The following is a 121,896-nucleotide window of genomic DNA, read 5'->3' as shown; positions in this document are numbered from 1 at the left end:
GGAAGCCTGGCCTGGAAGAAGCAGTAACGCGCGGCAGCAGCCGGGCCAGTGGGATTGCGGAGCGTCTCCCGCTGGATTTACGAAATGACGAGGAAATAACAGCGCCGTTTGACAGCAGGCCGCTCATCCCAGACACACTGCGCTGAGCGCAGCCATGGCTGCCCAAGGAGAGAACGCTCAGCCCCGAGCACTCCCCGCAGCGCGCCGGCCACCAGCAGGCACAGCAGCACCACAGGGAAGGGAAGGGTGCCTCCGGGGAAACCCCGCGGCAGCGCGGCCCCTCCTGCCCGGCCGAACGGGGAGCGCTCGGGCCCGGGGCAGGCGGGGCCCGCCGGCACCGCGGGCCGGGCGGCGGCAGCGCGCGTGCGCCGCCAGGCTGCGGGCGGGCCGGGCCCGCGGCGGCGCTGACGGACGTGGTGAGCCCGCCCCTCCCCGGCCCGGCCCCCTCCCGCCATCCCCGGGGAATGGACGGATGGGTGCGAGATTAGGTAGGTGGGTGGGTCGGTGGGTGTCCTGCTTCAGCGGGGAGGGGAGCGCCCCCGCCCGGGCCGAGCTGGCGGCGGGGCCGTGCTGGCGGCGGGCCGGGCCGGGCCGGGCGGGACGGGACGGGCTGGTGTCCCCGCTGCACGCACCCCGCTGGCTGCTCGGCCGTCGCTTTTGGGCCTCCAGCCCCAGGGGTACCTCGGGGGGAGGTGCGGAGCCCCCTCGGTCCCCGTTCTGCAGGACCCAGGCTGTGTCACACGGGGGGCAGTGGCGCCTCCCGCATTGACGCCTTGCTATAGCCCCTGTCATTCTCCATCGCCCTTGGGAGATTCGGCTTGCCTGGCTTTAGGCACGCATTTTTTGGAAGAGGTCATCAGAATGATGCGAGGCTCTTCTCGGTTGTGCCAAGCAATAGGACAAGAGGCCTCGGGCAGAACATGATGCCTTGGAAGTTTCACCTGAACAGAGAAAGAGCTTCTTTACTGTGCAGTGACAGCACTGGAACAGATTGTCCGGGGAGACTGTGGAGTCTCCCTCAGTGGAGATACTCAGGAACTGCCTGGACACAATCCTGTGCAGTGTGTTCTAGGATGACCCTGCTTGAGCAAGGACATTGGACCACATCACCCTAACAATAAGGTTGTGGGTTTGATCCCCATTATGGGCCATTCACTTAAGTGTTGCACTTATTGTCCTTGTGGTTCCCTTCCAACTCAGAAGATTCTGTGATTCTGTGACCCACTGTGCTTCTTTCCAACTTCACCCATGCTGTGATTCTGTGGTGTCCATTATGAGCCACTATCAAAAGTGGCTGTTTTGCACAGCTCTTTTTATTCATGAATGTTATTATTGCATAGTAATAATTCAAATAAAAAACATTTCCATCAACCCGGGAAAACATTTTTTCACATTCTGGCTGGAACTTTTGTGGGTCCCACACTCCAAGACCCTGTTAATGCAGATAACTGTGTTGTCTAAAATAATTCAGGATTATGCTTCAGGAGCCAAACTGTTTCTGGCACTCCAGAATCTCTGAAACATGAAAATCCTTCACTAGCAGATAAATTGTAGTAGATTATTATATTTTAACAGTCATGCATATCTTGCACATTTCTCTTTAGAATGCTTTTAATGGAAAGACAATTAGTCCTATGTTGTGGGGTTTTTATTTCATGAGTAGCAATGGCATTGCACATGAGAGTGTCTCATACTTTGTAAGCAAACAGTTGTGCTGTAAGTCTATCCAAAGGGTCCTAGTATGATTGTTTTTACAGGTGCTTGGTAGGGGTTTTTTGAGCAGTTTAAGCTTAAAGTTTAAGCATTCTTTCTGTGGACTGTTGCAGTGAGCAGTACCCACACTCATCTGTCACCTTTTGTTCCTCTCCATACTGCCACAGCTGTTTTTGTCTGGTACACTGAACTTGATAGGGGATTGATCTGTCTGAAAAAGTCCTCTCTAAACAGAAGGGTGTCTTTCCATCTGCATGAGCTGTCTGGTGAAGTTCATGTTAAAATATCTGCAGTAAGCAGTCAGGAGGGGACAGAGCAGGAACTTTGGAAGGGGGAAGAAACAGCTGGCTGGTCTCTTGTGGTGGCATAAGCTACTCTCCTGTCAAATGTGAAACTCAGCCTTAGTTCTAGTGGTTGTGTATGACACACACATACACCCCCCCCCTTTGTTTTTTCTCATTTCCCTGAAACTGATTTCCTAACTAAGGAATGAATACTTGCAGATGTGGCTAATTACCTTTCTGCTCAGTTCTGTCCTTGCTTTACTTGAGCTGGAAGAATATATATGTGTGTGTATGTATATTATGGGAAACATGACATTTGGATCGAAACAATGAGAAACAATGACATTTTACCTAAAGTATTTCTATACAGTAGAAGTGTAGACTTATGGCTTTTTTTGTTGAGACAGGAAGTGTGTTCCAAGGTGTAATCGAGGTGCTGGTTGCAGCAACTGTGCCCTGCTGCACCACTCACTGGCCTGTTTATTCACTGGCCTTGTGTAACCTGAGCAGCTGCAGTAATTGCTGCTGTGCTTGCACACTCTGGTATAACAGCAGTCAGCTGTGGCTTGAGAGAAGGCATGTTGAAATGGCTGTTCATTTTTGTTGCTTCTTTTTTTCTCCTTAGGTAATTCTAGAAGCTATGGATATACTCTTCAGAATCAGAGGAGGCTTGGATCTTGCATTTCAGCTTGCAACAACTGATGGTGTGTCTATAAGACTAATAGATTTCTTAATACTTATATTAACCTTTTTTAAGAAACTATTATACTTTTTTTGGCATTTTACCAGGTGTTAAGTGCTTCTTCACAAACCTGTAAATATTATTCTTTATCTCTATAAATTTTCTGACACTCATTTTCCATCCTGTTTTTTGTTTTAATTTGAAATAAATTTTACGTTGACGTTTTTCATAATTTCATTTGCATATACTTTTTACTTGTGCATATGTTATTAGGATCACTTTTCAGCTTGAAGCTGAAGTTGACTCTGAAATTCTAAGCAAACAGAATAACTTTAAGGCAATGAATTTTGTTATAATTGGACTGTATTAGTAATACAATTTTGGGACTGTGGTCTAATCTTTCCAGAGAAATAGAGAAGGGGAGCAAGCTAACGAGTCACTCTAGTGAATTTAGGCAGGATTGGCTACTGCAGTTCCATCTGATAGCAAGGGACTGGTCCATAAAGCATGAAGGGGCTCCTGTAGTCCCCCATTGTTACAGTCGAGTGCCATTCTCCTCAGGAGGCCTGCTCAGGGCTCTCAGGGGCCACTGAACTGTCACAAGGCAGGATGGGGAAGGAGGCTGTTCTTAGCTCAGCTCTCAGTCATTCTGCTTTTTAAAAGGACGTGTCTCTAGCAAAAACACTGAATTCCATCTAGTGAACCTTGTTAAGGAACTTGGGCTTATTTGAGTTTGTGATGTGGAGCAGAAGTGTTGAATAGATTGACCTAATCCAAAACAGCATTTTGTGAGTCGCATCCTCAGAGAAGAGTTATTTATTTGACGTTGTCTATGGTGTAGTGAATTGTAACTACAGTGAAGCAGAGTGGTGGTTGAATGGTCCAAGTGCATGGTATTCACACCTGTTAGTGGGTAAATATGGTACCTTGTTCCTTTTGAAGGGCACTGAGCTTTTTCTTTTGGAGCAATTTTTCTTTGACTTTTCTAATAATGTAGTTTTTACGGATTTCTAGTACAAAAGTTATCTAATTGTTACCAAAGTTAATTCATCAGAGAGATACAGCAGTCTTTGATGGCTTGTTAGTACTGTATTCAAAGTAATGTTTTTTAACCCTCACAGTAAGGAAAAATTGTGGCTAATGTGCCAAAGTTACTTTATCACATCCAACAGTGTCATATCCGTTGTAGGTTCAGGCTGTAAGGTGTGAGTAGAACACCCTACAAGCTCTGAAAGACAACTGTACATACCAGTAATAAAGTTTCAAGCAAACCAGACTGTGGCGTACAGGTTTATGTTGGCCGAAATTTGGTCCTCAGCTGGGATGGAGGCCCTGCTTTTCCAAAGATTAGTCTGGGTTTGGATAGTATTTCTGAGCAATGATATGAGGTCAGAAACATGGGAGTGACTCAGATTGAATATTTTCAGGATTTTTTTCAAAACCCTAAATATACACAGAAGTATGTACATGGAAGTTTGTTTGCAGCCATAGGCTTGGTTAAGACTTACTAGATGTGGTAAGTGACAGCAGAGTAGATTACTCTTCTGTAAGTTTGACAGTATCTGAGAGAAACAGTACACTTTTATTCAGGGAGGTGACTGTGAATGTTTGAGACAGACCTGCTAAGTGAAATCTTACCTCAGTTTTGTTTACCCAGTCAATTTTCTGATCATAACAGCACTTGCATTTTTATTCCAAGTCAAAAAAAAATTTATTAAATGTGTGTCCAGCAGCTATTAAAAAACTGAAGGAATTTTCCAGGCTAATTATATCCTTACTGTGTTTCAGAGGCATCAACAAAAAAGGCATTAGGATATGTTTTCAGCGATCTTGAAAACAAACTGTCCTCCGAGGTTCTTGTATTCAGAATTTGCCACAGTTCAGTCTATGTGTGGCCTAACAATGGTATGACCACAGTTCCAGAGCTGACTGATGAGTCTGCATGTAAGGAGATAAGAAGATTTATACAGTAAGTATATTTAAAAACTGGGGGGGAAGGTTAACAGATTCATTTCATCTTACAGAAATTTCTCTTTCTGTTGATAATTCAGACTTGATCAAGATGATGAGACCAAACGAAAGCTTGGCAAAAAAAAGGATAAAAAGTTACAGGATACGGTATGTTTCTAACAAATAAAAAATTATCATTTAAACATTTTTAGACTTGCCCTCCCTAGGCTTTTCTGTACACAAATAGGCATTGACATGACTTTAAAGAATGCTTTTAAAATCATTGAGATTCAACATGAATGCGGAAATCCACCTAAGGTAGATCAGCGCATCAAGTATGTCTTCAACATTACCAGCTTTTTCCTAACCCAAGTATTTCACTACTGAGTTTGATACCAAATACCTGCAGTCTTACTTTTACCTTATTGTTTCATGTGTAGTTGGAGATGTAATATTGGTGTCTTTATTCTCTGCAGCAGCAGATAATCAATGTAGATCTCATGCTGGAAATGACATCTTCATTAGCTGCTTTGGCTCCAGTTGTTGAAAGGGAAAAGAAGGAACACCACTACATAAATATGACATTACCAGTTGATGTTGTTGTATCTGTTTCTCCAGAAGAGCCATGGGGAAAGTAAGTGTTATCCTGAACTTGCAATTTTTCAGCTTTATTTCTGCTTTTTCTTGAAATAATGAAGTAAAACTATATCATTCACTAGTTTAATGAAAAGTATATAGTATTTTTGTGATGTAATTTTAACTGTGTAAATAATAAAAGCTTATGTTGACAGCTGTTAACTTCTGTAATCTTGAGACATGATCCTTTTGCTGTCTATAAAAAATTCAATTTATCAATGTCTGACAGATTTGATAACTCATAAGCATTGCTTAGCAAAGAATTGAGAAAGTCAGGAAAATATTCTAGAAATTTTTGTATGTGAGGTGTATAAAAGTGAGAGTTGGGGTGTATTTGATGAGTCTTTGTAATCTCAGCCCTACATTTGGGGGTGCAGCTGTGCAGCTGGGTAGGTTCAGATGGAAAACATTTGAGTCTGCCTATGTATTTTTTCCTTGATTTTTTCCATAGGATTTGACTCTGATCGACACTAAACGGAGTGGATAAAATGCAAAACAAGAAAACATTTAGTCATATATTTAATTTTTATTTTGGCAAATGCTCATACTGATTGTGTTTCTGCTATGAGAGCAGGGTAGCTGCATTTGGGAGGACTGAATCACTAGGGACTCATTTCTGTGTGCAGACAAGCTTTGACTAAGGCACAGTTGGGCTCTGCCTTTTCCTGTGGGAGCAGAAGCACTGAAGTAGTGCAGTCATCTGACCAGGTCAGACGTGCATTTAGGTATTGTATAACTCACAGCTGTGAGAAAAAATCATTCACAATCACTGCTCTACTTTTGAAATATTCTCCCTTGTACTTTGCAGGGTACAAAATCTCCTAGTGAAAGCAATTCATGGGCAATTAAATGACATGGAAAGATGTATCATGAAATATGTGAAAGGAACATCAATTGTGGTACCAGAACAATTTCATTTCATGTTACCAGGAAAAAATCACCTCGTAACAGTCTCATATCCTACGGGTATTTCAGATGATCAGCTGGAAAGTTACAGAAAGGTAAAGCCAACAAATAGTAACAGAAGTGGATCTTTTAATTACTGTTATCAAAGCAGTGGTAGGGCTTTCCATTTAGTCAATGTAGAATAAATACTAGCAGATAGTGCTGTATTTTAGATTCACTTTTATTATAACCAAAGCAGTATACTGAATGTGGAAACTTGATTCATTAGAAGTTATTTTATAGAATGTGCCAGATCTCATTTTTGTGAGGGAACAATAGAAACTTCAAAAGTACATAAAATTTGGTTGATAAATATTTTCTCTAAATTATACTTCCAGTAAAGTATTATTTGAATTTCTCCCCTTTTTTTTTTGTTCTTCTATGGTAGAACATTATTTTACTTTTGGTGTGTTACTACATTCAGCTTTTTACATATGTCCTGAAAGGCTTATTGGGGGTTTTGTTTGTTTTGGTTTCTTTCTTGGGGTTTTGTGGTGTTGGGGGGTATTTGTCTGTTTGGAGGGGCTGCTTTTTGTAGCTCACAGTTGAACAGACTTAGCTCGTTTTTGGGTTGTTTTTGCCTTTGGGTTGGCACCTAGAAAAAAGAATATGGATGAGGTGGAAGAATGTTGAGATGTGTCAGTCGTTTCAGATTGAGACTGATAGCAGTCTATGTCCACACAATTGCATGTACTGAGAGCAGGGAAAGAATATTATACAGCTTTAGAGGTGTAGAAACTGGGGACTATTTCTGCATGAAGCATTACTGGGTATATAAAACCCAATCTAGCCTTGTGTTTGTAGAGGCCTCAGGCACTGGTGGCACTGCCTGTGTTTCCTGCTCTCTCTGTCTGCTGTTCACGCTAACCCACTGATGGAAAGTGTTACTGCAGCTCCTCTAGCTGGGTTCAGAGCTGTGTCATCTGCCTAAAATGTATTACCTGGGTTACACACATTATCCTAGATGATCTCATCATGCCTTTCACTCTTAAGCTCTGTGAAATAAGACAATATATCTCTTTAAATGTGGCTGCTGTGTGGCAAACAGAGCTTAAGAGATTTTAAAATAGACTGAATCTGCTTGAACCATAAGCCCAATATCTTTACTTTGTGTCAGTACGTGTTATTTGTGTGCTCCAATATCAGTTAAGATTATAATTGGGTGTGTGTATCTACATTACTGTGTAGATAAAACTGTAATCCTTTTCTATGATGGTGTATTTTATCAGGCTTTCATAACAAACCTGTTACTCGTGGTATTTTCAGTGGGGCCCCAGCAGCAGGTGTTATGTAACAGGACTGCAGAAAGTAGTGGGTCCTTTAGAAGGGAGATAAGCCTGCATGAGCTTCCCTGCAGAGGAGGTCTTGTAGTAAATATACCTGCCGAGTGTTTAATGAAGCCTATTTTAATAATTTGCTAAACTATGTTATTAAAATTATGTCTTTATTGCTTTTCTTTTAATCCAAAACTTGAATTGTGTTTCTTATTTTTATTTGAACTTGCATGTAGGAATTGCATGGGTTATACAATCTGCCTTGTGACAGACCATATTTCAAGAGAGCAAATGCTTATCATTTTCCAGATGAACCATATAAAGATGGATATCTCAGAAATCCACATTTACATCTTAGTTCACCTGGCATGGAATCTGGTATGGTAAGTTTAAATTGAAACATTTTGCAGAAAGTACCTTTTTATTTTAATTGAGTTTTATTTTCTTGAAAGAAGTAATTTAGATAGTAAATGATGTGCAGATGAGAAATAATTGGCTTGACGTTTTAAGCAAAGGGCTCCTCTGCACAAAATGGCATTGCTTTAATTTGGATTTTCCTGAGAAATAATAATAAATTGGATTTTCCTGGGAAAATAATGTCTGTCCATGATTTTAGCATGTATTCTAAAAAGTTTCTCAGAACGAGGACAAGAAACTAAAACTATGAACAAAGAAGTTTAAGAGACAAAAACAGGTGGAGTAATCATGCGTGAATTAATGACCCTTTGAATCTCCCAAATAATTGCAGCCCCCGACTGCAAGCTTTACAGGGCAATTGCCAGGCAATATGACTTCTCTGCAAACTGGTGCAAGTGTGATGGGAAGCCTGTGTGTTCTCCCTCCTGTGCAGGTTTCTTTAGTGCAAGGTGTGCTGAGATGCCTGTGTGTTCTCCCTCCTGTGCAGGTTTCTTTAGTGCAAGGTGTGTTGAGATGCCTGTGTGTTCTCCCTCCTGTGCAGGTTTCTTTAGTGCAAGGTGTGCTGAGATGCCTGTGTGTTCTCCCTCCTGTGCAGGTTCATTTAGTGCAAGGTGTGCTGAGATGCCTGTGTGTTCTCCCTCCTGTGCAGGTTTCTTTAGTGCAAGGTGTGCTGAGATGCCTGTGTGTTCTCCCTCCTGTGCAGGTTTCTTTAGTGCAAGGTGTGTTGAGATGCCTGTGTGTTCTCCCTCCTGTGCAGGTTCATTTAGTGCAAGGTGTGTACAGTTACCACCACTACATGCAGGACCGCATCGATGACAGTGGCTGGGGCTGTGCCTATCGCTCTCTGCAGACAATCTGCTCTTGGTTCAAGCACCAAGGCTACATGGACAGACCTATACCAACACACAAGGAAATTCAACAGGTACAGAACACTTAAGGAGATTATTTTATGCTTATTAGTCTATAAAGGTTTGTGTAGATTATGTTTTAAATATCAGATTTGTACATTTTAGAAGATATTTTTTGTCCCTTAAATTGGACTGGTGGTTCTGAATTGTTTGTTTTGGGTGACATTATCTGTACAATAAGATACATTAAATAAATGTTTCCTTGGAATAATGTTATATTAGAAGCTGTGATATGACATTTTCAGTGTTTTTGTCAAATGAAAAGAACAAAGAACCCAATGTGTCATGCTAAAATCAGTTTTAAAACTGGCTGTCATATTCAGTGACAGCTGGATTAGTTCCCAGATGCTACACAGGAATTTACTGACAATTTTTGCAACTTTGCCTTTGATAGTAGTGCACTTTTCCTGATTTTTGAACTCTCCTTCACTTCTTTTTCTGTTTTGAATTTAAATGCATACCTGAATTGTTCGTTTTTGTTAACAGCACTGAATTAAAACTGTAGGCTTGTAGCTAATACCCATACTTGGGTATGCCTGTCAAGGAATACTGCAATTACCTTCTGTCTTCTAAATATAATTCTTCATGTTACAGTTATTTACTGAACATTTTTAGTAAAGTTTAATTCATTCCATAAAAATACATTCATTATGTGTAGCAGGGATGTGAACACTAAAGTAAAACCACATTTCCTGAACATTTCTCAATCCACACCTGAATGCTGTTGAAATCTGTGCACTCCTGTAGCATATTTAGGTATCTAAAAGAGGGCAGTAGCCCTCAGAAGACCTTTGGGCTTTGTGTCCTGAGCAGAAAAGGTCCCTCTCAAGTGCTGAATGTAACATAAAAGGCTCAGAATGAAGAAGAGGTTAAAATAACCATAACCTTTGACATGGATCAGTAGCCTCTTCCTGAGAGCACTATTTTATGGATGCTTTCCTGAGTGCTTTGAATAGAAATCCAAGCCTTTCAGTCTGTGAAGTGGCTTCTGCAGTGTGCAAATGATGCACTCCATTATTAAAGAGCTCAATGGCCCCCCTCCCAGCCTGAAGTCTGCCTGTGGACCTGGGATTGTAGTCTCTGCTCATGGACACAGTTCTGCATTACTGCTCAAAGGGACATTTCCAAAACAGAACCACAATGAATGATTTCAACATCCATTGGTCTGCTTTTAAACAGCTAGGTTCAAAACACATGCCCATATATATAAAGCAACTTTGTTCACACAAAGTGGTGGAATTCCCTACTATATGTTGTTGATATTTGGGTTTCTTCCTCATTATAATGTTGCAAAGGCCCTGGTTGATGCTGGAGACAAGCCTGCAGCGTTTGTTGGCTCACGGCAATGGATTGGTTCGATTGAGGTACAGCTTGTTTTGAATCAGCTTTTTGGAATAACATCCAAAATACTATTTGTCAGGTAAGAATCACTGCCTGTTCAGTAGCTTGGTAATTGCTAGAAAGACTGAATGCCTTAAAATGCAAATCATGATCACAGTACATGGGAGAGGAGGTATAATTAAAGAAAAGGTATAATTAACCCTCCATTCCTACCTTTAGTTGTACTAAGTGCTTATAGATGACGGTAGAGTTAAATTTCTTGAGAGCTTTGGGTTCCACTTTCCATTTTCTATAAATTGCTTAATAATATGCAAATAGCCTGGTTTTATAAAGCTATGGTCAAATGCTTCCACAAGAAATGTGGCTCCCATTGGTTTTGCTTAATCTATAAATTGCTTCATGATATGCAAACTGATAGGGAATTCAGCCTTTGCACCACAATTTTTGATGCAGGCACACAGTCTGATGTCCAGAGAGAACTGAATGTACACTAACAAATAGATTATTACTGCAGCCACAGACCTAACTTGTGAGTTTAGGATTGAGGCAAATTGTTGAGAAGTCTGGAAAATAATGTTCCCCTTTTTGCATTTGTGTGACAAATAAAGCAAGGAATTCGTTTCCATTCTGACAATCTGATGCTCTCATACATAATGAAGGACCCTACAAAGATATTTGGAACAAAAAGAATAGTCTTTAGCATTTATCAGAAGAAAAGCTGTCATACTTTTTATAATTTAGGAAGCACTAAGCTGACTAATAAAACCCTGAACATTTAATAAATACCATCATGAAATTAGGAACATACACTAACAGTATGTATGAAAATACAAACAAAAATGCTTTTCATATGTTGTGTTTATTTAGAGTAAATTCACATTGTAGGTATTCTAAAAGACCATAGTGATGGGGATGCTTAATGGTAGGAAAATAGTTCAGGTCTTCAATATTTTAATCTTTTTTTTGCTCCAGAGCTTGTACTTGCAGAGGATTCACCTATTATTTGTAGCAGCTGTGAAGATTTTTATTTCTGCATATGAGAATATAGAGTACACTCCTTTCTGAACTGGGTGGAATTGCTCATAGTGCTGCTACAAGGGAGCACCAGTTTTTCTCAGTGTTACAAAAAACCAACATCAATACCATGCCGGGAAGAAGAAACAATCATGCAGCTTTTTCAGCTGGTCGCTGGCAGTGGATAGCATTTTTGTCTTGGGCTTATTTTCAGCAAGCATCTCTAATTCTTTATGGAAATAAGACTTCACAGCTGCACCAGCAACACTGCTACTAGATCCATTACAATAAATGCATCATTTCCCAGTTTTGTATTCTGTCTGCATTTAACCCATTCCTAGTTGGGGAGTAGGCACACAGACTTTCACTGGGTTTTAAAAAGATTGGCCACTATATGAAGAAATAAAAAGACAAGATATTAAAAATGTCTGTATTAATATCCATGCCTAGCAAATAGATCTTTTGTTAGAAAATATTTTTCAGATTTTCTCAGGAAGTTTACAAAGGAATAATCCAAGTGACTTTCTAATCAGTTGTCTATGCAGTGAACGAGTATAATGGACAATTAGTGAAGTAAGTCTAGTGAGAATGACAAGTCTCTTACTGTTTTTCTTACCTAGCCAGGGTTCTGAACTAGCATTGCAGGGAAGAGAGCTTGCTAATCATTTCAAGACTGAGGGAACTCCAATTATGATTGGTAAGTACCTGAGTATTGAAGAATGCTAATGAAAGTGCATGGCCTCCCTCTGCTGAATTTCATTTCAATTAGAACCCATTTAATTTACTGTACAAAAGTTAATCAAAACTGTAGATTAATTAAAAATTACGGTTTTCCCAAGGTAGCCTCGAAAATGATAGAGTTTAGTCTGGTTGGTATATTTTTATTTGGTATTTCTTTCAAGCTCAGTTTTAAACATGGAAAAAAAGTCAGTCTAAATGGTGTTTTTATAAATTTCTATTAAGTCAGAACTTGAGCTGACTTCCATTCTCTATAGGAGCAGAAGTTCATAGAGTCCCCAAAACTTCCCCTCAGAGAAGAGTACTGTTCATCTGGCTTGGAAGAGAAGGGTATTATCCAAATTTGTTTTAAGACCAGTTTTAATAATCTGAAGTATTGATATGATAAGTGTCATTTGTAAAAATACTGCAACATTAATTGACCTGTTTTTTCCATGTTGTTTTTTAGGAAATTAGCAATATTGATGTTATTATTTTCAACTTTAATAGCATTATGTAAGAAATTTTTTCAGTCTGTATTTGTCATTCCATAATACATTGTAACTTTCTCAAAACAGAGGTGCCAGAAGTCCAGACTTTGGTAGGGTGGTGGTTTAGATTAGAGATTAGAAGAAATGTTTCCCTGTTAGACACCAGAACAGCTGCCCAGAGTTCTTTGTGGATGCCCCAAGACCAGGGGGAGAGCCCAAGGCTCAAGGCCAGGATCAATGGAGCTTTAAGCACCTGCTCTAGTGAGAGGTGACCTCCCCATGGCAGGGGGGTTGGAACCAGGTGATACTTAAGAGTCCTTTACAACCCAAACCATGCTATGATTCTATTAAATGTTCTTGGCCTTTTGGCAGCCTTTTTGTCTGAATTTCAAGGATGTAGAATCCTGTATTGAAAAATCTTTTAATACCCTTTGTACTGCGCTCATGTAGGTTGGTTTAATTTTGAGGGTAGGGTTTGGAGATTGGTTTTGCTTGTATTCTTCCAGGGATTTTGCAATCCCTATGTGCTGTGTGGAATTATTAGTACAATATTGTGGGGAAGTAAAATATTGCATGTTATCTGAAAGAAACATGCAAGAGTTGACCTGTGCCCATCTCATCAAAATATCCCCTTTTCCTGTTTGCAGGCTGAGGAAAGGGAAATCAGAATTTACTATTCTGCCCCTAATAGTCATTGATGTAATATAGTAGAAAATGACAGATAAACCTCATCCAGGAATTCTGATTTCTCTTCTAATTTTAGTCCTTTTACAACCATGAAATTTTGCAGAATTCTTTCCTACAGTTAGGTTTCTTTAAAAAAAGTGCAAAAGAAACGTTTGAAATATTCTTGACTTCATCTGGTGGAAGTGCTGAGGATTTAACCTGCCTTGCTGACTTGGAAGAAATTTGGAAAATACATTCTCTGCTTATTTTAGTTACTACAACTAACCTTTCTTAGATGTAGTAAAGATACATTGTTTAATAATGTCAAGAATCTTATGAAAGAAACACTTTCAGAATCATCTTGATACAAGCTAATCTGTTAATGGAAGGTGTTGATGTACTTTTATTTAGACCTTGCAGATTAAATCAATCCCAATGAAAAAAAAAAAATCAGCATTCTCTGTTTCTCTTATTTTAGGTGGAGGTGTTTTGGCCCACACGATATTAGGAGTGGCTTGGAATGAGACTACAGGGCACATTAAATACTTGATTCTAGACCCACATTATACTGGAGGAGAAGATCTGCATGTTATATTGGAAAAGGTGAGGCTTAATGCACATATACACTCACACATTTATGTATATACATGTTTTTTGGCATTAAACATATAATGTCCAGACAAATACAACGTGGCCATTCTATGGCTTCTCCATTCCTTATGGAAAAAGCACTGACCCCACTTAACCTGCATACTACAATATGCTAAGTATTGTCAGTTTCTGAAACTTAGTGTCTTTGGAGATATATCAGATCAGAAACTACAGCAACTTATACTATAAAGAAATGTTCTTTATTTTATATGAATTCACCCATCTTCCCTTTTACCCAGGAGTATATACCATAAATGTGTTTTATATTTTGAATAAAACAGAAAATTCTGTTCAGGCTGTAAGATGCTCTAAATGAAAGAGAAGATAACTTTTAAAATTTAAAAGAAATTATTTTAAAAATCCAGCAATAACCATTCTCAGATTAGGCCTTTAGCAATGATCAGAGGGTAGGTACTGAATTGTTTTGAAAATGTGGAAAAACTACAAAGTGCTCAGGGGCATGTAATGTCATTTCCACATTTAAAGCCACTAAAAGAGATGACGCAGCACGTTACAAACCAGTAAATATAGTGTCAGAAATGTAAACTCTTAAAGTAGCTGAATCATCCTGTAAGTGCTAGGTAATCAATGTCTTTTCTGTTTTTCATATTAAGTTGGAAATAGTAACTTTTATTTCTAATATTTGATACCCTTGTGTTGGCCCAACAAAAAAACCCAAACAAACAAAAAACTAACAAATAAAGCCAAACAAAAGCCCACAAAAAACCCCAACAAACAAAAAAAAGGAGCTCTTTAAGAAACATTTTACTGGCCTATAATGATCAAAGCTTGAAGTGAACACAGGAAGAAACAATTTCCAAAGGATGTGTAGGACCAAAGGCTGTTAGAGCTACTAGCTATTAGAATGGTTTCAGTGGTCCAGGAGGATAAAATAAATGCAGAACACACTTTCCTTATCAAAAGTGTCTAGGGAGGAACTAAGGGAGACTGTGAGAATGATGATGTTTCAGAATAACATTAGCCTCTCAGGAGCAGCAGAAGGTAGTGGGGAGGTGTGGGGATGGGGAGGAGATGATACTTTCTAAGAATTAAGCTGGGGAGGGAGGAAGGGGGAGAGAGTCTTTCTGTAATGTGTTTTCCATTAATGTGTTTCCAGGCACGTAGAGAACTTTCTGAAAATTGTCATTGCATTCTATAGACATTTGAAAATAATTCATACAGCTTAGATTAGTATAATTAGTAAAATAAGAATAGACTCAATAGTAAAAAGCAGGAAAAACAGAATTTGCATTTCTGTCAGGAAAACCAGAATTTGAAGTAGATTTAAAAGCTCTCTTGCTTTTCCTTGGACAGGGCTGGTGTGGCTGGAAGGGCCCGGAGTTTTGGAACAAGGACGCCTATTATAACCTGTGCCTACCTCAACGACCAAAGGCTATTTAAAATCACTCTCATGCTGAATGTGCTGAGACAGAACAGTAGCTGATCTAGATAAAACTCTCCTGTTATTTATCAAAATAATGCTTTAAGTCAATCAAAACCCAGTTGAAATAGAAATGTTGGTTGAATGACTTAAATTAAGAAACTATTTTTTTTAATGAAACCTCTAGAAATAAGAGTTACCTGCTTTGAACTGTATTCCTTACAAATGCATTTATTAGGCAACAAATACTCTGTACTTTTCCATAGCACAACTTTAGGTTTATATAGTATTTCCTCTTCTGCTAGAATCTTTGTAGATTAAATGCCAAATCCGACTGTTTTAGGGAATTCTTTCATGACAAAAAGATAAAGTGTCCTCTGTCTTTCAAGTTCCACTTAGCCAGCTGTCTTGTCCATTATGAATCTGTTCAAAGGCCTTGTTTGTTGCTGGGATTCTTGATGATGCATTTTAGGAGTGGGAAAAAAATGGCCATATTTACTGAATTTTATTAATATTGCTGTCATACTTACGCAGAAAAAGAAAGAGAATTCATTTCCTATGCTCATTTATTTATAACTGAATGAATACAAGTATTCCAGGGGAAAAAAAAACCTCACAAGATTCTTCTGTAAGAAGTAACAATAAACAAGCTTTCCTCCTTCTCAGAAGGAGACAATGTCCCAGCACACACATCTGACTGCTCGGTGTATCATCCAGTCACGGATCTTCAGACTTCAGATTCCACTTATTTCATGTTGGGATTACAAGCAGTGTCTTCTGGCAGCTAGGAGACAAGATCTGTCATAGAGACAAAATAAGTCTGTAGCTACTTCATCAGTACATCAGTAAGACTACCCATGATTTTTATTTTTTCTGTGTTGAAGTAGCCTCTTAAGTGGCATTCCACATATACCATCCATTTCCAAGAAGACCCTACCCTTAAGTACCTATGCAAGTTCATCCTTACTAGGAGGCTCCTAAATCTAACTGCTCTGTGTCTTAACACATATTCGTTTTACTTAGATGCTAAAAACATTTTAAAAAACATTCTGAATTGTATTAAACCAACACTGTTACACACCATCTGATCTTCTCCTCTTCCTGTTTATGGATCTGCTGGTTTCACTTTCTTGTTTCTGTGCAGTTGGATCCTCTCTTTGCAAGCCATGTCTGTCACTTAGCGAGTATCCAGACGGTCCTCTCAGTTTCATTGTCTGAGTGTGCTGAATTGTCCTGAGGAACTTGGCACATTCCAGAAAGCCATAATCCAGTGCAAGGTCTGCTGCTGTCTGTCCTCTGTTGTTGCACAAGCTGAAATACAGAATTAACAATAACCAATTAAACTGGAATAATGAGCAAGTGCTGATTAAGTGGTGATTTAGGCAGGTGTATAAAAATGAGGACTGAGAATCAATAGCAAGGAGGTTTGTCAAGGATAGCATATGGCTCACACAGGGGGTTGGTATTAATTACAAATAGGAATAATTATTTTTAAATAAATTTGTCATCAGACTGTTACGGGCTTTAGCCTATCAGAAAGGCAAGGAGAGGGTGAGATTATGATCAGGATTTTTCTCTCCTCAGTTATCACAGAGGCATATAGCTAAACAACAGCATGTGAGCATGTGGTCGGTGCTCCTTTGATGTTTATGTCAGTTTTTCATACTCCTGTGGCTGTAGTCATGCTATATTTGCAGCCTCAGCATGTGTTCTGAGCAAGTTAAATGTACTCTGTAAAATGCACATCCTTTGATGCTCTTACTGAAGTTACTAAATGTCATTCAACTTACTCAATTTTAGCATCACCAGCAACAAGGAGAGCAAGACATTCCAAACTCCCAGCTTTTGCTGCTTTATGTATCGGGGCTTCTCCAAGGCAATCCTAAAAACACAATTTATATATAACAGTCATTTTTAAGAAGAGGAGTAGGATAAAGCTGTCTTGTTCTCTAAAATGACTGTTTATGTACACCAGTCTGTTGTGAGCTGAGAGAGATTAAAATAATATAGCTAGGATAGTAATGGTAACTAAATGTCTAATGTATTCATCATCACAAAGCAGAAGTGCTGTCTCTTGCAGTACTCATTGTTTAACCTTTGCCTTCTAAAAGATAACTTACACAGAATCCTCTCTGCACAGATTAACAGCATCTCTTGGCACCATTCAGGGATTGCTGTGACCAACAGCTTGCTACCAGCTCAGAGGTATAAGAGATTCAACTCAGCAACTCGAGTAATAATCCTTTCATTTACTTTTTTGGAGTAAATGAAGGGATTCTTACTTTTGGAGGAAAAATAAATACTCAAGTTGTGTAAAAGAATTAAGTTATTTGGACATCTGCATGCAGCACTCTAAGTGTGAAAATTAAATTATACATTGCAAGCGAAGTTGCTAATGCAATATGGAAAGGATTTCTGGTTCATGCTGGAAGTTACTCTAGAATAAGCAACCCTAGATATCTCATGCAATACAACTGAGTATAAAAAAACCCTCTCTTAGATAAAAAGCATGTCAATAATATTAAGTGGATTTACTGACATGCCAGATTAGAAATAGAAGGAATAAAACGTATGTGGTTTTTACCTGTTGGTTCAAATTTGCTCCTGTCTGCAGTTGCCAAAGTAGGAAAAAAGCTTCACCACCACAAGCAGCCAAGTGAGCTGGAGACTGACCAGAGGCATCTGCAGGTGCATTCACACCAGTTCCTGTCTCAAACAGGTTGCTGAAACTACCAGACTGAAACAGGATAGCAAAAGAAAAAAGGAAATGTTACTGCCCGTGTAAGCCACGGTAGGTCTCAGAATACTGCATCACAGCAAAAACCATTCCCCTTGCAAATCATTGGACCTTCATGTTCCTTGCAAGCGCAATTTAAATATTTACTTTTTTAAAGAGCAGTGCAAGAAAGAGGTTTTTGGCTTTTAATCTCTTAACCACAAATACCGATCGACAGCGTTAGTGCCCCAGCATTAATAGCAGCAGCTCCAGGCAAACAACCCCTCATTCACTTCCGCAGCCGGGCTCCCGGCAAGACAGAACCACAGACAGAGCGTCCCAAAGCTCACCTCGGAACTGCAGTCCAGCATCAGCATCGCTTCCCCTTGCTGGGCTCGGGGCTGTCAGGGCTCGGGGCTGTCGGGGCTCGGGTCTGTCGGGGCCGGGGAGCGCGGCGCGGGTCCGTGCCCGCCTCCCGGGCGCGCTGCGAGCGCCGGGCCCGCGGCCCCGCCCGCCCCGCCGGCCGCACGTAGGCAGCGGCAGCCGCCGCCCAATGGCCGCCCCGAGGCTCCGCGGGGCCGCGGCCGGGCCGGGGCTGGCGGCGGGGGCGGCCATGTGGCGCGGGGCCGGCCGGCACGTCCCGCACACACTCGCCAGCCGCGGCAGCGCCCTCCGGAGCCCCGGGCAGCCCGGCACCCGCTGCTGCACCGGCCGGGAGCGGGCCTGCTGGAAGCGCTGCTGCCCCGGGAGCCACGGAGCCCTGAGCGCGGCCTTGTGTGCGCTGCCGCCACAGCGCTTCTGCCAGCGGACATTAACGCTGGTTTGGGAAGGCTAGACCAAGGCAGACCTGCATCTAGGAAAGACAACAATAGAGAATTAATTTCGATTTCCCCCTCCCAAAAAAAAAGCTTAAATCAGTGAAAAGAAATCTGTACCATGGTCGTGCCCAAGCTCTGCCACTCGGCCAGGGAGACTGGGCAGACGTGTCACGCTGTGAGACCCAGCTCTGCCCTTCAGCACAGACATTGCAGCAAGTTCATCATCACCAGTGGGAGCGGGACTAGAATCGGCAGTGGTGGATCTGGGCACAGCCACCTGCTACATCTCTGCTCAAAATATACTTGCAAAAACAGAACCTTGATTGTCACTTACATGAGCTTGAGGCATCCTAGAGAGGGTGAGTGTCCAAAGTGCACAATTCTGTTCCCCTAGCATTATGGTATTTCCTTCTGTCTCAAATACCTCCATGTTTGTTATGGAAGTTCCTCATAATTACTGCCATCATTTAAAAAAAATAATTGAAAGTCACGTATTTAAAAAACAAATAATAATGGCACAGTTTTAATAAACAGAGACAGGGAAAAGAAGTCTAACAGTATTCCTTTAGGGCATACATAGTTCTGAAATTAATTCACAAACATGATGAAATTACCTTCTGCTTCTTCTCTGGGACAGCTAATATAAATTATTTTAGTATAATATGAGCATATGCAGTACAATTTTTAAAGGTGCAGAAATCCAGGTAGATAGGCTGTGATCACTTTAGCAGAATTGTTTCAGTAAGTGACAGTTTTCACTTCTCTTTTATATGGAAAGAAGTACACTTGTGTAATTACAAAATGTTGTATTGGGTTTGTCCCTGAACAGCTAGCCAAGCTAATTAGTTAACAAACAAAATTCCTACACTTCTAACTATGCTTTGTTAGGGATACCTTTGTGCAATTTTAAAGATTTTTTGAAAACACACATATCCAGAATTAGCTAAAGCTAAATAGTTTTGCATTGCCCAAGAGGTTGTGTTTTGGTGCTTTTGGTTTTATTTTTCTTTTAAAGATCTTCCCTCCCCACATTACCTCAGCAATTCAGAGGTTTCAAGCTGCACCTGAGGAATCTCATCTTTCCAGCCTAGCCACCTACACAGCATCTGCATCCGGCCAGGCAAACTCTCTTCAAATTCCTGCTATTAATTAGTTCTTGAGCTTCAGGTCACATTTTTCACACCTCATTAGTGCCTGCAAAACTCTTCTGCTTTTGAATTTTTGGTACTTGTACTTGTATAAACACAGGAGCAACAATTCTCATCTTTTTTGTATGGGGCAGCCCCAAGTGCCAGGTAAGGACAAGGCTTCCTGGCTACAGCTGTTCTGGAAAATAACTTAGCAAAAATTCTTCTGTGCTTTGTAACCCAGATCACACATCTTGCATATGTATCAACAAAATTAAATTGGAAAAATGGTTCTAATAAATGTGTAAGCAGTCAGATAAACCAAGGTGTGCTGGTGAATCTCACACACTTCTGCATCAAAAGCAGCCATGCAACCCATTATTAGTTGTCTTTGCTGAAAGGTAGTGCTGCTTTCACAGACTGTTCTTCACTCTGCCTGTTCAATCAAGTAATTAATTGATGCTTTAAAAAAAAGTTTCCTTTCCTGTAGATTTCTTTGGTTATACAATCTACACAAAATGAATCAGGATTAATTTTAGCAGTTTTTTGGTACTTAAAGTCACTTGGGACTGCTGGAAAACATTACATTGAGCCCATGGTTTTAACCACACAAATCTGCAGGCATCACTCTCCCGTTTTGATTGTTGCCTCTGTCCCTGTCGCTATAGAAACAGATCACACTGCCAAAAATGGAAGGATGATAATCATCTGGAAAAAAAGAAAAAGCTGGGAGCACAGCTAAAGATTATTTTGAAAGCACTCTCATGCATTTTGATATTAGTCCCTTTTTGTAAGAGAGACAGCCAGAAGCAATCAACAGAAGTGGAAGCAATGCTTTACATTTTAGGAGAAACCTCGAACAGCATCTTCCCTCAATTATCCTTTTTAAGTTTTTTAATTTTTATATGGGCAAAACAAACGACATTACAACAGTTTCTGATCACTGGAAGCGGCGTGAAGTCCCGCCTGCTGGACTGAAGTGTTATGGCTTGGTGCCTTTTTCTCTGAATTGCATTCAGAGTTTCTGCTCCTTTTGCCTGTAGTGTTGTGCAGAGCATTTTGGGCTTCTGCTCTTAATTTCCGACAGAACGGTCGGCAGCAGGGAACATCCGGCGTGTGCCCATACCGCCGCCCGCCCTGTCGCTTGTTGACAGCTCGCTCCGGACAACGGCCGTCGGCGGGGCCGAGCCCGAACGGAAACGCCATCGTTACATCCCCATCCACCATCCATCCATCTCCTGCCCTGCCGGAGGCCGTGCCGCCCCAGGCCCGGCTATGGAGCGGCGCCGGGAGCCGGCACGGGCCCGGCACAGCACCAAGGGCCGATCCACGGCCGGCAGCGCCAGGAGCTCGGCACCAGCGAGGGCCGCGGCCGCGCTCCCTTCTGGCCGTCCCCGCTCGGGCCGGTCCCGGGACTGCCCATCCGGGCAGGCCCAGCCCGAGCCGCCGTCGGGCGCGGGGCTGCCGGGGGAGCTGGGCCGGCGCTGCTGGCTGGCGCTGCGCTGCGAGCGGCTGCCGCAGGAGCCCCGCCCGCCCGGTACCGCCCGGCCCGGCCCGTCAGGTACCGCCCGGCCCGGCCGGCGGCTGGGGGCAGGCGCGGGTTTGAGCTCTTCACGGCGGAATTCACGTACACGAGGGTCAGGCTGCACTCACTGAACGTTTCCCTCGGGCTGTCTTCGCTCAGCTTTCTGGTTTTATAACAGAGGCTTCTCTTTCATCTTAGTCTCTTGAAGACCATGTTAGAAAGGGGACCCGGCCAGCTTCAGACTTCTACTGTATTAAGGCAGGTTTCACCTCTTAGAGGACAAACCCAAACGTGTGTCTGTTTTTAATCAGAGAACCACTCCCGGGATGCACTCTTGGCAAAATCGAAGGAGTCGCCAGTGAGGAGTGAGGCACGTGGAGATCCTCCATCACCTTTTCTGAATGGACAACAATACTATCAACAGGTGCTTTCCCTCTTTTGAATAAATACTATAAAGCAGACAGTTTTCAACACCTTTTCGGTGAAAAAAGAGACACCTTAAAAAACCTAAAAGAGGTCCCCTATGCCTGTTTTCTTCCTATTAAAATCACCTGGTGTTCCCCCTAAATAAGCTACACTTTGCCCAAACATCTAGTGAGATCTTCCAGTTCCCTCAGAGGTCTCCTAAGGACCAGATAAGTAAGTAGCAGCCTATCCTTATAGCTAACTTCCAAGCCAGGTTGGGTTTTTGGGCAGCTGACTGCCCAAATACAACACACTTTGTTTTCAGTTATAGTGAGAGTGAGCCCTGACCAAGACACAGCTTTCGATCTTCGTTCCCCACCTGGGAACTAGAACTTGTTGAAATGTATTATCTTCAAGATCTCTGTCCCTGCCCAGTTTGGCTAAAATTGGTCATCCAAGTCTTGGAAAGTAAATCCTCAGGGAACAGGGTAAGACTGGCTGGCAGGTGAATGTAAACCTCAGCTTCCTGTGAAAATTAGAACTTAGTTCAAGAAGATAGAAAAGAATGTAGTACAAACGATGAGTCAGATATTTTCTGATGTGACATGCACAGATTCAGTACTGTTTACAGTGCAGCAGTGGCACAGTGTAAATCAGTCTCACGGTTTGCAGCAGGAACAGAATTAACTCACTCAGGCTTTCTGCATCTGGGGCCTGTCCTTAATGATTTCGTTAATGAATGAATGTTTTCGTTAATGAATTACCTGAGACAATTCCATGGAGCTGAATGAACAGACTCCTCTCTGTTTCTTCACACGCTGGCTTGGATGTCCATGATAGATACTGCTGTACATCCCTCGATTTATTCTTTGAGCAGGTTTTAATTTTCAGATTTTTTAATGTATGTCTGTAGTGCCTAAAAATGCACATGCTCTTAGCACTGTACTTTTAGATACTGGGAAAAAAAACCACTTCCTAATCACAGCCCTTTGTCTCCTTCACATAGCACAAAATTCTCAGGAAAGGTGAGATTAAATGTGCCTCTTGTACTTCTTTTTCTGATATTCATGACAGCTAGTTGCAAAAAGAAACTGGCTTTTTTTTTTCCAGAGTTCTTAGAAAATACAAAGCCCCACAATCAAAATGGATAAGTTCCCAAGACAATTAAGATAATAGCTTGGTCAGTATTAATAGGGGTTGATTGGTCATTGTGAGGACATTTGACTGACTGATGAACTGTTGCTCAGTTCTAAGCTTTTGCAGTCTTCTTTTTTTTTTTTATCGAAACACACAGAAAATTTGAAGTAAAAATATAGATAAGAATATTTTAATTTCTCTATTGTTTTTACTTAGTGTTTATGTGTAAAGTGTTTCAGTTAACTGAGGACACCAGGCTCAGTTAACTGTTGTATTACAGTTGTTTAAGTGTATTTATAAGTGTGGTTTCTTCTCAGACTTAATGCAGAAGCAAATACTCTCAGAGATTCATTCTTAGGAATGAAAGTACCTCTGTTGTTGCAGGTGATACCTCCATAAGGAATGTGTGGCAGACATCTGGTTGATTAGCCTTTGTGAAACCAGCCCTTAGCAGAGATGTAAAAGCAGACTGTTAAACCCCCGAGGTGTAAGAACAGCTGATCTAAGTTAAAGGATGTCAGATCGAGGGGGCAGGGACTCTGAACTAGACTTTATCTGCTCAAATTAAAAAGATTTGTGGCAGTTTGTGGGAGGGGAGAAAGTTTGTCAGAATGGCTTTTGGTTACCCAACTTTCTTGGTTCTTAATTTACTCTGTTTTCTGCCAGTTCTGTGGTTGCAATTTCTTGTTCTTCGTTCATGAGAGAAATACACCAGGTTGAAAAATAGTAAGGGTGTATATATCAGAGAGTTATTGTTTGTTTTCTCTTTCCCAGGGGTTGTACAAAGAAGCATTAAAGCGATTTGAAAAAATCAAGGATACAGATTTTCAAGCAATGTATCAGCTTGGTGTAATGTATTATGATGGACTTGGCACTAAAAAAGACCCTGTGAGTTATTTAGCTGCACACTTTTTATTTTTCCTCTAATATCAGCTGCTAATTACTAGGAGCTTCTTTGTAAGCATGATTACTTAGTTTAAAATTAACAGCCTTTTCATTTAGTTAGTTTCATAAAGTGCAGATGTTTACAGAGCATCATTAAAGAATGAAGCCTCTGGGTTGAGGAGGTTCTCAAAAATGTTTATAATAAAATAGGAATAAAAGAATACAGTAATTTCTATTTTAAAATTAACTTTCAAGGGCTTGGTTGGACTTCATGTGGAAGCTACATTTAAAATTGCTTTAATTTTTTTACTTTTTAATAAGCATATTATGTACATGAAAATAAAGTGAGTCAAAATGGAAATCAAACAATTATATTTCAAAGTATAAGATCTCTGGCACAAAGATTTTTTAAGGTATTTTTTATTCTTTTAGCACAGATGCCAGAGATGATTGTGCTTCTGCCAATGGTTGACAGTATTATTCTTAAGTTAGACCATGAAAAATTACATTTCCAAGCATTTGAAGAATTCAAACTGAAGAATTCTATTGCAAAAAAGGAAGACAAAGGAATGCTTTGCTACAATAAGGAGAGTTAATTTGTTGGTGAAGATGATCTTAAAAAGTGGCATAAGGAAAGAACACAAGCATTAGGAATAAAAGGGTCAATTATAAGACAGAAGGCCAAAAAAAATGAACCAGAGTATATTAAAAACTGGGACTCCTGTCTGGTGCTTACAGCATTGTCAGCAGAACTGAAAACATTCTGATTGGGGTTTGGAGGTGGTTTATTTTTTCTGTAGGTCTGCATAATTACCACATTTGTTTACTTGCAAATAAACATTTTAACAAAGTTTCTTTCTTTCTTGTGTATTACAATATGGAAGCTAAATAAAAGCAAAACTTTTTATGAAGGACTGCTTCTAGTGTATTTATACAGGATGTCCATGCTAAATCCTAACAGTGTAAATCTTATTTCTAAAGTAATTCTGAGGCCCAGTTGCTCATATGCAATGTTACCCATCTGCTTATTTAACATGATCAGATTTTGTCCTCTGTGAGTCTAAAGTATTTTAATTGCAGGGACTTCAAATTGTACTATGTATCACTTTGCCTTCTTGTTAAGATTGTTTTATGATTTCAAATACAATATGCAATATTAAAAAGTTCTCAGAATTCTGAAATTGAAAATGTTACAAGTATAGGATGTGACATTTATTTACGGAAGCACAATAATATTTTTGGGAAAAATTTTATCAGTGAAGAAGACTAATATATTATCAAATGAACATTTATGAGGAAATGTTTCACACTAAAAATATGCTGGGGTCAAAAATTTAGGGGCTGTCTAGTAACCAAAGGTCAGTTCTGCTTTGGTATGACACTGTTCTCCAAGCTGTCCTCCCAGTATGCCTCAGCCTTTCTTCAAAGGGGAAAAAATTACCTGTCTGGCAGAAGTTAGTGCATTCTCAGGTTATATATTTCATCCTCTTCACAGTCTGAACATAATAACTTATACAGAACTTATATAACTTATATTTCCTACAATTTTAGGAAAGGGGAGTGGAATACATGAATAAAATACTCAACTCTGATTCCCCAGAAGCAAGTCACTTGAAGTTTGCAGCTGCATACAATCTTGGCAGGGCATATTATGAAGGATGTGGTGTTAAACATTCAGTTGAAGAGGCTGAAAGGTAAGGGCAGTCTGTGATTTTCCTGAAAGATTATAAGATTGTGTGTTTCTTAAACTTTGTTGTCCCCATTTTTTTAGGTTGTGGCTTACTGCTGCAGACAATGGAAATCCAAAAGCAAGTGTAAAGGCCCAGAGTACTTTAGGAATGCTTTATTCTATGCCAATTCTAAAAGATATGAAGAAGGTAAAGCCCTACCTTTTGAAATAAAAATAGTCATGACTAATTTTTAATTTCAGGTAAATAATACAGTGGTATATTTGACTCTGAAAGTTGTATTTCGAGTAGTTAGACATTATCATCCATTTAAACCAATGTGAACAGATAGTCAGAATTCCTCATTTTGACTCAGTTGACACTGCTAGCTTTTTTTTTTTTTTTTTTGTGAGAGTATCAGAAAGAATGATAGAATGGATTAAAATTTTGTCAGCTTTAGTAACCTTCATAATTCAAGCAGGTAACACTGACAGCTCTGACTGTAAATGAAGCAGGTTTAAAAGCCTTACAAGGATTCTTCTTTCTTTTATGTATAAGCACTTCTTATAGGATGGTTGGTGTAAAAGCTTTTATGGAAACAGTATACAAGAAAATCAGCTAAGTAAATACATACCCTAACTTTGTGCCTCTTGTTCAGGCCTTTTTCTGGCATTCAAAAGCATGTCACAATGGAAATCTGGAATCAAAGGGAGCCCTTGGCATTATGTATCTCTACGGACAAGGTACATGTCAAGACAGCCAAGCTGCTTTGGAGTGGTTGAGGAAAGCAACAGAACTTGGAAATATCTATGCTCAAGGCCATCTTGTGGAATATTACTACACTGGAAAATTTTACTCAAAAGCTGCTGCACTAGCCAAAAGGTAATTTTTGTTCTATGTTTCATTAAGGTTCTTCATGCAAGACCACATAAAACAGATCTAAATTATTATTAGATAATGGTCCTGTGTCTTTCAAACTCAAGAAATGTTAGAGATAATGAATTGCAAAACATCTTTAACAACAGAATAGCCAATTAAAAAATTAATACTATAAGGTTCTCAATTCCTCAGTATGATTGAACTTTTCCTTGTGATCCAATGAAGCAAAACAGCCTTGAACAAGAAACCAAAGCAGATGCCCAGATGCAATCCTGCCTTCCTTGTGCACTATCTCCTCTAGGTTCCTGCCTTCAGCATTCCCTTTAACCCCTACAGTCATAGTGCCAAAGACCCCCCAGGTTGGAAGGCATCTCAGTGATCATCTGGTCCAACCTTTCTTGGCAAAAGCACAGTCTAGACACAATGGCCCAGCACCCTGTCCTGCTGAATCTTAAAAGTGTACAAGGTCAGTGAATCCACCACTTCCTTTAACCTGCTTTTCCATCTTTGGTGTGCATCTCCTTTGGTTTTGAGCAGGCTCAGAAATTGACTTGGAATTAAGTCAAGGGGGTCTCTTGCTACCTACTTTCATGACCTTCAAAGGGAATGAACAAACAGTTCATTGTGCTTCCAGAAGAGCATTCTTGAAAAATTCCCAGCACTCACTAGCTCCTTTATTCTCCATGGAAGCTTCCTATGGAGACCCTCCCAACTGTGCTGTGAGCTGAAGTTTACTATTCTGAAATCTGAAACCTTTGTGTTAGTACTAACCCTCAGAGTGCTCAACAGGATCCCAGATCCTCAATACTGTGATCACTGCACCCAAGGCTATCACTGAGGTCCTACAAAGTAGATTTTCTTGATTTGGGAGTAGCAAGTCAAGCAGTGCCTCATTCCTGATTGGCACATCTGACATTTGGTTGAGGCAGCAGTACTCCACTGCTCCATTCCAGGATCTTCATGAATGTCCTGGGAGTTGCTGTATTCTTATTGCATCTAATGCCTGGGTAGTTCAAGTCACCCATAAGATTCAGATTTTGTTACCCAAAGCTTACTTAAGTGACCCAAGTATTATCTCATTGTCTTACTATCTTGATTCAGAGGTCAATAACAGATGCTTAGTGTAAGATCCCTCTTGAGATGATCCCTCTGTTGCTGACCTAGAGGCATTCAGTAAGGCCGCCATAGTTTGTTTCTCCACATTCAAGGTTCTCCTTAATTCAGTGCATGACTCCTCCTCTTTTTCTGTCTTTACAAAACAGCCTATGGCCGTCCCTTACAATCCTCCTGTCATGTGAGTTATTCCACCTTGCTTCAGTTATTCCTATGGTTGTGTGACTTTGAGTGGGTGCAGAGCTCCAGTTCCTCCTGTTTGGTCCCCAGGCTGTGTGCACTGTACACCAACACTTGGGGTGGTTGTTTTCTGGTCCTCACCTGGGAAGCAGCTTAGGAACATTTGTTGCTGCTCTGGTTGGCCTGGCTTATCCCCCAGTTGGTTGGAACATGGCACAAGTGCAACCACTTCAGGTTCAAGAGCAGTGTTGGCACAATGTTCTATGGCTGATAAACAGCACATTTCTGTGACAAACCTCCATTTACCAGTGTATTGATAAAAGTTCAATCTGTCAATCAGATTATTGACTTGCTGGAAATAAGATGCAGATAGATTGACTACTTGCACAAGTGGCACATGATCACGTGTGTGCTGTTTGGGGTATGTCTACATAGCTGCTGCTGCACAGCAGCAAACATGTCACACCTTACCATCTTACAGAAGCTGCACTGTATGCCACTGAGTAGCAGGAGCTTGGTTACTTCAGTAGTTCAGCTATGGATGCTGTTTGTTCTACTCCATACTGAGAAGGACTGTTTCTCTCTGAATTGCTGCTTTTCTTTCTTTTGCACTGTCAAACTGGAGTGCTGACTGTTCAGTCTGGTCTAGCCTGTCTCACTGGGAATGAATCCTCTCCAGTCAATGCTGCATGGTAGATTATCCAGACAAATACAGTGCACCTCATCAGCTGCAATTGCAATTGCAGAAAATAGCAATGAAATCCCACAGTACTGTCAGAGGTGACCATTTCTGAAATAAAACACTGAAACTATACTTGAAACAGTTACACTTAATTAGAATTGAAGATAGCCTTGAGGCAAAAATCTTATCAGTTCAGCCAGTAATATCAAGCACTGATACCTTTTATGCTAAAATTTGTCCTTCTGTGTTCATAGAAACTACATTTGTTACATTAGATACAAGCATAAAACATTATGTGACTACGTATGGTATAACCTTGCTTAATATTTTGAGTCTACATTACCTACTGATACTTCACTTCATATTCAGTTATCCCACACAGTTGTACTTACCAATTGCTGTGGTATATTCTTGAAGTCAGCTGTGCTGAAATAGAATTTTTGCCTGAATTGACTGGATATCATTATTTGCCATCAGCATTCTGTAGATTATCTTTCAGAAAGGAAGGGGGAAATGTTACGTATCAGGAATAACTAGAGGTAATATATTACTGTTGTTTTATTTTAATGTTCTTGCTAAATAAGAACAGTTGTGTTACTGTATTTGTTAATGGGACCAAATTAGGTGGAAGAATATCATTCCCAACACTTCCAGGTGATCTAGCAGGCACTGACACGCAGAAGATTATTTGAGAACAATCTTTCATAAACACTGATTTATAGGAAGTACCTATAAACTGAAATTACTTGCACTTTTCCTTCTTCTGTCAAGTCTGTGACTGTGACATAGCTAAAATGATGTGTAAAGAAGCATATTATTACTGTTTGGTACCTGGAAAGGGTATGGAGCTTGGGGGTATCTGTTTTAAGACAACAGAAAAAAAAAATCCCACTTAGGTATAGCATTTTCTAATATTACAGTGATTGTACTAGATAATTATAGCTTGATAAACAACATTCACTTTGTCCCTCTGATTCTTAAAATGGTTTTTAGTAAAAACATGCTGAAACTAAGATGACAGCAAGCATGCAGAAGAAAGGAAATAATTGAGCCGAGATAGTGATAAGTGGTTTTCCTAACAGAGTTTTATAACCAGAGGCTCTCAATATGTCCAAGATTTTCAGATTACTATGATTTGTCAACATCCTTGTAAGAACTGGAAATTTTAGAATCACAGAATCACTGAATGGTTTGGGTTGGCTCTTTAAAGATCTTCTAGTTTCAGCCCCTGTGCTGTGGGCAGGGACATTTTCCAGTACATGAGGTTGCTCATGTAGTGAAATAAGAGGAAATAAGAGCTTTGCCTTTCTTCCACATACAATTTGCATAAAATAATTTAAAGGGAACAATTAGCATAAAATATGTTGCCTTTTATAACTAATATAACTATAGTGAAAGTGACTTCAAAAGTTGTATACTTGTTTGCTGTTCAATACCACAATGTTCAAATAAGACTAACTTAAAATCCAATATAAAATAGAAGAATCCTCATAAGATGCCGAATACACGTAAATTTCAGCTTATTTTGGATAACAATGTAAACAGAAAGGAGGCATTGTCAAAGTCATATATGGTCAACTTTAATTATTCCTTGAACTATCATTATCTTACATAATGCTCTAAATTCCACGACAGGGCTACAGCAAATGATGACCTCAACATGCTAGCCAAGATAACTGATTGTCATCCAACATATTTAGCCAAGGGGGCTGCTATGGCTGCTTTCTACTTGGCTAGATGCCTCCAGCTTGGCCGAGGCACCGAGAAAAACAAGAAGGCTGCTGAGAAGTACTATTCTAAAGTAAGTGGGGAAAGTCTTAGACTGGTTTTTATCTTGTGAAATAGAGTGATACCTTGGATTGAGTCTAGTCTCAACTTGTTATTTCATTAAGGACTCCAACACTATGTTAAAAAAATATTTGCAGGAACATGTAGACTGATAGAAATGTACTGAAAACTTCTGAAAATAGCCTTGAAAGGATGCTATCTGCCCACTTGCTTAAGCAAGCAATATAACCAACAACAACAACAAAAAAATCTATGCAGTCACCACAGCAAAGAGCTTGGTAACTTCCAAGATAAATTAGCTAAACAATTTGAATAATTTTACCCCAAATTAATTTGCTTTCTGTCATTCTCTCACAACTGAAAAATTGTTTTCCTTATACTTTAGAGGCTGTAACAATTACAACCTTTATTAAATTGGCCATAACGGGTTCTCATGCTTATTTTTATATTTACATTTTCCATGATAGCTGAGGATCTACTGCTTTTTCTGTTCAATATATACAGGGGGGAAAAAATCAGTTACATTTTTTCCAAAGTTCTAAATTTGGAGTAAGACTAATGAAAAATAAGCTTGAGGAAAAATACTAATAATGGCCTCTGGAAGATTAATCTGTTGAGTAATATCAGTAATGCCTAAAGGCATCAAGGCAAGGTAGCTTTACCAACTGAAGAGAATGTAGCAAGTTGGCATCTGTGCTTCAGAGACTCTGGTTTCTGAGCATGTAGTGGCCATTTGTTTCTGCAGGTAGAATACTGTGGTGTCCATCTCGGTGCAATCTAAATGAATTGAGAGTTATGGAAATGATAAATTAGCAAGCAAATTTCGTAGCTCTTTACTCAGGGAAGTCACTGATAGAGAAGGCTTAGCAGAGCAGACATTAACTATTTTGTTCTCTCACTGTAAAAATGTAATAGAAGATAGGATGAGCAGGCAATCAGGAAAGGAACATAAGCTGAGGTATTATGACCATTCCTAGTTAAGGCATTGAAGAGGTCCATCAGGATTAAATTGCTGCATGGCATTGCAGGAGTGTAGCCCTTCCCACTGTCTTCTAAAGTGTAGTAAAACTGCCACAGCTGAAAGAAGACCATGGCTTTCACTCATTATTCACCTGCTGTACACCTGAGACTGGTCTAGGAATGTCACTGATGTCTCAGTATAAAGAGGTGGTTCCTATGACTGGTGTCATGTGTCTCTAAATCAATAGCACAAGAGAAGAAACATAAAATAAACAAGAAAACTCCCTGAAACAGTAACTTCGAAAGTTATGGGGGTGTCCAGTTTTTTTTGTACCTGCAAAATTCTCATGTTAACTGTACAATTACACTTACCTGAAGTCATATTTGTTTTTATTGACTGCTCAGCTCTGTTTTGGCCTACCATTCTTAGACCAAGTCAGTTTTTTAAGAGATGAGAAAGAGAATATGGGCATCCCTAAGGGTCCTGCAATAGATGATGGATGTGAGTGAAACTCATCCAGTCTGTAAGCAGATTTATTTTTCTGACTGTGGTGCTGCATCTGCCATGCCAACATACAGAATTTTTTAAAAATAAAGCCAAGACTAACACTATAGTCCTGTATGCTAATTTTAAATACTAATTTTTTTATTGTGGCATCAGAAAAAGGATTCAAATCCATATATGTTAACTCTTCAATACTTTAGCAAGTTGACTGTCTCCCTTTTTTTGATACTTACATACAGACTTTGTCATATTGATAACATACAATTTTATTGTAGCTATAAACTAGAACTCTGATATTCTTTGTTTTTAAAGGCATGCCATCTGGATCCTGTTGTTGCTTCTCACCTTGAAATGGCAGCTAATCTTGGGAGAATTTAGTGTTTCTTTTAACTGTGACTGGTATATAAATATATTTTCTACAATAAACCATCATTAATCTCCAGCAATTATAGACTGTTCATCACTTACTGCTTGCTTTTTAATTTTTTTCATCTTGCTTTTCATTCAAATTATTATTTAAAGCAATTTGCTGATTCATTTTATCTAGAAGAGAAAGTAAAAAGCTCATGCTCTCTAACTCAGATAAGCCGAGACAGATTTTTAAAAAATAATATTGAAGACTTTAAGGTTTATTTAGGACATTTCATTGGGACAGATGTATTTTCTTCATGTCATATTGCTACATAGCACATGAATCAAAACAAAGCAAAAGAAAGATGCTTGTTTCCTTTCTGCATATATAGTATTTAAATTTTAATATTCTGAAAAGCTTGAACCCAAACTTGTCACATTTTCACACACAGGCCACTTACAGGCCATGGCCATTTTTAATGTTATTGGTGCTTATACTTATGCTTTTAATGTAGTGGTGCTTATACTTTCTTCCACATACTTTCTAAAGCATCTAGTTTTACTTAAAAGTCTTTATACGTATTTCTTTTGGATTGCAAAGACTCAAAGTTGGAAACTGTCCAGTAGAACCCTAAGCTTTACAATTCAAACCATACCAGTTTCTAAAACTAATAAATACTACTTACAGAACTGCGGGAAAAAAGCCCCAAACATTAGTATGGAAATATTGAATATACATCCCCAAGACAAGGCCTGTTTTTCTCAATTCTCCATATTGCATTCACACTGCCTCTGTATTAGAAATAGTTGGAAATCTTTTGGCTAGGAGTATTTATGTCTGAGCAATGTCAAGCTGGATCTTTTATTAAAAGACACTTTGATTAGCCACTAGGAAAACTTACTGATTGCTGTGGTCAGCTTGCACATTTCTAAATGACTGTTTACTTATGAAGCTTTGTAAGTGTAGAATTTGCCTTGCTTCTTAGTACTGTGCCACAACTTGCAAACTCTTCTGAAACTGTTAGAACAGAAGGTTAGATGTTACTAAAAATGTTAATTTATATAGATCATGCAGATTGTATGTACCTTACAATACAGACAGTCATAACTGCAAGTAGTTTTTCTAAGAGCACAACTGTACTGAATTGAGAAGACAGTAATGAGTGTCAGCTAGGGATTTTTGATGATGTTTAATTATTTAGATGTGCATTAACATCATATTTACATATTTTTACATAAATTTAAAAAAAAACCCAACCACTGAAGACAGTTTTCTTTCCTCGTATAAAATAAGAGAAAGATTTGAAGGTTATTTGAAATTGGGGCATTTGAATAAAACAGCCCTGAGTAATATCAGGGAAGTTATCAGAATGGTTTAATTAAATGTCTACTTGATCATTCATAGAAGCAATTCATAAGCACTAATCTTTGAACTAACATTAAACACAGGCATTCTGTTAGGACATACCAGTTTACAATACATAATTTTGACACAGACTTCAAAGCAATGTAGATACTTCTTATGAAACTAGTGCTGTCAAACCCATTGATCCGTTGTCAGTACAGCCTCATATCAAGTGCTGCAATCCAGTTGTGATATTTATTGCTTACAAATGCTTCAAACTACAGGAAATCTTTGGTAAAACCAAAATTGATAAAATTTTCACAATAGCTTTACATGTAGTATTGCACGACAAGGCTTTTTCAATACACAAGAAAAAAAAAGGAATGCTCAGATCCTCAGTGAGGAGATTAGAACTGTACAACATTCATTAGTTTACCACTATAAGCAAAATTTCTTTCCATAAATGTTTAAAATATCTTCTGGTTTCTTTCAGCATATATGAACATTTATTTTTCAATCTATATTTGAAACAGAGGAGTAGTCAAATAGAACAATTTAAATAAAAATTGGCAGCTATACAGCATTTTTTTGTCTACCCTACAACAGCATCAGATCTTTTCAAGTCTGTACTTCACAAAAAACTCTAGAGGAAAGAAAAATGCTAAAAATCATCATAGTCCTCAGCCCTCTATGGAAAAGAGGAAAATAAGTTTCATGTCTATTCTTGAACATAGACATTTCTCTAGTGGTCCAATTGTGCAGATTCAAACCTAAGTGGCATTAAGCTGCTCTAAATGAGCTCTCAGCTCAGGACACAGTTCAGTTAGCAGCAGTTCCAGCAAAACCTGAAAAACAGAAATGAGTTAAAATGATGCAGGTGTCAACAAAATTTCTCTTCCTTTCTGTCATTTTTAGGTAACCATAAATAACAGAAGCACATAGGTTTGATTACATTCATACTTTTCTTTCATCCAGATGTTAGCACATGCCCTACAGATAACATGGGAAATGTCTTAAGGCTGAAGGGAGGCAAGTGTTGAGGGCAGCTCCATTCAGATGGGGATTTCCCACCCAGTATAAGCTGGTGCTGTTGTGTCAAAGACTCCACAGCACCCTAGGCAAGCAGCAGGGCATGCACCTTCTCTCTGGTACTGGGGCAGCACTGAGTGACAGGCTGCAGTCTGGAATGTGCCAGAAGAGACTGACTGACTGTGAAGGTGTCATACTTAGATCCAGCTGCATGTTCCAACTACTCCCAACAGTTGAGGAGTGGAACTTCTGGAAGGCTGTCATGTCCTAACTGTGAACCAGTTCTGGAGTTCTTCTCAAGGATTCTCCAAGGAATCTTTATTTTTCTAAGCTGTATGAGGAAATTAGTTTGTACCTTAGGAAGTCAGGCCCATTGTATGTGGTGGAAGATCTCTTTTAGACAAAAACAACGCTGCTGTTAAACAATCTTTTGTTATTCAAACTTAGTCAAGTGATCAAACATAGAGCAACTGACTTATTTTAATAATAAATAAATCTCTGCAAAACCACACCCCCTAGGCTTCAATACTGAGTGAGTGGAGCTCAGTAACTTACAGGATTATGAAGTTAAAAAGGTACTTTTCTGGTTACTCACATAAAGTAGATGCTTATTAGCCTTTCTCTCTTGCAATGCATTGAACACTTTCACTACACCATGACGGGCATTTTGTTGTCCAACGAGATTCTGCAGAGTATCTGCAACAAACATTACTTCAGTTTATGTTGTTTCACTCATGCTAGGCAAAACCTCCAGCCAGAATCATCATTCTACTACCATAATCACAATCATAAAGGTTGGAAGAGACCTTCAAGATCATCTAGTTCAACCATAAAGACCCAGAAAGGAGAGGAAAAAAAGCCACTGCACTTCATTGGCCCTTGACTACAAGATACACAGAGTCCCTACTCACCAACCTTTTAAAAACACAGCTTGCAAAGATACCCTTATTCTCCAGTTACCCAATAGATAATAGTGTGTGCATCTCAGAACATTTTAAGGGTTCTAACATGATGCATCACATGCCTTTTCAGTAGTTCACCTCACTGAGTCAAGTCACATCTCACACATCATTAAACCTCTCACTTAAATACACCTTAAGCCAAAGGCACAACTTCTACAGCATTTAAAATAATTTAGCACTTTAATTGCTACTCAATTGTCACAGAGAATACTTCCCACAAGAAGGCTGTTAAGAGAATTCTAAGTCAATTATTTACACTTTGGATTAAATTAGAGAATAAATAGTGATTCAGTGCTCCATCATTAATCTAAGGTGCATTCAGCTATGTCTTGACATATGGCTCCAAGCTCAGAAACAAACAGGAAATCAAACAATACCATAAACCAACTATGGAAGGCTATTTAGGTAAGTAGATGAGTATATAACACAGGCAGTAAATGGAAGGGTAGTTTACACATCAAAAGACAAATATTTTCCATGCATACTTACTCCTTTTGTGCTGCAAAAGTTGATTAAACTCCCTAATGCATGGGGGTATACGAGATATCTAAGTGAAGCCATAAAATAGCTCATTCTCTTCACACAGAGCAGAGAAAAAGCATTCAAGCTATGCTGAAGTGCATTTCCGAGTGCTAACGGTAATGATTTTGATTCTTTTCAGTTAGGTGCCTTTGGGTTTACATGATCTCTGAGGAGTCAGAAATATGTAACTGCATTTCCTGTCCTGTGAGTGGGACAGCATCTCAGAATAGTGCCCCAAAAACATTCTGGCTGAAAAAGCAGCTGCCCAGGCTTGGGAGATAAGGGCAGGTGAAAGAAAGTACTGATAAAACCACTCCATCTAGGAGCTTCTTCTGCCTGGGCTGCAGGTCACTCTAATGTTCAGTGCCCTGAGACCTCTTATCAGAAACAGACAACACAGAACAGTGATGGCATGCATAGATCCCTTGCTCTCCAACTTCAAAATATAAGAGCAATTGGGGTGGTGCCACTGTCCCTATTTGGCAAGTGATTCCAAATAGCAGAGCCACATAATTGCTCACAGAGAACCAGCAGAGAATTGACTGAGATTCCTTGACAAACATTATGCACAAAATTACAGCAATTCTGATTTTGCATCCACCAGTAATATCGGAATCTATGCCTTTTACCAGACAGGCAGGAGAGGCAAAGACTAAGACCAAATAATCCTTGTTTATGCAAATAATCATAACTTAAAAGTCTACATGAAAATAATTTGATTAACCAGTTTCCTTATTAGTTATTAGATCTGTGATTAAGCAGAATCAAAGTGAACTCACCTGGAATGTTTTCAAGTAGTTTTTGCTGTGCTCTCTGTTTTGTCTCCTGCTTTTGTTCATCGCTCTTGGCTCTTGGTGCTGGAGCTAACTTTCCATTTGGCCAGAAAGCATCTCGAAACACCCCAATGTAGTAAACAAGCATTGGCTCACTGAACATCCAGTGTACAGTGTCACGGATTTGCCTGCAAAGAAGTGGAGAAGGGAGCCCATCAGAGCTAGTCTCATGTTTTATTCATATTTACTCTTTTTACTCCTCAAAGTAGTGGAAGAGATGTTCTTTCTTATGTAATTTTGCCAGTATGCCTGAGTTGATTTCATTGGCATAACAGCAGGTCATATTCAGGTCTGGGTGCTCTAGGATCTAGGTCACTCCTGATACATCACTTAGATCTGGAGAAGGCAGCTTTTCAAGGTAATCCACAAACATCCATTTCAAATTACAAGTACTACATTGAAATATACATCAAAGCTACATTTCAAGGACAGGCACTACAAATGCTCCACCAGGAAAAGTCAGGAAAATCAGGTCACTAATAGTAGCAAACTCCAAACTAGTTGCCTGTGGAGATGTGCCTGCTAGGATAAAAATAGACAGTTTTGATAGAAGCACAGTAAGTTCCTTCACAGATAGCAAAGCACATTACTGAAGAGATTACAGACAGAGATAGCAGCCTCTTCCTGTGGCTGCACCACTCACTGTAGCCTTCAGCACCAGGAGTCTAAGGTAGAGCAGGCTCCAGTCAGTGCTGCTGCCATAAAGCCAAATCCCTTAAAATCAATAAAGTCAACCTACATGTAAAAGCTACACAGGAACTTTGCATGCAAGCTATGCTCAGAAATTCTCTGCCCCTCTGTCCTCCTTCAGGCATTTTCCAGTTATCAGCAGGGTATGAACAAATGAACTAATCAATTTAAAACTCAGTGAGTGGATACTGTCTGAGACCAGTCCAATTTACTGCTACATAATACACATTAGAGGCTTTAAAAGCCATGCTGGCAAGTGCAAAATTTAGTCACTGACTGGACAAAGAACAGCCTGCTGTGCTGATAGAATACTTCTAAAATTTGTTTCTGACCAGGGATACAGCTTTCCATATGAAGGTGTTTACAGACAGGTATGCTCATAGCCTCAGGCAGGCCTCACCTGGCAGCATGAAGATAATTCACATATCTGTGTTTTCTCTAATAAATATAACATAGCTGTAAATTGAGCTGTGGAAAACAAATGCAGATTACCATATCCAACAGGATGTCCAGATTATTTTTAACAGTTCTTCTGACAGCCTTTTTTTAACAGAATGATGATGAAAGTTCAGTTAAAGCAACAGCTACTTACTTGTTGATGGTTCTTCCAAAAGTGACTTGTACTAGTGCAATTAATGTTTTTCTGACCCACTTGAACACTAGAACAACAAAATATTATAAAAAATAATGACCAAGATGTTAATAACATTACAGAACCCATGACCATGTGCAAAAACTTCTCCCTACCTCCCACCAAACCAAACCCAAACAATCCACCCCCACAGTAAACACATTGTTATAACCCTTTCTAAGATTCCATTAATTGCACAGCGGTTTCATCTTTCTTGATCACATTCCTTGTACTGTTTGCTGTATGGTTTTTAAGTCCTGCAGATTATATAGCCATGCATATAAAATGCATTCTAGGTTATACCGTAAATTTTTATATGTTTCAAGAATATTTCAAGCTTATTGAGCAATACAACTACTCAAAACCCTTTTTCTACTACAAAAAAAACCCAAATATTTTCAAACTTCCCACCTTTTTCATAACTATTAGTATAAAGTACTACAGCAGCACCATTAAAATTCTGAAAACATTTTCACTCAAACCAAGCAGTCAGCTTTCCATTACAAATAAATGAAACAAAAGTGAGTGCTTCCTAGTAATTACTAGCAAACCTTCCTTTCCTACTGTTCAACACCACAATAAAGTCTATATTTGGGAGATACATCTACCATTTTTGGAAGGTGACACATTTTGCAATAGTTACCCCGTAAATAATTTTATAGAGCATCATGTGTGGCTGCACATTGAAACAGAAACAAAAATAACTTTATTATCATCATTCAGTTACATAAGGGGGGGGGGGAAATCCAGTATTTAAATATACCACAATTCTAGTATAATTTTCATCATAGAAGTTGCAGAACTAAAATGCATCTAGAATTTACTTTAAATTGATATTAAAATTATATTTCTTTGTCAGAGACATGTTCTATAATAAAGCCATCTTTCCTTACTCAAGAATTCCTACAATCGAATGAAGAGCCTATTTACAAAAAGAATACTACTGTCCCTTTTTTCTAATCTTTTCATGAAAAATTTAATATTATTAAGTGTAAATGCTCTCCCCTACCAGTTACATTTTTATTGCCATTTTATATTGTAATTTCACTTTTGAATGAAAGCTTGAAAGCTCCAAAGTTATGAACCTACTGAAGAATAGCTTGGTCCCAAACTGGCTGTATAGATTGAAGAATAAAGATTAGGTGCAATATAGAGTGCACTTATTGAAACAGCAAAAAAATTGAATTCTGAAATGTCCTACAGAGCCAAGAGATTCCATTAGCAACTGAGCAGGTTTACATCTTACTTCCTCGCAGTTCAAAAATCTCTCCAATCAGCATGAAACACGGCTCAGCAAGTGAGTCCTTCTTCCCATCCACCTCCTCTCCGTAGTCTGACAGGTCACTGTCCTCTTCTGTTTCTTCCTAGGAAGAGAGGGACAACATGGGTGTGTACTGCAGTTCCCCAGCCTTCTTCCAGAATGGATTTAGTTACTGCCATGCTCTGCAGAAGGAGCACAGTCCTCTCAAAAAACAAAGGCAAAAACTGCTGCTGGCAGTATCTAACAAACAGGAATCTCACTAGGGATCTTGAAAACTTCCCATTGGACTAAAGTGATGAGGACACTGCACTGCTGGGATTATCATCACTGCTGTATCTTCTGCTTGCAGCCTTGCCCCAGTAAGCACCTCAATGCTGCCCAGATTTTCAGAATCAACTGCCTCTATTGCCCCATCAACACCAGCTGGATGAAAGAAAGATGTGGGAGTTGTGTACTGCTAGGAAACAGGTGACAGCTGTAAGCAGGAGATGGCACTCAGCAGTGTTTGTGATTGCAAAGCTCCCTCTGACACAGCACCCATAAAAAATATTCAGGATGGGGAGCTAGACAGCTGGAGCTCTTTGCCACACAAACAGCTGGGAAGAAAGGGGGAAAATCTGGTTATTGCACCAGGAAAAGCAGGTAGCTGGTTCCCCAGGGAACAGACTGTGCCTTCACAGCTGAAGCCTCTCAGTGGGATTAGGCCCTAACCAGTTTTCCTTGAAGTAAGCTGGGAGCCAAACCCAGCAGTGGAAAGGGAACTAGCCAGAAACACAAATTGTTTTCCTAAGTGACCTGAGCCTGAGGATACCCCAGCTCAGGGCACCAAAGGGAGAAGAGCTATTCAGATAGACTCCCAGAAGATAACTGGGCTGAACCACCTCCATTCTGGCAGTACCATCTATTTCAGAGTGAAGGGCAGACAGCAGGTTGTTTCTCACTATCATGAAGATTGTTTCAGGATCAGGACATGAAGATTGTTTCAGGATCAGGACTACAACTCCTGTCACTACTCATGGCAGCCAACACATCCCTTTGCTTTCCTGGATCTTGCCCTGCCTGCCTTTGCTTCTAGCAAAGCTAAAGACAGGCAGACCTGACCTCCACTGAGTCTGGTGCAATGTCCCAGTCTCTGGATCAGGAATGGTCACAATGATGTGCAAATTTTCTTCTCCAGCCCAGTTTTCAAAGATATCAATCATCTCTTCCTTTCATCCTCATCATTCGATCATCTAAAATTGGTTTATTTTTCTGCTATTCAGTGAATCTCCTGTCATTTAGAAAATGCAACAAGAACTGTAAGTTCTTACACTACAGTGCATTTTCTGTTCAGTAGATTTATAAATCTAAAAGCCCTTCTTTATAGATGATATCAACTGCATTTTTGCTCTGATATGGTTTTGGTCTAGAGAGCTAAAAAATACATTCTTAAGCTAACCCTGTCCAAGGAGTTCTTTATATATAAAGAAATTGCTGCAGTATCTAATCCTGAACACAACACTCAAGAGGTAATATTATTGCTCTGACATATATTTGAAAAATGTGAGATGAGATTAAGGGCAAAGAGAGCTGAATGAGAGCATTCTATACTACAAAGTTCAAAACACAAACTAAACCAGGAAGTCTCAGTTACAAAAAGAACACGATTATACCAGCTTTACGTGGTTTAAACACAACCAACTTCATTTATGACCTTGTACCAAATGATTTAAGCCCAGTTTAACTGCTTTAGGAAAGTATCCAAGATGCTATCAGTGGGGCAAGACTTAGCTGATCCAAAGCTCTTTCTGAAAGACATGGGAGTCCAGGAAACAGCAGAGCTAGTCCCAGACTGCCTCCCAATCTGTCTTCCTCCATTTCATTTTATTACTTTCACTTTAGGGCAATTGTTTGACATACTCATTCATAGGATCTAAGAGTTCCCACCATCTGTATTCTGTTATGTGTAAGCTTAAGGAAAGAAGGGAGAAGAGAGAGAAGAGAAATGTGAAGTAGTAACAGTTGCATAATTTCTGCTTTGTTTATTTGTTCTTTCTCCTCTCACACACTGGTATCAAAAATTCTCTTTCCTTCTCCTGTATTTCCCAACTATTTCCTCCTACACACTCCCATAATACAATATCTATCTCCCATAATACAATGTCTTGAGGGTGCTTTTCAATTAAATAGCAAAATATAAATAGCTTCACACTTCAATATGCTACTTCTACCTATCATTAGTCATTTTAGTGAAAGCACTTGGGATTTTATAACTCCAGTACTTCTATCAAAGTAAAACTAGTTTCTCAAATTTCCTTTATATTTATTACTCTGAAATGAGGCACATGCATTCAGCATCTAGATGCAAACACAGCATTCTTTTGGAAGGTACATATATAGGATTTCCTTATTTCTGAGATACAAGACCACCTTTCTCCCTATAAAAGCCTAGAAGTATACATGCTCCCCAATTTCAAATTATTCTGCATTAGACCCATCCACTCCAGACAACTAGAGCACGTCAGAAATTAACTGTTTCAAATGAATTTTGTATAACATGTAACTAAAAGGGGGAATAGAAACATCTCCTTGAATGTTGCATTATCTGAATATGAACAACACAGAACAGAGTGCCATGGAATTATGGTCAATTTAGTCAATGAGCTATTTTGGTCACTAATCTATTATTCATTGCATTTTGATAAACAATGGGGTTTTATGGCTTAATAACAAATTCTCCATCTGGTTTGCCTACATAGACTCCTGCCTGCACTTGCAAATGCCCTCAGTAAGCCTGTACTATTTGGCAGCAGTTTTTTGTCAAAACTAGCTCTGCTTATGAAGTTGTCCTGAAATTAGGGATACACAGCTGTTCTTTCTTGTCAAGAGAATATTCCCAAGTGAGAGTATTTTTACCTGCCAAAACCTCTCTGAAATATGCATGTCCAGAACTCAAAAAGTGGAAAACTCTGCTGTAAAAAAATAAACAATCCCACATGAGCTGCAATTTGTTTACTTGTGATAGCTTACACGTTTGCCTATATGCATGTACCAAAAGGCAGGAAACCTGTTTTATTAATAAACATCTTTTAAATTCATAGGTGGGTCTTTGTTTTCTTTGTTCACTTACAGTAAATTACAAATGACCTTTGGAAATATTGCCTGCCAGTCAAATACTAATGACTCTCCCTGCTTACTTAGGATAAGTAATTAAATTTGGGAAAATTGCTTTTCTACCACTTACCTCCTGATGAGAAAACAAATCACCAGGAAGTCGTTCTAGAAATGAGGAGAGTGAAAACGATGACTTCTTGCCTTGCACATCAATAACTTTGAGGTGCTCTGGGGAGGGGCTCAAGAAGGCATAAAGTGCTTCACTCTGGCAGAGTCTTTCATCAGAGAGTAATTTCTATGAAACAAAAATAATGACACATCACAACACAGCAACACATCAATTAAATATTTCTTGTTAAGGAATAAGATGTATTGAGGCATCCAATAAAACTGATTAAATTGCAGCTCAGAGGTAGTGTGAGAAAAAAATCCCTATCTCACAAAGATACTTTAAGAAACTGTTTCTGAAGTACTGGAGCTAGTAAGAATAAAGCTTTTAGTCTTACAGTTTTCTTGTTTTATAACAATTTCTCATGTGTAAGGAATTTGTTGTGAATGAAGGAGTTTTAGCTGAAAGTGGCAATTAAAGGATTCATTATTTATGATTCTTTAATTAATTGATGTTTAAATTAACTTACTACTAGAGGAATGGTTACTATCAGTCAAACTCATCTCAACTTCAGGCATTTTGGACAACTTTGACATTTATAGTGTCAAATTTTACATTTGACCTATTTGTTCTAGGCTCTTTCTTTAGGCAATAGAGAGGCAGCAGCCTCTCAATTCTCCTGTTTAGATATCTGTCGGTTTTGTCTTTATTTTCTTACCTGCAGAAAGTTATTAAGCTGGTTCTTGGATTTCTCCATGAATTTCTGGTCTATGGATTTGAAGGGCAGCTTGCTGAGAGAAGGCAACTGAACTTTCTTTAATGATGGAAAACACTGTGTAGGAGAAAGGAGAGCTCAGCTAAGATGTATGCAGAGAAAAAGACAGGTGGTTCAGGATGGAAATGAAGAGACTCCTTTTTGGTCTCATCTCACTTCCTCACCCCTCTCAAGAAAACACCTTCCCCTTACCATTATGGGCTGACACATCTAAACTCTTGCCCTTTACAGCACCATTATCTATTCCTTATCAGACAGAAAGGTTAAAGCACTGGGAAAGAAAAATCCCAACCTTCTCTCTCTGCAAAAGCTGTCATTTTTAATACTTCCCTAGGAGCCAGACATAAAACCTCATTCTTATAGCAGGCTCTTGTATGACAGTGCAGAGCATATATCATTTTGAAATGGGGTTAGTCCAATAAAACATTATTAAGGGGAAAAAAATTATAAACAAGTTTTATAATCATCTGTCAGAGACCAGAAATATGCAGAAGACAATCCAGCTCTAAAGGACTAAAAGCCAAAAGGCTGGCATTAAAACTGGAAGCATTAAATTGTTATTATTCTGGCAAATTTTGGCAGTTTGTATCTTTTCCCTCCCATAACCAGGATTCGTACCTCGCTGAGTTTGCGGTGTAGGTTCTGAAACTCATTGAGCTTCCTGGGAACAGTCCAGTTCTTAGTTTCAGCTCCACCAACTTCTTGTAAACTCACCATGACAGAGTAACAGGGCACTTGTTCTCCATTCTCTTCTAAAACCTTGTGGGGGAAATAAAAACAGATAAGGTAATATCTGTTGAAAGTAAACAGTGGAACATTTAACTGTGAACACAGGAACATCTGAACAGTGAACAGGTGACTGGCTTGCAAACTCAGTCATCAGTCCCACACTTCTCTTTAGATTTGAAGGCTACATATGGAGCAATTCCCTTAATGAAGTAACCATCACCCAAAGTGCTGTACCAGTCCTGAACCAGTCCTACAGCTAACCACTGTTACACCTTACCTACAGTTTGCAATGCTGTCCACCAGCAACCACATCTCCCTGACATGTCCTCTTCAAACAGCTGAGTGTATTATTTTGGTTTTTAAGGTACCTACCATGTAGCTTTGTGATTGCTGATCAATGCTCCATCTCTCCTATCTGCATTTACCTGACTGTTCTTCCTTCATTTCCACCCTCCCTTCCCAGTGCTTCTGCTGAGGCTCACCCACACACCAGGCACAGCAGCTCTGCAGCTGGGTCTAGCAACAGCTGCTGCTGTTATGGAGTGATTTCTCTGCTCACTTGAGCTGTTCTCCTTGCACAGTTTGTGGTATCCATGCACTATTTCTGAGGAACTCACAATTTTACAAAAATATTGATAAATCCAACTACAATCCTCAGCCAGAGGAAACAGAAGCAATTAACCACACTGTGCAAATGGGAAAACTACAGCAAAGTTAAACTATTTTTCTTGAGATGACAGCAGCAGTGTGACCACTGCTTAATTGATATAAGAATTGGCATAAGAATTTCATCCTTATGTCCTATTGGCAGCAAATTTTTTACTTATTTTGAGGAGACACCCAGATTGATTATGAAAAACAAATAACGGAAATGCATAAAATATTTCACTCTACAATGCTTGTGTCTTTATATACATGCAAATAATGATAAGGTAGTTATAAAATACCACTCCCAGTCTTTTTGAGCAAAGTTATAACCTTAAAGCTTTAAAAAAAAAAAAGAATATTTAACGAATCTAACGAGGATAACAATAAATGTTAAAATTCATATAATTATCACACCTTTTCTGAGAAGCCTGTAGAGACAACACAATGCTGTGGATGAATAATTTGACAAGCACCTACATCACCCTTGTAAAAGCCATGTGGCTGAAATGTACCTGCATATTTTTAAGCTATTCAGAGCTGTACATGGGTAATATTCCCTGTGATGCATTCCTCATAAAGCTGCACAAGGACCACTGGGAAGCCAAGTCTGAGGCCCAGATTTCACAAATCTCTGTCAAAAAGCTGCAGCAGCACTCAGACAGAATACAAAGCACCAGCCTGAATGCCTGCAAATGTGCCTGGTTCTCAGTGCAGCTATTTGGAGAAGTGCCTATCTCCTGCCAGACTACTGCAGAAATAGATGCTTGAACAGCCTCCAAGGTGCAGGTCAGAGAGACATGGTGCAGAACAACTGGGATTGTCTGGGACAGTCCCTGCCCTGTCTACCCTGAGCTACATTGGATCTGTATTTGTAGGTGACCCACAAACACCTCCTGGCTGTCACTTTTCAACACTGGGAGATGAGTGCTGAAATTGCTGATTTGAGTCATGCCTATGATTTTCCATGCTAAATTTGTTCCCAGGGCAGGGGTTTGCATGTGTAAGGTCAGCTGAACTGTAATTGTCAGGAGAGAGCACAGATCCTCTGAAAGCACATTTTCAAAATGGGAGGACTTAGTACTCCTGCTTCAAGCTGTGTGCAGAATCCTCTAAATTCCAATTACCAGATGTAGACACATTACAGCTTTTTTTTTTCCCCAAGTACCCTCAAATAGATACTGAAAACTTTCAGTATCTTCTTAGGAATGCAAATTTTTTTATCAACTTAGGTGCTTGTGAATTTGTTTTTCCAAATTAATGAATAAACTGGAAAAGAGAAAAATTGAATGTTAGGAGGTCTTCTAAACCAGGAGATCTAGTCCTCTGCTGTTAGCAGGCACCACCTCCTACAATTGCTATCATGCATTAGTTCAAACTATAGAGCCATATTCCTCTGGTTCTCCCTTTTGCTAAGTTAAGCAAATGAAATTTGAAAGTGCTTTCAGAACCACTTCTCATGGGAGAAGTACCTCATTCAAATCCCCCCTTCTCAAGGGACACGGCCCAGCACCTGCAATGGACTGTAACACTTCTCATCCTGAGTGGAAACTCCCTCCTAATGTGTTCAAGGGTTGCATTTACCCTTGGCAGACCTGCAGCCTGCTCAAGATGAGCTGCACATCTGCCAAGCCACCAGCATTTCTACTGTTTCCAGCCAAGAGGTGCTCCAGGGGTCAGAGCTAAAGCCCAGACATCCTGCTGAACAGAAACCTCACATGCCACATTGTGAGACTGAGCTTCTAATGCTCCTGCCCAAAAAAACATCCAGCTTTTTCCCAACCTTCCTAACCCTTCTCTAGCCCTGTTTTCAGGTGCTGCCAAGTAGTGGGGGAAAATCACTTCCCTGCTCCTGCTGGCCACACTATTTCTGATACAGGCCAGGATGCATTTGGTCTCCTTGACCACCTGGGCACGCTCCTGGCTCATGTTCAGACAGCTGTCAACCAGCCCCAAGTTCCTGTCCACTGAGCAGCTTTTCAGCCACCTCTTGTCCAGGTGTGTAACCACAAGAAACCACAAGAAACATGCAATTTTTTCACCTTATTCAGATCTACAAATTCAATTCCTTCTGAAAGCAATAGACTTTTTAAAAGACGTTATGCTCTGAAACAGTCATTCTTTGTACAAGGAAGACAGAATGTCTGTTAAAACATCAAATGATAAAAGGCCAAAACAATTAAAGCAAGTACATCAAGTTAGATTATTTAGCTCTAAATTACATACCTGTTATGGGGAAGAGACACTCAGAATTACACAAGTTGTTATCATAGGCCCCCTCATTCTGCATGTTCCTACTGTGGTTTTCAACTTCTATCAGTCAGCCAAAACACTGAGTCTCCAAAGTAAGTTTTATTAAAAATACGAGCTACCAAAAGACACCTAGAAATTATATGATTTACACTGATTTTTATATATATATTTATATATAGATATATATATAGTTCACACACATAGACTTAGTATATTTAAATTACTCAAAAGTATAAAGACTGAAATATTCAAGCTAAGAGATTACAAAAAAGAGTTTGGACATGTTTTTTCCCCAAGACTTAAGTAATTTTTTTCTTTTGTGCATTCTCTGTTTACTGATTTAGCAGATCAGTTTAAAAGCTCAATGACTGGCTATTACACTTTCAGCTCAAGATCTATAGCAAAAATTACTTTTACTAAACTTTTCTGCTAAACAACAGGGCCAAGATTTTCTCTCTCTAAAATCACAGAGCTATATTCTGGGATTGGCAACAATGTATTTTGCAGATAGAAAGACTAGGTCATCTACTCATGCCCCCTGAAATCATCAACTGCAGCTAGAATATTCTCTAGCAATTAATTATCATAGATAACTACAACACCCATGTTTTCTCCAGCCTACCCTTTGAAGCATGGAGCTGCAAACAGCACAATTTATAGTGTAAGCCTATATTTAATTTCCTAATCCAGTACTACTTATAAGTCATAGCTAAGGCAGCAAGCAATTAAAAGCCTCTTCCAATCTCTCTCTAATTTAGCCAAAGCACCTTCTCCTCTGGTAGAGAGACACTGGACAGGTGGATACGGTTACATAAATATAAATATGTGATAAAAATATGTATATAAATATGATCTATAAATATGCGCATATTATGTTATATAAATATGTATGTTTGTGCAGAAAGCTGCCATTCTGCACCCAGAGTTTACCAGATTTTAAGATCAGGTTTCAAAAGCTACAAATAACTCTTAAGAAGACAACTTAAGAACTTTTCAGTTCTCAATAGTGCCACCTGCAAACAGCATTAAAACAAAAATAAATCCAGATGTTTCCACATGGAGAATTTGGTTTTAAAACTGGCACCTTACATTTTTTGACCTGCTGGATTTCTTTCTTTTACAGTGACTTTAACTGTTGAAAGACCGGGCTTGCAAGAGCTTAAGACACAACCAAATAAACTCCACAGCACAGCATATACTTTTTTGCTTCAACAAAGAGTTACCTCAAGAAAACTATTTGTATTCTTTTCAGGAACATTTTCTTAGTGGCACACAAAGGCAAGGCAGTAGAGACCCAATTAATCTTTAGATCTTCACAGTGATACTGTCAAGAAGACTACTTATGTATGTCAGCCTACACTTACTAAATAGCAAGCATTCACTGAGTTCCTTTCATGGTAGTGTTACTAGTGTTTCTCTAGTGTTACTAGAGAGCCAGAAGATGATAATACTTTCTGTTTTCATCACATTTTTCTGCATGCATTCTACAACTTCTGCCTATGCTCAAATGGAACAGCAAAACAAGACCAAAAAAAAGTAACAACTTCTACAACTTAGAGATATAAAGCACTTTCTTTCCAGGCATTCAAGCCCCTTGAAAGGGTACAGCCATTAAATACAAAACCCAAAAAGTATAAGCACTGCATCTTTGAGACACAGCAGAGACACAACTGCACCCAAGTGCAATAGCATGGTAATACAGGAAGACAAAGTTCTCATGAAAAACAGTGCCCCTAAGATAGCAAATTACCTTACCCACTGCCAAAATTTGTTTATGTACATGCAGGTAATTTTTATAACTCCATTACATCAGTGTTTAAGGAACAGAAACTCTGTGTATGCATCATAGAAGCCAGTGGAGAGACAGAAGAGGAGCTCAGAGGAAGTTAGGGTTCTTTCCCCCACAAGTAAATTTTAAGTATAAACAGGTATAAGGAAAGTATCTACATATTTTTCTTCTGCTTTTCATGCAAGTTTGAATAGACCCAGCAGGTCAAAAGGCAGAAAAAAATCCCCTACCTCTCCTGAGACAATGAAGGCTTTCCACATGCCAAGATTCTCACACCACCAGTCTGTTCTTGCAATGTGCAGCTGAAGGTCACTGTGCTCTCTCTCCATCAGAGTAATTTCATCCTTCAGCTTAGAAACAATCTGCAGAGAAAAGTTTATTCATTACAATTGGTGGGGAAAAGCTTGTGCAGCACACAAGATTTATGTCTTTAGGGACACTGTTCTGAAAGAAGAAAAGGTACAAAAGCAGAGGGAGAACAATTTCTGTGGATTAAAAAAAATAAATTACAAGTGAGAAAATCAATGATGTCTCAAACTTGTAGAGCACACAGCAATCTTAAAGGTCAACCCTTACATTAAAAAAAAAAACAAAACAATTTAGAAGTACAACTACTATCACACTACCAGCATATAAGACACTTGAGATAGGATTATATATTACACACAGTATTTTTTATAAAATTTGAAATTAATGAAATATACCTTACTGAAGGCATCTCTATAATTTTCAGGTACACATCATGTGACTGAAGAACCTGGGAATAGATTTCATTTCTAGGTACTTAGCTATGTTAGAAATCACTCAAAGTTATCACTTATTTCATTCTAGTTTTGGAAAGGCAAGGATTTCTTATTGTGAAAAGCACAAAAAGTAGCCAAACATCCTGCCAGGAGACAGTATGACAAGAGAAGGTGGAAATATACATAAGATGTGACATTAGAAACACAGCAAAAGCAGATGACACTTTTCCATTTTTAAGCATGATATACCACTTAGCCAAATTTATCAGTTGTATCACTTACACCACAAGTGGTGCATTCTACAGAGCTACAGGAATTCTATTTTGTTCAGAATTTTTGTCTCATGTCAGATGTAAAATATATATGTGACAGCTATATAACAATTTTCTAGCAAATACCTCGCCTTCAGAATAATTTTGTATTTTATGTGCTATCAATGCTGAGCCTTCTCTACAATCACCTTACATTCACTCCAGCAGCATCCAGAACATTCAATAAATACAGAACAACTGGTAAGATTTTATCATAAGTAAACAGGTGTTACATTTACAAACTGAATACTGCGACTTTACAATAATACTGGATCCATTTTACTATTCTGTTTATTCTGTTTCAGAGATGTAGCTATTTTCCAAGACCATTTTAGAAACAAAACATAAAGGGAAAAACCCACATCTTCAGTAGGGGTACAATCCCTGCTCCTCAAGAGCCTAAGTACAGAAAGAATAGAGCTGTTATGGTTTCAAGAAAGCAAAAGGAACATAGAACATTCATGTGAATGGAACAAAATATAAAGGTTTAGTTATAGAGAATCATAGAAGGGTTTGGGTTGGAAGGGGGACGCTCCAGAACAGCTGCAAACATTTTCAGTTTTCTGCAGTACCCTCTGGCAGAAGGAAGATGTGGAAGGGACAGAGGGAATGAAGCCAGCCAGGGTGGCACAAACTCTAGTGCCCACACCTTTCTCCTGGAGGTGGCTATGCCCAGAGCTGGGGTGTCAACTCCTATTCTGACAAGCGTCTTACACTCACCCTGAGTGAAGGAAAAATGTATAAAGAAGCCAGCCAGGTTCTGAGCAATGACTAATACCCAGGTTCATTTTTGTCATCGCTAGCAGCAGGATTTTAGGAAAACACCTTGGCTCCTTGTTCATCTTACCCACCATCTACCATCTGCAACCAAATCCCATTACAGCTGACAAGACAGGCCCAACTGCATCTGAACAACAGGCCTGTTGTAAAATCAACACAAGTAAGTTGGCCCAAGCCATGTGCAAGCCCCTTGCTTCTCCTGAGTATATTCTCAGATTAGTTACCTGTTTCACTTTGCAAAGACAAAAGGATGTTTTTTGTTTGCCCTAGTCCAGAGGTTAAAGTTTCATGTCACTCCGAATTCTCCCTTTGAGGACAGCATGCTTTCTCCTAGCTCCTAATAAAGGAATCAGTCACCCCTAAAGGTCTGGGGTTTTTTATCCCTTAGTTGGAGGAAGCCCAGACCTTTAGGAGTGACTGATTCCTTTATTAGGAGCTAGGAGAAAGCATGCTGTCCTCAAAGGGAGAATTCAGAGTGATATGAAGAGCTGGCGCTGCAGCCGAGGGCGCTGTGCTGTGCCCTGGAGCAGCAGCAGAGGGCACAGGAGCTGAGCAGCGCAGCACCCGGGCAGCACAGGGCATAGGAGCTGAGCAGTGCATCCCTGGGCAGCACAGGGCATAGGAGCTGATCAGTGCATCCCTGGCAGCAGAGAGCACAGGAGCTGAGCAGTGCATCCCTGGGCACCACAGGGCACAGGAGCTGAGCAGTGCATCCCTGGGCAGCACAGGGCACAGGAGCTGAGCAGCGCATCCCTGGCAGCACAGGAGCTGAGCAGTGCATCCCTGGGCAGCACAGGGCACAGGAGCTGATCAGTGCATCCCTGGCAGCACAGGGCACAGGAGCTGAGCAGTGCATCCCTGGGCAGCACAGGGCACAGGAGCTGAGCAGTGCATCCCTGGGCAGCACAGGGCACAGGAGCTGATCAGTGCATCCCTGGCAGCACAGGGCACAGGAGTTGAGCAGTGCATCCCTGGGCAGCAGAGGGCACAGGAGCTGAGCAGTGCATCCCTGGCAGCACAGGAGCTGAGCAGTGCATCCCTGGCAGCAGAGGGCACAGGAGCTGAGCAGTGCATCCCTGGGCAGCACAGGGCACAGGAGCTGAGCAGTGCATCCCTGGCAGCACAGGGCACAGGAGCTGAGCAGTGCATCCCTGGCAGCACAGGAGCTGAGCAGCGCATCCCTGGCAGCACAGGAGCTGAGCAGTGCATCCCTGGGCAGCACAGGGCACAGGAGCTGATCAGTGCATCCCTGGGCAGCAGAGGGCACAGGAGCTGAGCAGTGCATCCCTGGGCAGCAGAGGGCACAGGAGCTGAGCAGTGCATCCCTGGGCAGCACAGGGCACAGGAGCTGAGCAGTGCATCCCTGGCAGCACAGGAGCTGAGCAGCGCATCCCTGGCAGCACAGGAGCTGAGCAGTGCATCCCTGGCAGCAGAGGGCACAGGAGCTGAGCAGTGCATCCCTGGGCAGCACAGGGCACAGGAGCTGAGCAGTGCATCCCTGGCAGCACAGGGCACAGGAGCTGAGCAGTGCATCCCTGGCAGCACAGGAGCTGAGCAGCGCATCCCGGGCAGCACAGGAGCTGAGCAGTGCATCCCTGGCAGCACAGGGCACAGGAGCTGAGCAGTGCATCCCTGGCAGCACAGGGCACAGGAGCTGAGCAGTGCAGCACCCGGGCAGCAGCAGCGGCGGTGCCGGATGCCCGAGGCACAGCAGGGCAGGGAAGGGAGGCAAGGGAGAAACAGCCCTTGCCACCGACAAGGCAGCACAGGAGAGTGATCCTTATTCCATGGCCAACAGAGCAATATATATCACATTCACAAGTTTATTCGCCATATCTAAAAGCTATTGTAACTAAACAATTAAAACTAAGTTCTGATTTCACCTTCTGTTTAAGAAATTGAGTGAAATAACCATCTGACCCATCCAAAATGTGACAACTGGATATGACACAAACATACACTTACCCAAAAATAAAAAAATAAAATCAAATGAAAGAACTGAAGATACTAAAGTTTTGTACCTTTTTGTCGGGTTTTGGTGAATTACAAATGGAATTTAGAGCCTGTTTCTTATACTCAAGCTTGTCATTTAGCTGGCGAAGTTTATTTACAGCATAACTGGCCTGTTCATTAATTCTTGTGCTGCATTCTTCAGTAGCTTCTTCACAACAGCCTTGGCTCTAGGAATAGAGGGTGGGGGTAATTGCTACATTAATATGAGAAAAGAGACAGTTATTCACAGAATGACAGAATGGTTTCAGCTGGAAGGGACCTTAAAGATCACACAGTTCTGATCTCACTGACATTGGCATAGACACTTCCCACTAGACCAGACTGGTCAGAGCCCCATCCAGCCTGGCCTTGAACACTGACAGGGATGGGGCAGGAGGTGAGTTATGTTTGCTTCTTGATAAAGATGAAAATGTAGGTAATAACAGATATTCCAGCCTTCAGATCCAACATGAAATGTCAGTCTGTTGTAAAAAGCCAAACCAAAACCAAAAACCCCAACAGACAAAGCCTCATTACCACTTCTAGTACGGTTCCTTGTCAACTCACAGCAACAGGGTAAAAATGACCTTCCAGCTAAGGCTTTAGTGTTAATGAGAGGTAGAGTTAAAGTTTGTTTTAAAAGCAAAAACAGCTTAGTAGTCATGATGAATATTCAGAGCCAGATAGAAAAGTAAATACTTAGCACTGAGCTGAAAGATAATGAGGATGGGGCAGGAGGGAATAAAACCAAAAAAATTCCATATTTCTAACAAACAGACCTGCCTCCCACAAACCTTCACAAAACAGATTTGTCATCCTGCAGAACAATCTAAACCAAGTCCTTTAGCTTTCTACACAGATTTTACTGCTGTTTTTAGAAGTGTTAATAAAAATGTGTTAAAAGCACATATGCCTTACCCTAAATTCATAAATCATTTTCATATATTCATTCAGACAAACCAATAGCTTTTTCCATCTTGTGTACTACAGGCTGCAAAAAAATAGAAAACTTCACACCTTTCAGTGACATTTTCCTTAATATCTTCTGACATATAGCTCAACATCCCCCTTCTTACTGTACTTCCCTAAATAGACATGAAGACCTTGAGATCTAGCAAACAGCACTCAGCTTTTACTGCTGCTATGTTCAAAGATCTTTGAGGTCTGTTTGTGACTGAGTATATCTAAATTTATCTGTGGGAAGCTGAGTCTATTCTCATGAAGAGGGGTTCTAGGTTATTTAATCATATTCTAACTAAGTAAACTGTATCCTTGTATCATAAAGAAAAAGTTAACAGAAGGAACTCTCATTCTCTTGTAAATTCTGTGAGTTTTAGAGGAAACAATCCTGTTGTAAATTCCATCTTATATCTTATTTAAGAAAGTCTGAGAAGAGATAACAGTAGCAACAATAACTAATCTCCTTAGCATGATCCTCAAACATAATGCAGAAGTCAGGAGTTCTAGGTTGAGAAATCCATGCCCTTTTCTAGCTCTGCATTTGCCTGCTCTGTGGCTGAGTAAAAACCCATGAGCTCCTTGCCCTGTCCTTTCTTCTCTCTATTTTTCATGGACTATGAACTCCTAGGGTCAGAAACTTGCCTCCAAGCATGAGTATAGACCTCAGCTCAGAATGTTGTCTTCTGGCACTACAATAACACAAATAATAATAATTAACAATATTGGGTGTTATTTAAAATGCTAATGTAAAGAACCATTAAAAACCCCCAAACCTTACACTTGTGGGGAAGCACAGAGGTAAAGAATGAATCAAAAATGCTATTTTCAACACAGAACAATTAGATGACTTTTCATAGGAAGTCCAATGCTAGCAGTCAAAGAATTGCAATTAATTACAAATCAGTCAGGCTGTGCTCCCAGAAGCAGGCTGCATGATTTCTCTGTCATTAACTTTTCAGATACTTAAAGCAAACAACACTGCTGAATCACTAGGTTTATCACAAAAAAAAAAAAAAAAGCCAGAATTACAAGATCAAATAACCTATATTCAAAATATCAAATTTAACAACCAACCAGTTCACTCAAAGCTGAGATCATAATGGATTGCACTGTCTTCCCTTCATTGGTAAGATGACAATGGCTTCCATTTCTGTGAGTGACGTAGAACACAGACGTCAGCCTTATTTTAGTGATCTGACACATGCAGCACCAATGCCATCACCAGATCCTCTTCTCAAACTGCTGGATGCCAGCACTGCCTGCTTCTATGTTTCTACCTGTGATATTTGTCCAAGTAGAAATACTTGGAGGTTTGTCCCAGAAAGTGGTACCAGGCTGGGAAGAAGAAAGACTTGTTCCACCTGGAGCAGAACCAGCACTCTGGCCCTTCCCAGATTCCTATCTTGTGACTTGATGTTCTCACATTTAATCAGGGCTCATCCTTTTGTCCTCATCTCCTTGAGTGCATGAGATGGCTTTTATCTATTCAGCTACAGCAGTGCATGAGACGCATGAAATGGCTTTTATCTATTCAGCTATAGCAGTGAAATTTATAGAAAATGAACACAGATGATGCTCACAGTGCCCCAGGAAGTGAGGACATAGACCCAAAATAAACAAAAAACAATCTGTACTTCCTAACAATATGTATCCCTTCAGAGACATCCAATTTCTCAGCTGTCATTTCCAATATATGGGGAGAAAAAAACCCACAAACTTATTAGCCAGTACTGCATTTTCACCAAAATTTGAAAGAACATGGGAAGTTTCAGAAAGACTCTTATAATTTGTTTTCACCTCAAAAACCCTGAAGCATGGCACAGCACCATAAGAACTGCTCTATTCAAGAGATACTCAAGCAGTATATACAACTTCATACTTAATTAGTTGTTAGACTTTTTTTTAAACTGTTTTGAATGTTATAGGCAGACTTGGCAATATATTAGTCTTTAAGGCTTCACAGCTTACATAGACTTTATATCTGGTCCACACATATCCAAGGACTCAAAGGAAGGACAGATGATGCTGATGTGAAAAATCTGACTTTTTGGCAGCTAAAGTAGATGTTATCAGTACAGCTAGCCCTAAAGTATTGTGTCAGTTTCCTTAGAGAAATCATTATCTGTGTTAGACTTTGAATAAATCATATGAAGAAATTAGAAAGCACAGCATTTAATGCTTCAAGAAGTTCTGGACAAACCTGTTTAGAGCCATTGTGCAAAGCCTCAGTGACTGCAAGCACAAGAACACAAAGCCTTTGAAGTCCCTACCACTCTCAACACAGAGCTGAGTTAGCAGTGAGAAAACTAGAAAACACATCTTGAATATTTTATCCAGGAAAAGAATACAGGGGAAAACAAGCATTGAAAAGATTCATCAAGCTATAAAAGCACATATTGCAAGTAATTTACTTACAACTATTCATCTCCGCAGATTTGCTGATACACAAACTACAAAGACTAGAGCACCTCACCTACAGAAATTAAAGTCATTTAAGGAGTAAATATAAAAGCCTTAGGTTCTGGAAAAATTGTTTCTAAATTGCAGAATGTACATCAGCACTTCTGGATTCTGCTTATTTGTTTATTTAGATCTGGTTTTAGACAAACTGTTACATTTCATTGAGTTCTGAGCAAGTTCACTGTAAATTGAAGACATCCATGCTGATCTGAAGCAGCAGCCTGACTGAAAGAGGCACTCAACAGTCTGAGACATGCTCTTGTCAAAATGTTCTTGTATAAACACAACACACAAGTTGCCCTGACAAGACTGATTGAGACAGCCCAAGGAAAAAACCTGCCCCAAAAAGAGTTGCCATTGGCTTATTGCTTATGACATTTTGAATGCTCTGTTTTAGTACTTAGAGTTCTTGTGCCAGATTTATCTTCCAACATGGTCTAATAATTTATTCCATTAATCAATAAAAACCACTAAGGTTATATTTTACATTACTTTTTCTTCTCTTTTGTGCAATTTTAATACCTATTTAGTACCTAGGAAATGCATGGGAGACAGGGACAGTGTCTGGGCAGAAACCAACTGATGTTTCAGTGAGAATTTTTCCACTCAAAAGCAGAGCAGCTGAGCCTATACAAAGTATGTTTTGCATTCTCTGTTTCTAAGGAGCATAATGAAAGATGTGAAATAGAGAAGGCTTAGGAATCTGAACTATCTACTCCAACTAAATTAAAATTTAAGTAGTCTGTCATTTTGTACCATTTTATTTGAAAGAGCATGTAAACAAAAAGTTTTACCAGATGAAACTATACGAGTGATGATATTTATAAATAAATGAGTAAAATAAAGAAGGGTAGTCCAAAGCTGAAGGACAGAAGATGCTACTACATTCTTTTCTCAGGACAGTCTCTCAGATCACTTTAAATAACAGTGAAAGAAATTGTCTGTGTGACTCACCACTTCATCTTTGTCCTCAGGAGTTAGCTGAGCAGAACTTCTTTCTTCCTCCTGCTTGACTGATCTCTCATATAAATCACTGACAATGAATGAGGGGTAGTATCTGTCCTTTAGAGTTTCATAAACATCTGCCTGAATTCTGTAGAATACTTCAATGCCTTTATTTCCCACAAGACTTTGCTGTATTTCCTTATAAAGGGATTTTTCCACAGGTATTTCTCTGCTTTCCACAAAAAAATTCTGGTAAATTTCACTCACCAGTTGAGGTATTTCAGCCTAGGAAGCAAGGGAGAGGGAGGGAGAAAAGAATAATGAAAAGATACTGAATATATCAAGATGACTCAGGACCCAGGTGCACAATTTGAAGGATAATCAAGCTAATTTCCTATCCAAATGTATGAGAAGACATCTGTAAACCTCTTACTGAGACCAAGCATGCTGCCTGCCTGTGCACCTCTGCTAAGCAATCATTTTACAAGTTAAGTATGGATATTTGGTAAGTGAAGGAACAGCTGGGCCCTACAATTGCCAGAGCTCCCACACCCACTCTTTTAAATCCATGTTCCAAAAGCTGGCATTAAAAGGAAGAAAAGTGCTAGAGCAACAGTATGGTCACCATTTTAAATTCAGATGGGGAAGCTCAGCTGGATCAGCTCTCCTGTCTTCTGCTGAATAGAATCAATTCACTTTACACATCATTATAATTCATTTGCAGAGGAAAAGGGAAAAAAATGCAAGAGGAAAAAAAGCACAATTGAAGAGACAATTACCAGTACAGGAGGCTGGGTATTTTTACTGAGCACAGTAAAGTGCACAGGATTGAACTTTGCATTAATGAACAGGAAAGAGTGAAAGTAATGCAGCAGAGCCCATTATCAGTTCCCTGAATTACCATCTCCCTAAACTGGAGAGAATTAAAAAGGGTTTCTCCACTCCCTCAGAATGGCACAATGTCCTTACCTGCCTCATCTGACAATACCACAGCCACATGCATGGCTGCAGGACACTACCCTTGTGTAAGCTGCCCTGTAGTGGCAGATATATCCATGTCCATATGTACATGCATATTGTTTTGAACAGGAGGACAAAAAATCACAACTGAGCAGTCATAAAATGATTTATAGTACCTTTTCCAATCATGAGCAGTTTGCAAGTCAACACTGATTTACAGAACTCTCTTCACAGTGCCTGACAAACCATTTTTATCAACACTCTCTAGCTTGAGCTGGTTGGTAGTCATTTTTTCAGTCTGTATTAATGGCTCACTACTCATACTCTACAATTTGTCTCTCTCTTTACAGGATGCTTTATGTTTTCCAATTGATTGGAATAAGAGCAATAAAATTACAGTGAACAAAAAGTTAATTGATAATCAATAATAAAATCTGTATTTCATACTAGAGTGAATCCTGAAGGTTTAATTGCTTCCCCCAGAAATCCACCACACTGGTCACAAATAGCAAATTTTTATTCTACAAATTCTTCCTCTGCACCATTGCTTGTTGCAACTGTAAGTGATATTCCCTATCTTTGTTTCAGGGTTCTAACTCCTACTTTATTTTAGCCAAAATTACAATATAGCATTGTTTCTTCTCTCTATCAGTAGTGTGGCATTCCTGGAAAAACTTAGCTGCTACAGATTAGGGGGAGGTCTTTTAAAGCAACACCTCTCTTCCAAAAAGATTTTAAGAATGTATATACACACAATTTCATTATTTTGGATGGAAAGGGCTATTTGTAATTGGCAAGATGAGACAGTTATGTGCAGATTATCCAAGTGGAATGTTTTTCTAGATTTCATGTGAATTAATACAAATAAGCCTGCATGCTTTACTGCATGCTTTTTCTCTGGTGGAGGGGGGCACTCCTTTTGCATATCAAGTATTCCTTTTAACAGATGTTGTTACACCAACCAACAATAAATCACCATCACAACCGCCCACAAATTTTAATTGCAATATTAACTTCAAATATTGACATGAAGCAGCTAAAAAAACCCCCAAATTGGTTAGAACCCATCCTATGCTATTGATACTTCAGAAACATGAAGACATTTCCTATCATCAATACCACAACAAACAGTGTCATCAATGTACAAAGGCTTGCAACTTCTTCCACCTTGTTAGCATTCTTCAGATTTTCCACAGACTCCCAGAAGCCAATCAAAGCCATCTTGTCCATCCTCTCCATGTAGATCCGGAAGTGCTCTCGGTATGAAGGGTTGGCCAAAATTTCTTCAAACTGAAGAATCTGAAGAAGGGAAAACTAAGAATAAAAACTGGAAAAGTGCCTAATTCTAACTCCTTTCCTTATAGGGAAAATCTTTTCACCATGCATCCCACAAATGTGTCCTAGATTCAACTACACAGACCTCCTACGGTAATAGTTTTGCTTCATTAAAAAAAAAAGAGTTTTAAGTACTCAGAAGATAAATTCACCTATGCTTCTATCAGATAGTAAATACCTCCACATCTTTCTAATCAGGATACATTTCAAAGGACTAAGATGGCCTTTCAAGTCACTCATGAAATGCTATTGTCAAAAATTTAACTTCCAATGTTCCTGCAAAGCAGAGGAGCCCTAAAGCTAAATAATCTGTTCTTGTTTCAAACACCAACAGTTTCCATACCACAGCCCACAGAGCTTTGAGATGTGTCTCAATTATTCCCAGAGACACAGAGAAAGATGTAATACCTTGTCTGCCAGGGCATTTGGTGCCCAGTTCCCACTGTTATTGGAAAACATCTATCAGAAACACAGTCAGGAACTAGTATGTTCTGTGATCTAATGCTCAGGACTTTTCCTGAGTGAGGAGGGTGTACATCAGGCAGTAAAGGAAATGAAACACAGGCTTCCTGTACCCATGCAGAAGCTGCAGCCATTAAGAAGTAGCATTAAAAAGCCATTATCACTTCCTTATCCTCTACTATTTTTGTGAATCCAGGCCTTTTCTTTGAGACAAACACCTGAAATCAAAACACTTCTCTGACAAAATGATCAAAACTTCCCATACTGAACAAAATTAATAACCTTGTCTTTCTCTGAAAAATAGGACCAAGTTTTTCCTATTTTCCAAAAACAGGACCATTTTTTGATGTTTCCTCATCAAAACCAAGCAACCTTTTCCCTCCAACCCTCCAGTCTTGCAGTTGAACCAGTTTTCATATCACTTATTTAGTGCCATTACTTTTATCACCAGGAACCCAAACACACTGCTTAAAGTAGTCTGAATTTCTTTGTTTCTCACAGGCACCAACCAACTCACACTTTTTCCTTTGAAAAGAAAGAAGGTCCTCAGGCACTGGGGCTAATGAGTCTTCCTATGACTTTGCATTTTATAGCAAAGTTTATTTGGTTTGGAGCAAGACGTGAACTCTGAGATTGAGGCATTAATAATTTCTCTAATATGGGTTTTCTGATACCTAACAATAATAATACAATTCTGGTCAGCATCAGGATACCTCCCTCTCTGGGATGATTGCTCATTTTCCTTAATCTAGCACCTGTGAAACTCTGCAACCAAGTTATTATGTAGGAAAAACAGTTTCATTGTCTCAAGCTACACATGAGGAAACCACCTACATGGGCACATACACAACTATTGGCATAAAATCAGTGCCTTTAAAAGCCAAGCTAAATGTGGTTCTTTAACAACTGCAGTCCTTTATGTTTTGTCTGAAACAACCCCCCCCCAAATTTTGGGCAGTGTTTAAGTAAATTATATTTGTCTTATATGAAATGCTCATTTACATGTTTAAATTTCCCCTGTGACAATCATTGCCATTCTTCCCTTTATCCTTTACCATACCAATATCTTCTGGACATGACTTTGTTCTTAGCTTTAAAACTATTCAGATATATGAATATCTGCCTTTAAAAGCTCACTCTATAAACCTCACTGAAAAGCAGAGAGTACCTTGCTCAAGCTAAGATTAATACAGAAATGGTGATCAGGCTGTCAAAAAGAACAACACAGACACGGCAATTTAAAGGCCAGTCTGTGATTTAGCCTCATTACTGTGCACCATCATATTTTCTATTCAATCATTCTACCAGGGACAATGATTTAAAATACAAGTGTAAGAGGGTCTTCCAGCCCCTCAAACAGATGTTTTCCCAATCTCAGGGACTGTCAGCTCTGTGACTAGCACAGTTAATAAATCACAACAAGGAGCATGTGCTGTCACTTCTTGAGTGAGAGGTCACCCTGGTCTCTATGCTTCCATGACCCAAGCTAGACCCACTCTGGCTGCCACAAGGAGGGTAACCAACAAACAAACAAAGCCCTCTCAGAAGTAACTGGGGCTAAGTGCTGCTGCAGGGAGCAAGGCAAGTGCAAACACCTCTCCCACCTAACAAAGGACCCATTGCACCAGTGCCCCATGGTAACCAAAGCAGCGGTGCCTAGCAACAGGGTTACACAAATCTCCTAATAGATAGCCTTGCAAGCTAAAACAAATAAGTTAATGGCAGAAAAGCTTACTCCCTTGCAGAAATGAGACCTCTCAAATGTCTTCTTGATTTTTCTTTAAGTCTGGAGTATTCTGGAATCATTAAATGTTAGCAGTCCTGTACTAAAAGTGTTATGTTACAGCTGCAACACCAACACTGATAGACACAAGAGGGTTTCAGTTTTGAGGTGAAAAATCATAAATGCATGTGTGTTGGTTTTGGCTGGGGTAAAGTTAACATTCTTAAGAGACTGGCAGGGGCTATGTTTTAGATTTATTCTAAACACAAGGCTGATAACATAGAGATGGCTTTTTTGATGCTAAGCAGAGCTTACACAAAGCCTTTTGTGCTTTTGGTACTGCCACACTGCAGAGCAGACTGGGGGGGGTGTAGGAGACTGGGAGCAGACACAGCCAGGACAGGTGACCCCAGCTGACCAAAGGGATGTGCCAGACCATGTGACAGCATGCTCAGTATGTAAAGGGAGGGACATTTGAGGGATGTTTGGAGTGATGGCTGTGTCCTCCCAAGTCACTGTTACATGTGATGGGGCCCTGCTCTTCTGGGGATGGCTGAACACCTGCCTGCCCATGGGAAGCTGTGAATTCATTCCTTGTATTGCTTTGTGTGTGTGGCTTTTGCTTTCCCTGTTAAACTGTCTTTATCTCAGCCCATGAGTTTTCTGGTTTTTACCCTTCTGATTCTCTCCCCAATCCTGCTGGTGGGGGAGTGAACAAGTGGCTGCATGGGGCTTGTTGCTCCTGGGGGAGAAACCACAACAGTCCTTTTTGGCACCCAACTGTTCTGTGGATCTTACTTCCTTTCATGATTTAAAGAAGTTCTGCAGTAATTTGTAATCCTCAGCAAAAGATCATTTTATGATTCAGTATCACCGTGGATTAGAGCACAAAACTCTAAGCTATGTTGGCACATAGGCAGGCATTAGGGCATTTTTACACCCTCAAATCTAATATCCAGTTAGCAGATATAATCTCAGAATTATCAGCCTCCACAGCAACCCTTCAAATCCTGTTAACTCAAGAGCAGCTTCTGGGTTTGGAAAAACCAGAAGCTTTAGTGTTGCCACATCAATTCCCTGCTTTAACAGGAATCTAACTTATATATCACAGCTGGTCACAGGCTGTGCCTAAGACTAGGAAAGGGTTAGGTTCTTCTATTTTTTTCCTTAAGTGGGATGCTTTAACCAGTATCCCTAGCATGTGCCCACAGAGGAGACTTGTCCCTGGCCTTACAGAGCAGAGACTTGTCTTGTTAAATCCCTAAGGACAGTCACAACCTCTCTCTGGACAGGAACATAGAGCAACTAGGTAATTTAGGACTGCACAGGCACTAGGCACAGATTAGATGCACAGTATTGTATTTCTTTGCAACACACCAGATTCCCATTCACTACAACCACACTGACCTATAATGAATAGCCCAAATAAAGCTGGTAACAGCACTGCACATGGTTGGGATGAACAGCATTTGGGTCACTAAAGGAAATTTAATTTTCTGCTGGGATAACAGCATACAGTCAGACTGCAGAACTGGTTCCTGCTTTGGATTTTTTCCTTTTTTTTTTTTTTTTTGGTAGAAGCCAGGAATAAGTGAAATGTAAAAACCATTACTGATAAATATCTTTTTCCAAGTTGTATTTTAAAAAACCCTTAACTAATGTTTTTTCCATATACTGACCAAAATTAAAGCCTATATTTATCTCGTTATGCTTTGAAAAGAAACAAGTCATCAGAAGTCTCTCTGTCACAGCAATGTGAACTAAATGCAATGATTATATAAGTATCAGAAAGTATATACTAACCACATAAGGTACCTGACTATTTTACTGCACATACACTAATGTAAAAGTCCCTGCCTTGAGACTCACATGTTCACAAACATACTTCTGTCATAAGAAAACCCATTACCAGGCAAACGGGCGACAACAATTGAAGCTTGGTTTCTTAACATTCCCCAAATTCTGTACCATGATGTATCCTGACATAATATGATCTTACAATCTGAAGCTCAGAAATCACTGTGAAAATCTGCTAAGTCACCAGTTAAATCAACATCTATCCAGAGATGCAGTGGAAGTAAGATATTCTGCAATGGAAGTAAGATGTTCTGCAGCACTTTCATCTTAGTTTTCATCAGCTGGATTGTGAACATGAGCTCATTCCATCTCAAAATACACTCAGATGGTTTCCTTGCTATTTCACAGCTAGTTCAGGGTCAGATCCCCAGACCCCCTCCTAGAACCCATGATCCACAAAACAGCTCCACTAAGATGCTGTGACTCCATATGTCAAATCTCACAGACAAGGTGGGGTGGCTGTTGTGCTCAGCACAACAGAGGGGAAAAAAAACCCATTCACTGGATAAACACAGACAAAAAATTCAACTAATTTTTTGTGTGCTATGCAGGCACAGTTCCTAGGAAAAAGGACTAAAACAGCACTGACTACAAAGACATGCTTTATATATTACACTTACACAAACTGCATTTTCTCCAAAAACAAATCTAACACTGTGGGCAGAGTTTAAATCAGGATCAGAGGTAATGACATAACTCAGATTCAGAGAATAGCTGTGGCTTGTTTGTCTGTTTGTTTGTTTGCTTATAAGGATTTGATTAGAATTCACATATTTAGGATTTCCCTAGAAAACCTGGATTCAGGAAAATTAGGTAAGTGAAGCATGTACAAAACCAAATGACTAAAAATCACAAGACTACATAATCAAACAGAACACTGACAGCTCCAAATAATCCATCTCCATATATAAGCCCATAATCAGAACATGGATAAAAGACTTTTTACCAGCAATGCCATTACTCCCCTACTACTGCAGTCAAGAAAAAGCTTTCTATAGGATGCATAAGTGAAATCAAAATACAAGTTTAATTCACTAGTCAACTCTTTGTTCAACTAGTACCAAAAATCCCCCAAAGTTAATAATGTATTCAAGATTCTACACTACACTTATCTAAAATATTAATTCAAAACACCATCAGTAAATATCCATTTCTGACCTATTTCATGCAAGTTGAAGAAAGGAAGGCAAACATGCAGTTTCTTCTGCAAAAGCTAGTTCTGCAATTCAGATGCTACCTTAATAGAAATGTTAGCACAACCATACTCTAAGGGCCACAAGCTGCAACCTGCTAATGCATCTTACCTACTAAATCCCAAACAATGCCTTTCTCTTTTGCTTAGAAAAGAGCCTGAGTGTTCAGTCAATACTGTCCAAATAGGAGGGGCCAACATCCAAAATAACACCAGCTGCCCTGAAATAAGTACCCAGACTGCAGCTACAACAGAGCTAGAGGAGGATATGAAGGAGCAGCAGTGAAGAAAGACTGATTCCTCAGCTAAGCATTTTTCTGTGCTCAAAAGGGGACAGCATGGCCTCCACCTCTCAAACAGCCTCCCACAGCTTCTTTCCTGGCAATGGAGAATCAGGGACAAGAGAAGGGAGAGGCACTTTTCCTATTTTCTCTACTGACATGACATTAGAGGAGTTCTAGGGCTTCATCACAGAAACACCAACAGCTTAGAAGCAAAACTGCCTCAGATCCCACTGTTTACACCATCACCACAACAAATGCTTCTGCAAGAAGTCATTACTGCTATTAATAGTACCATTAACTCAATATTGAGCTGCTCATTGGTATATTTGCAGGATATAACCCCAGGCCAGCAACTCCCACTAAAAAACCCTATTGGTTCATGAAACATGCAACATCAACTTCAGGAATTCCTTTAATTACAATATTATATTTTATTATATTCCTGACCAATCCCTGCCCCTATCAAGTGCATCTTCACTGCTGGACTGCGGTATTGAACAATCTTATGTCCCATGTATCTATCCAGAAAAGCTGATAACATCTCAGCAGGCATCAAAAGTGGCATCATTGGCTCATGCAGTGCTGCCACATGCTCCCAGCTCTCTTTTCTTCTTGGCACCACTTGCTGCATTCAACTTCAGGAAAGAGATCAGGACTGTCTTGGCACAATCTATGACACGCCACCTGAAATCATGCTTTAAGGACAAGTGGGGAGTAAGGAATCATTGTGTTTCAGACCTTACTCAAGAAAAAACAAAATACAAAAAGTAGGAACTATTTCTCCATTATTCTACTTCTTCTAATATGCTACTAAGTTACAATTATTATAAGGCCATAATGAAAATAAAGATCCCTGCAGGAAAAGAAAAGCTATTTCCTACCTACATGAAAAACATAAAATCTTTTCACATTTGAATACAACAGCTACTATGCTTTGCCCAAAGGGAACAGAGCAGATTACAAAAGAAGTCACTAAAATTTTTAAAGATTTGCAAGGCTAAGTAGTTATTTTATTTTTGTAGATGCTGGCCAACACAATAGTTACTTCTAATTCCAGACTACAGTGGTACTGAAAACCACCATTCAGTCACAGCAGCTTTGCCAAAGATTTTCTGCAGCAACTGCTCAGAGTTTTGTCAATTGCCTTCCGTAAGTGTTTACTTTTGAATAATTCAGTATCTTCAAAACCCACACATATTTCCTAAAGTAAGTATAACGAGGGCCAAAGACATATTGCACATATGTTGGCAGTCTTTTATTTGAAGGCAAGTTGCTACTTTCACAAAAGCTGCAAAGCTGCATGTCCTTATTAACTCCCTACAGGTGGTATGTCTGAAAAATCACACGTGCTTACAAGCCACTCAGCCCTCTGTGAAGTTTCACATTGCACACTATTCCAAGCTGAGCAACTAATGTGTCTTTTCAGGTACTTCAGTAACCTTTTCCCAAGGTAAATAAACCATGCAGCAATTAAATTGTACTTGAACTCCTGGGGGAAGGGAGGGATTAACGACAGTGAGGCAACATGATCCAGTGGTAACACACTTAGAAGGACCTTCAGACAATGCCATTTATACCTTCTGACTTGGAGGGCCATCACCTTCATCAGAAATGCCATCTTCCTGCTGATCATAAGCAGGGCCTCCCAGGAGCCTTATTCTCTTCTCACATTGCTTCTTTGCCACTGTCAGCTGATTAATATACCTCTTCACATTGCGAGCCCTTAGGAGGTCAGCTTTCATTGCTGCAGTTTCTTTTCCTTTTGAATCTAAGAATAAAGCAAATCAGAGAGAGTATTTTACAACAGGAAAACATCCTTGTACCATTGCTTCTGTGAAAAGCAAATCAGAGGCAGTATTTTACGACATGAAAATATTGTAGCACTGCTTCTGTGACCTCTCTGATCAAAGCATCTGTCATCCATGAATCAGCTACGCTCATCAGTACAGATACTGGCAAGTTTGCATTTGAAACAGAATGATGATTTTGAAACATTCTGCAATGATAACTCAAGGGTTTACACAAAAAAAGTTGAGGAAAAAAATCCTTATTCAAATGCATAGCAAAGCCCAACCCCCCCAGCTCCTTTTATAGTTTGTTGGAGGACACAGCCCAAGATCTCTATACAGAATGTACATTTATCAGATGGCATTAAGGAAATTACCTACAGCCATGGCAAATGATAACACATGGAGCTGATGGCCAGTATACCTCACTGAACATAGCATTGACTGCCTGGAGTCACGAGGGACTGAGCTCTCTTCCCCCCAGCCCAGCATGACACACATCTTATTCCCACACATCTTATTTGCAAACCCAAACCTCTTGTGCCTGATGTGAACAGCGTATCATACAATATCCTCTCCAGACAACTGACCAAAGTTCACTCAAAATGGTCAGATGACTAAGAAAAAAATCTTATAATGCCACACCAACACTGCACAGTACTGTTAGAAAGCAAAGTAATGTGAAGATGACAGTCAGCTGAATAAGACTTAGTTATAGCCAGTGCAATGGTTGTGCATTCTACATTCCATCCCCTTCAGCTAATTACCAGGGCTTAAAAAAAAGAGCAGCAGATAAAGCAGATATAAAACCTTACTGTGCAGAAACCATGTTTAATATCTGCAGGATGCAACTGATTTACATTTATACACTGGTTTTATTTTCCTCTTGCTCAATGATAACATTCATGCTTTTTTGGGCTGGGGCTATTATTCAGTAGCAAAGTACTTGGCTTTTACTTGGCTCTGGATTATCTGACTGCTCAGGGATAAATAGTAAAGATCTATTCTACTATGTTTTCAAACCATTAAATGCTAGCAAAATCATGTAGATAAAAACAGCATTTGATTTTCACATGAGTTGCTGTTAATAAAAAACTACATAGTTAGGTTTGTGACTGCAAACACAGCAAAAAGGAAGTCTCTCAGAAATTATTTTCAATCCCTATTTTAAGCAAGTTTCTAATACATTAGGGCAACTTCTCCTTTTATAACTGTTTTTATCCTTATATTTCCAACTTAAAGCCACATGTAAGTATTGGATGCAACTCTAAGTTGTCTTTTGCATACTGAAGGACAACTCAAGGTACATGGAGCTCCCTGAAGTTCTACACATAACTGAGTCCAGATATTCTCCCATTATCTTTGCCCATATCTTTAATCTCACTTGATTTTCTTTACGTATTTATGTTGGTAGGGATGGTACCTGATACAAATACTCTTAGTATTTTAATGGATGAGTATCATTTGCATCTGAGCTGCCATATAATAGTGAACTAAAGAAACTAAAGAGATGATACTCACTGAAGCAAATGATAAAATTACCAAAAAAAAAAAGCCATCTGTTTTCCTGGCATGTTATCTCCACAGGGAAGTCAACAGAGCATTTAATTTAGTGTTTCAGTTCCCTAAACAGAAGTACCAGTATTAATGAGAGAAAAGGAAAGGAAAAGACCTTAAGGACAGAACAATGCTCTCCTCCAAATCAAAACATTTACAGCTATTACAAATACAGGAACAGAACTTGAAAGTTTAAGATTAAACTCCAACCTTCTCCTTGCTGCAGTTGACTCTAAGATGATTTTTACAAGCTATCAATTCTTTCAATAGTTTAAATGCTTAGGGCTCATAATGCATACTTGAAAATCCACAAACAGTACAATGCAATGATCATTCAGCCTTCTTAAAACAAAAGTACCCTTCTTGATGGGAGCAAGGCATTTTTGAAGGGTTTTCAAAGTATGCATGTCTACTTCACTTGAAATCTTATCATCCTGCGACTGCAGCAGGCCCCCAGGAGAGATTAATGAGCCCACCATTTCCAGTGATTATTTCCTGTCTTAACAGAGACCCTTCAAAAACATTTACCTCAGCTCTTCATATCCAAAAGGAGCCGCTCCAGGCAAGCATCACTCAGGGCAGTTCCAAAGCTGACGCTGCCAGCCTGTTTCTGCTCCATGGATAAACAGGACTAGGCACTGTGAAAGGGCCAGTGACATCCCTCACACATAAACAAGAGGCTGCTGAAAAGCAGAGCAGCACACAATGGGGCTGATGTGCTACAGGGCAGGAAAGACAGCATGGAACTGGCGAATAACACTTCCCTCTTCCAAATGATGAAAGATAAGCTAGCAAATCAGGAGCCACATTTTCAGCTCAGCTGGAAAAGGTTAGGTGGATCACTGGTTTTCTCCAAACCTTAATGTGTTTTGAGATTTTAGAGATTTTCAGACCTAAACTGCTCTGCTTTTGTCCTATTAAGCGCTATCAAAACAATATTTTAAGTTATAAAGACTTCTCTTTTGAATATATTCTTGTCTGATTCCATAATCACCAAAATACCGAGACAGAATTAAGAGTGATTTTCCCCATTTCTGAGCATCAGGAAAGAGGATGTTCCTTACATTCAGGTATCACTGCATAAACCAAATAAAACCAGAAAGGCACAAAAGGAAAGGCTTGCATGTATTCATACACCCTCCAGCAAGCTCCAATAAATAGAAAAGAAGTAGATTTCTGCTACTAAGAGACTGTTTCACCACAATGCAAGGAGGAAAAAAGCATCCTTTGAGTAATATTTTTTTAAAGAGTAACAACTTTGCACTTTGGGTATTTCTCTAAAAAAAAATTATTAAAAACAAACAAAAATCACTCCTTATCAGCAAGACAAGAAAGATGCTACTTTAGGATTTCCTGCCCACAAGCTGCATACACTTTACCAACAGCAACTGAGCAGAGCCTCCATCTTCAAAGGAGCAAAGTGTTTTACTAACTTCCTCCAAAACAATTCTCCTTATCTGGGGAAATTTTGACAGGACATGCACTGCCATGGAGGAATTTCAAATCCCAGAAGGGTCCTGTGCACCTCTCCCAAAGGCAACCCAAAGCAAAGAATTTCCAACTCTGCTTATCAATCCACAGTTGTAGACAATTCAATTTGCACCAAACAACATTAAAATATCAATAGTTGAAATGAGCTCAAACTTACCAAGCAATCAAAGCTATGCTACCTGTGCAAATTGTCTTATTCTATGCATTTTGGCACATCTGCAGTAATTTCTGACAAAGCTTCCACACTGTCTTCTAAATCACTCCTAACTATCTTGACTTGAGCTAAGCTAGAAGTACATCCCCAGAAGCATATCCTAATCCACCAAAACAATTTCTGCAAAGTGATTTCTCATACCTAATTTTCTTTCCTCTTCTTTTTTTCCCCCTATGGTGGCCTTGGTACTTGAGGAGGTTTATATCTATTAAATAGATCAAACTGAAGTACATATTCACATCATCTATTTTTAAGTCAGAATATGGGGCCTTCCAAATTGTCATGCCACAAAATGTCACACAACCTTTATTATCCTTAAGCACACTGGAGGATAAACAAAAACAATGCAAATTTGCTTAAAGCAGAAACTTAACTGTATTTTAGACATGCATGACCTCTTAGTAGTACCAGCAGAAGGCAGAGATTTCTCATTTTACCTACAAAGTTATATATGGCAAAAGCATGAATAAAACTGAAAACACAAGTTCTTGTTCCTTTATAGTTTCAGTAACTACAGATCCATGACACCTGGCAGCACATGCAACAGCACTGATCAGCCCTACCTGTCACTGAAGGAGCAACACACATAGTCCCCATCACAAGGTTTTTTGCAAGATTTTTTCCAAGAGCCAGGTTAAGCACATACAGGGCCTCCTAAATGCCATGCTTAGTATTTAAGTAGTGAAGATCAATTTAATATTTTTGTGTAAGCAGTAACTGGAACCTTATATATAACTTACAAGTCTTTATAGACCTCCTCCAATCTTAGAAACCTTGAATTACAAGTTTTAAAAGCCTACATGGGCCTGGAAAAGCATTTGTTCAATTCTGTGAGAGTAGGATGACCTTTAAGAATAGCGGATACTGTTCTTCTACTGCCCAAGGTCCAAGGAAAGGACCTTAGGCAGCTCTCCTCTGGTCTGACAAAAGACTGAGAAAAAGAAGTGTTAAATCCCAACCACTTCCACTGACAGGTCTGGGAAAAGGGGCTTACAGGAGACCATGGACAAGTTAGGCTCTGATCATTAGCAGTGTGTCATACAACACAGCCTCCCACTCACAGCCACAGCTGAGAAAAATAAAAACTCCAGCAGCAGTAAGGCAAAGCTGAGCCTGGGAGTCAGGATGTACCATACAGTAAAATAAAATCCACCACAGAGAGCCTCTGTCTGCAGGTCCTTGCAACCCCTTTGGTCACATCTATCTGACCAGTCAGCCTCTGCCCTCCCTCTTTCACTGGACAGCATCCCCAACTGAGAGATGCATTACCATCACTAGCAGACACAAAGGATCTCAGGAACAGAAAGAAAAACTTCCCCTACAAAGCTGATTTGCAAATCACAACTAAAAGCAAATAAATGTACCACAGACTCTGTACTTTTACCCTCATGGACATGGATTCCCTGCACACTTACTGCTTGAGCATGACGTGCAGGCACAATGTCAGCTCTTTAAGCCTTGCCAGAAAACTGTGCAAAAATAATTGTGCGTGAATGTTTATTCCTGTGTGGAGGATGCAGGTCAGGGGGAGGAATCATAATAGAGTTTTGACATAATTAAGTTACATGGCATCTGTAATCTTCTGGAACCAGTACCCATTTTACTTCACTTTATATTATCATCTTGACAAAACCCACACATCACAACCCACATAACTAAGCTAGCCCACATCCTTTTTTTTTTTTTTTTTTAAAGTCCCTTTTTACAGCTGAACATTCAAGCCTCTTTGAGAACCACAGCACCTGAGAGGCCTGCCCAGAGCCAGGCCTGTTCCTGTGCCACTTGTCAGCTTTGCTTATAAAAGCAAATATCTAGACACACAGTGGGAAGGCTCAGCAGGAGAAATCTTCTGCTGCAAGGCAGCAGATTTCTCCACACAGAAATGGCTGCTTATTTGATCTGTCTCACAATCCCTGCTTGAAAACGAGCAGTTTTCTCAACAGGGATGCCCCGGGGTTGATTACACTGCAGTGTCTGAAAAACAGCCCCATCCAGTCACATCCAAGGGTGGTTTCCATTCATACTGTAAAGTCATGTGTAAGGTGGAGGGCATAGAAAATTAAAAGGCAAATCAAACAAATCCCTTTACAAAAAAATCCTTTAAAAAAAAATCTGTTGAGAGACTGGCTGTGTTGCCCTAAGACAAGGTACGTGCATTTTGGGGGTTTGTTTTAAAAAGCAGCTAGTAAAAGAACCTTGCTAAAATTCTGCTAGGATCCTGTAATACAATATCAGTATGAGAAGAAACAAAAATGTGTCTGTTAAAATTAGCACCAGTGTATTTAAGCAGCTTCCTATTCATGTTACAGCAAATATCAAGTTATTATAACAATTTACTTTTGTCGCTATTTCCCATTTGGTGTTTTCGATACCTTTTCTTTACAAAAATTTAAGATTCTTGCTATTCTAGAAACTTGCATATCATCTGTCATTCATGCTATAATGCCTAATCCAGGCATTTGTCCTCTTACAAACTGCTTTAATAGATCAAAATGCAGTAAACATTTTCAGATAAGCATTTAGAGTCCTTCAAAATCTTCAGCAGATAAGATAGGTTTTGTAAAATAAATAAAAGCAAACCAACAAACAACTGAAATACTTAAAATTTAGCTTCAGTTTTAATTAGTTCAGTATTTAGAATGAATCCGAATCAAAAGGTAAGATGAGGAGAGCTGTTTATAATTAAAGGTGTAGAAGCATGTGACTCTTTGAACCATAGCAAATGTGACTGTAGAGAGAGGTACCATCTGAAAATACCAACAGGAAGAAAAACCAAACAAATTAAACAAACAAAGAAAAACAACAACAAAACTACCCCAAAACCAAGCTGCCTCCTACAGTCACTGCTTGAGTGATGATGACCATTTTGGAAGAAGATGCACAGGAAGACACTGTTGGAAAAGTGAACATGTACACACCAGATTCTGCGCTTTTGTGCCAGTGTAAATGAGGGAAGTGCAGTGTCAGAATGCAAGGAAACAGCTTCTATTTACAGTGGCCTGCACTGCTCCAAAATAAACTATCTACCCCTCTAGAAACAATAATGCTGTGTTATGTTTCTTATTCAACTTGTGCAACAGCCAAAAGCAATTCTCCTGGCCACAGAAATTCTATCATCCACCCACAGCTGGCATCAGACTGCAAACTTCTCACGTTACTTTGTGTCCCAACATTTTAGACCTTTGACTCTCTCAGGGAGCCAAATGCAAAACTTACTGCTTAACATGAATCAGATGCTTCTGTACATTTTTGTTTGCTCTCTTATGCTCACATACCAGCAGATTCAAGTGATAGAAATCTGATAAGGAATGAATCCTACAACACGCCATTGTTTAACTACAGAGGGCTTAATAAAATCATGTGTAGAAGTACTTTAAAATACTCTCTGATTTTATTAGTGTCCTAACAGCTAAATATTTTGCCAATAGGTGGCACCAGCACTAGTTAAAAAGTGTAAAGAACCCTGTCCTTACTGAGCAACAAGCCTTCCTCTCCCACCTTACTGAGCACCAACATTAAATGCATACTTTGGCATCACCAAATAAAACAGTAAAAAGGTCAGGTAACTGTAGCCCCTATGAGAAGTCAGTCTGAAATCTGGTCCTCAGGCTATTCATCCTTTAATAATAGACACCTAATCTTTTTGGAAAAAAATAAGTATTTTTGGTCAGTTTTAGAGACTTAATTATGTCTCCTTACCCAATAGTAAAAAGCCCACAGTCCTGCTCAGGAATACTGATTGCTAGTCATGTGGCTGTACAACACTTCTTTTGCTAAAAGTATAAATTGTGGTTAAGCACTCACTACTGCAGAGTTTTGGCCACTCTGCTACACTAACTGCTCCTCAGGTTTTTGCTTATTCCTTCTTCCATTGAAAACACTGCCTCAGGGAGCTCCCATATTTCCAAATGATGGAGGCTGAGACCACTCTTGTGTGGAACCCCAGCTGAGTACTGCATCCAGTTCTAGGGACCTCAGCACATGAAAGAAAGAGGAGGGCCATGAAGACCATCAGAGGGATGGAACACCTCTCCCAAGAAGAAAGGTTGACAGAGCTGGGATTGTTCAGCCCAGAGATGAGAAGGCTTTGTGGACACCCAACTGCAGCCCTTCAGTACTTAAAAGAGGCCTGTAAGAAAGATGGGGACAGACTTTTTAGCAGGGCCTGTTGCAACAGGACAAAGGGGCAATGGTTTTACACCACAAGTGGGACAATTTGGATTACATAAAAGGAGTGTCTTTTACAATGAGGATGTCAAAACACTGGAACAGGCTGCCCAGAGAGGTGGTCCCATCCCTGGAAACATTCAAGGTCAGGTGGATGGGACTCTGAGCAGTCCAGTTGAAGATGAACCTGCTCATTGCACAGGGGCTGGAGTAGAGGATTTTGAAAGGCCCTTTCCAACCCAAACCACTCTATGATTCTACATCCACATATGTACTATCTACACTTGCTCTACTCTTACACTTTGAGAGCAGAATGCTGGCCAGCCAGAGCTCAGCTGCTCTAGTTCAACACCCAGGCACTAAAGAAGCAGTTACATTAGCAGGACCCAACTTTGCCACAGGAAAAAGGAAGTAGCTATCAGTAAGACTCTCTCTTGCCAGGTTGGGGTCAAAGCTAAGAGATGCCCTTGACACAAAAGGCAAGAGCTCATTTAGCAGCAAAGAAGGAACTGTCTTATTCATCCAGCTGCCATGCTCACACATCACTGCAGGTGTGCACCACATGCTGGGGGAGAAGGTTAAAAAGAGAAAGAATGAGATTGTGCAGACACACTTTGATTTTGCATAAAGCTTACATTTAGTTATTCACCATTAAATCCAGGGGTAGTATTATGCTGTAGCATCCAGAAAAGGAAACATCAAAACATGATGCTAAGTAACATGGCAGTCTGTTCTACAAGATTTCAACAATCTTTATGTTAGCAGTGAGCTGTGCTGGGTTTTCTTGTTGGGTTTCATTTGTTTTAAGAAGGGTATCACAGTTTTTCCTTTTGTTTTTAAAATTCAGGAACATATTATATTAATTACCACATTAGGTAAAATGCCTCCACCTCCTTTAGGAAAAATATGGCACAAAACAGTCTTCAGAACTAGATTTTACCCCTCTACAATTTTGATATTCCTCTTAAGAATTTATTGTGTATACACAGAGCCTGGAAAATTTTGGTAGATGAAAACCTGAGCAGAATACCTGAAATTAAAAATCTGCCCTAAATTTGTGTGAACTATAAAAAGACTGTATTGGCATGCCTTTGTTGGGAACACTGTTTCATATGTGTCAAGCAAAAAAAAAAAAAAAAATCACCTTTTCCAGACAATGTGCATGACCATTGGCTATTTAATAAACAAAAGGGTTAGCCCCAATAGCTAACAGAGCAAGCAGTGGTCATCAACCCTTAAATTATGTATAACATTACCATAGGAATAAACCAAAAATAAAAGTCCATATCATAACAAAAAAAGTCAATGCACCACCTAGTGAAATTTGTTAGGTTGTTGTTTTTTTTTTTTTAGTACAGGTAGAAATCAAGGGCCCATAAAAATGCAGAATCAACTTTACCACATACCACCAACTCTATATTTTTGTATCTGTTCTGCAGCAACAGACAATTGTAGCTTCAAAAAAAAAATCTTCTATTCATGATTTAGAACAGTAGATATTTAAACAGATAAAGTCAAGTGAGATAGAGGAGAATTAATTAATAAATAATGCATTGTAGGAACATGAACTGTATCAAAATATTTCCCAAATCAATTATTGTCTCAAAAAGACCAATGGTAGCACAAATGGAAATACAGGCTTAGCAAGATTTGATTTTTCATAATGCTCTCAGAGTTAAATTCCCTATTCTCATTTTATTACTTTATGAAACAGACTTTCCATTCAATTATCTTTTATCTGAAAAATATTAATAACTTTCTATAATGTACACTTGAATAAAAACCAATGCCTACTTTTCCTTTTATCTTGGTTTAATACAAGCAGGATAGCCTACTGGAATGCACATTTAGCTCTATTTTAGAGAGTAAACAAAAAGTATAATTGGTATTGACAACGTTATACTTTCCAAAACTTGAGCATGGACCTCAAACTCTTCAGATTGCCAAAAACTTCCCCACCCCACAGCATGTTCATTTTCTGTTTCTGCATTTTTCACTACACTTGAATATACTTTTTAAAGTTTTCCTTTCTGATATAAGGAACTAGAAAAGGATTTTTTTTAACCTAGAGAGAGATTCAGATCACATGAGAACCTAAAATCTTTTGTATTTATTTACAAAGAAATTAATTTTACTATGTGTTGTCTTTTTATTATGCATTGATACAAGTATACCTCCCTAAGCAATGATTTAGTCAGTAATTTTGCCATTAAGATCATCTCCTGATGATATACCTCAGTTTTTACATATTTTGAGAGCCATAAAAAGTAGTATATGTAATAAATACAAGTACAACTATAATATGCACTGCTTTTAAAAAGGCAGCCATTGCCAAATCATTGCAGAAAATGAAGAGGACTCTTTATTGCAACTCAAAAACATAATATATTAAAAAATCAAAATAACTGACAAATTATGCTGTATCATTCCTTCTTCAGTGTTTTGAAAAGAAGACAGACTGAGATTTTGAGGAACAGATTGTATGAACAAGAACGTGGAATATGATTCTCAGCATATGAATTTGTAATGTCAGAATTCCCAGTTGCAGCAAGTTCTGAAAATAAATGTATCATAATATGACCTTTCTCATGATCCATCAGCTTAGATGAAGACAGGGTAGGGGGGATAATCATACCATGTGAGCTTCTGGAAGATTCAGACAAATGAAACAGAACCAAAATACTAAAGGCATAGCATTCCTAAAATCTGTCTAAAAAACCCACACACACTGATTGCATATGTATGGCAGGAGTTCAAACAGCTTTTCAAAATGAAAACAACAGATGTTGGAACCTTACCTTTCTGTCTCTTCACTTGGGGAATATTGCTGATTGTGGTTGCCTGAACTATTTCCACTACAATTTGATACCTAATTTTAAAAACAGTAGGGAGTAGGGGTGAAGAGAGGGAGGAGAAGAAAAAAACATGGTATTAAATTTTTACAATGTGTTCTTCATACAGCACGCTTAAGAATTAATAAAAATCAAAATACTTCTACTTCCTCCTCACATAGAAACAGAATAATCTCACAGTATACCTGAAACCTAAGGAGCAGTGTGTACATGGAGCAGGGAAAACACATTATCTTGAAAATGAGACATTCAACGAGCAATAACACTGCACTCTTCTCTCAACTGATGGCATTGCACAGACAGGTAATATTCACAACACTATATTAAGTCACAATATAAAGTCACACTCTAAACATTAAATATAAGTTTTCATAGGAAACCAGGATGGTAGCTCAGTTTAAAAGAAAAGAGCCATCTGTAAGGTTCTTCCAGCCAATCCACTCAAAATGGAGCATATATAAATCTATAGAAGAAACAAATTACACTAAAATATGTAAAACCTCAAAGTATTACACTCCAGGAATAATTAAAACATGTTTATCACCTAAAACTACACTAAACAATAGCAGTCAGTTAATGCAGCTAGCAAGCTGAATTTTAAGTGAAACTGATTTTGCAAAGAACTTATTTATATAAACTAACAAATACCATGCACTCAGCAAAGAAAATCACTGTCAGTTAAGTCTCATAAATGTCAAAGTCCAGGTCATAACACTCCAATTCCTTTCAATGCACTTACTTTGGTAGCAATTGATACTGGTAAGAAAGGAAGTATTCCAGTGAATTTGCTATCTATCAGGTTATCTCTTAGATGAAAGCTGAAGCCTCCTGGAAAGGCTGCTATTTCTGTGATGACTTATTCTCCATTTAAGAAAGAACATGTGATCCTTAAAACCTATTTCCCTTTCTTCATGTCAACTTTTTTCACCTACATCACTCAATTCCCTCCATTTCTCTTGCCTCCTAAAATTCTTTTAGGATTTTGCTTGTCTCTGGCTCTTTGTATACACAGTTTTATACACACAGCATACACTCACAACTACATTTCCAGATTTTTTTCTGCAGCAGATTCTTCAGTTATCAAATTGAAACCTGAAAATCTGTTTGAAAACCTGTAATTTTTGTAACACTACTTCCTTCTGCCATTACTGTATTTTGATTGTTTCCACCCACCAGCAGAGTTCTTGCCCAGTCTACCAGAGGAAGAACAGCCCCAGAGTAAGGGTGGTGCTGTGGTGCATAGGAAGTCCCACAGTTAATTCCCCACTCAGACAAAGACTTCCCGAATTATTCAGGGCAACTAAGTTAGACTTTTGATGCATTGATTATGTGATCTGTAAATGCACTGCAATGACACTCATTCACCTCACTCGGGTGTTGCAGGCTAACTGTGAAATAATGAATTTATCAAACAAAGTACAGACAACCAACTGCACATGAAAGGTAGTTCCTACTTCTCTTGCCATTTTTTTCCTTCTAGATTCCCTCCCATTTGTTCACTTTCACAGTTTCACGTGTTTTTATTACCAATACTTGGCATCTCTTTTTTCGTGTTCTTTGTGTTACTTTAATATGGGAGATGCTTGGAGTTACATGCCCAAAGATGCTATTTAGTCTGTTCCTCCCAAGCACTGGGCTCCTGCTGCAACTACTCAGTGGGAGTGCTGTACAACACTGCACCAGAAACACACCCTTGCTACACTGCCAGGCCATGACCCTTTTCTCCCTGTTCCAAATATTCCAGCTAATAGATATTCTGTGGTGCTGGTGATTAAACATCTAAGGACATTTTAAATGTGATGTATTAATTTAATTTTGAAGAAGTGACTGTACTTGATAAACTGGACCCTTCATGGCTTTACATCTTTTTTACTTCCTTCTTCCCTATTCTCTGTCCTATTTATGCACTTCTCTCATTTCTTAGGTAAAAGATGATACAGAGCCAGTAGTAATGGTCTTTCTTACAGTGAACTGTGTTGTGACTTTTTGCTGCTGTAACAATAAATATCAGAATAAATACAATGCTGAACCTGAGAGCAGAATTAAACCTATCCACCAGCTTATTTCCTTACTATTTGTTCTCAACTATGTTTTTAACCCAGCAGGTCTTTTATCTTTAGTCTTCTCCTGACAGAGAAGGTACATGTTTCACATCTGATCTGTAAGAACTCATCTTTTCTTCCTTATTTGTAGCAGAATTCTAATTAATCCATGCTAACCTCAGTCTGAGGGGAAATGAAGGTAAAATTTCACTATTTCTTTTTGAAAGGCAGGGACAACACTCTTTGTGACAACTTGGTAATACAGGTATAAAAGTCTGCTCCCTTCATGACAAACATCAAAGAAATGAAACATTAGAAAAGTGAGTTTGAAGGACATCAGTGTATAACCACACAATGGTCCCTTCTGTGAAAGCTTTGCTGGTTTGTTTTTCTCACCCCATTCCCCCCAGCAAATTCAACGTTTCAGATGGTAAAGGTACGATAGGAAAACAAACAAACCCAAAATAGCTCCCCAGAAATCAGCAAATTCCTTTTTATGAAAATATCAGCTCCCCTGATTTCCCTACAAAAATTAAAGGAATATTTCCACAAAAACAATCGTTATGTCCCAAGAGATTAAGTGACTAAATGTTAGAGATTCACTATAGATACAAACAAACTATGAATCCTAAAGTTCTCCAAAATTAATATTAAGTAGTTACTGCACCATTCAAAGGCATTCAAAAAGTAAAATCCATAAAAGCAACGCAGAAAATCAATACAATATTTCTTCTTAAGATAGTGCTTCTAAGCTAGGAGAGAAACAAGATTTAGAAAATCCTAACACCATTATTATCCTTTCAGGGAGAGCTATTTGTACAGCAGAGAGCTTTACACTTGCTTACAAGGAGACCCAGATAGCCTCCTTCTCTATTTTCTGAATTCCTGGGTGACAGCACCACACTCCTTTCACCCACAGGTTTCCACTGAACCAGCCAGGGGTTTTCCCTGCCTTTCCCACCACGAATCTCTGGCTATAGCCACAAGGAAGCCCAGCACAACTCTGTAAATGAAACCAGTCTGGAAGGATGCCTCAGCAGCCCTCCTTCCTGTGCTGTCACGTGCACAAATCAAGGAGCACCCAGGAGCCCCTGCCTGCTAGGCTGTGCTCAGGCAGGAGTCTGAGGAAATGTTTATCAGTGTCCCACAGCCTCTTGAACTTGGCAAGGTATTTTATCTTTATTTTATTAAACAGATAATAATCAATCTGCAAAGATAAGCATGACAGGAATGTTTAATACAAAATAATGAGCTCCCAGCAACTGCAGTACCTTAAGATAAATTTCCCTCAAAGCTAAGCCTACCATGAAAATTGCTACTGCCTGTACATGTTCTTTACCAAGATGTTATGTGGCAACATTATAAGTAACAGGAGGGGGCTTAGACTTCATGAATGCCATGCACTGGCTTAGAACAGACACTGAAAAATTATTTCCAAATAAAACCAAGAGCAGGAATTCTTGATGAGCATAATTACCCAGAATAGCATCGAACTGGAAAACTCTGTTTAAGTAAAACATGCCAGTAATTTATTTGTTGTAAGAGAACGGGAAGCATTTGCCCCACTCCCATCACTCCAGCAGACGCTCACTGTGCTTCTCAGGCATAAGTGCACAAGAGCTTATTTGTTTCTTCCCATTTAACTCCTTCTCTGTAGATTTGCCCTGTGGTTCACTTTTGTGAATTACAGCTAAGTACCACCTGGTTTTGTTTGTTTTTCAATCCATATAGGGACACTGTTTGGTGTGTTAATCCAAATCTGCAAGCTTTCACTGGTTAATCATGAAAGCTTTGCCAAATAGACCACACAAATTTGAGATGACTGCAGGTTGGCCCATCTCTCTCTGGGTGCTCCCAAAGTGCTGGAGGACAAAGAGAATGGGAATGCCTCCTCCCACAAGAAATGCTCTTTAACCACTATACCAGAGGAAGGAAGAACACTGCCTCCAAAATCAAATACTATTTCTCTTTAAAAAGAAGATCCATTTTCTCAGACATTTTCTATTAAAATACTGATCAGGTTAGACTGACCAACATTTCATAGGGTGTAGAGGAACACATTTCAAGATGATGGCAGTTGGAATTCATGGACTTGAAAGGAAAAACCTAGGTGCAGCCAAAACCACATTATTTCATAAAGCAGATCTGCTCTCTGGTATTAGAGAACGCAATTTAAAGTGACCTATCAGCTAAAAAGAGAACACACTGAGCATTAATGTGCTTGAACAACAACAACAACATAAGAGTTGGGCTGCTTTTGAAACAAACAGATCCATTAGTGTGATTATGCTAATAAATACATCAATTAGGTTTTAGGCAGAGTCTAATATAGACTAATTTCTGCTCTCAGGAAAGGCACGCTGTCCTAGAGAAAAGAGCAAATTTTACAGCAGATGAACAATAAGTAGCCAAGCAACAGAATCATTTCACCATCACCTAAATGTATTTTCCTATCCCAGAAATGCAAGTGGTTTCAGAATCAAAGAGAAGAACAGAGAAAGAATGACGTTATTTGTGCAGCCCGCACACTCCATCCCAATAAGCCAGCTCTTGGCCTGATCAGGCCAAGCCTAACAGAAGTTCAGGGTCACAAGAGATGGCACAGAATGCACCAAATGCAATCAATATGCATGTTTTGTATTTCAGATGTTTCTGCAGCCATTTGAGAAGAAAAAAAGCTGGCCTGCAGCAGCAACAGAGGGGAGCTGGGAAGAGGAAAACCTGCCAGTTCTGGCTGGTGGTGAGAGCTTAGGACAAACACTCCAGACATGGTTTCAGGAGTCCTCCAAAGCTTTGCTCTGCTCAACAAAACCAACTCAAGCACATCTAGGGAGGTTTTATAACAGCATAACCTTCTCACTTCCCCACTTCCCAGTCAGCTGTTCCTTATCCTTTCACATAAATCAGAAATCAGAGGAGAAACAGCTGCAAAGAAAAGACAAGCATAAACAACCAGTTCTTGGGCAAGCAGGCTTGAGGTACAGGCAATATCTCATATTAAGAGGAAAGATATAAGGAGAAAGATGAGACAGGGAGTGGAATTAGTATGAAAGTGAGCAGGTGCCATTTGCATTAGAAAACAGGTAAACAAACACCAAACAAACTCGTGATATGTAGGAGCTCAGTGATGTTTTTAACGAGCTCTGTAGAGTTCATTAACACAGTTAAGAAGAATGCAATTGGGGAACACCTCTCTGCAATAGTCCAGGAAAACCTCTCATCCAGTGGTACAATGTACTGGAACTCAAACCCCTTCTTTCCACACCCCAGCTGAATGCTCAGTGTCCCTAAGATCACTATAGTTCACAGTCACCAGACCACCACAGCCAATCATAATTCATTAAGATAATGAGGAGAAAACCATCCACACACCATAATGGAAATTCAACATATTTCATCTAACTCCACAGAGGCAAGTTGCAAAGATGAGTTTAGTATGCCTTTCATACATTTCAAGCATTTATCCCTTTCAACAGTAAAATCATCTCCAGTATACTACTAAGCAGAATTTTTATGCATTTTCTGCCACTGAGCTAAAATGCTGATTACATTAGAGATCTAACAAATGTTGTAGCTTATCATCCTTACTATCTCTGCTTCACCAAACAAAAAGAAATCTAAAATTCAATTTAAAAAGAAAAATCACAATTCATTCAAATCTTAGTAATGGGCTGGAAAAGAAGCATGTTTAGTTTTGAATGAGCTACAGTGAAACATTAAATACCTCAGTTGTTTCAGGAACTCAACATCAGAGCTGCTGTTAATGAGCTTGATGAACTCCTCATAAGAAGGAGCATATGTGTAGTCTTTCTTCTGATGCTCATTCATCTGTTCTCTGTACTCCAGCTGGCTGAGTAGCATCCGGTTAATGTAATCTGGATCACTCAGCAGTTCCACCACTGGTTTCAGTACTGGAGAGAAAAAATATTTTAAAACAAAATCCTTATGTTGAAAAATAACTGCTGTCTTGCAAATGAAAACTGCAGATAAAAGGCAGAAATAAATATCCAAGTTTATAGACATCAAAAAATCCAAAAACAGTCTTCTGGACAACACAGTACATTTGAGATTGCATATACTTTCTTGATAAAACTGGTTATTTTATTAGAGAAATTGATGTTCATTGACAAAGCTGAACCCTATTTGGAAAATTCCAAGTGTTTTCATTCTTTATGCTGTGTGTTCTGAAGGCTATGACATTATAGCCAGTATAAATGAAAGTAAACTGAATTGTGTAAAATACTTGGGACTTCATAATTTCTGAGTTTGACGGTGACATAAAAAATTCATAACTGTATTCGCAAAATGTAGCTGATAAAAACAAAGTAGAAATCCCTCAATTTAAAAAAACACACTGCATAAATCAAAGTATATAAATATAATATAATGATTCAGTTATAGGATCCACAGATTTAAGGATGTGTTTATTCATCTGAATGTAATATAAAAAGTCAGAAATATTCATATAATCCCTATAAATAATGCCAAGAAAAGCTTCAAAGGTATTCCTCTATGAAAAAAACAAAATGAGAAAGGACAAATTGCATTTCATCCCAAAATGTGATAAACAGCCTGGTATCAGATCATGAGAGTTAAGTAAGTATATGCTTGATTTCGTGAACATAGTGTCTTACTGCCTATCACAGAAATTATACTCCAGAATGTAAAAGCACAGCATCAATACTTATACATGATAAACTTTGTAATTGCTACTATTGTACATGTACAAATGGTTAATCATCTCTTATCTTTGATCTACCTTTTGTTGCAAGTATTTCTGCAAGGACAATGCGCAAGCTGACAGACTGGACATCCTTTGAGGGTAGGAGACAATACACCAGAACTTGAGAACATTTTTGCAGAAATCTTACTTCTTCATCAGAGCTCCTCAAGCATGAATGCAGCAAAAAAGGTCTTGGTGGATCTTCCTGCCTAGAGAGAGAATAATAAAGAGGAGAGAGCTTACATACACTTGGATCAGAAGTCACCTATGATCATCAGTTGCTAATTGTTAAAATGCTGCAGCATGAACACTAGGTGGGAGCTGTGCTGAACATGCACAGCAACATGCTGCTGGGTGAGTAAGCCCATGATGCACACTGTGCTGTTTGCAGACTTCTCACAAACAAGTTTTTGGATGACAGCTCTGAAAGAAACAGGGAGCAAATCTCCCTCACCTGGATTCTTTGCCCAAACACTACCTAGTTTATCTCCTTGCAGGTACCAATGGTTTTCTGGACTTTTCAGAATATGTTTGACTGAACTCCTTAGTGCAGGTCACAGCTGTACCTTTTCTTTATACAAAAACAGCTGCAGAAGCAGAGACAAGGTATTCTAGCAGTTCCTTTATGGCCACATGCCTAATGTGCTCCAATCCATTTTAACAACAATGTGACCGAGCCAGTGGTTCCAGACAGACAGACACAGTGTCACTGGAGAGGCACCACAGTAACCTACAAAGGCACCCTAGACTGGTTATCAGTAGAAGGCTCTAAGGTGCTACAAAGGCTTGTATCTATCATGTCTCATATCAGTACCTGCTCCTATTTTCCATAACATCTGCTTTCTTCCCAGAGCTGGAGGCTGCCAACCTGGCTAGGTTAGGTTGCTGTCCTAGTCAACTGACTGCTAATCACAGAGCTACTCTATTGCCTGTGTTTGTGGAAAAAGTGAACAAGAACTGTATACAGTCAAACCAAATGTTTTCAGTCAGAAACCACTATAAGGCCAATAGTGACAGGCAGGATTAAAATAACTAATTTTTGCTAGTCAGTGCAGGAGGATGAAAATATGTTGGAATAGTAACAATAACTCTGATTTTCATCTAGTAATACAATAATTTGTCTTAAGGAGACTAAAAATAGTTTTACAAATAATTTTCAGAAAAACAAATGTAAAGATGACATTTGGGTTTGATTTGACTAATGCCTTTAACTGAATCACAAATCAAATGCTTTGTTTGCAAACACGGATCATGAAAGGTGTTTCAATTGTTATAGGTAAGACAAATTTCAAAACAAGTCCCTTGGAACATCTTGGATATAAATACTCTTTTCTGAGGAGTAGTGGTTTATGAAGATGATGTATAATCTTCATTATCAACCAGTCCAGGTGGTGCAGCTGACTGAGCTCAAAGCTGTTTATCTTGCTCTGGTAGGATCTTTTCTCAGTGGCAGCTGAATGCATAGCTATTTTCCTCAGTGCATTTCTACTTTTCTTTCCTACTCCAGACATATCCTGAAGTCTCCTCTACACCACATCAAACATCCCCTGTCAAGTTCTCCCTTAAAGGCACTCATTATTTATCTAAACCCAGACAAGTCCCAGGCAGATTACTGACAGAAAGTCTGGGTCATTTACCTACAGCCACCTCTTACTGTGGAAGTAAAGTCTTCCAGACAGGCCAGTGCACCTAAAGTCAGCCATTTAGAAACACAGCCAGGAGCATATGCTGGCAAACAGGTAACTCACAGGGAACATAGAATAGTTAAGGTTAAAAAAGCCCTTCTAGATCATCAAGTCCACCATTAAACCATGTCCTTAAGTACCACACCTACATAGATTTTTAACACTTCCCAGGACAGTAATTTTATCACTTCCTTGGACAGCCTGCTTCAATGCTTGACCATCTTTTCAGTGAATAAATTTTTCCTAATAATGTTAACTTCCCCTGGCACAGCTTGAGACCATTACCTCTTACCCTGTTGCTTGTTACCTAGGAAAGGACACAGACCCCCACTTGGCTACAACCTGCTTTAAGGCAGTTCTCTCAGTAGAGAGCAATAAGAGCCTCCTCTTCTCCAGAGGACTCTCACTAAACACCCCCAGCTCCCTTGGCCACTCCTCATAAGGCTGGTCCTCTAGACCCTTTCTCCAGCTTTGTTGCCCTCCTCTGGACATGCTCCAGCGCTTCCATGCCTTTCTTGCAGTGAAGGACCCAAAACTAAACCCAGGATTCAAGATACAGCCTCACCAGCGCCAAGTACAAGAACTATCCCTGGAAATGATTCCTGTGTATTAACAGCCACAATACAGAGGTAGAATTAAATGCAAATGGTGACTGCTTTTTGGCCTGTGAACAAATCCCATCTATTTTGGACACCTTATTTCTGAGACATCTTGCATAGTGATTAGATCAAGATATACTTTCATAGCACGTGAAAAGCATAAAACAGAGTCATAATGCACAGAAAGTTTCATTGAACTGAGATTAGTCTTCTTTGTCTTCAATATCTATCTACAAGTCCCTTGAGGAATGCCAGTCTGTTTAGGACTGCAAACACACTGGAGCATTAACTGTACCTATGGTATCACCCATGCAAGAGAACTGTCTCCCTACTGCAAAAATTTATTCCCAGTCAAGAGCCAACACATACAGCTTTGCTGAGCTGGACCTATGCCAGGATTTTTCTGCCACACAGTCAGGAGAACACAAATGGAAAATGGAACAGAATAAACAAGCACTTAGGCAAATATTTGGTTCTTACCCTTCTAATTTGTCTAATGTGTTCCTGCCTACAGGAATGCAAGGGGGGAACAGAGTTGCCTACTCTCCAGTTTACAGGCTGCTTAAGAATATCTTCATTTTTTCCTGGCATTGTCTCCATTACCTAAGAAGATATGACTCTCTAGAACAGGTTTTCCTAGCCAAACTGTACATACATGTGATCTAAAAAGCAAAAGGGAAGATATTTATGAAAATAGAGAAACAAAGTCTTCAGGAAATTCAACTCTAAACAAGCCTTGCCTATCAGTGCCAAACAGTTCGGTCAACAAATCCTGCAGCATTCATCACTGTTGGGCAAGAGAAATAAAAGGAAGACTGAAAGCAGGAGAGGAAGCTTGGGGGGAAGCTGAACAGCTACAGAATAAATCAATATGACAGTGATAAATCAGACAAGACAAAACATACTGGTTTATATCCTCCTTTGTATGTATACAGGAAGCATTACAGTTCTATTTGTCTCAATATTACCATTGATGAGCTTCAGGGAAATACTGTGTGTCAACTAAAGGTCTGGCCAGTAAACAGCTGCCCTTTTAACCCAGGCTTCCCCGTCACTGAGACACATTTAAAAAGAGAGCAGTGAGCAATCAGAGAAGTGTTAACACACCACTGCTCAGCTACCAAACCATGTCTGTTTACTACCTTGGAGCAAGAGCTATCCTGATCAGGCATATTCTTAAGGCTTGATATAAAACCTAGATCTTCAATTCTGTGAGAATGTGGCCCTGTTCATTTTGCAGAGACCAACAGGAAAAGCACAAATGTAAGTGCAATCCATATACATGTACACAAAGCAGAGTGCTGCTACATCTCTCCAGTGTCAATAAAGCTATTAAGCACTATTAAATAAACCAAATAGTAACAGAGACATTATTTCTTTTCCTAATTCTGAACATGTATTACTAGCACTGTGTGGTTGGATTTTCCAAACAAACAGTCCCTTAGTAATCACAGAAAACTGAACAAAAACTGTGTGCAGATATTTTTAGACCAAGCTTTAAAAGCCCAGTCAATTAGCCATAAATTCTGAGCACAACTGTGTGCAGGGAACTAATATAAATGTGACACTCTAGAAAATAGTTCCAAAACAGGCATGATACAAGCTCTGTAAACCAGGCTCCATTAATCTTCTTTAGACAATATTCGAATAATGGCAAGTGGCAACTTAATTCATTTGTGTCTTCCTGAACAATTAAGACTGAAGCAATAGTGACAATAGTCATCTGTCAAGATGCAGGTGACTTTCTTAAAACAGTAGACAGAACATATGCTCTATACAGCATTCTTACAGATCATACCCATCTTCTCTCCCCCATGAGCTACAAAGCCAGCCTTAACCTTGCCCAAATTCCTTTTCTATAATTTTATGAAAAGCCTTCCCTGAATTTTCAACACTATCCAATACTTTTATATAGTGCCAGAAAGCAAAGGGGTTTCCTTCAGTTGCACCTCAAAGCACTGGAAGATCAGCAGCAGAGTACAAATACAGATGAATAGATAGGACCTGCCAAAGTGAGTTCCTTTGTACCAGGTCTGTTCCAAGCTGTACTTTTCTTTGGGAACAAAGTGGCACCTACTGTATCCATCCTCTGCTCGGAGGTGGCTTTGTACATTTACTGCCTGCGCATCCCACTGAGTGTCAGCAGGGTTAAGACTTTGCCCCTTACTGCTGTGAGCCTACAGTTCATCCAGCACTTTATAAAGGAAAGCAGAAGACCAGATTTGCTGCAGTATTCCTGAAGAGAAGCACTTAAAACATTACCAGGGTTATAGAAGTATCATCATTTCCTGCCCATACTATAAGTAAGCAACTCTGAGCCAATATCAACACCTTTTTAACAACAATACCTCATTTCTCAGGAATGCAGGACCTACGGCCACTTCATAAGACCAGACTATCAGCTGGAATTCCAGGTTTCCCAATACAGCAACCTCATGGAAATCTTTTTTCCCCAAGAATCTACTCCATATTTTTGACAAGGACCATCTGGTAACCATCTGACTCAGGAGTATTAAAACCTGGTATTTGTAGTTGGATGCATGAACCTGACACAAAGCATCTTTGACAAATGTAAGTCAGTTTGCTTTGAAATTAAGGCAGGAAGCAAATTTACACACACACATACCCTCCCCCCTAAAAAAAAACCATCCACCCAAAAAAACAGCCAACCAACCCCAAAAAAAACCCAAAGAAAAACACCAAACAAACAAAAAAAAACCCCTCAAACAACAAAACCATGTAAAAAACTAACATTTCCTCTACAGGAAATTACGTAAGGGATAGATGGATAACAGAGTGTTTCCTTCAGCCTTGATATTTCTTTATTTAGTTTTTCAAGAGATAGCCTTGCAGAGCTCTATTTAAGTCTCAATCAGTACAATTGTGAGCAGAATGCATGTGCAACTCTAAATAAGTGTCATCAGTATTTTCAACATTCACCATGCATTTTCATTAAACAGACTCTGAGAACCACCAGACCCACAAGCAGGCTGCATCTCTTCACCTGTATCACCCTCAGAGCTGTAAGCTTCTTGACAATGCAGCAAAGTAAAAACTGCTTGACCTATACAAGTTTTCTAAGACATAAAACAAACAAAACTTTAGACCTTTACAAGCCAGTACAACAAACATACTAGAAAAAAGTATCTACTTAAAAAAAAGCAATGAAAAGAATATCACATAAACCTCAGAAAGCACAAAAAAATAGAAACAGCAGACAAAACCAAACCCAAAATTTCCACAGCTGCTATTTTATCAAGATAAATCAGCAATTCTTATAAATCATTTCAACTAATGTTCATGGCACATAAAACCTCTCATTTATACATGCCACAGTTACCTCTTTCAGGAAAAAGCCATATTAGTAACAGAGGCAAAGAACTTATGAATGGCTTACAAATTGTGGTATGACCACATCAGCACTAGGATGTCTTAATGCTTATTACAGTATCAAGGTTATACTCAAGCATTAACAGGAAACCTAACTTCCCACACTGAAGCATGAAAACAAATGGTGAGCTTTAGACCTGGTGCTAGCTATGGGCTGAATTTAATAACATGCTCAGGCCTTGGTTTTTCGTGACTAATTTGCTCTCAGCACCTTCATACACAGCTGTTCCCATTGCAACAAATCTCTACAGCTTCATACTAATCCCCTTGATACACCTTTCCAGAGGCTGACTGTGGTAACCAGCTCTTAGCATTTCTAGTTTCTGGCAAATGGAATTATAAAAGAAAAACAAGACTTGTGGGAGGCATTTAGTTGCCAGATAACTTGGATCTATAGAATTAACCAAGTTAAATCTCAAGTGTTATAACTCCCTTTGTATCAGTCTGCTCTTAATCAGTTTGTGGTGACATCGCCTTCTTTTTTTTTTTCACTATCTTATCACAATACACATTGCAATCACAAAAAAATTGAAGTTATATACCCTATATATGCCAAGGTATTCACCTGGGCACAGAAAATTAAGAGTTATTTTCTCCCCTTACCCTGTCTGTAATAACTGAAAACAAAAGGAATATTATCAAAACGTGTATGATACAAACTTTAATCCCAAAACAGCTTACCATACTGATCACTTAAGCAGCGATTTCCCCACACTTTCCAAGAGCACTGAGCTCTTAACTATATGTTCTGAATCAGCACTGGTAGCAGCCTGCAGACCCCAAGCATTCATTTTGCTAAGTCATAACTTATGCTGCAAGTCTGGGCACAAAAACAAAACCACTTCAGCATATACCAACAGATGCTGTGTAGTAGACAACTGGTCAGAAGCAGCCTGTGATACCCCATATATTCATGTTTGCAGAAACCAATTTTTCCTCTATCTCTGGGGTCAAAAGTGCCCCAGCTGTATGTTAAAGACAGAGAACACTCAAACCAAAAGATATAGGGGGGGAAAAAAAAAATAATAATAAAAATAAAACCAGTGTCATCTGACCTCTTCTTGCTGTTGTTTGTTCAAAAATCACAGCTTGTCAGGGGGTTCAAGACACAAGAATTAACTACCTTCCAATCCCACTTGCCTACTCTGCTGTTCTTTCTTAGGTTATTTTCTTCCTAATGGATGGTATTGGACCATTGGACCAAATATTTTTTGATTGGTGCTGAACATAGGTTAATAATACAAAGATGGCTTTGCTATTGCTGAGCATATTGCTGAGCAGCACTTGGACAGCATCAAGGCCTTTTCTGCTTCTTGAATCACCCCACTGCTGGGGGTGCACAAGGAGTTGGAAAGAGACAGCCAGGACAGGTGACTCCAGCTGACCAAAGGGATATTCCAGGCCCTGTGGCATTATGCTCAGTGTGTAAAGCTGGGGAAAGAAGTAGGAAAGGGGGGATGTTTGGAGTGATGGTGTTGGCCTCCCCGAGTCACTATTACATGTGATGGGGCCCCACTCTCCTGGAGATGGCTGAACACCTGCCTGCCCATGGAAAGTGGTGAATGAATTACTTATTTGGCTCTGTGTGCAGCTTTTGCTTTACCCATTAAACTGTCTTTATTTCAACCAACAAGTTTTCTCAATTTTAACCCATAAGTTCCTGCACTTTTCCAGATCTCTCTGAGCATGCTGGTGAGGCAGTGAGTGAGTGGTTTGTGTGGGACTATTGCTGGCTGAGGTTAAACCAGGATACCTACTTATATAATGCAGGCAAATCTTATTTTACCTATGCTGCACCCAGCAAAAAATAAGGGTTTACTTATCAAATGTTAATAGTTCTGTAACTATTTAGAGCAGTTATTCTCAGCCCAAAGAAAGAACAAGGGAACTCCCTTTCATGTGGACAGCTTCACAGAAAGACACTACTTCTCTGCATCCTGCTTAAGTCCTTCTGGTACTGACTGAGCATTTCATCCAGAAGAATAGCTGCTTCTAGCTTTCAACAACTATATCATGCTACCAGAGGAAGACTAAATTCCTGGGGGCAGATAATTTCAGCCCCTGAAAAACACACTGCCACCCCAGACAACACTGCACCCACATACCAACATGACCATTTCCATCATTATACACCACCTTACTGAGCTCACAGTCCATCCTTGATTGCATAAAATGGTATTGCCAGTATTCAGCTTACTTATATTCTAGTTAAAGTAACCAAGAAAGACTTCTTAACAAGATATGAAGGAATGAAGGAATAAAAGGTGCTATGAAACATGAATGGCTGAACACTAACCTCTTTACCCTTGCAGGATGCACTTGGCTAATCCTGTTATAAATGTACTCCTGATCCTGCACATATGGGAAAAGAGCAGTGGCTTCTAAAAATAAATCCAGGTCTGACTTTTTCTCCATATCTCAAATTCATAAGCTAGCTGATGCTGGACACAGGAAACTATCATATTCCATTTCTATACACCAAGCCAATACTAGAAATTAAATGGTTTCCTATCTAAATTATTCAAAATGCCACAAATTTTCTCACTGAAAAGTGACAGTTTCCTTTGAAATCCCAACTGAACCTCAAAGTACACCCCAGTGACACATACAGGATAAAAAATTTGGGAACTGTCTTGCCTACAGCTTGCATTGCTCTGTGTCACTCCAGACAGTTCTGCCCATGGCTAGAAGTGTCTCTGCCCTTATTTCACTATGAAGATGCATGTGGCATTCACAGGAAAGACAGCTGATGTTATGGAAAGCCAGGGAATAGAATAAAGAAATGGAAACAGACCTAACACTACAAGGTTCCTTTCTCCCAGTGCCCTGCCTCCAACCAGTCACCATGGAAGTGGCCTCTCCTCTTATCAAAGAGTCATAAAATGGTTTGGGTTGGAAGAGGCTTAAAGTTCATCTAGTCCCAACCATATGCTATGGACAGGGACACCTTCCACAAGACCAGGTTGCTCCCAAGTCCCATCCAAACTGGCCTTGACCCATGCTTTGAAGGGAGACAAGGTCTGCCAGCACTTTTCTTCATTTCTGGCCTCTGCTGGCTATTTACCTTGAGCTGTTTATAACTAAGTGAATTTTTGAGATGGTTAAGATAAGCCAGATGAAAAGCAGGAGCAAAAAAAAAAGACTGTAGCGCCCTTCATCATTCTGAAGGGCCTCAGCCTATTTTCATCCCCTCAGACATCCTGGTTAATCACAGATTGAAGTTCATCAGTGAAAGAAGAAAAGTAAAGAATTTTTGTGTCCAACATGCACCTAGTCACAAAACACATGAACTTCACTCTGAAAAAACAAGACATCTGTCCTCCTGGGCATGGATGACTCCTTTCTGCCGTGCTAGCGGATTATCTCTTATATAGGAAAATCAAGACAAAGTGGCTCAGGTGGCACCCCCTCCATAGACAGTATTAGAGGTATTTAAAACTTCATAAGCTGCCACACAACGGACAAAATGCATTTTGCCATCATGCTGCAGTATAAACTCAGTGGCAAGAAATGATGGAGCACTCCAAGAGGTATCACAACAGGAAAGATACCTCTCTCTAATTACAGCCTCTGTTCTACTATATTTATCATCCAAAACTGGATTCATTATGAGATACAGAAGGAAATGTGAATGCCAATTTACATTTATTACTGTCTTCAAAACATTAACAGAAAACAAAGCAGATCAAGAAGATCTGCGTTCCCTACCTTAGGAAGACAAATTTTTGTGTTTGAACTGTGGCAATTCAACTGTGATTCAACCCAGTAGACAGTTGAACAGCACACAGATTTTCACTCACTCCCTCACCCTCCCACAGTGAGATGAGGGAGAGAATAAGAAAAAAAGGTAAAATTCCTGACTTTGGGGTGACCTAATTGCAGCCTTCAGGTACCTGAAGGTAGCCAAAAAGAAAGGTGAAGAGAGATCGCTTACAAGAGCCTGTAGTGACAGGACAAGGGGCAATGGCTCCAAACTGAGAGGAGGCTTAGATTAGATATTAGGAAGAAATCCTTCCCAGTGAGGGTGCTGAGGCACTGGAACAGGTTTCAGAGACAATGTCCCATCCCTGGAACTGCTTAAGGCCAGGTTGGATGGGGCATTGAGCAATCTGGTCTAATGAAAGGTGCCCCTTCCCACAGCAGGGGTTTGGAACTAGATGACCTTTAACGTCTCTTCCAATCCAAACCATTCTCTGACTTGAGACTAAGAGAGTTTAATAGAACAGAAAAGGCAGGGAAATTAATAATAATGATGATGATGATAATAATAATAGAATTAGAATATATAAACCAAGTGATGCACAATGCAAATGCTCAACACCTGCTGGCTGATGCCCAGCCAGTTCCCAAGCAGTATCTCCCAGACAGCTTTTCACCTAATTTATATACTCAACGTGACACTATATGGTATGGAATATCCATCCCTTCGGCCAGTTGGGGTCTGCTGTCCTGACTACGTCACTGCCCAGCTTCTTCTGTTACCCACCCCCTCAGCTTCCTCACTGGCAGGGCAGTATGGGAAGCTGAAGTCCTTGACATAGGACAACACTGCTTAGGAACAACTAGAACACCAGTGTTATCAACATTATTCTCAACCCAAGTCATAATACAGCACCATATGAGCTACTAGGACGAAAATTAACTCTATCCCAGTTGAAAATCAGGACAATACAGAAAATAATTAAAGGCTTCCAAGCTTGAAGTAGCATACTTTTTAGTTCTGAGTCTATAGCTTAAAATGTCAGCAGATTCTAGCACAGTAAACTCCATAGCAGTAGGCAATTTGTACAAAACTCAAATTCTTGTTAAAACTACAAATTCTCCAATAGAAAACACTATCCGAATATTTGCTGTGCTTTCAGGTTTATTATATGCATGCTCACATCACTCAGCAGCACAAATTACACCTGTAGTGTTTGAGCACAATGTCACCTTTCTGCTGACTTGGCCTGTACATAGTGTTTAAGCTGTCTCTTCATCTGCTAAGAAATGGTGAGCCCTGTGCAATATCCATGCAGCTCCCTGGACTTTCTGAACAAGTTTGGATGAGCAGCATGAGGAAATTCTAGTGCTTTACAAGTGGCATCATGCAGCATCATGTTGCTGATCTGTCAAGCACATTAAAACCAGACTTTCTCCTTGTGAATTCACAGCCTTGCAGTCTGCAAAAAACAGTCACTAAGCCCAGTTCCAGCCTCTACAAATTGTTCAGTTAGAGCTGTTGGGTTGGTTTGTTTGGCTTTTTTCTAACCTGCAATTACACTAAATCTTGATAGGACTTTTTTTTCAATCCCATACTAATGCAGTTTTATCCAGAGTTAAAGTGCATTTACTACTTCCAAGTGAAAAGTTAACCAGGAAATAACCAAAAGACTTTTAGTTCTACATGGTGGAAATAACAATCCAACAAAGACCAGATGAAGTGGTCATAATTCTCAGCAGATAAGAAGCCTCACCAACAATCAGCATTAATAATACTTAATCATTCTGCAATTTAAGGTCCTACATCCCCAGCTTCAAATAGAAAAACATTTAGATTTTAAAAAAGCAAAAAGCAAACAACAAAAAAAATTCAACTTCCTCATTCTTTAACTGTTCAAATCAAATTCTTCCCAAAAGCAAGCACTTTATTCTGATCAAGGACAAGTGCAAGCATGACACTTAAAAATCAAGGAGCACACTTAGGAGTTTTATCTAAGAGATTTCTACCTCATTGCAGAGCTGAAAGAAAGTAGTACCTAGAACCCACTACAAGATCTACTGCAATGTACATACACCTTGATTTCTTGTTTTCTTGAATGTAACCACCCTTTGGTGGCTTTTCTTTTTCTGTGCATTAGCTTACATAAAATTAGCTAGGATCTACCACAAATACATTAACTGTCTTCTAATACAGAAGAGAAAGAAGTGCCAATGGTAATAGATTGATCACTGACAGAACACAATTGTTCTTTTTGTCTGAGGGGGTGTCCAAAATACATGGATCTAACTGTAGAACAACTTCACAGAATAAAATGTACAGTCTAAATCTGAATGGCCAAAGCATATTCCAGTTAGGATAACCAAAATGCAGGTAAGTGCAGGTACAAAACCAGGTTCCATGCACAATTAGACAAATTGTGCATTCAGATGTGGGAGCTGCATAGGCTAAGATTTCTTATTTGCAATTACAATTTGGGTGGAACTCTAGTGTTCAGGGCTTTTTCAAGTGGACAAAGAGATCCTTGCCAAAGAGGAAATTTATGAAATTAGCAAGATTACTTAAGCAGAGAAAGAAAATACAGCCAACAATTTTTCCACTAGCAAAATCTTGTTACTGCAGGACAGGCCACCTACAGAAATCACGAGGCTTTGGCTCCCAGGGCTAGAAGAAATGGAAAACTGAATGGAATTATTCCTGGTGCCATTCTGGGAAAAGGTGCAAATAACTATCTTCTCATCTGTTGACTGCACTAACAGTGGCCCTTCTTCCCATTGCATGTTCACAGTACTTTGCAGGAACTGCTCACACAGCCCACCTCCTCCTGTGAACAAAGGATTCATGAATTAAACTGAAAAGAGTAGTGAATCCAAACTCTTAGAAAAGGAGTCCAAGTGTTTCCTTACAGACATCCTGAAGCCTGCTTGATCTCTAAAACTGGTAATAAGCTTGAACTATTTTATCAGTTTTATACACAGTCTTCATCACTTTGATTTAGCACATCTGTAAGTGAAGAGAGAAGCAGAAAATTCCAAAGAACTGCAGTTTTGTTTTTACCTGGCATTGGCTCCTTTAAGGTCACAGAAGTGCGAGAGTAAAGCTTTCACTACATCGTTGCAGACAACTTTAACTACATCAATGTGACTCAGCCTCTGTCGCAGCTGCTTGGCAATCTCCCAAAAGTCTTCAGAGAGCAGCTGGTACAGCTGCCCCTCATCTCTGCTCAGTTGCCCATACCAGGACAGGATGTAATCTCTATAGCTGTAGTCAAACACTGAAAGGAGAAACAAAACAATAAATTGCAAAAAACTGCAAAAGGACAAAGCACACCAAGATAGGAAAAATGTAACCCTCGACCCATCTCAAACACTGGATGGGCAATAGGCTTCACATCTACCTCTTACTGCAAAAAGTCAGGCTGGCAAGGTTACAGCAATCTGCACCTAACAGGTTACTGCAGGTCACTTTGCAAAGCAAAGCCTTAAAGTGGATTTACTCAGACAATCAGGTTACCAGCTACACACAAACCTCAGACTAATACCTGTCTCTCAGCAGTGCCTTTGGTTAGATGAACTATCATATAATTTGGCTGTGTCTAAAATGGTGCAGACTGAAGCCAGCTTTCTTTACATAGGAACTGAATAGTCTCCATTCCAAAGTCATGGCTAGAAGGGGGAGATGGTAATGTTTTTGGATTTCCAAAGATATATACAACACAGAACACCACCACAGAAAGTACATTATAGGATCAGAGAGCTAAGGGAGAACAAGTGGATTAGTGAGACCACATGAACTTAAAAATGACGAAGCATTCCAAACCATACCGACAGGCAATAACAATATTACTGTAATTGCAAATCCCATGGCAACACTGTCTTCTACCATTCTGACTTTGCTTTTTGGCATTTGTGTGTCACCAGTTTTACCAATGTTTCACTCCAGCAAATGTCCCTAGAAGTCTAAGAGAGCAGGAGCTGTTCAGGGAGAACACATGAACTATTTAGCAGTTGCAACAAGATGGGGGAAAAGTTGGGGTTGTAAGAGTCAATTTGCATCTACCAGATAATAAAAAGGAGGGAATAAAGTCATGTGCCTGGTAATTTGATCAACTTATTTACTAAACAATCTGGATTCAAACTTTCATATCAAAATCCCATCTCTTTTGTCAGTGTAAACCCACAGCGCAAAGTAATCATAAGACTCCAGAATTTCTTACCTTCCACTTTGATAGAAGCTGTTTGTTTGGTAAATTATATAAATTATGAAAATGTCCCTGGAACTGGCAACAGTGAACTAATAGCATAATAATAGGCAACAGCTTAAATATTTTCACCTGCCTTTTCAGGCCAAACTAGCAAACCTCAACTAACATAACCTTGATGAAAACATTTCCAGAGAAATGGCTAAAACTGATTAAGGTTTCTAGTCAAGTGCTTCACAAACTAGCTTCTTCAAGTTTATAAAGAAACTGAATCACTTCAATGAGTATACTGAAATATTAAAAGCTTTATGCCAAGTCACTTCAAGACTTTTTAATTAATAATTCAGAAAAAATTCCACAGTTCTGTAAACAAATATATAACAGGTTTGATGATTTTTTTTTCCTAATCTAGGAGAGAAAAAAGTATGCAGAATAGGAACTTCCAAAATCCCTTTCTAAAATAGATTAAATATTTCACTGAAAACTCTTACCCACAAATACTACAGAGTGATAAAAACAGTTATAAAAATAGTTGTCTTCTGATAAGCAAGCAGAGGAATAATCTGTTAAGACACCACAGAACAGAGGAAATAGCATTTTAAAATCTGAAGTTCTATTACTTATCTCAAGTCTTCTGACAACATACACTTTAAGAATCTATTTTTCCACAGCTGTCCCCATGTCCTTCTGCAGCCACCTTTCTTGTTATAGCTTAGTTACTCTCTTCTGTTGCAAGGTCCGAAATGCTGTGGAAAGCTGACCACAGCACAGATTCTTCCTTTTCATTTAATCCATAAGAGACCAATAATTTCTCAAGCATGCTTGCAGCACACTGCACTGTGGCATTTTTTCATCAGCATCACTGGCAGGTAGTGACTATCCAGATTTTCTTACAGACACCCTCTCTATCCTTTGCAAGGGTGCAAAGCAGCTCTTTCTTCAGCATCTTTTGCCCAAGAGGACAAGCCATGGTATGGAGTGGTGGCTCCTACAGAAGTCTATTCAACAGAGCTCTACAAAGCAAGAGCACAAGGGCAGAATGTGCATCCTGATCCCTTACAGACATATTGTCTTTCAGAGAAAATCTATTCCTAATGATCATTAATTTATTAATTTTTAAATAAGCTATAACATATAATTTATATTATATAATTTATATTATATTATATAATTGTTATAATTCAATAAAATTAATAAAATAATTTATTCCTTTTTAAGCAACTCCACTCCAAAATGAGCTCTGTTTCCAGCACACTACATAATACATTCTTTTTGTTCCTTTTATCCACTCATGAATTCTGTCATATTCAATACAAAAGAGCCACAAAACCTATTGGCAATATCAAGCTAGAGACAAAAGATCATGAATTATCATCAAAAACCAACCATGCAACTATGAAATATTTCATTTGCGTTTAACTCTGCCAGTTACATACCTTCAATACCTTAAAAGGATGACACGGCTTTAAACCCTATTTTTCTGCACCCGTGCTTTACAACTCTCTTGCTTTACATGACTTCTGTAGTTTCCTTGTCACCCTTCCTGCATCACAACAGTGCTGTTCTCTATAAAATTCAGGGTTCTTTAGAGCCCAGCATGTATGTCCAAGTGAACAGTGAGACAGCTTTTAAACAAATAAAATTTTAACAGGACACCAGCCACAGACACAGCAGCCAGTTTAAGACTGGGTAAGACACTGCCTTGTGTCATCCTGGCCTTGGGGTGCAGCTGCTGCTTTCATTTCATGCCCATTGATGCAGCTGGTGCCTTTTCAGCACTCTAAGGAAATACAGAAAACAAGTATAACAAATTTAGAGAGCAGCTTGCTCCCTTCAGAGAAGAAATCTGCTCATGCATCTATTCTCATTATTTTTATACTACATGTTCTCTAAAGCATTGAAAACAACAGTCAGAAGACAAGGAAGGAATAAAAAAAGAAGCAGAACATATTCAGGACAGAACCTTGCTACCGCTAAGTCATCCACTACAATCATAAAACAAATCTCTTCTGATCAAATCAAATGCAGTGACCACAATGAGTCTGGTGCAAAACTGTAGAAATTTCTACTGGGTTTCCTAAATTAGTTCAGAAGAGCCAATTCCCAAGTTATTACAATGTGATTAAATGCCATTCCCATTGAAATTGAAGTTAAGTCTGCTCAACTACTCTTTTTAAACACTGTAAAGTGGAACAGTGTTGGGAGTAGAGAGCCAGAAGCTTATGTGGAGGTTCAGTGAGGACACCCCTCTAGACCCTTCCCTCATTCCTCCACATGTTCTACAGTAACTGCTATCCCTTTTTCCACATTCATGCATTGAGAGGTTCAGTGGCACCACCAGGGTCTGCAGGTTAGACTGGTTTCAAATCTGTAATTTGCAGAGCTTCACACCAGACAGTTTTTATATTGCTAAGATTCATTATACAACTTTATTAAAAATAACAAAAATCTGAATAACAAGGATTAAATGCCTACTCTTTTTTCTCAAAGCAATATTAAAAAACAGAGCATAAATATTCTATGCAAATGCAGACAGACTTCCAAGTTTCAACAAGAAGTAACAGTCCTTTCCTGAAAACCCTGGAGAAGCCACAACCACTACATTAATTTATAGTTAAATCCAAAACTCTCCTGTGACTGTATGAACAAATGAAACAAAGGTACAGCTACAACACTGCCTTGAGTTATTCTAGAGCAATAAGTATTACAACCCATAAAAGAGAAATACAAGGGTAAAGTGAATTGTGCTAGAATCCTGTAGGAAGAAAGCACCTTCAAAAAGCCAAGAATCATTACCAGAATTCTGTGCTACTACAACACTAGATCTAACATGCATGATGGGGTTATAATAAGCTATACTTTTAGAAAAATTCTTTCAATAAAAAAATAATAGGAAAAAATGACAGACTATACCACAGCCAAACCTGTCAAAGTACTGTTCTAGAGAAGTAAATGCTAAATGCTTATTTACTTCTTACCGCCACTACCTTTTCCCCTTTGGCCAAAAGCCAATTCAGACAAAAAAAAAAAAAAAAAACCAAAAACAAACAACAAAAAACAATGACAAAAACCTGAAGGAAAATTTAAAACCCCTACATTAAAGGTGGGTTTACAATTACTAATAAAATTACTAATAAATACTCTGAATATTCAGTTTTATAATTTCCAAGACATAAGCATTAAAATTGAAAGAGATGAAAGCCATTTTTCAATTATTGTATTTTAAATTTCATTAAATTTTAGCTATACAAGAGGATGAGGTTTTATACTTATTAGCTTTACTGAAGGTTCTCACAACTGCTAATTCTTTACTTAGACCATGGTGTAAAAGGCTGACAAAATGATGTTAAATGCCAACATTGCAGTGACTGTGAACTAGTAATAGTGGTTTAAAGATTTCAGTGCTCTTCTAAAGTTTGTGTTTGGAAAACCACTAGCATTTCTTGGCTTACTTCCATATTCAAATTCTATGAAACTGACAGGTTTAGTAGGCTAGATGCTATCATTGTGCATGGATGGATTGGTCATGTGCAAAAGGAATCCCTGACGGTGTCCCAATACCCCAATCTTTGGTTCATTTTTATTAAAATTTTCCTGGCATTTGTGTCTTTACTGGTTTAATCTGCAGAAAAAAATTATGAAAATATATAAACAATGGATAAAAAATGTGTTAAAAATATCTAAGAAACTTAGTAAAATAAAATGAGACAAATTTATGTCCAAATAATTTCCGCACCCTTTGCCAAGAGTCCTTAGCTTCAAGTGTTTGAATCCCAATAGCACAGAGAACATAAATTCAAGTTGGTTTGCTATAAATTCAAGTTGGTTTGCTGATATTGTGGACCAAAAAAAAAATTGTTTTGAAAGCTGTATTGAAAAAAAAAAATTAAAAAATTAAAATAAATAAATTTTAAAAACCTACCAGCTTTTCAAATAGAGAGCAGCAGGAGTTCTTTTTCTAAATGTCAATATGCATATATTAAGTTGGGAAATGAGACATAGTTTCTCCCAATCTTTCTATAAAGGGAAGTAAAACCTTACATCCCCAACAGATTCAGATCCTAAGGGATCAACACAGATAGGCAAGATCTAATCCACAGAAAGAATCTAATTAAATACCCAAAATATTTCCAAAAAGTTCACCTCAAGGCAGGGTTGAAGGAAGACAACCCACTCCAAAAGAAGAGATGGCTCTCCAGCAGGAAATATGTTAAGATCTAAGAAGCAGGTGAATTTTTACAGCAGAACAATTTCAGCAGTAGAGCTCTGCCAGGATTTGAGCTATGGCCTGTACTTTTCTACTTACTCAAAAATGACCCAGTGAAGCAGCTAAGTGATATGAAGACCATTCTTCTTGGCACTGCTAAAACTGCAGAGACAAAGACTGACTGTGAAAAACAACAAAAAGACCGCAGGACTCGGAGCAATAAAAGCAGAAAATGAAATTCAGTTCCTGGGAGGCCAGCTACCCCCCAGCAGATCATTCTCCTGGCAGCTGCAGCCTCAACCCAAGCAGTACACACTGTGCACAGCAGCATCAGAGGGACTGAGCACAGCCTCTCTCAGGAGACCTCTTACCACACCACTGCGTGCATGGAATCCAGACAAGCAGCAGGTAGCACCAAAGGGTATTTGTAGAAGCGGCTTATCTTCTCTTTTTGTAAGGTAAACGAAGGTCAAACAAAAATCAAATCAATCTCTCAACAGAAAGCATGAAAAGTACTGAAAAAAACATATTTCTATGTAAGCTATTCAAGTACTACCAGCTAAAAAGGAGACTTGACAACTAAAGGCCTTTTCTTTCTGCCATACTCAAGAAGGAAAATCTTTGTAACCTTGCACTTGTTCTGATTTTGAACTCTTAGATTTCATAAGCCACAACACACTGTGGCAGGGCTAATTCACAGCTTTCCCCCCCACCCACCTTGAATCTACAGCTAAGGCAAGTATCCTATTATTCATAATGAAGCAGCACTCTAATACACTGCTCTGCTCTTAATGGAAAATAACAAAGGCATTTAGGGTGGAGCTGTGAACCAACATATACAGAGCTCCTTCTTGGTGGTGTTTAGTGTGAGGCACACTGTAAAAGGATGATTCCCAACAATTTTAGTACAGCAAGACAAGAAGCTGTATAAGACACAGACAACTATTATCAGCCAGTGACTATCACAGGAAAACTATCTAAACATCTACTAGTTATTGAAATAAGACTGATGGTTGGAACAGAAGCATGGATGACTCCTTCAGTTAAACCAAAGATCTTTACATTAACAGACTATGATGGGAACATCAGGAAAAACGCAGTAAAGCAAGGGGCAGCTTGAAGTGACACAGACCCTCAGGTGAAGCACACCAAACTCAGAGAGAAAAGACCACACAGCCTGGCTATAACACCAGCAAAAGCATGGCATGACTAACAGACAACAGGCAGTTCTGGAGGGGGGCAAGGCCAACTTAATTACACAATGATGAAACAGAGCTGAAGAAATCAGAATTAACCAAAGGGCTGTCTCTTCACATCCAGCAACAGCATTTCTGACATCAGATGACATCATCCATGCGTCTCAAAGGTAATGTAAAAAGAAGTAAAATCTGTTAAGGGGAAAAAGAAAAAGCCCACACAAAAAACCCCACATCCTAAAATCTCAAGAAGCACTAAGAGTCCAAACTGGTCCCCAAGACTGAAACACCATTACAACTGAATGTCTCCTAGCTAAATGAATAAGGCTTTTTAAAGCATTTTGTTGAGTAGCACATGACACCTAGACAGCAAAAAGTTGTCAAAAATTCCTGGGACAACATATATAAATGCTTTAATCCTAATCACTGCAAGATTGGAAACACAAATACAGATGGTATTTTTTATATTACTAGTAATAAAGTTTTATTTAACCACAAACTTGTGGGGGAAAAAAAACAAAAATAGAAAAAAAAACATTCACATCAAGACAACTACAAATTTCAGAACTGTCACAGGCAAGAAGTCCTGTCTATTTTCATAGAGACTGATCATTTTGTGCTAATAAAAAACTATTGCTTTTGGGATTGCATTCAGTATTTCAAAATGATTGCATTCAGTATCTTAAACTGAAGATGACTCAGTCACCTTTCAAACCAAAAACACTTTGTATGGTAGAGCAAAAAGTACAGCCTCATCTTTGTCAAACTGCAAAACAGAGAAGTTGGCTTCATCACTTAGGCCTGGAAGAAATAAAACAAAATCTGACAAGTTTGCTTTCCAAAATTCAGAGTGAGAATGGAGGGTAAAAGCTACTCTGAAAAAAAAATAGCAGAAAGGCATGAGCTGTCACAGCATAAGGTACTTAACTCTGAAAAATGAATCATTTAAGTATTAGTAACTTGCTTTCAGCCTTACTGAGTAGGGATGGCCTCATGCATCCATCTCAATGACATAGGTAGGTAGTGCTCTAATTTTATAATTTTGCTACATACCCTGCTAACAGCTATTCACAAAAATAACTTCAAAAACATAACAAGGTGTCATAAGACAACCAACCCATTTAAAGCAATGATAATTTTCAAAGATAGTCTTAATTTATGAAAAATACAGGAAAAAGTGCTGCAAAGAAATCCTAAAGGAAAAAGTCTTCAAAATTAGATAAAATATTTACAAAAGGTTGATATACTCTCTCAGTCAGAAATACAAATATTGATTTTAGATTCAGTTTTAATGGCAAGAATTGCACTAAATGGGAAGACTGTATGCAAGAACCTACAGGATTTCTCAGTTCAGGAAAACCCAGTCAAGAATATTTTAAGTGTTACCCCTTTGCTTTGTGCATAAGTATTAAGGACTGTATTTCAATGTATTTCTGTAAAAACCAGCCACTACAATGACAACATCACATTACCTACTACAGTGGATTTCTTGAGAAGACTAAGACCTTGCTATTACATTTCATATCATGGAAGAAACCAGGGTCGTATTCTAAAGTCTTGGAATATTGTGCAGTTATGGTTTGCTAAAAGGACAAGAGACATTCAGATTCTAATGCTCCTAAGACTCACCTTCTTTCAGTGCTTTATCCATATTGTGAGAAATAACCACTCTCCTTGATTGGATTGAATCATGAAAGCTTCCAGACCAATTACTCTGAAATTAAAATAGAACATACATTGTAAGAGGAAGAAATAAACTAAAAGTTACAGAAGGAATAAAACTGGAATTCTAGGCAATAGTAACGTATCATTTGGTCTTTATGCAAATATTGTCACCTCATATGGTAAAAGAGAGGAGTGTCAATTGTCTATGAGGCTATTATACATTGTTTATTAAGCACATATTAATACTTGTGTATCACACATTGTACAACTTGCAAAATTATCTTAAGTGAAGTTTTTTGGGTAGAAAGCGGCTGTATTCATTTGCAAGACAGTGCACTGAGAATAGGACATGCACGTAACAAAACAACTAGAACTCTTTTATTCTGTATTTTCACAGCAAATAGAACATTTTTATAGCCTGCTGTGACAATAGACTTCATTTATCCTTGTAAACTACTTTTAAAACAAAAGAGAAACCTTTATATCTCCTTTATATCTCCTATTTGGTTCACATTTTTCTGGGCTTCTTTCTTCAAAGATACTTCTGGCCCTCTGCATTTTAAGCTGCTGTCCTACACAAATATTTGTCTTTATTGGAGTATTCACTCCCACAGTGTCCAAACAGGTGGGCGGATGGAGAAACATTTTTCAGGGTATAGATAAAGAACAGTGACTCATGATGTATTTATATAGAAAGGAGTATAATTCAAAACAGAAATAGAAACTGTTCCCACTGTCAATCTGCTTGGAGCTCACTCTACTTCCTAAGGGGAAAGCACTTCAGAAACATCCCCATCCCTCCAACATTCACCACACAGAGAATAGGAAAGCAGCATAAACATGAAGAAAAAACAGTTTAATGTTCTTAAAGGCAATATACTGTTATTTCAGCCAATTTGCAGGCTAATAATCTGTATTTTGGTTTAATGTTTTTTGTCTACTTCAGATGCGTGCATGGAGAGTCTAACAAAGTTCATCTAATAGAACCTAGATAAAGGAGTCTCTGCACTACTTTTAACAGTAAAATGAAGCTTTTCAGGCTCACTCACACCTATCACACAGCAAAGTGACTTGGAAAGGTACTTTCCATGCCTTGAGTGCCCCCCTGCCCACAGCTGATTTGTTCCACCTTTTGGATGAATGCAGGAACACTCCCTAGAGTTCTTCCAGTCACAATTCTGAGACCATGATTGTGGTCTTTGTGCTGATTTCTTCCCTCCTCCACAACACTACCAATGGCAGGAGCAGCAAGACTTCAGCACATTTGCCTCCATCTGCAGTCCCCCCTCACTATTAAGACTATAGTAAATGAGGAGTGAGAACAGAGTATTTAGTGAACCACTATAGATTTCCAAGCCCCTTTTTGATCTGACCACTGCTAAAAGCTTCAGCCATACCCAGCTAAACAGTAAGGAAAAGTATTTTTTCTCTTTGTAAGGTCTAACACTATTTGTAATGCTCCAATACATCATCTCTGGCTATTAATGTAATCACACTTCCTCAACACTGTTCAAAGCTGTGTTAATGCCAGTCACACAATTATTTTAGGATTTTTCTGGTTTATCTGCAGCAGGAAGCTGCATTATTTAAAAAATTAAAAAGAGAAGACTCACAGAGACGTGAAATACCCCAAGTACCTTAGGGGAAGGGAAAACCCAATTAAACAAACTCACTCAGGTCTTTCTGTGAAGAAAGAACTCCTAAACACGAGCCAACAATCCTGACTCAAGATCCATGCTCAACACACTCCATTTTCCTTAACACTCCTGCCAGCTTAGGTATCCTACAATCCTTCTGCTGAACTCAGTCCTACCTGCATGGAGATCAGTGACCTCAAGCTAACTTAGGCATCCACAGTTGCATCACATACATTTCAGGAGGCATTTTTTATGGCCTAAAGCATCAGTAAGTGCTCAAATGTAGTGCTCACCAAATTATTCCTTTCAAAACTAGTTTAAGCACAAGTTAAGAAAAAAAAAAAAGGAAAGCAACCTTCAGAGGGGATCAGGGGATCTATAGTTGCAAGAAGTAGCTTATTCCACTATAAAATTATGATTCTAGTTGGTTTCCTTCAGGTTTAAGAATTCAACTTCAGGGAGACCTTACTGCTGTCTCCAACTACTGAATGACAGGATACAGAGAAAAGGGAGCCAGACTCTTCTTGCAGATGCACGGGACATTAGGAAACATTGCAACACAGGAAATTTCCATCACAAGACAAAACTATTTTAATCACGAGGCTGCTCAAGTATCAGAATAGGAGTGCTGACAGGCTGTGGGGTCTCCATCTCTCAATCTTCCTCACTCTGAGCAAGAGAGAGAACTAGATGTCCCCCAGATATTCCTTCCAACCTGAACTATTCATGATCCTTGATGACCCTTCAGAGAGCTGTTAATTTAATTTCATTATTAATAATATATCAGATCTAAAGGTGCCTTGTCTAAAACAAGTGATCAAACTCATTTTTTTCCCCATTTTATGAACTTGCATTTAGCAGAACCAAGACTTAAGCCTTGTTAGTTTAGGTTTGCTTTCAAAAAGTACTGTTTCTGTGACAATAAAAGTGATGAATTAATTAAATAAGCAGGCACTCCCAAGTTAGATGACATATGGCAGTAAACACCTTAAAAACAACAGTAACAACCTGGTAATGCTGATAACCAACATCTGTGATAACAGAAGGATTTCAGAAAATTCACAGTCCAAGCTCAGCTCTAACAGCTGAGAGAACGAAAAATACAGCATATTTCACTGAAAGACTTTCTTCCCACCCCGACTCAAGTCAGATGCAGGGCATATGTAGAAAACAGTTTCAGCTAGAAAGCTTAGATTTGAATGTTTTCACATTTTTCTTCATGTCATTCATCTAAAGAAAAATGGTGCCAGGCTTCATGAAATAGTTGGCATAACCCTGACTGAGCCAAAAACATTTGTAAATGGATTTAACACAGTCAAAGCTCTAGTTTAGATGCTCTTTTATGCAGATTAAAACCCGGCATGTTCCTCTAAGTCCTGACTTGCGCTATCATAGCCCTCAAAAATTTATCTTTTTTTAATTGGTGTGAAGACAATTGGGTTCCTGTCTGTAGATTTCATTGGTAAGTAATGACAGAAACCAGACTGAAACATAAATAAAACTTAACAAAAGGACTTGAAGGGATAGGGGTGGAGAACATTTTGAACGTACATGCTAAGAATGAAGTTGCTAACAAACAGGGAGGCCTGTTTCCTGGAACTCTTCAAGTTTTCTTCAGTTTTGACTTTGCTTAGAGGCTGAAAAAAAGGATGTGTGCATTTCCTGCAGACTTCTGAACAACACTCATTGTTTGATACTTTTGAAAACTATTTATGATGTAGAAAACAACAGTCTGAATCGGTCAAGAAACAAAAAGGCTGACATTGAACCTGAAATTCTGTCCTAGGTTCAGTCTCCTACAGATTCAAAAATTAAGTAAATGTCATTTATTGGTTTAAACTATATGAGGAATTTTAAATTAGCTCTGAAGACAACAATAAATGTTAAATGAAAAAGAATTAAGAAATTATTTCAGCACAATACTCAATAAATGGCAAAGCACAGAGAACACAGGAGTACCTTCCACTATCAAGAAATTCATTTGCAACACTTTGTATCAAATGCAATTTTTAAAACACAGCAGCAGAAAGCCAGGCACCTGCTACAGGCACACCACATGCAGCCTTACTCTGCCATGGAATTGAGGCCAGAAGCAGAGAAAAATTTACAATTATTCCTATTACATTAACTCAATTGCAGCAAAACTAGAGCAGAGATCACAACAGATGCCACAATATAAATGGGCATTGTGGATGAGACAGTTTAATCACTGATCTAAAAGGGAAAGGCTGCATCTAATTCAGCATACAGAAACCAACCAGTTACTCATAGTTACTTTTTCCTCCCACTGTTGCCCTATTAACTTTCCTCTTATCTTTGTAAAGCATACATTAACATCAGACTGGACCTTGATAACAAAGAGTCACAGCTGCAAACAATACTTCACTGAACTCTTCATAAATTCATATTTAACAGACGTGGATAGATGTGTTCTTATAATGTTGGGATAAGAACATCTATATGAAGTAATATTTTACTTCATATAGATGTTCTTATCCCAACATTATTTCAACTAATGATGCAAAAACAAATTTATGTTCACAAGAGTTGATATTTTTTAATCTTTACTTATAGTCTATTTAAGATTACAAGGCATATATATATGTGTCACAGTCAGCATTAACAGATACCATAACTACCAATTTAAAAGTCAACATACTTAAAGCATGTTAATCCTATTATCTTAAGCATCATTATCTTGGTAATTATTTTATGATATCATCTCATTATTTCTACTAATGTAGTAGCTCCTAGAATATGTAAACTCTGTTTATCATATAGGGATCTTCAATCTTAGCTGTTTAAAACTGGTAAAACTGCAGCAGTGTAAAAACTTTGTAATCAGGATAGAACTTTCTTCACTTGAGATTTCATAGAATATCAGACAGATAAGAAAAAGAATATGAAAATGAAACATTTCTCGGGTACTACTTTCATTCCATAAGTACAGCTAAGAAATAATAGGTAAGCTAGCATTCAAATCACTGCACAGCAAGAAATACAGCATTATCCTGTGCTGGAATTTTTAATATTGCCATCAAAATAAAGCCTTAAATGAATTCTCAAGGTACAGGCATAGCCCCAATTTACTGAACATTTCCACACTCTCCTCCTCTGTAAAAAGAGATGACAAGAACCTATGGTCTATACTTCAAGGCCAAAAGAGCCATATGGTATGAAAACTAAATTGCTGGCAAGCCAGAAAAGCCAGCACAAAATCATGCTTGAGTTGCAGAGTCTCAGCTTAGCAACCAGAGAGAAACTCCTGAGAGGCCTATTGATAGACCCTCCCTGCACATGACTTTTTACCATACACACATTTTATAGGGTGTTCTGTTTTCAAGAGCACCACAAAACATGCCACGTGAACCATCATCATTCATTTTATTACCATTAACTTGTTCTGTTTCACTGTGCATATTTAATAGGGGAAAACGGTATAGAATGACTGATCACAAAAACCTCCCATAGACACAACACAAATCTGTTCCCCTCATGACTACATGATTTCTTTATCTTTTTAGCCACTTGAAGTAACAGCTTGGGAGAGGACACAGTGTTCTATGTAACTGGCTCTTTCCTTAGGTAACTTCTGCTGCTGTGCTTTGCAGAGAGCAAGAAACCAAGACTTGGCAATACAAGAGAACTTGATGTGATTTTCAGAATGTTTCTGATACATGCCTACGCTATTTTCAATGTCAAAGCATACCTTGAATGCAGGACGTCTTCACTCTTGACCTTATTACACAGGTTTTATAGCCACCCTTAGGATCTCCCAGCAAGAGACTTGGACAGTAAGATCTCTAGGAGCCCACCATCCATCCTTATTGACTCAGCAGAGCTTGGTTATCAGGAGAAATGAGCTAGCTCCCTAGTTATGTTTTGAATCATAGAACACTGTTCATGTGAGAAGCAGTCCCTACAAAGGTAAAAACAGCCCATTCACAGCAAAATATGAGATGTCAATCCAACACAAAGTTGAGAAAATTAAATGTCAAGAACAATAAAATGCAGAGCTGACAAAAAAGATCCAATGAAAGGAATCAGAAAATTCTTGCATGACAAGACAAGAAATCTCTAAATATACATGATGAATAAAAGAAATCTCTAAACATACATGATGATGAAAAATGTGTGGAAAACTAAGTCTGCTCACTGCTAAGGAGTTATGGGACAAAGAAGTGAGTATCAGAGTCTGAAAAACATTTAATTTCCTGAGGTCAGTCTCCTGTAATAAAGTTATCACTCCAAAGTTACACCTGCAGGTAAACAACATATGCAGTCCTAACAAAGTTCCAATTCTGAAAAGGCTTATAAATCCCAAATTATAACAGATGTTCCACAGATCCCTAAAAATAAACTGTACCAGAAATGCCCAAACCACAGGCCCCTGCTGAACTATAGCAGAACACTTGCAATTCATGCAACGTTCCCTTAACATTTTAAAATATTCATGGAATTGGTAGAAATTGCTAAAATATATTTTTATTATTTTGATTTCATGACTTTCCTAGTGGTAAACTCAACCATATCAACAAAGGCTCATTATTGACCTGCCTATAAATGAGACAGAACTAAGAATAAATGCATGAGACTCTGAGTTCTGTTAAAAACGCACTAAACATATCTTCTCCTTTCAGTCCAGAAACAGCCCATCAATTAAAAGACTGGCACTAGATCAGAATATCTGCTTGCAAGCCCAAAACAGTCTAAAGTGTGATAGAAGTGCCACAACCAGAGGCTGTTGTTTTTACAAAAATCCTGCAATATCAGAGCTCTACATATCCCCTATGCAGTCAGAGAATGAGACAGACCATAGAAGATGCTTGGCTTTAGATTTAGAAAAACCCATAAATGCTTTTAAAGTCTTACTAAGGCATACAGATCAAAATTTGAAGGAGTTAGGAAGCTTCTCCTCTCCCTCACAGTTCCTCCAAACTATTTATTACCTCAAGAATTCTTTTGCATCCCACTTGAAATTTATGCCCACAGATGGCAACCCTTCCACTTTCCACAGCTGCTGGGGCTCCTCCAAGCTTACCTTCACATGCTTCATCTCATGGCAAAAGTCCAACAGAGAAGGAAAATAAAACTGTGTCCTTTCTCTCTGCTTCCCTTCTGTTCTTCACAAAGGGCAGAGCACTCAGCTTGGCTACTATGACAAATACTCAACCTCAGTTAAGCTGCCATCACATTTGAAATATTGGGACCATTTCCATTTCACTGTACATCCTCCTACAGCTTGGATAAAAAGCAGTACTGTGTTCCAGGATCCAGATACTTCAAAGACAACCTGATCCAATGAAAAAAAGCTTTACCCATGCCCCCTGCACTAATGGCAAATTCACAAAAATACACGTTCAAGGATGGAACAAGGCTTTAGGAACATAAAATATGATCACATGTAGTGTGATTTGGCTTTAGGGCCAGAAAGGGAGAGCGTTACTTTACTCACTCAAAATTGAGAGCTATTAAACTGTAGTAAACAATAGTGACCAAATATGTCAGGAGATGAGTTTTAAAGAAACACTAAAGTAATTGACAACTGTTAATTGTAGGAAACTAAAGACAGGACATTAAAATCCATGTACCCTTTTCACTGGGAAAAAAAGCACATTCACTATCCTTCTGTTAGTGTTGCAGAAAGACTAGGTAGATCCTTTTTTATACAGAGTATCATTCACTTAATCTGAATTTAAAATGCAGTACTTAAATCTAATAAACTAATAATTGCTTTTTGCATTATTTAAAAGAAGTTGATAACCAAGCTCTCTGTTACTTGGAGCTTTTGCTTTGAATCAGAGTCAAAACATTATGCTGAAAAGAAAACCCCATCTCTGCCAGTTTTTTTGGCAGAGAAACAACTCACATGAACGTGGGAAAAGTTTTCCTTCCCCTTCCCACTAACTTGGTTAACATGGCTCTTCACATGAGTCAAAGCCATCTCCCTCTACAACCACACAAGGTAAAAGGAGTTTTGGAAGCAAACTCCAATTTTAAAGGGTTACATATGTTCTAACCCAGGGCTATCTTTGCTATGAACAAGACCACTGGTACTTGAGAAGTGAAAATCCCCTTTAAAACAGACAAAACAGACACTCTCACTAAAGTACAATTGAGTCATCATGTCTTTTTGCAGTCTTGCATTTTGCTGTTCTCCACCACCACAAATCACCTTGTCCTAAAACAGCTCCTGCAAAGTGCTGAAAAATACCTGACAATAATATAATGTACAATCTCAAGGACTCATTCAATTCCAATTATTTCAATATCAATAGAAACTATTTACCAATATTATCAGTACCTGCAAGTACTTAAAGTATTAAGTAAGACATTATTATGAGTTGCCTGTACACCTCTCTTCCAACAAAAGAGAGATTTTTATGTGGAAGCCAGGAGACTGCCCAGATAGTTTTTATGAACAGAGCTACAGAAAGAATACATTGAAAGCACAATTTATCATAGGGATATAAATCACACAGCTTGCTTTGCAATTCTCAGCAGATTTCAAGTGTTCTTTCTGAGATACCTGACTTCAGAAGGAAGTCTTGACCTTTCAAGTCCCAAAGGAGTTACACAAAAAATGGACAAAGCACAGCTTTACGTTTGAGAAGATTGCTTCTCTAGTTGGAACTTCAGGCAAAATGAAAGAAAAATATATTTAACTTGCTCTTCTGAAATCCAAACCTGCAACACTGCACTTCCTCACTCATATTCCTCACTTGCACGAACAGGTCCATGAAAATCAACAGCACTGAACTCTCACATGCTAAGTGGTTGCTGAATTGAGAATGTACAAAAAACTCCCTTTATTCAGCTCAGCATGAGGGACTCCATTCAACTCCCCTTTGAAGTTGGTCAAGAGTACTCCCACTAGCTTTCCAAGAGCTGAGTCTGACTACAACTAGAGTAAACACTTATTCCTGAATACTTACTATTTCCTCATTTGTTAACCCCAATGTGAAAAATCACACAAAGAATGAAAGGTGAATTGTCTAAATTTTGTACATACAACACATGAAGAGTGAGATGCCAGTCATAATAAGGTTTTTACCTTACATTTTTTCCATTATTAGGCCAACAGGTAGTTCTTCCTTCTTCTTGAGGAAAAGAAAAAACAAGGCTGAAAAAAATTATAGCTTTACTGTCATACTACTACTGGCTCCCAGAAAAGACAAAAGGATCATAAGGCTGTATGAAAAGTATGAGAGTAACAACTGAATGACAAAAAAGCAGTGTAAATGCAAAAGGATGTAAAATTAAAAGACAAAGTAAATTAGGAAGTTTTAGTGAATGGCCTACATTTCTATAGGCTGCCTATCCAGACAATTTTATTTTCTTCACCTACATTTTGCTGAAGCTCCAATTAGAAAGTCTGCTACACATACACAAAATCATGTTCAGAAAAACTCTTCAAGAAGCTTTTCCGTCCTGAAGCCACTTGGTACCAGAAAGAAATCAATAAAACTATAAATTGAAGGTATGAGAAACCCAATTAAGATGCCTGGCATTACATCTTCTAAATAGAAAGGGTAAAATGACTCACTCCTTTTTTCAACATCCCTTTCATGTAAGTAAACTTTTGGGAACAGTGCAAAGAGGGAGGAAAGAAAAAATTGAATGGAGTCAGGGAGAGGGTAACAAAACAATCCTGGGAAAAGGGTTCCAGCAGGTACTGCTGCCTTACCAGTGAATTTTAAATACCAAATTTCAATTCCCTTCTGAAACAACAAACACATCCCATAGAGCTACAATAAGTGCAAACACTATAAATTAGATAACACAACAGCAGGTGTGCACTATTTATATATACAAATCCAACAGATGAACAAAACATCTTCAAGAGAAATGCACAGTAACACATCACAAAGAGAAAGTGCAGATGGTACAGTAGCAGAAGTGGCTATTTGTCTCTCGACAGTTCTACTTTCACTGCTGTTCTGTAGGCTTATGTTTTTCAGTAGGCTTACATTTTTCACAAAGGAGGAGACCTTTGAAAAGAAATTAAATTTTTTTTTCCTTCAAATGTTGGCTTCCCAAATTAAATTGGCTGTTTCACAAACCTGAAAGTTGCTCCTCATTGTGTCAGCAGGGAGATTTCGATTGCTAAGTTTATGTATAGATATGTTTGGTACTATGTAAAAGTAAGCTAACTCACCTGATGTTCAGATAAGTATAGAAGTACATAAATGCCACTGGAGCATTGACACTGGCATTGACACTGAAACTGAAAAATTCTTGTAAATCTCAAAGCAACAGGAATTGTTGTTTTGATAATCAATTGATCCACTTACATATTTTTTCTGTTTGGTGTAACACAGCTATATGGCTAAAAACAAAAGCATATAGTCCTTACTCGAAGGTGTTTATGCACCTAACACACATTTGTTACCTAGCACTCCTCTGACAAAATCCAGCTGAACAATCCCTAGCTGTACCCACCTTTTGCTTACCACTTGTGTGTTACACCTTCTTACTTCCCACCTTAACACTCACACACATTATTTGTTCTTCACTTCCTTCACAAAGTGGAGTATGATGCTGAGTGTTCAAAGCAAAGAGCAAAAAGCAAAAAATCTACCAATAAGACAAAATTGGTATCTGACTATCAGACAGAGACACACATATATCCTAAATGCACCTTTGCAAGTTGTATTATTCACTGAATTCAACAACCCCCGGCCAAATGATCCCTACGGGCAACAGTACTCTGCCGGCTTCCATTAAATGCAGACGGGAAAAGCACACTGCTCCCAAACACAGGCTCCTTCTCTCCCTAGGTCAAAGAATGAAGGAATAAACCACTACTACAGGTTGTTAGCAATTTGACTGAAAAGACAGAAAGACAACTGTTTCAGCCAGTGATTTGTATTAGGTTCTTGCCCTGCCAGCACCCGCTGTGTTCTGCAAGCTCAGCTGCATGGGCTGCAGCCCCAGACACACGTGACAGCGCTACTTACTTACTGCCGAGAAGGGTACTCGTACCAAATGTAACAAACTGGGTTACCAGAACAGCCAGGCTGCACACCCAGGTGACACAAATTCCCTCCCTTTTCCTTTTCAGAGCGCTCTCAGGTATCCTAACATTACTGAAGGGAAATAGCATTTACACAGTACAGTCTATTTATTGCTGCGGCAGCTCAAGTGCTAACACACCTACAAGACACCGTGAGGGGCCAAGGACTCCAGGCTGGAGCTGCCAGCTGTAACATTCAACACCACATCCCTGTGACCCATTGCAAAGCAGGAGTGTGGGCAGATTCTAAATTTTCAGCAGTATTTTTGCAGGCTCATCTAGGATTAGCTCCCAAGTACTGGATGATGGGGAACAGGGTTGTGGATGGGAGGAAAGTTTCCAAATACCTCGTGGTATCAGTCCCATTCAGAAGAACCCGAAAAAGACTAAGCTGTGAGCTACAAAGAGCTTGTGCACTAGTACATTTTGGAATATGTGCAGAAAATGAAATTGTTTCCCTTTTGCATAGAGCTCTGCAACGGCTTGAGTACAAAATAGCACTATGATAACACTATCTGAAGCTGTCCGACTTCAGAGAACGCATTAAAGGAACACTAAGCTGCCTCTTCGACCAAGTCTCTCTTTTACCAGTGACATTTCAATGGGAGGAGCAGAAAAGGATTTGAGACACAGCCACTGTGGAGCGAAGAGAGTGAACCACCTTGCGAGCATTCCCGCAATCCGGAGCTCTCTCCCGGAGCAAAGTGTTGATTTTTCCGGTGCGCCTGCTACCGTCCAACACAACTTTTGCCATTTAGAGCCCCGTCGGGCGGCAGAGCGCGGGCAGGCTCCTGCGCCCGCGGTAGGACAGCAGGACACGGGGTTCGGGTGGCGCGCCGTTCCACGGCGGAGCGAGGCCCGCGCCACCCCCGCCCGCCGCCGGGCAGGGAGGGCGCGCCGCGGCCACCGCCCGCTCCGCCCGCTCCCCTCCCGCTACTCACCCCCGCGACCGGCCGGACCGGAGCCACGGCGGCGAAGTCCGGCGGCGGCAGGCGACGGCGGCCGCGGCACATCAGGACGATCAGGGTGCCCAGCGCGGCGGCAGCGGCGGCGCAGCCCACGTAGAGGGCGAGGCGGAGCAGCAGCAGCGCCAGGCACGGCGGCCCGCCGCCCCCCGCCTCGGCCCGCTCCTGCCCCAGGTGGACGACGGACACAGCCAGAAGCCCCAGTCCCGCCGCCAGCACGAAGCGGGATGATCCGGGATCCTCGTCCTCCTCGTCTTCCGCCGCCTCCTCCTCGCCGCCGCCGACCACAGCGGCGGCCGCCGGGGCGCTGCGGCGGCGCGCCTCGCCACCGGGGCCGTGCGAGCCCAGCGGGCCGGGGGCGGCGGCCCCCACCGCCTCGGGCTGCCCGGCCGTGCTGCTAGCGCTGTCGGCACCGGGGAACATGCTGCTCCTGGCGCCGCTGGGAGCAAGCGCATCTCCCGCCGCGGCAGCCCCCTGCGAAGGTCGCCGCTCCCAGGGCCCCCCCTCTCCTCCTCCGCCGCCGCCGCCGCCTCCTTCGCCGCCCGCCGCCGCCACTGGCACCGCTGCGGCCGCCGGGGGAGCCGGAGCTCATGCCCAGCGGCAGGAGGGTGCGCGGCGGCCGGGCCGCTTTCTGGCGGCAGCGCTGCCCCGCGCTGGGCGGCGGGAGCCGAGCGCCGTGGCAGCAGCCGGGGAGGCCCCGCCGCGCCGCTCGGTGTCCGGCCGGGCAGGGGGCGGAGGCGGGGGCGGTGCCTGCCGAGCGGGCGGGCCCGGGACATGTGCGCCTGCCGCACCGCCCCACGGTGGGGCCCGGCCGGACTGTCTGGTACCGTGTTGCGAGTCAGGGAACTCCGCCGTGGCGGGGTTGGAGGCGTCCCCAGGCACTGGCCAGGAAACGGGTACGCTCGGACGAAGCGAGGGGGATCCCTCGCGGGCTGCAGTGCGGCGCTTGGCTCCGCGGAAAGCCACGGAACTCCTCCCCGAGACGGGGGCTAGGACCAGAGGGACCCGGCGTGATCAGACCGGGTCATCGAGGCCCTAACCAGAGCTTGGGACAAAAGCCTTGGCGAGCGGCATCTCGGAGATCCGGAGTGTGGGCGGTATGCACCCCTCTGCCTGCTCCCTCTGATCAGCCAAAGGAAGTCACAAATAACTGGACTTGAGAGATAAAAAGTTGATTGAACAGTGATGCTAAAGAAACACAGCCTCACCACCCCAACAGAAGCATGCCAGCCCTCCAGTCAGTACCCTCCCTCTGTTGTATATTTTATATCTGTTTGTGGTAGATCTGAGAACAAATTCCTGGAAGGGCACAAGGCTTGCCCTATTTCAGCTGTGCTTGGGACACATGTTCATCTTGCTATAGGTGCAGCACAGCTACAGCTCCACCAAATTTGTCAGCTCATAGCAGCTACTGAGCACAGCTGAATTGGGAGGCCTTGATCTCTTCAGAGTGTTGTCTGCAAAAATCAGCTTCATTACCCAGTGTGCAACAAGGCAATAATTACACACTCAAGAGAGACATTGACTACTTATTTCAGAGTTGTGCAAGTCTGGGTGCTCAGTGGTATTCAACAAATCAAGCACACCAAATATCAAAACTTATTAGTATTTATATATCTTAGCAAAGAAAGGAATTAGTGTTCATTGTGTACAAGTTCAATAGTTCTCTCATTAATTAGTATTTTATCCTCTATTGGCTAATGATTCTCTTGTTTCCCATGCTAATCAGTCTGTATGCTCAGCCTTCTTTTGATTTGGTGGATTTCTTGGGTCGGTGGTCCTTGAGTTGGTGGTTGTCATCTCCCTTTTCAGGAATTACCTTTTATCAAGTTGGAACTGATTTCAGCACAATTGCTGAGTTGAGTTTATTGGTTTCTTCCTTACCTTGGGAGTTCTGCCAAATGTCCATGTGTCCCATAAATTCTTCATTCTTTGTGTCCACTATCAGTGGTATATCCTTTTCCCCAAGCTTTGTTAACCTTCTGCTAGGTCTGAGATCATTGAAGCATATCAAGCCCTAAGCATTAATAATGCAATTCCACCAACAAGTAATTTGTTTTTCTAACACATGGACATCACTTCGAGCTTGCTTTTTAGCTGCTATCTGTTTCAAGGATTAAATCTCCCTTCTTCTTGATTAGTCTTGAAAGTATACAAAGATCAAACATAAAAGAGCATCCCTTCTTAAGAGAATTTTTACATATTCCACATTTTACAAGAGTAGGAGTAAAAGGCAATGCTTTCCTTACAGAAGCCACACTATGCCAAAGTGAATTTACAAGCATTTACTAATGGGTTTCATTTTAAGAACTGATAGCTGTAAACTCTATAGAAGGGTTTAGAGATAGAAGTATACTGGTAAGCAGCTGGTAAGATTGCCACTGTTCTGTCAGTTGAGGTGCAAAAAAAAAAAAACAACCAAAGCCCTGAATTTTACTTTTTAAACACAGTTATTGTTGCAGAGGTTGTAGTAGTGATTTATTTATTCATGCTCTCTAAAAAAGTTATTTCTGTCAAATGAACTCTACTAGCCAATCAATGCTCTGATCTTGTGAGTTTTTACATTTCCTTATAACTTCTACAGTGCAATAAAGCAGCATTTATCAAACCAGACAGCAAACTTCCCTGAGCTTCTGCAATGCTAAGCAAGGCAGGACACTAAGCATGAATAGTGCAGGTGTCCAAAAGTCTGTTATAGCCCTGGAGCAGCACTTGTAATAGGGAATTGCATGTCAGCTCATGGTGCAGGACTGTAATGGAAACGGGCACAGAACAGCATGGAGCTAGTCAGGATTCTGGGTTACAACAAATGTTTTACTCCATCACAATATTTTCTAAGCTGTTTCTAACCAAAATCAGACTGTCTGATGGGCTGATGTCCATATATACCTGCCTGTGTGTATTAGAGGTTTGCATAAGAGTGTATTTCCTCTTGAAATCACAAAAAGTGGTTATAAAGTGATTTTAGGGCCCCTGTTGGAGAGAGAGGAGACACTGATCCTTAATCTGATCTAAAGTCCTTACTGTAACTTAGTCCTTAGCAAGATAAAATATATAATTCTATTACCTTTGTTCTATTTAGTGGATATTAAATTGCACAAAATCCTTTTAAATGCTAGTTCAGACAATTCACAGAGTATCCAAAATTGATTACTTAGTAACATGTCTAATGTGATTAAAGGTAAAAAACATCATATCATAATAGTGAAAATACTATTGCAATGGCAGTCTTTTCCCATGTGAATTACTATGTGGTAAAACATCCTGATGATGCATTGAAGGGCTTTGGGACCAGGGGTTTTTTTCAATACATAAGAAGACCATTAAAACCAGCAGAGATTTTTGCAGAGTCTGAAAGCTTTTGGATAAGGCCCAACATGCCAGAAGGTTTCTTATAAAGTTATTTTATTCTCATCAGGTAGAAAATAGAAAACAAATATCCATCTCCCAGCACACATTTTACCCATCAAAGATTTCAGAATATCCAGGACTTTGGACTGAGTTCAAGATCTACTCTGGGATCTTAATAAAGATCCACACAAGAAACCAGACAGAGACCTACTGCAAATGCATTCAGGAAACTGCCTGGGCCACTGTCAAAGCTACTTAAGGCAATTGAATTTTTAAATTAGCCTGAAGCAAAGCATGCAGTGTTGATAGTCCTGTGTAAACAGAGAGTATTTTCTTACAGTATTAATTCTCTGAAGTGGAGAGGAAGATAAAAAAAAACAAACCGACCTGCAATAACAATTTAGTCCTGCAGTGCTTATGCACAAAGACACTTTTTGTCTGAATGAGTAATCCCACCTATTTTAGCTAGGATTTACACATCATATCCTGAATTAGATACGTCTAAATCAACTCAAGTGTATATCCATAGAGCTAGAAGAAGATATGATTCTTTTTCTTTTAGCTCTTATTAAGTTTCTATGACTTTTCAACCTGAGGTACAATTCCTAATATTTTAGATGATATTCTAGCTCTACTGAAGTTAATAGCAATTTTCAAGTTTACCTCAGTGTTATTTGAACTTCCCCTTTTGTACTTTCAAAATTGCTTTTCTGTACAAAAGGACTTCAATGAGGTCAATTTTCTGAACTGGGGATTACTATAGGCTCTTTCTGTACCTATTTACTCAGTCATAGAACTAGTTTATGAGAAAAGAGATTCAAATTCTTCAAATTCTTCTTATCCAAGCATTACAGCAAATATCTTTCCTACAGAGATAAGACAATTACTTCTTTTAAAAGATAAATGATGTTTGTTTTCGGGGAGGATTCAGCATCTTCACTATTTTCCTTTGAGCTAGAAGTATCATTTATCTTTGTAACAAAACATCACTGATTTGAACAGTTTTGCAGCTGCTTTTAGTGACAATTGTTCAACTTCCACCTTCACAGTACTGCAAACTTCAATGAATTTGCACTTTCAAACATTTAGGCAAGATTAAAATGAAGACTTTTCCTGTAGGCTTTTTCACATTTGATTTCTGTTTTGTCAGCCTTTCTAGCTCTCCCATTGCTATAAAAGGACTAAAACAAGTTATGACTTCTCAATTAAAACAAATAAAAAAGTTACATTTTAGGCAAAAAAAAAGAGGTCTGTATAGTGCTTATGTAGTTTATATTTTTAGCATACTTACAATTTTGAATTAATTACATGGTTTTTTGTAACTGCTGTGGTGCTGCATTGCAGTTACAGTCATACTAGAAGTTTATAGAAATTTCTAAGGTTCAGAGCACAAAACCCAGAACTGCTTGTGAACTTGTAAACCTGATGATAAACCAGAAAAATCTGCATAACTAACACTGTTAGAAGCAATCATAGGAATCCTAGAGCAAGAGAAATGGATATTGGATGTTACACTTCTCAGTATCTTAAATGTACAAAATATGTAAGTTGCTCTAATATTAGCTGATTTTAATTTTTGCTACACCTTTTAAGACAGTGGTGTTGTATTTTGCATATTTGCAGTCAGGAACTTGACACACAGGAGAAAAATGACAAAAGCACCCATTCAGTGTCCAGTGTAAGGAACCTAAGACCTCACATGGCGAGGTCGGCATTTTGTAGCACATTTTCCAAGTGTGGTTTCCATTGATTTTAGTTGCAGTTGTCATTATTCAACATTTCAACAGAGAACTGAGAGAGGTGCCAGAAAAATAAGAGGGAAACACATGACAAGTATAAAAATTTAGTCAATGTAATTTGCAGAACCTCCATTAAACACTGTGTAGCACAAGTAGGACTTGACTCTGGTTAACTTAGATGTGTTCAGTTGTATTGTTCAAGAGATTTCTTTCTTTTCTTGTAGTGTTCTGACACATTTGCTGTATGTATGTATAAAAATGTGTGTGTATGCACACATATATCCATACATATGTGCCTATGTGTGTGTGCCAAGTGAAAAGAAAATAAAATATAAAAGAAATAGGACAATAGACACAATAGTTGATTTGGCTGCACAGCCCTGATTTAATTAAAAAATCAGTTTGCTCAGCAAAAAATGTGATTGTGTCATTAAATATCTTTCCTGCTGAATAATGGGGCCAAAGTAAAGCTGAATTTTACATTTTGAATATGTGGATCAGTAATCTGGAAGTCTTTATTTTCACATAATTCTTTCCTTCATTGTTAAAAAGTAACTTTGCTATTATTAAGATATGATATTGCAGCTGATCTCTTTGAAAGAGCTGTAAGCTTTCCCATCCTTACACAGGAAACTACCACTTCTCCGGGGCAGATCACCAGTAGGTAATCACCACCTACCTAGTCAGTGCCAGAAGTAAGGGAACTGCCTGAAGTTTCACTTTATACTGAAATTCAAGGTAGCTTGGGGAAGGGTCCAGATCTAACCTCAAATACTTGGATGAGGCTTCCCTAGAAGTCCTCCAGATAAGTTGCCCCTTTCTATTTCCTCAGGATACATCGCCCAGTGCTGCAACCCTGGCACTATAATGTAGGGGCCCATGACATCAACCATTGGTCCTGTTGCCTTAATATGTGGCACCATCACTTTAAGGTGGCTCACAATCACCTCTGCCTGGGGCACCATTCCCTCAGCTGGGTCCCCCTCCAGTCCTTATGGGCTGCCAGAAAATCAAACAGGAGTGCCATTATCCCAACCCAAGGCAGCACCACCACAATCTGGGGTACCATCAACTTGATATGGGGCACTGTTCCCATAACATGGAAAAGTATCATCTCAGCATGGGGCCTCATTGCCTTAACCTGGGGCACTATTACCTCAACCTGTCACCCTGGAACCTCATGATCGAAATCTAGGGCCAGTCACCTCAACTAAGGGCATTATTTCTTCAGCTC

General features: G+C 39.5%; 4 protein-coding genes across 5 annotated transcripts; 2 read left to right on the top strand and 2 right to left on the bottom strand.

The window, feature by feature from the left end:
- The first annotated feature begins 336 nt into the window (after window positions 1-336).
- Window positions 337-16,153, top strand: UFSP2 (UFM1 specific peptidase 2). 2 transcript variants are annotated; one of them, XM_071432215.1, is made up of 12 exons: window positions 337-488; window positions 2,623-2,701; window positions 4,468-4,648; window positions 4,731-4,797; window positions 5,109-5,263; window positions 6,074-6,266; window positions 7,721-7,867; window positions 8,659-8,823; window positions 10,105-10,229; window positions 11,785-11,861; window positions 13,517-13,641; window positions 15,004-16,153. In XM_071432215.1, the coding sequence occupies exons 2-12, from the start codon at window positions 2,638-2,640 to the stop codon at window positions 15,088-15,090; spliced, it is 1,386 nt and encodes a 461-aa protein (XP_071288316.1). In that variant the 5' UTR covers window positions 337-488; window positions 2,623-2,637; the 3' UTR covers window positions 15,091-16,153. The 2 variants fall into 2 exon arrangements, with proteins under 2 accessions (XP_071288316.1, XP_071288315.1); XM_071432214.1 differs by having other exon boundaries at window positions 5,106-5,263.
- Window positions 15,619-18,305, bottom strand: ANKRD37 (ankyrin repeat domain 37). Its single transcript, XM_071432217.1, has 5 exons — window positions 18,137-18,305; window positions 17,655-17,807; window positions 16,861-16,952; window positions 16,152-16,381; window positions 15,619-15,868 (listed from the first exon to the last, which is right to left on the bottom strand). Exons 1-5 carry the CDS (start codon window positions 18,161-18,163, stop codon window positions 15,855-15,857), a joined length of 516 nt encoding a protein of 171 aa, XP_071288318.1. The 5' UTR covers window positions 18,164-18,305; the 3' UTR covers window positions 15,619-15,854.
- A 3,139-nt stretch (window positions 18,306-21,444) lies between these two features.
- Window positions 21,445-31,880, top strand: LRP2BP (LRP2 binding protein). Its single transcript, XM_071432216.1, has 7 exons — window positions 21,445-21,680; window positions 23,573-23,686; window positions 25,235-25,377; window positions 25,455-25,560; window positions 26,009-26,232; window positions 29,840-30,005; window positions 31,770-31,880. The coding sequence occupies exons 2-7, from the start codon at window positions 23,633-23,635 to the stop codon at window positions 31,833-31,835; spliced, it is 759 nt and encodes a 252-aa protein (XP_071288317.1). The 5' UTR covers window positions 21,445-21,680; window positions 23,573-23,632; the 3' UTR covers window positions 31,836-31,880.
- A 1,103-nt stretch (window positions 31,881-32,983) lies between these two features.
- Window positions 32,984-116,004, bottom strand: SNX25 (sorting nexin 25). The gene is made up of 19 exons (XM_071432212.1): window positions 115,549-116,004; window positions 103,919-104,003; window positions 95,743-95,959; window positions 83,348-83,520; window positions 82,313-82,499; window positions 76,493-76,563; window positions 66,056-66,246; window positions 58,793-58,924; window positions 56,675-56,950; window positions 52,330-52,488; window positions 48,705-48,836; window positions 43,677-43,817; window positions 43,002-43,115; window positions 42,305-42,469; window positions 39,067-39,184; window positions 37,782-37,848; window positions 36,446-36,627; window positions 34,778-34,878; window positions 32,984-33,998 (listed from the first exon to the last, which is right to left on the bottom strand). Exons 1-19 carry the CDS (start codon window positions 115,993-115,995, stop codon window positions 33,924-33,926), a joined length of 3,033 nt encoding a protein of 1,010 aa, XP_071288313.1. The 5' UTR covers window positions 115,996-116,004; the 3' UTR covers window positions 32,984-33,923.
- Window positions 116,005-121,896: the final 5,892 nt, after the last annotated feature.

This window comes from Agelaius tricolor, unplaced genomic scaffold (assembly GCF_023055355.1).
Source record: "Agelaius tricolor isolate 1412-34295 unplaced genomic scaffold, bAgeTri1.0.p SCAF_8, whole genome shotgun sequence".
In the NCBI taxonomy this organism is placed as follows: Eukaryota; Metazoa; Chordata; class Aves; order Passeriformes; family Icteridae; genus Agelaius; species Agelaius tricolor.
Note: the sequence above shows the minus strand (reverse complement) of the source record. Positions and strands in the feature narration are given on the sequence as shown.

What these genes read in the sequence shown, in the direction of transcription:
- UFSP2 (XM_071432214.1), top strand. Translation starts at nt 2,638, where the DNA reads ATGGATATACTCTTCAGAATCAGAGGAGGCTTGGATCTTGCATTTCAG. An exon ending in CACACAAGGAAATTCAACAG is followed by an intron (nt 8,824 to 10,104) that starts GTACAGAACACT and finishes AATGTTGCAAAG; the next exon opens with GCCCTGGTTGATGCTGGAGA. An exon ending in TGCATGTTATATTGGAAAAG is followed by an intron (nt 13,642 to 15,003) that starts GTGAGGCTTAAT and finishes TTCCTTGGACAG; the next exon opens with GGCTGGTGTGGCTGGAAGGG.
- ANKRD37 (XM_071432217.1), bottom strand. Translation starts at nt 18,163, where the DNA reads ATGCTGATGCTGGACTGCAGTTCCGAG. An exon ending in GAGCAAATTTGAACCAACAG is followed by an intron (nt 16,953 to 17,654) that starts GTAAAAACCACA and finishes TTGTGTTTTTAG; the next exon opens with GATTGCCTTGGAGAAGCCCC. An exon ending in GCTGGTGATGCTAAAATTGA is followed by an intron (nt 16,382 to 16,860) that starts GTAAGTTGAATG and finishes TCTGTATTTCAG; the next exon opens with CTTGTGCAACAACAGAGGAC.
- LRP2BP (XM_071432216.1), top strand. Translation starts at nt 23,633, where the DNA reads ATGTATCAGCTTGGTGTAATGTATTATGATGGACTTGGCACTAAAAAA. An exon ending in TTGGCACTAAAAAAGACCCT is followed by an intron (nt 23,687 to 25,234) that starts GTGAGTTATTTA and finishes CTACAATTTTAG; the next exon opens with GAAAGGGGAGTGGAATACAT. An exon ending in GCTGCTGCACTAGCCAAAAG is followed by an intron (nt 26,233 to 29,839) that starts GTAATTTTTGTT and finishes ATTCCACGACAG; the next exon opens with GGCTACAGCAAATGATGACC.
- SNX25 (XM_071432212.1), bottom strand. Translation starts at nt 115,995, where the DNA reads ATGTTCCCCGGTGCCGACAGCGCTAGCAGCACGGCCGGGCAGCCCGAG. An exon ending in CTGAGGACAAAGATGAAGTG is followed by an intron (nt 52,489 to 56,674) that starts GTGAGTCACACA and finishes CTCTATTCCTAG; the next exon opens with AGCCAAGGCTGTTGTGAAGA. An exon ending in CACCAAAACCCGACAAAAAG is followed by an intron (nt 48,837 to 52,329) that starts GTACAAAACTTT and finishes TTTTCTCTGCAG; the next exon opens with ATTGTTTCTAAGCTGAAGGA.